Source organism: Siphateles boraxobius, unplaced genomic scaffold, assembly GCF_051911475.1.
Source record: "Siphateles boraxobius isolate OS27281-9 unplaced genomic scaffold, OSU_SipBor_1 6, whole genome shotgun sequence".
Classification (NCBI taxonomy): Eukaryota; Metazoa; Chordata; class Actinopteri; order Cypriniformes; family Leuciscidae; genus Siphateles; species Siphateles boraxobius.
In genome coordinates, this window is record NW_027509186.1 from 22,412,683 (window position 1) to 22,551,084 (window position 138,402).

The 138,402-nt window shown below is 39.4% G+C and overlaps 4 protein-coding genes across 8 annotated transcripts; 3 read left to right on the forward strand and 1 right to left on the reverse strand.

The window, feature by feature from the left end:
* The first annotated feature begins 464 nt into the window (after positions 1–464).
* Positions 465–53,976, forward strand: LOC143716069 (cytochrome P450 2M1-like). Its single transcript, XM_077208209.1, is given in 10 exon segments — positions 465–753; positions 12,419–12,581; positions 12,818–12,967; positions 51,660–51,820; positions 52,506–52,682; positions 52,824–52,848; positions 52,851–52,964; positions 53,034–53,221; positions 53,313–53,454; positions 53,707–53,976. Coding segments are annotated over 10 exon segments (1,497 nt in total). The 5' UTR covers positions 465–561; the 3' UTR covers positions 53,892–53,976.
* LOC143716058 (uncharacterized) lies at positions 24,092–32,851 on the forward strand. 2 transcript variants are annotated; one of them, XM_077208176.1, is made up of 19 exons: positions 24,092–24,195; positions 24,606–24,771; positions 25,495–26,718; positions 26,812–26,951; positions 27,039–27,243; positions 27,322–27,426; positions 27,544–27,737; positions 28,192–28,333; positions 28,446–29,204; positions 29,299–29,372; positions 29,455–29,574; positions 29,653–29,700; positions 29,829–29,912; positions 30,019–30,084; positions 31,058–31,118; positions 31,372–31,422; positions 31,505–31,549; positions 31,675–31,739; positions 31,821–32,851. In XM_077208176.1, the coding sequence occupies exons 1-15, from the start codon at positions 24,190–24,192 to the stop codon at positions 31,058–31,060; spliced, it is 3,336 nt and encodes a 1,111-aa protein (XP_077064291.1). In that variant the 5' UTR covers positions 24,092–24,189; the 3' UTR covers positions 31,061–31,118; positions 31,372–31,422; positions 31,505–31,549; positions 31,675–31,739; positions 31,821–32,851. The 2 variants fall into 2 exon arrangements, with proteins under 2 accessions (XP_077064291.1, XP_077064292.1); XM_077208177.1 differs by having other exon boundaries at positions 24,114–24,195; positions 29,653–29,704.
* Positions 53,977–55,948: 1,972 nt separating the features above from the next.
* On the reverse strand, positions 55,949–79,689 carry gipr (gastric inhibitory polypeptide receptor). Of its 2 annotated transcripts, XM_077208224.1 has the most exons (14): positions 79,452–79,689; positions 70,595–70,762; positions 69,689–69,785; positions 69,231–69,338; positions 68,758–68,879; positions 65,569–65,675; positions 65,031–65,184; positions 62,446–62,605; positions 62,128–62,188; positions 61,955–62,024; positions 61,054–61,142; positions 60,265–60,403; positions 60,074–60,115; positions 55,949–57,916 (listed from the first exon to the last, which is right to left on the reverse strand). In XM_077208224.1, exons 2-14 carry the CDS (start codon positions 70,649–70,651, stop codon positions 57,563–57,565), a joined length of 1,560 nt encoding a protein of 519 aa, XP_077064339.1. In that variant the 5' UTR covers positions 70,652–70,762; positions 79,452–79,689; the 3' UTR covers positions 55,949–57,562. The 2 variants fall into 2 exon arrangements, with proteins under 2 accessions (XP_077064339.1, XP_077064340.1); XM_077208225.1 differs by lacking the exon at positions 79,452–79,689 and having other exon boundaries at positions 69,739–69,785; positions 70,595–70,665.
* Positions 79,690–114,760: 35,071 nt separating this feature from the next.
* eml2 (EMAP like 2) lies at positions 114,761–136,942 on the forward strand. Of its 3 annotated transcripts, none has more exons than XM_077208226.1 (22): positions 114,761–115,069; positions 119,878–120,063; positions 120,374–120,500; positions 121,003–121,107; positions 124,996–125,024; positions 125,802–125,931; positions 126,375–126,524; positions 127,332–127,401; positions 127,895–128,005; positions 128,175–128,270; positions 128,849–128,983; positions 129,556–129,655; positions 129,861–130,015; positions 130,322–130,447; positions 131,862–131,993; positions 132,602–132,669; positions 132,899–132,987; positions 134,870–134,967; positions 135,079–135,166; positions 135,258–135,353; positions 135,532–135,662; positions 136,309–136,942. In XM_077208226.1, the coding sequence occupies exons 1-22, from the start codon at positions 115,000–115,002 to the stop codon at positions 136,432–136,434; spliced, it is 2,418 nt and encodes an 805-aa protein (XP_077064341.1). In that variant the 5' UTR covers positions 114,761–114,999; the 3' UTR covers positions 136,435–136,942. The 3 variants fall into 3 exon arrangements, with proteins under 3 accessions (XP_077064341.1, XP_077064342.1, XP_077064343.1); XM_077208227.1 differs by lacking the exon at positions 114,761–115,069 and adding an exon at positions 117,821–118,151; XM_077208228.1 differs by lacking the exons at positions 114,761–115,069; positions 119,878–120,063; positions 120,374–120,500; positions 121,003–121,107 and adding an exon at positions 122,742–122,920.
* The last annotated feature ends 1,460 nt before the right edge of the window (positions 136,943–138,402 follow it).

The window sequence follows — 138,402 nt, forward strand, 5'->3', positions numbered from 1 at the left end:
TGCATTATTTTGTAGTTCATTATTCAACACGCCGTTTTAGTTTAGGCTATAGAGATATTAAAAACTAGAAACTTTTAGTTCCCTAACCGCTTTTGAATTGGAACCGGTAGGCCTATCGTTCAATTCTATGACTGCTGTGTTGCGTTCCGTCCAAGATGGCAGAACTGCAGCTCTGCGCATGGGTGCGTTTGTTGCAATGGAACGTTCTATTGAGTTTCGCCTCTTGGTAGGCCTACTTCTATACTCTTTAGTGAAAGGGTTAAAAGAATGGGTGCGATCACGAGAAAACAAAACAAAAAATAATAATATTTGCATCTTAGGCTTCCGTACTTTTTTGACTGGATAGTTAAAAACATACATATAATATATATTATATGTCTATCATCAAAAACACCTATCCCAGTTTGAAAACGGCCCAAAATTGGAGAACGCCCCCTTTTGTTGCACAGAGATAGCCTACCTACACTGTGCTCAGTATTGCGTTACCAAATTCAACCTAGCGTCAGTTTTGGTTACTTTCTGCGATTCGGCTCAAAATAACAGTCTAGTGAAATTTGAAGGATGGATATATTGTTGGCATTGAAGACAAATGCAGTGTCTGTTGTCATGACTGTCTTGGTTATGTTATTGCTGTGGAAGATTCGAGGAAAGCAGAGCAGTTTTGGGCGGCTGCCTCCAGGACCCCCTCCGAATCCACTGCTGGGAAATTTATTTCAATTTAATTTCAAGGAAGCCTACAAATATTACCTAGAGGTTAGTTGGCCTATTCATTAACATAATTCAATATAATTGTCTGCTTGTATGATTGTGTTCAAGGCTTACAAAGATGCTAAGGTAGCCTGTAGTGTTACTAACACCTGTGATGGTAAACTAGTTAACCATTGAGTGCACACTTCACAGAATACAAAAACGTAATGAATAAAATAAAGGATAACATAAATAAATACATACATATATATATCTTTATTTGTATTTATTTATATTATACTTTATTTTATATATAGGCTATATATGAAGGCCTATATATATATATATATATATATATATAGGCCTTTATATATATATATATAAACTACATTGTCTTTTGAGAAAAAGAAGAAGAAGATAGTTCGTTCGATTATAACTCTATTTATGCCGTATTCTCAGTCTCCTTTTTCACGCATTGACACTGTCCTATGGGAAGAGTTATGAACATGGAGCCATTCTATGTCCACAAAACCTCTCTTCAGCTTTACTTTCGTATGTTAGCATTAATAGGCTACCTGTTTCAGGGGTGGTGTAGCAACCGTCCAATAATGAGAATATAGGCCTACATCATAATCTGAGACAAAGAGAAAAACAAGTTAATCTATTGCAACTTTCTCATTTGCCTGGTGGTACCCATATCTGGGCTGCTTTCCAAGAAACACACAAACATGGAGAGCACATTCAAACAGAGGGAACAAGAACAGCTTCTTCCCTCTCCCCCTTGCAGCCTAGCCCTATATGGTTCAGAAAAGTCAGGGAGAGTAAGAGGTTTATTTTATTTAGCTATACATCTAAATAAGCAAATTACAGTGTAGCTAGTTTTTTACAGGCTTTGTGAGGTGCATCTGCTCCACCGTTACTAAGGTGAGCGTCACTATCCTGGGATTTCTGAACCCCTAGAGAAGTTTAAGAGGGCTGAAAGTAGCTCCCTGTATTTCTGTTGCTCAAAGATTATTTTCACCTTTTCACACACTGAATTGCTGTGTGTAGCACTTCAGTGCTATCCAGAGCATATGAGCAGAGTGGAGCGGTGAGAATCTTAGCTCGTCGCTCACCGGAATGTTCATCCCTCCGCTCCCCCGCTCAAAGCCACATCAGGCCGCTCCGCTCATTATCGCTCAACGAGTTTCGCGCTCCACTCAAATCGACTTTGACTTATTTTGACTTGTATCCATTGTACACGCAAACTGCTGTAAAATTAAACGAATAAATGGACTTAATAATATAAATAAAAATTATATAAACAAATATATATAAAAAAATATAAAGTTTTAAAAGTAGCCCACATTAACTATTAGGCCACACATTTGATAACCGTTTTTTTGCGCAGCACGCACGATTAACTTGGCTAATATCAATTGTAGGGTAGACTGTGTAGCCTGCAGTTGAGACATGAGAACAGTTGAGGCACCTTAAATAACTTGCCTGCGCAGCAAGCACAAGTTGTGATTTTTGCTGTGCAAGTGCATGTGTATTAGTGTCCTCTTTGATCGTGGGAAATTTGAATAACGGACGCATCTCCGATCCGTAGATATCAGCAAAAGTTTTTTTTTCTAAGATAAGACTTTCACTTCACCATGCACAATCCACAATGAATATCCATATGTGACTGTTAGACGTAACTGGTATCATCACAAACGTTATTCTGTGCCCTTAAAACTGGCATATTTCATGGTATTGTGTCATCCAAGGTCATAGCAAAATCTAGAGAAATGTGCGAGGTGGCCAGACACACTTGTCTCAGCTGTACCCCGCGACAGAGTTCTATTAGGACACACAGTTTAGTTGTTCAGTGTTATGATAAAAGGTTAAACGTCCTAATTAGACAGCATAAGACGCAAATGAAAATAAAATTTGATATTTGTGATATTTAAACTGTGTGTGAATATATTAAATATATTGTTCCTGTTTTATATATTTTAACCAGTGCTAATTTAAATAAAATGAATGAATTTAAATGGATGAATAAATAAACATGTTGCCCAATTGTTATTTTCTTTATTTGTCTTTATTTATTTAGGCCTATATATGCGATGAACGTTTAGTTACCTTTACATCGTTAAAAATGGGTGTCTCAACTGTACCACATATGAAATTTCATGTGGAATTTCATGTGGAAATTCACTTCTTTTCAGTGTCTATTTTTGTGTGAAAAGTCAAAACGCAAAAAGTGTCTTAACTGTACTCAGTCTACAAAAAACTGCTGTAAAATTAAACGAATCAATTGGCCTAATCATATAAATAAAAATATAAAAAATGCTACATCCAGCTCTCTTTTTCTCTCTCTTGTTATGTGGTTGGGCCTTTGCTGCAGTGAAGAAACTTTTGAATTCCTCAACCTTTTTCTCTTGTTGCTCCTCTTGCTCTATCAAATAGGTCTACTAATTCACGGACGACACAAATTAAATAAAACGAGCCATTTGACCTACTTGAATGACCCTCAAAATCTGGGCATACAGCAAAACACAGTGCAGCCGTGTACGATGATTGATCAGAAAATTACTTTTGTCGCTTTGTTTGAAGAAACATTTTAATCAGCTGGTGCTTGATGACTATTAAACAACCCTCAATTCGGTAATGATGCGATATTGATATCACGTTTTAATTTCAACTCAATGCGCTAAAGGTCTATAACTGAACTTTAACGTCTTCATATTTGGTAAAAGTTAACTTAAAGCCTTACTTTCTAAACGCTTTTTACGGAACTTGTTGCGAACATTCACTCATCCATATGTTTAAAAAATATATATATATTGGTGTAATTAATAGAATTCTCTCTGGCGGTATATGCATAACTTCTCCATGACTTTACTTATGATTCAATGACGCTTTAATCCTACGTAGCGGTTTACGACGTTATGACGATGACACCCCTATTATAGCCCCTATGTATAATACAACTCCTCCTACGGGCGGGTGAGCACTATCAGTTGTCCTGATAAACTTTACACAGAGCCCAGCCTCAGTTATCGCACGCAAGCCGGTTTCTCCTAACTGTTTGTGTGTGTGTGGTGGTAACGCTGCTAAACCTGGTTTCGACGCTACAGACGGTTGCTTCAAATGGATTCAAAATCGTAAAAACGCTGACTGTTGGGTCTACTGCTACATCTCATTGATCAGAAGTTGAAGGAACATTTGGTTGTTACATGGCCTGCTAAAGCTTGCTTTGACATTCCTGTTTGTTTGAACCTACCACAAACTAGTCTTCTACGACTCATCATAGTATTTGTCCCAAACAGGTGCGGGTTAAAATCACAGCCTCAGACTATTCAAGGAACACTCGGGGCTATTCTGCGCCAATTAAAAGACGAGCCATTCATCGGTACTAAACTACAAGAAATCAGAGACAAGCTTTTGGACAAAATTTTGTGCTGGATATTGAAGTGTTAGATAAAAATAAAGGTAATAATTAATAACAAATACTTTAAATCAACATGAAACCATAATATTAATAAAATATAAATGTAATATGATTACGGTTTGAAAATAACTTCCATAATATTTTCCTTTAGTAAAGCCTGCATCACCCAACACAAAGTTTTGCGTTTGTGGGTGAGACCTCGCAAAGATTAAACTTTCTCGAACATTGCATGTTTGCACTATGCCTGAAACTTAGTAATCGACATGCATTTCTGTAGGTTTGTCATATTGCTGATATTTGTAGAAATAAGTAAAGTAAATTTATAAAACAAAAAGAATCAGCTAATGGCCTTGTGTCAGAACACAACACGTATGTAGATATGCATGATTTTAACTTTTTTATTCTAACTTTAAGGCTAGATTATACTTTGAAAAGTGTAAAACAGTATTTGATTTTGGGGGGTAGCTGGAACATAGTGTCATTTAGCTTAATCTTGGGTTTTTAATCTTTTGGTTTGAAGTTATGACTTCTGAAGATCTCTCATGCGTAGATTCACTCGGTTGAAAAATTGAGTTTTGTAATTTACACATCTGAAATTAAACTTATGGTAGTTTTTTATAAAGTATTTTATTAGCTAAAATCAATGTCTTTTTTCATAAATATTTTCTCATTGGTGTAAAATTACCTTTGCAAACGAACTGACTTATTCTCGTAAGCAAAGAATTTCTTATCTTTATTTACATGGTACGGGTAAGTCCATGGAGGGCTCCATGTCGTTCTGCCATCTTGAAAAACTATAATAGCATAAAGGGACAAAAAGCACTAGCCTAGCTCAACTAGCCAACCTTTTCGTTCAGAGCCGGCTGACTGAAACCATCTGAAGCGGTCAGTGAGAGGCGCTTGAAAGGTTGCACTACACAGTACTTCATAATGCAATCCTCGTAGCCGTGATAAAGCATACAAATTAATTTAAAGGGGGGACGTGTCCGGCAAATTCAAAACGAGGGTAAATATGGGGATAGCTTTTCCCAGGTGGATAGAGCTAAGGAAGGAGAAGTTGTCTGCTTTCTTCTCGACCGGTAAGTCGATGTTACGGTCTAAATTACAAGCTTTTTCATTCTGTGGTTGTGTAATTCATTATATAGGCAGCATAACAGTAGAACATGTATAGTTAAACTCGATGAAGTGCTTTTGGATGACGTGTTGTCATAGCTTCTTGGCAGATAACGGCTACCGTAGTTGCAACACGCATTTGAAAAAGCGAGACGCTAGAGAGCACTATGCGTTTGAATGCAAAATATAATATCACCGCTAGATGGGAGAAATTCCTAGGCAGCGTACCATTAAGGACTAAGTTGTAGGGTATTTGACAAAAAGCCTAGAAAATCGAGGAGGTCAAAGGGCATGCTTCCCGCTATAGTATCATCAGCTCTCTCCAAAGTCTGTTCATGTGGCCTGTCGCATCAACAAAGGCTAACATTTTAAAATTCTACATATATTTTGAGTAGATAACCGATAGTATACTCTCAGTAAAGGGGTTCACCCTGTGTGTTTCCACAATGAATAAGGATAGTTCGGGAGATACAAGGAAAGTAAAAATGATCTTATACGTACAATAGATCATAGCTACCGTAGAAAAAGTAAGATCATGCTTTGAATTAAGACGAGTAAAATTAAATATTCGCTCAAGACAAACTTTACTTATTACTCATGGACCACAGAGGCACATCGTGTCTCTGAACATGTGTGGTGATTTTCTAAATGATACAACTTAATCTAAATAAGAGCAATGTAGAGTCCTGGGATTTCTTTTAAAACATGTTTCATGTCGCATGGACAAAAATACTGTTTGAAATAAGATCTAAGACGTCAAAGCACAGTTCTTGATTTATACAATTTTTTATTTTATTTTTTTAACAAAGGATGTTTAGTAAAAATAATACCTTAGGTTAAATTTATGAAAATCAATTATATCATACAGAAGTAGAAGATAAATAGAAGATACGATTTTAATAAAACTTTACCGGTTTGATTGAAACGGTCTTTTAATTTGAAAAGATCTCATTTAAAAATTTTAAGATTATGCTTTTAAATGAGTTTAATATGAATAAAACAGTGGAAAGCAGACTAACTTTGCATATGCTGTGGGGATTGTGACCCCAGAGGCTCATCTGGCCTGTCACTCCTCTCGACTCTGTGAGGGTGTGAAGCTTCATCTCACCCTGTAGTTTATCCCTGAAGGATCTGGGAGGGTTTTTGTTTATGACATCTTAAACTATTTGTTTTTTTATTGTTAGTTTCTACTACTTCTTCAGTTCTATGAAAATGTAAGGAGTTTTTATATTTTATATTTATATATATAATTTTTATATGTATTAATTTAGCTAAAACTAAGGTTAAATTGTTTGAATACATTTTGTCATTATACATTGAGTTATATACTTTATTTGATTTTATGGAACCAACTTAGTGTGTGAGAGTGCAAAACAGTATGTAAAAACAATGTAAAAATACAGTTTTCTGTGATGGTCGTGTTTAGGTGTACGGGGTAGAATATGCTGTTACAGTACAAAAATCATTATGACTATATAAATAACAATTCATTATCAACAAATCATTACAGTAATCTTCTAAAAGATATGAATGTATTAAAACTGTAAAGATTTAATGTAAACAATCTTTTCATTTTTAAAAGATCATATTTAAACTTTTACGATTATGCTTTGAAATAAATTTAGTATGAACAAAACTTTGGCTCTGGAAAGGCATTAGCAGACTAACATTACATGATGCACAGAGGCTCATCTGCTCTGTCACCCTATATCCTGAAGCTAACATTATTGTAAAGTAACGTATTTCTCTGAAGATGTGCCGGTTGATCGGAAGGAGCTTATAAGCAGGCTATCAATGGGGCTCGGCCTGAGGCATCACAGATTCAAAAAGTCTTCATTGTTGCTCTCTCACTACAGATAGGCCTATGTGGGCATTTTCTCACAGATACTACTTGAGGAATTATTAAACATTTCACACAATGTGTGAGATAACTTGTGAGAGCCGCAAATTTCAAAGTTCTTTACATGCACCCTGATAAATAAAAAAAATATAGTCAAGTTTTCCCCAGAGACCATCGATATAGCATATTTGTTTTTTTATGAATTCATTGAATAAGTTTGAAACTATTTCAAACTTTTAATGCTTATACACTATGAAATAAATTTAGCAAAACATTCACAGTCTCATTCTGATCACTGAACACACCACTCTGACTGTCAAACGCTGGTGTGAGAGAGAAATACTCTGGGGTTCCTTTCAACTTTAAATGGTCAATATGGACATCTATGTGATAGGAGCTACTTCAACCCTGGTGAAAATGTAAGAGGATTTCATTTTTTATCTAAATCTAACATAATTGGTACAGTAAATTTGTAAAATATTTATTTTAAATGAACAGAATGCTTTTCAACTTCAGTAATTTAGTAAGATTTTAAATGAACAACATGCTTTTCAACTTTAGTTAAATTAGTAAAACTATTTATTTTATATATGATATATTTTAATTTAAACACTTTTAAAGGAACACAATGCTTTTCAATGGGCTCAGGAACGTGTCACAAAAACAGATACCAGGCCAGCCACACGCTGGTGTGACCGAGAGAAAAGACTTCAGGGGAAACACACACTTGTGGGGTTTTTTCAACCATGGTGAAACAGTAAGATGATTTTATTTTTGTTTAATTTATATACTTTTAATCGAACAGCATGGTTTTTCAACTTGAGTCTGTGCCATATTTGTGAATGACTAAATGTAAATTTTATGACCATTTCATTTAAATGAACATAATGCTTTTTCAACTTCTGTAAACTTCCAACGTCCTCAGCAATGCGGAGGGAGGGGAATTACTGCTTTGACACACACACACACACACACACACACACACACACACACACACACACACACACACACACACACATTCACACATAGATGTGCGCGCTCCCTATGTTTTTGACACAGTGCAAGGTCATTCATACATTGGATTGTTTGCATTGGATTGGATTGTTGCATGGATTTTTGTGGCTCCATTTTATTCAAACTTTTTGTGTGAGATTTTATTTTATATTCTTTTAAAGAACAGATAAACTTTCACCATTTTATTTAAACTGAAATGCTTGGTTCAGTGAATAGTTCTACATTTATTTTAAACTTTTTGTGTGAGGTTTTATTTTATATTCTTTTACAGAACAGATAAACTTCCACCATTTTTTCTTATCACTTTCACAGCTGCCCTTGATAAAGCTCAGGGATATTTAGGGGATGTGCTGGTGACCAAAACACCAACTTCAAACAATCAAACTAACTGTCACCATCAAAGCCAATACATCTCAAACTAACTATCACACTTTATCTTGATCAAACTAACTGTCACATCACTTTGTAACTAACATCAAAGCTTATGTTAACATCAAAGCTTATGTTAACATCAAAGGCCAATACCTCCCTTTTCTTGATCAAATGAACTTCAAACGATCAAACTAACTGTCACCATCCATCATTTTGACAGAAGCCTTAACCGCAAGGGGCGGAACTAGATCAAAGGTCATCATCCATCATTTTGACAGAAGCTGTAACCGGATGGGGCGGAACTAGGTCAAATGTAACAGGAAGGGGCGGAACTAGGTCAAAGGTTACAGGAAGGGGCGGAACTAGGTCAAAGGTTACAGGAAGGGGCGGAACTATGTCAAAGGTAACAGGAAGGGGCGGGACATGAAGGGGAGGAACCGGAAGGGGTGGGGGAAGATCAAAGGATAGACACGCCCACCTGTCAATCAATCATTTTGACAGATGCTTCAGACTCGTGGTTTGAGCGGAGCGAAATTGGAGCGGGAAATAGGGCGACGATCCGTTCTTTTAAAAATGCTGCTCTGCGCTCAAGATCCGCCCGCTCGCGCCCGCTCCAATCCGCTCACATGCTCTGGTGCTATCTGTATCAAAACTTATACTAATCATCATCAAAGAACAATGCAATTTACATTGTTTACCCCATTAAAGCAGAACTATGTTAAATTCAAATTAGCCCCTCTAACCACCTCAAATGTATGTCATTTGAATTAAATACACATCCCAGCAAGCAATAGCCGTCATTTTATGGGGTTAGAATTCGGTCACAATTCTGAGCGCGCAAGATCACATTTTGAGCGAGCAAAGGGGCATTTCGCACGCGCGTGACCTGAGTTTTGAGGAGAAATGTTCGTCTCGCAGATAAGAAAATATTTTGAGCGAACGAAAATTAATTTTGCATTTAAAAAAAGTATTTGGATGTGCGCAGACTTTCTCTTTTGCATGTGCAAAGTTTCACTTTCTTGTTCCTTTTGTACCAGCCATACGCGCTCTCTAAGCACAGACGGCTCGCTTGCTCAACACAACCCAGCATTACAACATGTCATAATTCCAGCCAATCAGAGATGAGGCTGCTAAATTCTGATTGGCTGGCTTGAAAACCAATCACAAGACTCCCTGCATCACCGACTATGGAAGAGGAAAAAACATGGTGGAAGATGTTTATGTTTAATTTGTTTAATGGATTGAAAACTTCAGTTTAAGTTCAAGTAAACAAAAACATTCACAGCAGAGAAGTTCTGTAAAAACAACTATCATACTAAAAAAAAAAAATACTGTATTTTCTCTGCTGTGAATGTTTTTGTTTAAATAATTCCAAGGATATCAAGTAGATTGATTATTATTTTAACGTTATTACATTGCATTTCTAAGTTTATTTGATGGCTTTTTTATTCTAATGTGAGTGATGTACCGTTTTTACACACTTATTTCATTAAAAGGGGAAAAGTCTGTCCATCTTCATTTCTGAAAATGTGTTAAATTTGAGACCCCAGCTCGGTCACATTCATATTTCACTAATGTTAATTACATAACTTGCAGTTCAGAAAGAAGTTAGAACTACCACTTGAGGGGTAGCAAACACTGGGACATGCCATTATATACAGTAATAGTACGATTTTGATTTTGATTAAAAATAAGCTGAAAAAAATTTCGCTAAAAAATAAACTCTGTTCGTCGAGTGGTAGACATTTGAACTTAAATCAAGCCATTAAACAAATTAATTAAACATAAATATCTTCCACCATGTATTTTTCCTCTTCCACAGTCGGTGATGCAGGGAGTCTTGTGATTTGTTGACAAGCTAGCCAATCAGAATTTAGCAGCTGGGTTGTGTTAAAGGTGCGATGTGTAAAAATTTGGAGTATCTATTAACAGAAATGCAATATGACATCCATAACTATGTGTTCAGTGGTGTATAAAGAACTTACTTAATAAACCATAATGTTTTTATTACCTTAGAATGAGGCATTTATATCTACATAACCGCGGGAATCCCCTTCTATGAAGGTCGACATATTGTGACGTCATGTTTCTACCGTAGCCGACAGCGAACAAACAGCGCTACAGAGCGCGTTTCGTCACTACCTTGAAAGAGAAGCCGCAGAAAGCTAGAAGCTAGCCATAAACACCGTGAGTAGTGACTTTTCCCTTGTCAGTGGTGTAAAATATGTAGTTGGATTGTTAGCTGTAACTTAATTCTTCTCCCTCGCTGTGTTATGGCTTTGCTATGTGGGGATAAATGTGCTGGTTACGTTCGTGAGACAGCTGATTAGTACTCTTGTCATTGACCGTAAAACAGTTACAGGAATCACCAACCCGTCGATCTTGGAAGCATTTTAAGTCGATCGAGTTTCCAAAATCAGAGAAAAAAGCCTATTGTGTGTAGTAAGTGGTGTCTAGGGAATGCGGAGGCGCGCGCGCTGTTACAATCACGTCATTTTTGCCGCACGCACCTTTGGGCTCATGCGGACGCGTCCAGTATAAACAAGGCTTAACGCTTTAACCAGCTCAGCCACACTAACAGCTCATATTAGCCAGCTAAACTTTTACTACCCTGTTAGAAAAAATATATAGTTGCGGTCAGTCAGACCGTCTATTGTAGCCCAAATATGGTCAAAACTGATTAATTGTAGTTTTGTGGCCAGGCAGCGCATGAGATGGTTGATATCCCATCATGTTCGCATTGGTAATATCTACAAGGTGCAAGGGTTATTTCATTAAATGGTGGAATTTATTGACGATTTAGCTCTGAATTGGACGGGCTATGTGCAGTCTGCTTTTAGCCCACCCGGCGAAATCGAGGCAATCAGTGCTCAACGGCTTGGCTATAGCCCTGATTTAGACCAGCGATTAGTATAGCCAAAAATAGTCTTACAATTGTTTTTCGCACACGCAGCTTCATGTTTGCTGTCACACATAAAATACACAATCCACCATATTATTTGACTGTCTTTAATTTTAAATGAAATAAAAATGCAATTACATTTCTCAACCGCTAGATGGCAACAGCCGTACTGAGACATAACTACTGGCACCACGAGACTTGATAGTTAGTAGAGATCACTGTTCTCCGGATCGCTCCATAAACATTTCCAATGTTCACATTTTGAAACATTTTAAACTGTCGGTCGAAGAGAAGAGGTAAAATAAAGTCCTACTTTTGTCTTAAAAGTATCTGTGTTTTCGTTTTGACGTGCTCATTTTGTAACTAAATTATGAGTTATCATGTGTTGTCTGAATCGTTATGGAAATAAAGTGAACAATTAGGCTAATCGTTGTTTAAAAAAAAAGGTTTTGTATTTTACTTTTTATTTTGTCATTCTTACTATTTTTATTATCTTAAGTTGTTGATGTTCTATTTTATTTGGTCATTTTTAGGTTTTGATATTTTTGTAAGTTGTCTAAGTTGTTAATGTACTTTTTCTAAATAAAACTTTTATATTTAATTTGTTTGGATGGATTTTCATTTATGAGAACCTGTTATATTTGAGTGAAAAATTATTTTAATCCTTTAGCCATCATTTTGTTGTCTATAAGACGTAAATACGTAGTCGTTCAATAGCCGTCTAATTGATGACTAGTAATCTATTCTTGAGGTCTGGTTAGACGTCTATTAGATTTTCACTGACAGCCCAAATTCAGCCTTATTTTAGTCTAGACACATATTCACTGTTTATTAGATGTATATATGTAGTCGTTCAATAGCCATCTAATTGATGACTAGTCTATTCTTGGGCTAGGGTTAGACGTCTATTAGATTTTCACTGACAGCCCAAATTCAGCCTTGTTTTAGCCTAGACGTCTGGGCTGTGTTTTGACGGCTATTAGACGTCTTTTAGACGTAAAATTGCTTGCTGGGATATAACATTGAATGTTCCATATCAAACCATAGGCTATATCTTTTCTTCCCGTAGCTCAGTAAGAAGTATGGCTCTGTTGTCACCATCTGGTTGGCAAACACTCCTGTAGTGATCATTTCTGGATATGAAGCCCTAAAGGAAACTATGATTGGTCTTGGTGAAGAATTCAGTGGCAGGGCCAACTATCCCCTGATCATGAAGTCTACTCTTGGATATGGTGAGTTCGCTTGATGCCCAATGTTTTACATGGTTTATTTATATATATATATATATATATATATATATATATATATATATATATATATATATATATATATATACATATATATATATATATATATATATATGTGTGTATATATATATATGTGTATATGTATATATATATATATGTGTATATGTGTATATGTGTGTGTGTGTAGTAGGCTAGACCAGAAACATGTTCTCTATGCGCAGGTGTTCTGTCCACCAGTGGACACAGATGGAAGGAGATGCGCAAATTCTCTTTAATGACACTGAAGAACTTTGGAATGGGCCGCAGGAGCATCGAGGAACGAGTCAGGGAGGAGGCTGAATATCTTGTGGAAATGATAAAAAAATTTGAAGGTTTTATACATTCTTATATTCAGATTATCAGATGAAACAAACTGCAGACATAAAGTACAAAAACATCTGACAACAAAAAAGAACTATCTCATGTTCTATCTCATCTCATGTTACAGAGCATGGTGTGAGTTTTTTCAAAACTCTAAATTGAAGAAACCTGATATTTTTGCTCTTCTTTTCTCCTTAAAGGCTCTACAATCAGCCCTGCAGACATGGTGTCTAATGCCGTGGCCAATGTGATCTGCAGCATTGTCTTTGGTTATAGGTTTGAATTTGAGGATCCACAGTTTAAGTTTCTCCTTCAGACAGTAAATGCTTACTTCAGTATCCTCAGTAGCCCTCTTGGACAGGTTTGCACTCTAAAGATATATATACCGTATATATATATACATACATATATATTAGATATTATCATTCACAAGTATTTTATGCTTACAAAGGCTGCATTTATTTGATCAAAAATACAGTGAAAACAGTAATATTGTGAATTGTCATTAAAAATTCTAAATAGCTCTTTTAATATATTTTTTGTTCCATTTTAATGTATTTTCAAATATAATTTATTCCTGTGATGCAAAACTGAATTTTCCGCAACATTACTCCAGTCTTTAGTGTCACATGATCTTTCAGAAATCATCAAACATTTATTATTATTTACACAGTTACTTAATGCTTAATGTTTTTGTGGACACCGTGATACATTTGTTTTTCAGGATTCTTTAATGAATATAAAGTTTAAAAAAACAGCATTTATTTCGAATGGAAATCTTTTGATCAATTTAATGCATTTGTGCTGAATACAAGTATACATTTATTTCAAAAAAGAGAAATCTTACTGACCCAAAACAGGTGAAGGGGCGTGAACATTTAAAAAAAAAAAAGTAAGAAATTTGAAACTGTAAAATAGTACACAACCCCTCCCCCTCCCCCTCATTTATTGTATTTTGAGACTCAACTTGATGTTTCTTTATTTTCTTCTCAGCTCTACAATGTATTCCCTAAGTTAGTCAGTCTCTTCCCCGGTAAACACCATCAGCTGTTTAAAGACCTAGAAGAGGCCAGAGAGTACTTCAAGCGTGAGGCACAAGCTCGGATGAATAATGTGGATCCCTCTTGCCCACAGGACTTCATTGAGGCCTTTGTGTTAAAAATGAAAGAGGTAAATCATCATTTAAACATGTTTAGCCATGGTACTGAATACTTTTACCTGCACTATTTGGTGGTGAAACCATGACATGATGTAAATTAAACACAATGTTAACATTTCATACCTGTTCTCTTTTGCAGGAGAAAGACAAGCCTGACACAGAATATAATTTTGACAACTTGGTTTCTTTAGTGTGGAACATGTTCAGCGCTGGCACAGAAACCACTTCATCCACCATCAGACACTCTTTACTTCTAATGATGAAGCACCCAGATGTTCAAGGTGAGGTCAAACTAATGCTTCTCTCTCCAAGCATTAAGTGTGATTTTTACTTTCACTTGTTCTGTACAGAGCGTGTTCAGAGAGAAATCGATGAGGTTGTAGGACAGGACCGTTGGCCCTCCATTGAAGACAGACAGAGGCTGCCATATACAGATGCTGTAATTCACGAGGTCCAGCGCAGCATGGATCTCAGCCCCATTGCTGTCCCACACAAGACCATGTGTGACACTGAATACAATGGCTATGTCATTCCTAAGGTATTCTTCTTTCGTATACATCATCTTGATTCATTAAGTGTTTATTATTATTTACATCTTTCTATTAATTTGTAAAATACTTTCTTGAAGGGAACAATGGTTTTTCCACTACTATCCTCCGTGCTTATTGACCCCAAACTGTGGAAGAACCCAAATTGTTTTGATCCAGAAAACTTCCTGGATGGAGATGGCCGATTCAAGAAGAATGATGCATTTGTTGTATTCGGCATGGGTGAGCTCAGATCTTCATTGTGCATATTAGACCATACAAATGTTCCTCTTAGATGAAAACTGAAGTCAACACATGCTAAATAATTATGTTTATCAGTGTTTTAGGCATTCTGGGACAAAAAATAACCATGTTAAATAATTGATTCCTCAGTAGTTGCCTTTAAAGAATAAATCACAAACAAAAATGGATGATACGTCGTGAAAAGATTCTTAAAAAGATTTTTAAACCAAGTTCTATGTGCTCTTTTGACAGGCAAGCGTGTGTGTCTCGGTGAGGCTCTGGCTCGCACAGAACTCTTCCTCTTTTTCACTTCCCTCCTTCAGCACTTCACCTTCAAAGCCATGGTGCCACCAGAGGAGCTCGACACAACGCCTACAAATTGCAGTTTTGGCCGCATGCCCCGCACATACGAGTGCTATGCCATTCCTAGGATCTAGAGGAACAGTCCACAAAATAACAAAGAAAGCATTCAACATACTCTCATTTTATTTTGATGCTTTAATGGAAATAAATATGTCCAAAATTATATTATTGCACAAGTTTTTTTTTTTTGGCAAATACAAAATTGATATTTAGAATACATGTTATTGTATAAAGACCTTGCATAATGAACCGTTATGTTTTTATTACCTTAGAATGAGACATTTATATCTCAATAACCACGGGCACCCCTTCTATGGAGGTCAACATATTGTGTTGTCATGTTTCTACCGTAGCCGACAGCGAACAAACAGTGCTATAGAGCGCGTTTCGTCACTACCTTGAAAAAGAAGTTTTCAGTGGTGTATAAAGACCTTACTTAATGAACCGTTAAATGTGTATTACCTTACAAACACCACGGGTCCCCTTACATTGAAATTGACGTGTTTCTACAGTAGCCCTAAACGGACAAACGCGTTTCGTTACAATGTTCCTCTTCGTGCAATAAAGCAAGTTTAGTTCAGCGAATAAAACACTGACACAATGATGAACAAGTAACAATAATATTTGCAATAACATATAGTTTTACTGAATAATTAAGTAAACAATTTCTTAATTTATCCTTGTAAAGAAATCTCATTGCTGAACTGGCTACTCTCTGAGGTCTCAGACGATGACATTTTCCTGTCGTCCACCGTAACTTTTGTTGGTTGCAATTCGTAACCTCACCACTAGATGCCGCTAAAAACCACACACTGCACCTTTAAGTTCGCCCCGATCAAGAACAAGGACTTCAGGGTCTCGTCGCTGTAGAGGCAGGTGATGGTAAGACGAAAGAAACGATCAGTGAACTCAAAAAAGTTTATGCTCGTTTGAGCTACCGCAACAAACTTTGCTGTTAATTAGCAGCTGTTTGTGCTTGGATGGTTGTTTTCAAGGATGTACAGAAACTGTATTTGTGACAAGACTTGTGCAGGTAAACGAGTTGTGTGCAGAATACAAAACTAACTAAATAAAATTTAAAAATTATTAATTTGTACACTAAATCATTGAGGGTATTTTTCTTTACTGTATTACTTCTTTACACTTTTGGCTGGGTTAAAACAACCCAGTTGGCAACCCATCGGGTAAATATTGTATAGAACACATGCTTGATTAACCCAGCAAGTTGAGTTACACATTTTAACAGAGGCAAATTTAGAGTATAGTATGAAGATGATATTCCTTTTTTCCCCAGTATATTTAGAGGGCTGAAAATGATGAACAGAAAGGTTCCCTTTACTGCTGTTGCTCTTTTACTCTTGTGAGAATTATTATTCTCCCTCAGCATACAATATAAAAGTCTATGTACATTTCTTTATTCTAGCCTGCACAACTGCCATGTCTGCACATTTTTCCTTTTGTGTTTAAGCTAAACATCTGGTATTCATTAATAGAGGAGTGCTCACCCCTCCTTTCTCTCTCTCTCTCTCTCTCTCTCTCTCTCTCTCTCTCGCTCTCTCTCTCTCTTTCTCTCTCTCTCTCTCTCCCTCTCTCTCTCTCTCTCTCTCTCTCTCTCTCTCTCTCTCTCTCTCTCTCTATGTTCGTTCCATTTCCATACATTGTGTGTTTGATAGAGCTCCAAGGATCCCCAGGATATGTTGGGAATCTAACAGGATACTGCCCATATTAAGAAGCTGTTATATAACGTCTATATGATATCTATGATGTAATGTTTGATTTTATTGTTCATACTTGTATTCTTTTGTTTAAGACTTTCACTATATAAACCCTAGACAAAGGATATTGGGTTGAGCTTCTACTCCAACCAGAGCTGGTGTATTGTATTATCTGTTCATAATAAAGGACCAAGGTTTGGGGCACTTTTCGTTTGGACCATTTCATTTCCATTTCTAACAACTCTGAATGCTGACTAAATCACAGTATATCTCGTATACACTTGTATGCATACACATTTCTATATTTTCTGAAACTAGCATCTTTCATCTGTGCTGTTCGTCCCTTAGCTCAGTAAGAAGTATGGCTCTGTTGTCACCATCTGGTTGGGCGAACACTCCTGTAGTGATCATTTCTGGATATGAAGTCCTAAAGGAAACTATGATTGGTCTTGGTGAAGAATTAAGTGGCAGGGCCAACTATCCCCTGATCATGAAGGTCACACTTGGATATGCTGGTTTCAACCGATGTTGAAACACTTCTGGGAGTTGAAGAGAGCAGAAATGTCAGATAAGAGCACAGAAGGAAGCAAACTGGTAAAGTTTGAAAAACAGGATTTATTGACACAAATGGGAAATAAACAGATGAGCTGGTGAATGGTTGTCGAAGTAAGTTGTAGACGGGAAGGACTGAGTCTATTTATCTGATTGCAGATGAAGTTGCCGGTGAACTGGATGGAAGTCAGGTTGCAGGAGAAGGAGAACTGGAGAAGGGCTTCCATTGAAGATGAAGGAACATCAAATGGAGAGTTTTTCAGAGAGAAAAGTCAGGTAAGTCTTTTAGGATAGAATGACGAGACCAGACAATGAAGTGCTGAGGATGAGGTGACTATAAAGTGCTGGTGATTGCGGTGATGAGTGCTGGCAGGTGATGTGACAGGTGATGATGATTAGTATTCGGGAGACAGGGAACGAGTGGGCGGAGTGTAGAGGTCTGGTGCTGTTGATGCAGACTCCATGACAGTACCCCCCCCCCCAATGGCCAGATCCTGATGGCGGAACGGACCTGCGACGGGGACGACCACGAGCTCTCGGGACTGGACGATTGGGATGTGCCGAATGGAAGTCTTGGAGAAGAGAAGGATCCAAGATGTCATCGCGATTGACCCAACATCTCTCCTCTCGTCCAAACCCCTCCCAGTCCAACAGGTATTCGAGATGGCCGCCCCGTCGCCGGGAGTCGAGGATGGTGTTTACTCTGTAGATTGAGTCGTCCGATGGATCCACAGGCGGAGGAGGAGGTACGTCATCTGCACCAGACCCTGGAGAGGAAGGAACCAAAGGATTAGTGAAGGGTTTGAGCAGGGAAACATGAAATGAAGGTGATATTCTGTAGTGAGATGGAAGGGTTAGCCTGTATGTGACTTCATTGATCTGCCTCTGTATCGCGAAAGGACCGATGTAACGGGGACTCAGCTTGCGGCAGGGCTGATGGAGACGGATGTCCCTGGTCGAGAGCCCGATTTTTTGTCCTGAATGATACCGGGGGGTTGCGGATCTTCTAGCGTCGGCCTGGCTCTTATGTCTCCGAACAGCCCTCTGCAGGTTGATGTGTGCTGAGTCCCAGACCCTCTCGCTCTACTGGAACCAGTGGTGGACAGCTGGAACGACTGATGGCTCTCCTGACCAGGGAAACAGGGGCGGTTGGTAGCCGACTATGCACTGGAATGGAGTGAGACCTGTGGTGGATTGTTGTAAGGAGTTTTGTGCATACTCGGCCCATGGAAGAAAACGGCTCCAGCTGTCCTGATGGTCATGACAATATGACCGCAGGTACCTCCCGATTTCTTGGATCTTCCGCTCAGTCTGGCCATTGGACTGCGGGTGGTATCCAGATGTAAGGCTGACTGTGACTCCAGAAGGTTGAAGAAAGACTTCCAAACCCGTGAGATGAATTGAGGACCTCGGTCGGAAACTATATCTTCCGGGATGCCGAAGTGACGGAAGACTTGCTGGAAAAGGGTTTCTGCTGTTTGAAAAGCAGTGGGCAGTCCAGGAAGAGGGATTCATTTACAGGCCTTGGAGAACCGGTCCACAATTACCAGGATGCAGGTGTTAGAGTCAGAAGATGGAAGGTCAGAGATGAAGTCCACTCCTATGTGAGACCAAGGACGAGTGGGAACCGGCAGTGGGACCAGTTTACCTTCTGTGAGTCGGCGAGATACTTTAGTCATGGTGCAGACTGAGCATCCCCGCACGTATCTGGAGACATCCTGGGTCATACTGGGCCACCAATAGCGATTGCGAATGAGCAAGAGGGTTTGTTGGCTGCCTGGGTGTCCAGAGCCCATGGATGTGTGAACTGAGTCCATGAGGGACAGACGAAGACAGGATGAAATGAAGGTTCGTCCCTCACGACCTCCTGTGTTTGATTGACACGACATGTTTGATTGACAAGTGTCTACACCAACGACATCTTTCTGACAAAGAAGTCATGTTCGCCACTCGCCAGCAAGCTTTTTACCAGCAAGTGGAGGGAGCAGCCGTGAAGTTAATTTTCCTGAAGCTACAGATCTATCTCTGTGAGCCTTGCAGCGGCCAAGTACAGGGGGTAGTGAACTGATGATCAAATGAGTGTTCCAATTATTTATTATTTTGGTTTATAGTCAATCTTGCACCTAGCACCCTAAAACCAAGTGATGTACGCAGTTGTGGTCATGATTATTTTCAGGAATTGAATAATCTGTTCCATATTTTGTATTTAGCTGTCTATTGCTGAAAATGACAATAAATACACAATCATACATCAAGTTAAACAATCTGTTATTTATTTCTTTATCTATGTGTGTGCATTAATTCTATCTATCAATCTATCTATCCATCCATCCATAAATACGTATCCATAAACTGATATCAGTTTGTCTAATGAGTGCACACTGCACACACTAGCTCAAAAAGAGTAGATCGACTTGTTTGAGCTTCCACGGTTGCCGTAGATCCCCTGTAGTGAGAGCGCAGCTGTTGCGAGTTAGCAACATGCACGCGCAATATTTGCTAGTGATGGGCAAGGGGGTAATCCATCAGGCGGAAGTTGAAGCTGCCTCCGGGGGCCGCCATTGTAGCTGGCTATCACCTGCTGTTAGCATCCCATTGACTCCCATTCATTTTGGCGTCACTTTGACAGCGAATAACTTTACATCTGAGGCGTCCAAAGACTTCATTTGTCCATTATTTATTTCTAAAGAAACACGACAATGTATAAAAGGCCCCATTACTTTGTATCTTACGTTATAGCCCCGTAGAAGCCATTCTTGTAAAAATAGGCTAAAAATTGCGTCATAACCACGCGACTTCATGTCGCACAATAGAGACATTACCGTATAGACAGGAGGAGAAGCTCGCACAGTCTCGCAGGCGTACTGACGTTAAATTTTAAATAAATAAATATTAAGCAAAATGACAAAATAATTAATCAGAATACTTACCAAAAGTTGCTGCAGGTCGCGCTTCACCGTCTCTGTGCACGATTAACGTTGGGTGACTGTCTATGGGTGATTCAGATTTGTCTTGGCACAGCTACTAGAAGATTTACAACTGTCAGTCAGGTTGCTCACGTGACATCTATGTCATCAAGCTCAGTTTTAGCCTGCGCAGAACGCTTGGCTATCAGGAAGTGAGTGCCCATGTTCGGCTTCAACTCTCTCCGTTGAAATCAACGGGGTCGCTGTGTCCATTTCTTTTACTGTCTATGGTGATGGGCAGATCGAGGCTTCGTGAAGCAATGAAACAGTTGAACCAAATGGTCCATATTGTTTCGAGGCTTCGAATCAATCCGACACCCGTCTCAACGGTGACACCTAGTGGTCACTTGCAGGTGTTGATCTGAAACAACCTTGACGAGCCATGAAAATTTGTTGTTTTTTTATTATTGTACTTTTCTAATATGTGAATCTTGTAACCTATAGGCTCCTCCCTGTGCATAATGTTATTTTGGTCATGCAAAATGAATATTAATAAAATAAATCAAGCCACAATGTCTCACTTTTTTACATATTTTTATCATATTTAATCCTCTCACAAGGGACACTTGTTGCTGGCATGCAAAGATATTTTTTAGCTAGGACATACAAATGAGGAAAGATTACTGCTCTCTCTTTCAAGTAAATTAGTGGATCATGGGTTCTGGGCAAATACGCATCGTTGATGTATTTTTTCACTTCCACTGTGGCATCAGCTGTAGCATTGTGTATCATCTGGGTTTGATGGATACGAGTATCAAAAAGTTCCCATAAAATGCCCTGTGTTTCTACTGGTGTTGATGGTGATGGTGATGATGTTGATGGTGATGGATACATCTATGCATACCTTTTGCTTAGATGGCCCAGCAGTGTCAGTAGCAGGCCTATAGGTACAGGGGGAATGCCATCCTCTGCACCCTGCAAAATGGCAGGATGAGTGCTCCTCAAATGGCGCATCATGAATGATGTATTGTTGCAGTAGGCGAGCTGCCGATCACAATACACACTTCTCACTTTATTTAGGGTTCTAAATGGAAATGCTCCCACACCACAGATGTACGGCATCTCTTCTGGGGAGCCTCCATTTTATCCAAATCTATCTAGATATGCATCTCTAATCTATCTATGTAATTAGATATATGTATCTACAATCTATCATTTAGATATGTATATATATATATATAATATGTATCTATAATATATGTATTTAGACATGTATCTATAAATGTATCTATAATCTATGTATATATGTAGGCTATCTTTAATCTATCTATCTATCTATCTATCTATCTATCTATCTATCTATCTATCTATCTATTAATCTAGCTGTCTATATATATTTATATCTATGTATCTATTAATGTGTCACTATATGTATACTCTGTGTCTCTAGCCTATCAGTCAATGTGTTGTGTAAATTTATATGTAAGCCTAAATATAACTAAACAAATCGCACTATAAATGTCACTATATCACCAAAAATCCGCTATCTCAAAATCAAACTCCTCTCACAAAAACCCACGATGTCAATATTCGTTGATTTCACTTTTATACAGATGTGCGATTGTGTGGTCTGTTTCCGACCGTGTCAATCAAACGCTGTTCGGCGGATCACACCTGATGAAACATTTAGTGAAACATTTCGAGGCTTCGTTTGGCCATAGTCACGTGACATGGGTGTTTTGAATCACGCTTCGAATCAGTGTTTCGAAACATCTGCGCTTCGGGATCTCGCAAAGCTTCGGAACTATGGAGCTAGAAATGTGTCTTTATTACATGCGAGAAAATAAATGATCTGAGAGAAGAAAAAAAAAGTTTGAGAGAAAAAGTTATCACACTGATAGCAAAAAAGCATTTCATGAGAGAAAAAAGAATATTTGATAAAAAAAGTTTTCATACCAATAGCAAAAAATAATATTTGAGACTAAAAAAGTTTTGAGAGAAAGTATTTTCTCATAGAACATAAAAAAATATAAATTTGAAATTTTTAAAATTATTTCTGAGAAAAAAAATCTCTCTCAAAATACTTTGAAAAAAATCTCGAATATATATTTTTTGCTATCAGTGTGAAAACATTTTCTCTAAAAATAAAAAGTGTTTCTCTCAAAACGCTTTTCTTTGCTCTCGATGCAATTTTTTGCTCTCGTGTCAGGATTTTGCTTTAGCTGTGAAAATTGTGTCATGGGCGGGGCCACGTTCTTTTTTTTCCTATTGGAACGTTCCTATTGGCCAGTCGGGTGAGCATCGTCTTGTCTTAGGAGTCGAACTGAATCATTACACCATTGTTCGCGTTCGGTTCACCTAGATAGATGCCGTCTCTGCAGATGATGACACACACACAACTCGATGGGTAGCTGGCTGAGCAAGTTCAGCATCACTGAAGATTACACATTAAACAATAGCACTCATGCAAGTTTACCTAGCATGATGGCTAATTAATAATTAGCTTTACTAGCGATTAGCAAGCTAATAATATAATACACATTCATTCATGAATATGAGTGCTATTTTTAATGTTTAATCTTCAGTGATGCTGAACTTGCTCAGCCAGCTAACATCCAGTTGTGTGTGTCATCATCTTACCCAAACATTGGAGTGTCCGTGCTCGACTTAGAGCTTAGATCAGGCCCAAAAAATCAAGCCCGATCCTACCCGAGCCCGTGCACGTTGTGTCCGAGCCCAGCCCGACGCATTAACAATAATTATGAGCCCGAGCCCGATTTAAACCCGAGTCCCGACCATTTTAATACGTGGGTCGTTATAACTGACGTTCTCAACTACTTTCTATGTTACTTTCTCCTCCTCCTCTGTTCTGCACCTCCAAATACTTTCAAGTTAGCCTACGTGTCGCCATCATACACATCAGCATAAATGCTCCTGATAAATTATGTGTTATTAAAGCATTAACACACAAACCACTGTTATAACATAAAATCAAGCAGCTACTGAGTGCATGGTTTGGCATGACTGAATGCGCGCAAAGTGCGCTCCCTGAAAAATCCCTAAAGCTGACATCAGTTCATCGCGATCTCACACATCTCTGTTATTATCAATGACGCTGACTGCACAATGAATCTTTCATAATATATACACTTTGTTTGTTATAATTAGAGGATTTGCCAGCATACAGAATTCAGCTCTGAACAAAAAGTCCGTTTTGAGCAGTGAGGGGAGACTATCTTAAATGCTTCTGATTGGCCATTGCGTTCAAGAAATCAACACATATGTCTGTGATTGGCTACATCGCTCAACGCTGCAAACATGTTATAAAACAAAACTCTGGCCTGTAAATCATTTGTATTTTGTTTTAGTTGTTCTTGTTGTTTTTCTGCAACAGATGAATAAAAATGTATTAGTTTTTATGTTTTATTCATAGATATTTCTAGTTTGCGGGAGTCCCACAAATCGTTTTATTCTCCCGGAACCCACACACACAGAGTGAGTGCATTACAGCCCGCGCCCGCGCTCGCACTCGGCGAGGAGGGTCCGACTGCGGCATGGGCGTTCCAGACGAGCCACAGAAACTCCCCAATGGGCATTCCTGTAGCGTTTAATAAACCAATCAGAAAGAGTTTTGCACTGCCTTCTGGGAAAGGCGTAATTTCCGCTTTTTGGCTTCCGCTTTTTTAGTCCTAGATAAAAGTCTTTACGAGTCTATGGTAGTAGCTATGGCAAATAGTTAGCGTAGGTCTATTTGTTTCTTGAGAAGTTATGTCTGTAAGTATAATTTATTTGTACAGTTTGAGCAATTCCAGCGTCATGTTAGAATGTGGTCGAAACGAAAGCAAGCAAGTTAGTTAACGATGTCATGGCAGCTAGCCAGAACGGAGTTAGATTGTTTGGTTTTATATACAATCTATGATTGCTTAGCCTTACGTAAGTTAAATACTGACAAATCTAACTTAGTCATCGTGTTTTTGTGGCAACGTTAAAAACATGTCAGCAATGCACATTGTTTCTTTCCATCTAAATGTCATTCAAAGTAAAGAAGTAAAAAACATTATGCATCCGTGTTGCTTGTTTGTTGAACACGTTAGACAACGCATCAAGTTCAAGCAGCAGCAAGATGGTATAAGAATACATTTGAGTTTGGTTAATGTTCTCCATATGTCTTCCTTCCACTGTAGTTACACTCTTCAGTCCTGTCCAGCGGTCAGAAGCCGCAATACCAAAGATGCCCAGACCCAGGCTGCACACTGCTCCACTGCCCTTTCTGTCCTCAGTACAAAGGGGACTATGCGAGGGTGGAAACCCACATGCAGAGCCATCTAAAGACGGTGGTGCATCATGGAGGTATGTTTTAGATAGATAGTTAAGCCTTTGTTGTCTCCAGAGTGGAGAAATTCATCTTTGGGAAGTGAGAGGCTGGCACAGGTACACTTAAAATCATGTTTAAAAAAAAAAAAACACACACCCACACATAGACATGCATACATGGAGAGATTCCCCTCCCCATTACAAGTACATATCATATAAAATAGCCCCATGATAAGTATTCAATTAACGCACAGTTCACAATCTGCATCACAATCACAATCTTCTATTGCACACTGCCTCATTACCTCATGTATTGCACACAGCCTACATGTATTGCATCCTACCCTATATCATGGCCTTCCTTAAAGTATTGTCCCATCAGTATATTAAATAAATAAATGAATGCAGACACTCATAAACACACACACAGACCACATACCCCTCCACCAATTACGCATCATAAGATTCTCCCCATCTGTGTTATGCACAATACACAAATCTGCATCACTTAATCAGAAGATCATAAAGTTATAAAAAGTGTTTGACCTATGTTGCACACTGATATTGTACACAGCCTGTCGCATATATTGCACTATGCCCTGTATCATGGCCTTCTATGAAATCTTCTATTGATTTGTTATAAAATTACAAAAATAATGTTATTAGTGAAGTTACTGATGGTCAGCTGTCTTTGCCATATTTGCCAAGCCATTGTTTCATGTTACGTGGGCCAACTATTTGATTTTTTTTTTTGTCCAGAATTTATAATGTACAGATGCAATTTGGGCTGCAGAAAGGACAGTCACTACCACTGCTGTGGTTGTGGCCTCACATTTCCGAGGAGGAATAATTTATTGAGACACCTCAGCACCTGCCAATCACAGAATTCACAGGGGGCAAACCAGAGGCCAGAGCACCAGCCCCAGGCTCACCCTGTGCTGGATGAAGTGACACCAACATCAACAACGACAACAGTTGGCAGATCTTCTCAAGTGAGACGGGTGCAGTGCACAAAATGTGCAGTTGTGTTGAACAAAAAAAATCTTAAACAACACATGAGGAGACGACACCCGATTTTCAAAGAAGATATAAGAGTCGATCGCCATTTAGCGTGCGAATGTCTGGACACTGATATGGGAATATATGCTGTTTTAAAGTCATTTAACAGTAACAGTGGGCCCATTCACGTCCAGAAAAAAACCTCTGGCACGAACCACCAAATTAGGTGCGCATTGGACGACTGTATCAGAAACACAGAGGTAATGCACAGGAGTGGTTTCGTTACATATGACTGTGCCCACATTCAGTCATTGAAGTACTGTCCACCACCCCTCACTTCTAAGATCCAGCTTGAGGAAGATGTCCTCAGAGAAATTGTGAGCAGCAAGTGGTTCAGTGAAGAGAAAAAAAAAATATGTCTCCAGAAACAAGCAGCAGCACGTGAGGAAGGCATCCCTTTCAGTATTGAGGTTCAAGTTGGAAGCTCTTCCACAAGGAAATTTGTGTCTGTTTATGAGCCACACCTCTCCTACTGCAACCAGTTTGGCAGAATGATGGTAATGTTTGACTTAGTCAAAAACACATGGCACTGTCATTGTGCTACAGGAAAACAGGCTTGTATTCACAAGTGCATTGCCAAGTGGGACCTATTCCAAACAATGAAGGAGCATTTTGAAAATACAAATGATGAGGCTGAAGAAGAAGAAAAAGAAGAAGAGCCTGAAACTGAACCCTGTTTTCTTGAATACAGGTACCCTCCTCAAAAAGAAAACTTAAAAAGAGTAGTTAAATACATACACAGGAAAAAAAAGCTTCCTGCGGACTTGCCCTCGGAGTTTTGTGGTTTGGCGAGTGAGGCTGAACTTCCAATGCATCTGATCCCAAAGGAACAACTTTGTCCAGAATGTACCAATGTTCCTCTCAGTAAACCCTTCATCATAACCAAATCAGCTAAAATAATCTCACTGAAGGGAGTCGTTGAGGGTAAGTGTCATGTAAAATTAACATTGAGTTGTATTTATTTATTGTTCCAAGTTTTAGGTGACACTACTGTAATGATTTCTTCATGTAATACAGGTGTGACAACTTATTCCAAAAAATGCAATTCATGTGGCATGATAATTCGCTATCAAGAATGGAAGGATGGTGTACACAATTTCGATGACAGAGTCATTCTTACTCTCCATTTTTGTATTTACCTTCGAAACTGCCTTCAGGTAATTGTACAGTTTTCAAGATGTGAAATTGGATATTGCATACATGTGCATTTCATATAATTTGTTATTGAAAATCTCTTATTCCAGACACACACAGCTCTAGGTCGAGCTATTGAAACATGTGAGCTGACCTCAGGACAAAAATATCCCAACAAAAACACTCTGATACATGGGTACCTTCATTTTGAAGCGTTAACAGATCATAATTATGATTTTGCCTGTGTTCGCTGTGGACATCACCCACCTATTGTTGTCATGGATCTTCACAAGAACTGTGTTTTTAGCATGGCAGGTACTGTCCAGGTTTTATTCTAGAAAATGCCGACCCCCATTTATTGTCAACTATATTAATATTTCTTATAACTTGTAGTCAGTGAACTAGAGAATCCACCTGATGGTTTTGATGGAAAGGTGGACATTGGTGACTTCTGGGACTCTGTATGTCTGGAGAGAATCGCAAGGGCTTTTGTTCCAAGTAAGTGGCTTTAATCTTAAATAATTGCCATGTTACCCACTGAAATACAATTCTCCACTTCACTTCCTGTCTATCTATTGCCCTTACAAACCCTAAGTACAGACTGTTTTCTTTCAGGTGACAGGCAAAATCCTTTCCAAGTTCAACCCACATACAACCACTGGGCCCCTTGGATTGGCTCTCATACTCGCAAGTCGAATATGGTGCTCAATACAGAGCATGAGAAGGTCCACATGTCCATGCAGCCAAATGAATGCAGGGAGATGGACATAACAGAGGACCGGTTACTGGACGAAATATCCAATTTAAAGGTGAGCTTATCTGCATTTCCTGAACATGATCTGAACCTTAAACTCATACTATACTGACTTTGCACACATTCACTCTTTAGCACTTATGAACACATCCAAACACATTGCACCACACACACACACACCTGAAAAAAATATATATATATATATATTTTACATCTCCCTCCCTATTTCATGGACCTGTCTTACATATCTCCATGCATAATATTCCTCTACCCTCACTATCCTATATCCCCTGGCATTATAAGTAAGACCTCTCACACCCTCCCCCCTCACACACACCAGCACACTGCTTCACCTCTCCAGTCACCAATTCACCAGTAACCTCAACCCCCTCCAGCATACACAGAGCAAACTATGCATGTGACATAAACGTTTTGTGTCTCTTTTTTTTATTCTGTTCAAACAATACAGCAGTTGGCAATTACACCTTATTTTTTTTAATACATTACAGGTCCATGCCATCCGCAAACTCTGTAAGGAGTGCGGCATTGATTCCAGGGGCTCAAAAATGGAATTAATCTTGCGTCTAAGAGAAGAGATGGCAACTAGAAGCAAGTACGATAAAGTCTTTCAGAAGGTTTGGGGTGCATCTGGTAAGTTAAAATAACTGGCTCAACACAAGTGTTTATCACAACAGTGTTAATCTTTTGGACTGTCTACTGGTAATGTAGTTGGACATCATTGAGGTCTTTCTTTCTACCACAGGTGGTTGGGCTGTTGTTATGTGCCCCTGTGGACAAGTTGTTTCTTTAAAATGCAACATTAGGGCAGAAAGTCCGCGAGACTTCACAGACTTGTTGCTCTCGTGGAAACATATGCCAAATATAAGCATCTACGATTTTGCCCGAGGGCTTGCAGTACATGCTAACCTGAGAGAACCTGAGGTGGTCCCTTTCAGCCCTCATGAGGGTCGACTGCTGGACCCCAGCCCTGAAAACCTGCAGTGGGCATCCAAAGGTGGCACAGTCAGTTTACCCTGGCTCAAAACCAAGAAAACTTTCCCGGACCCGAATGGCCATCCTTTGACTGGGTCGGAAGAACACTATTGTCTTTATGACACCTTCCACGAGAGAAACACGAAAGACCCAAGAGATATCCTTCGGAGGTTAGGGCTGGTACCAGAGCTTGCCGGAAGAATAAACAGCCAAGTAGCTGAACAGCTCTTCTCCATCATGAAGAAAAATAATTACTTCATGAATATGCTCTCTCCTTCTGCACATGTCTTCACGATGCGAAATATCATTCATCACTACAATCAACGGAAAAACAAGACAGTCATGGAGGAATTAAGGAAGCTTGTGAGCCCTGACATTCCACTGACTCTCAATGAGTATGGACAGGCAGAATTCTGTCTCTTGCCCTCTTCTCAGACAAGAGAATGTGATCTTCTCCCAGACACGCATGTTGTCATGGACACTTTACAGACAACAGAATTAGACCCAAATTTCCCACCACAATGTCAGCGTAAGAGACATTTTCAAGCTGTTTTCACTAGTGATTGTATACAATACAGTATATATGTTTCCAATAATACATTCTATTTTTTCTCTCTCTTCAGCTGTTCACCCCACTAATCTTGACTCCACAGTTGCAAATTGGAAACAAACACTACATGCAAGACTCTCTCAAGCAGTAAGTTGTAATAGTAGTATTTCTCAATCAGCGTCTTCAATCATGCATGCATGTATATCATTTTATGCACATTTCCCCATAGCTAGACTATGTGTTGGACATTAATGCCGACCCACATGAGCCAATTGTCCTAGCCAACTCCCCGATCCTCAAAAGGTCAGACTTTTGGACACTTGGCCTAGAAAGAGATATAGAAGCAACGGTAAGTAAAAACTTAGTGTCTATTCTTTGATCTGTATGTGGACTTGCAGTATGAATAATCTTATTTCTTTCTTTTTAGATAGCAAATTGTTGTTTCAACATTATCACAAACATTGCAAATGCACATGTAAGTAAGTGGTTTATTCATTTTACGAAATGACCTTGCCCTCTGATTTTGTGTTTTTAACCGTTGAATTTTATGTAGTGTAGGCAAAGTCTGTTTCTATGATTAAAAAAAAAAATTTTTTATTAAAGGGCATAGCAACCATTGCTGTGGATGCCTATGTGGTAGTGACGTGGCTTCCTCCATTATCAGCTTGCCCTGCTGATTCCATGATTGTGAGTAGTGATGTAAAATAATTTGTATCTACCTTGTCCTATCTACCTATTTGTATTTACCTCATATCCTTCAAATTCCTCTCTGAAAAGTTTTTGTTTCCTCCAGTGTGACTTTGCATCCAAGGATGTTGTGCTTCTCCCGGCCTGGCAGCCAGGACACTGGACTTTGTGTGTGAGTAATCTCACCTTGGCATATTGTTCTTTGAAATCATACTATTTTTATACAACCATCATCCTTACTTTGTTGCCATGTACTGCATCAATTTGTTTCAGGAATGTTTAATTCTAATATGAAATGGGCACAAAATCCAGAAAATGCTAATTTAATATATTTAAAAGCCTATTTCTTTCATCAGTTGCCTTGCCTAGGGTAACTCAAGTGCTCAGTCATAAAACATCTATGATATGGGGGTGATAAGCTCAGGAGGTAGATTATGGCTGAGTGAGAAACATCAGCTGTAAAGAGCTTTATGGTTGTAATTGGGTCCTTAACCAACCCATGTCTTGCTATTCCATGAAATTAAACTTTTAACAGGTTCTCAAACCAAGACAGAGGACTATGCACTTTTTTGACTCCAGGGATCCTAGTGGCTTTGGAGATGGCTGCTACCTAGATGTCTTCAGGTTTTTCCTAGAAATCTGATTGCTGGTTCTTTATGTTCATGGAAAACTCGGAGGGTCTTGAAGCATTGTTCTTTCCTATGTCTAAACCTTTAAGAGAATAGTTATGTAGTTTTTTTTTTGATTAAAATGAAGACAGTTGATCATTTTTTCCCTGGAAACATCAGAGTCTTTACTTTTTAGAAATATTATGTGGGCTTTCAAAACACTGCTTCAAGAACAGAGTGTTTTTTTAATGGAAGTATAGTAGTTCTGTTTTAGACTAACTTCCTTTTTTTTCAGATAAATTGTTTTCACTGTTCACACGTTCCATATGTTCCTAAGTCTCTATTAGGAAATGCTGTTACTCCTAGGCCAGTTACTAGTATGGGTATAGTGTAGACCTTATTCATTACACTTATAAGCTGTGCTCTCAAGGTGGGTATGTGTAGTCAAGGCAGAGTTTTGGCAATTCCTTATTAGGGCTCAGTGTTCCATTTGAAAGAGGTGAATTGCAACTAATATTTCTTCAAAATTATTTTCAGTAACCTCGCACATATGGTGTCCAGTGAAGAGTGGAACATCCTTTTCTTGTCAGACTATGAGGTAAAACATTGGCATGTGTGGATGGAGCTCTAATCCATTACAATTAGTATAGCAGCATAGACAATCATGTGTTGCTACTTGCTGACCGTAGTTGCTGTTAAAAAAATACCTATTAAAAAACCTATTAAAGCATATTGTGGTAGAAAGAAAGAAAGAAACAAACAAACGGGCTTAAATGCAATTTGATTTGGAGAGTGAATGCAAATATGTACGGATCATCATCATTTACCATGCTCTGTTATGATTTTTCTAGGGTGCATCTCATCAGCATCTCAGCAATAATTGTGGGGTGTTCATGCTGATGGTGAGTTGTAGCCTAATGTTTTCTGTAACGTCTTTTATTGACTTCTTCTGAATTAGTAACTTTTTTTTTATCTTAATTTCAGTATGCTATGTATGCTACCCTCCAAAAACCATTTGACTTCAGTGAGGTGGGTTTTTTATCTTAAAATCTTAATCCGATGTATAATATTAAATATTATATGTTCAGTCATTTACTCGTCCTATTTGGAAGTTGCTGACCACAATATGTATTGCTGACCACAATTCTTTTCAGGTGGACATGACAACTATCAGAAGGTGGTGGTGTGCGCAAGTGTTGCAGACATTTACTGTTGAAAGGTATCACATTGTATCCTTAGTTTGTGATTGACCTACATTTGAGGATGTAGGCCAATATGCTAAACTCTCTCCATCTCTCAGCAACACTGAAGGACCAGTGGTCACACCTGCTGCAACGGAAAGGGACCAGAAACAGGACCAGCCATACCTCCCTCCAGAGATTTTGCAGAAGATCATTGGGATTACCCTTAGAATGGACATGACCATGCTGGAATCATTTAATAGGGTGTCTAAATTGTTTCGAGATCTTTCGAGGCCTTTTCATCCAATGATCAGCATTAATGATAGCGTGGCTGAGGATCTTGAAATTGAAAGTAATCTGGTGCATATTAGCATTGGCAAAATCTACAAGGTGGCAGGCCGTGGCAGTGGCCTTGTGCTACGACTAGCACATTTGTTTTCTTCCAAAAAAAATTGGATGAAGGCATGCTTGGTGCTTAGACACACAGGCTATGGAAGGTACTTGGTACAGGATGTACAGTTTGCAAAGTAGGTCCCATTGCCTTTCAGACATCTTAAGCATGCATGACACACACACACGCATGCATGACACACACACACGCATGCATCACACACACACACGCATGCATGACACACACGCGCGTGCACATGCATGAAACACACACGCGCGTGCACATGCATGAAACACACACGTGCAGGCATGATACACTCTTGCGCACACACGCAACACACACACACACACACACACACGCATGCATGCAACACATGCAACACGCATGCAACACACGCATGCAACACACACACACACACACACACATGCAACACACACACACACGCATGTCACACACACACACACACTGTTCGAACTATACCGTGTCCTTTGGGGGAGCCCACTTGATTAGTTTGTATCACACACACACGCAACACACACCCATGCAACACACACACACATGCATGCAACACGCACACACACACACTTTACCGTTCAAACTATACCGTGTCCTTTGGGGAGCCCACTTGATTAGTTTGTATAGTTAGTTGATATAACTTGAGTTTGTATTTATAAGTTGTTATTTTATTTTTTTACTGTATTTTATTTTGTATTTTATACTGCATGACAATAAAGTTTTAAGTTTGCTACGTAAAATAAATTGTCTGTGTCTTTACTGAAAATATCCATATTCAGCCAAGTATTAGTGTGTGTAAATAAGGGAACCCTTGTGAACTATGCTGTCTGATTGTAAATAAATGCTGCTTGTATCTTAAGTATACAGTGGTAACACTGTTGTAATATTTGTTATGAATGCAGTTTTTTTCGTATCCAAATTATTGCACTTACAGCAGTACTACAACTGTGTTGAGGTGCAGTAGGCTATTCTGCAGTAATTACTGTACTGTATGAAATACTGTGTTGATACTGCAGTACAATTTATTTTATTTTTTATCATAAGGGGCATGTAAGCTATTTGACAAGTAGAACAATGCACTGCACAACCCAACATTTTCAACTGCTACTGCGACGTTCGGTAGCTGGCTTTACGTTCAAACTTAAGTTCCTGCTTTCCTATGTTTGGTTCAATGCTAACGTCAATGCTAACCCAACCCTTATTTTGACATAATATAGACCGGATGTTGACAGTTCCTTGTAGGAGAAGAAGAAAAGGGGGGTTTTCCCGTTTACGGATAAAACGCCCATTTATGTTCCGAAAAGTGGGGGTGTTCCCGTTTACGGATAAAACGCCCATTTTTGTTCCGCAGACCGATGATATTCCCACTCGGCCATCAAACCTAGTCCCGCGCGACACTCTCTTGCGTTGAGAGTCCACGTCTCTAGATCAAAAGCCCGGCCTGGCCCGAGGATGGTGACGGGAAATATCGGCCCGAGGTCGGGCCTGGGCTCGGGCAGAGAATCTAAACTCTAAGGCAGAGACTGCAGGCTTGTTCGACTTGAACCAGCGTTGCACAGACCGATCGGTTGATGACATCAAAGTACCGCGAGAGCGATTAGAGAGCAGACGGCTCCTTATGCTTTTGAATCGCTCTCGCGGTTCTTTGATGTCATCAACCGATCGGTCTGTGCAGCGCCAGTTCAAGTCGAACAAGCCTTGCATCTATCTAGGTGAACCGAACGCGAACAATGGTGTAATGATTCAGTTCGACTCCTAAGACAAGAGGCTTGTTCGACTTGAACCGGCGCTGCGCAGACCGATCGGTTGATGACATCAAAGTACCGCGAGAGCGATTCAAAAGCATAAGGAGCCGTCTGCTCTCTAATCGCTCTCGCGGTACTTTGATGTCATCAACCGATCGGTCTGTGCAGCGCCGGTTCAAGTCGAACAAGCCTAAGACGATGCTCACCCGACTGGCCAATAGGAACGTTCCAATAGGTAAAAAAGAACGTGGCCCCGCCCATGACACAATTTTCACAGCTAAAGCAAAATCCTGAAACGAGAGCAAAAAATTGCATCGAGAGCAAAGAAAAGCGTTTTGAGAGAAACACTTTTTATTTTTAGAGAAAATGTTTTCACACTGATAGCAAAAAATATATATTTGAGATTTTTTTTCCAAGTATTTTAAGAGAGATTTTTTTTCTCAGAAATAATTTAAAAAATTTCAAATTTATATTTTTTTATGTTCTATGAGAAAATACTTTCTCTCAAAACTTTTTTTAGTCTCAAATATTATTTTTTGCTATTGGTATGAAAACTTTTTCTCTCAAATATTCTTTTTTCTCTCATGAAATGCTTTTTTGCTATCAGTGTGATAACTTTTTCTCTCAAACTTTTTTTTTCTTCTCTCAGATCATTTATTTTCTCGCATGTAATAAAGACACATTTCTAGCTCCATACGGGTCCACCAGCATGACAACGGTCCTTATCCAGTAGTTCAGGAGAAGAGGAGTGCCATTTCTGTCTGGTCTGCAGCTTAGGGAGATATTCTCTGATGAATCTGGACCAGAATTGATCAGCGAGAACTTGTGAATGCCGCCAACGTCTGCGGCTCAGGAGCTCTGTCTCAGAATAGACCACTTGGGGGAGGGATCCATCAGGCCGCCCCATAAGCAGACTATTGGGTGTCACAGCGTCGATATCCGCAATGTCGGCAGATACATAACCCAATGGTTTAGAGTTGAGAATTGCCTCAACTTCCAGGAGAACTGTGAGAAGGACGTCTTCATGAACAGGTTGGGCCCCACACAGGTGTAAAGTGCAGACTTGACAGAGCGGACCTCTCTCTCCCACACTCCACCAAAGTGTGGAGCTGCTGGGGGGTTAAAATGGAACTTATTCCTCTGACGCGCGAGTCGTTTCCGCAAGGTTGGCTCCATACATGCAAAAGCCTCTCTAAGTTCTCGTTCTCCTCCTTTAAAGTTGGTCCCCTGGTCTGAAAACAACTCTGCAGGTGTCCCTCTTCTGGCGATGAACCGTCTTAGGGCCATCAAGTAAGCATCCGCATCCATATTTCTGAGGAGATCCAAGTGTACCGCCCTGTTTGTTAAGCACTTAAATATTATCCCCCAGCCTTTCTCCTGGCGTCTGCCCATCTTCACAAACATGGGCCCAAAACAATCCACACCAGTGGAGTGGAAGGCTGGTTTGTGTAATCGGAGACAAGCTGCGGGAAGGTCCGCCATTCGGGGAATGGAAGGCTGAGCTCTCCAGCGCTGACATTCAAGTCGTCTTGACCTTCCAAACGTCGGAGCTGACCTCCTACTCTTATGAGGTCTGTGGATTTATCTAACTCCGGAGCCAAGGTAAGTAATCGACTCCCAGGTGAGACGGGTTTCCTTGCTGCAAGGAGTTTGTAGTCCTCTGGAAATGACTGTTGTTGGGCTCGCTGGAGAACGATCATCTCTGCCTAGGGCTGTAGTCAAGACCACCTTTGTCGAGACCAAAACAAGTCCAAGGCCAGGACTAGTCGAGTCCAAGACCAAGACCAAAGAGGTTCGAGTCCAAGACAAGACCGAGTCCAAAAAGGTTCGAGTCCGAGTCAAGACCGAGTCAAGGACAGGGAAAAAAAGTCTTGTGCAAGACATTATCAAGACAATCATTTTGGGTTATTATTTGTTGATCTAAAAGCAAAAACAGTGTCACAACAGCCAGGATTTTTAAGTATAGACATTCCCCTTGATATCATATAATCTTCTAATCTAAAGAAAACAGAATGATAACATATGGTGATACCTCATAATAGTAGTGTTTCACTGTGTATCTGAAAGACGCATACTTTCACATTCAGATAGCCCCCCATCACAGGCCATTCTTGAGATACGCCTTCGAGGGGCAGGCTTATCAATACACAGTTCTGCCGTTCGGTCTGTCCCTAGCACCCCGTACATTTACGAAGTGCATGGACGTGGCGCTTTCTCCCCTGAGACTCCGGGGAGTGCGCGTGCTGAATTATATCTCGATGACTAGCTGGTTCTGGCGCAATCGTGGCTCACACCAGAGCAAATAAACGGCGCGCATGTAAATGACTTTTATGTGTGCTTACTGGGAACATAATAAAGACACCTGGACTCAGTCGAGACCAAAAGCCATATCTGGGAAGACCAGTGGCCGAGACCGTGACAAGTCCGAGTCCGAATACCAGTCCGAGTCCGAGACAAGTCCGAGATCATAGAAAAACGGTCTTGAGTCCGGACTCGAGTACTACAGCCCTATCTCTGCCTCTTGGCATTTGGCGGTGAACTGGAAGGGGTTTGTCCTAGTATTTCTTGAGCAGTGGCATCTATGAGCTCCTGCCAGGTATGGTACACCTTGTCATCCCTGCTGATCGACATTGGTGAGGTAACCATTACCCTACAGAAGGTGGCCTTCCGGAGTTCCGCTCTGTCCTCAAATGGCTCGGTGCTTGGTCTTTCTGGCCAGGTGGCTGAGTTCTGGAGAAGGAAGGGAGATCCTTAAAACGATCGGTTAGGATCTATTAGGGCCTCCAGGGTCTTTCCTCTTGTCAGATCATCAGCTGGATTGTTCGCGGAGTCCACGTAGTGCCAAGTGCACTTCTCCGTTAACTCCTGTATCTCAGCTATTCTGGCGCCCACGAAGACTGAAGACCTTGTAGCGGCAAGACTGGGAGGGTAGCCAGGCTAGTACTGTAGTGGAGTCTGACCACAACACAGTTCGAGTCACTGTCAAGGTAAGCTCTGTAAGGGTAATGACAGGTTATCCGGCCAGATGTTCTGAATTAGCGAATCATAGGAGGAGGGAGGAGACAAGAGCTTCTGTTTGACCGCCTTAGGGTTAACTCCCTAGTGCCACGTTGGGTGAAGTCTCCCGAAGCGCCGCGTGACTTTATAACAAGGCAACATTGTGTAACCTGTCCACCACTCGTAAAGCGCTGATGAACTTTTCACCGCTGACACTCACACACACATACACATTGAACACACAAAGACCAGCCATGGCACTTTTCAGAGAAAAAGTGGCTGTAAATATTTTTAAATGTATTCCTTTTGTGCGTCGATGTCTTAACATGCCACACGGGAACTACTGACAATTTTATTGTGTGTTAATCAAACTTTAAAATGCTTGTAATTCTGCATATGAATGTCACTTTGGTTTTCTTCTACTTTCATATTTCATGTTTGGTAGCCTCATGATCGTCGTGCTTTGACTGAACTAGTCTTACATGAAAATTACAGTAAAATGTATTATTCTATGTGTACAGCCTGTCTAGTTAGAAATGACAAAATTTTATACCATCATAAACTATGCAAATAAGTTCTCCTGACGAAACAAAGAAGAACTTCTCCCGTTCAAAATGCTCCAAGATGATTTGCCCTCCCCGCAAAAAGGGGCGGGGATGGGATTCCCTCAAAAGAGGAACTCGCCCGTTTCTCATCCCTCTTCTCTTCGGTCAAAATTCGGGAAACACCAGCTTCAGACAGGCTTCGGCCACCGTCTCGGACGCGCACCTCCGCGTCACTCCCGATCTTTCTTTTCTTTTCTTTACTAAGTGTTATTTTCATATTCGCCTCTCCCTCTACGAGGGAGATGAACTCTGAATCATTTCTTTGGTAACTTCACGCCGTTGAACCTTTAAAGCTTAAACTTCCTGCGAGTCTGCTTGCCCGGAAAAGACACAAAAGAACACGTCTGCTCCGAAAAAGGACCCACGCACACGACTGCGTTCCTCAGCAACACAACGAGAACCATATGCAAGTATGGTTATGACCTGACGTGATTTCTTGTTGTCTCTCTTAAGGTTACATTGTCTGTTAGTTCGCCATGCTGAGATCATCTCGGTGATCTCTCTCTCTCTCTTCCTGACCTTTAGCTCATTTCTCTCTCTCTCTCTATTTCTCTCGCTCTCGTTTTCTCTCCCTCTCTCATTGTAAATTCGTGTTTGTAATGTTTTCTGTTTTGTCTGTTCCGATTGTATATACATATTTACTCTATGTGAATCTTAGTTCAATGTATTATTAGTTTTGCATTTATTAAAGCCATTATATTCATGATTGCTTCTGTTTAAATGCTCGTATTACAAAGTCAATGAAATGTTCGATCCTTTAGCTACAAAAAGCTTTATTATTTACTATGTTGAGTAGTTTAATTTTATAAACACAGGAAAATTAATGTTCACGGCCAGAAAATTAATATTTCTTGGAGTTTATAAGAAGTGATAACTTTTATTGGGAAGTTGATGAGTTAATCTTACGGCTGTTTGCTGGACAAACAGATTGTTCGATGACTAAATTAATTCCATTTAAGGTTATCTCATATAATTGATCTGTAATAAGACTATTGATATATTAATGACGAACCATAACCCATTATGGTGATCATTCATATATACAATCAATCAATTTTCAGCTTCGATAATTTAACTGTAATATGCAATATATTAATCATTCATGATTAATTATTAAATTCCCTATATATAATTTGAGCTAATTTAATGTAAGACTCATTGTCGGTACAGCTCCCTCTCAATGACACGAGCCAGCTGCGCTGCAACCAGAGCTCCACAAAGCTCCAGGCGTGGTATGGAATGCAGACGTCTTGGAGCTACTCGTAAACGAGCAAAGATGAAAGACAGGTGGATCTGGCCTCAGTTCTCATGTAGGCTACGGCTCCATAAGTTTGCTCAGAGGCATCTGCGAAGATGTGCACCTCACGGGTGGCACCCTCAAGGTTGGCGTCCGCAGGAACATATGCACGTGGAAAGGTAAGGAGAGGTAAGGACCAAGGTTCAGCCTCCCAGCTGGACCAGGCTTGCAGGAGTTCTGCGGGTAAGTTAGAGTCATCCCAACCTCGCTTCTTATCCCACAGCTGCCTAATGATGAGCTTTGCTTGGGTGGAGAAAGGTAACATGTAACCCAAGGGATCATATTGAGTAGTTAGATCTCTGTAAATGTTTCTCAGGGTTGGGTACCTCGTAGGTCACTCGCAGGCCTATATTTGTAGCTCAAGGAGTCTGTTGCCCAATTCCAGCTCCAGATGGTTGGATTTATCCTGTGCCAGCCACAGGTCCAGGCTTTCAGATCTGGCCTCTTGAGGCAAGTGGCTCAGGACACCATTGACGCAACTCAAAGCCTGCAGAAGCCAGAAGATCCCTGAGCCGATCCACCAGCAGTTTGGCTTCACCTGGCGTACACATGCTCTGCAGGCAGTTATCGCCATAAAAGCAGTTCTAAACCGAGAATCTCAGGTCATCGTCCGGCTGTCAGTGGTCAACAACGGTAGGCCAAAAGGCAAAACTTGCCACTCAAATGTTCTTGGGGGCTCTTCCACGTTCAGGTCCTGCCACAGGAACCTTAGAAGAGGGCGATCTTCAGGGATGAGGCGGACTTGATGAAACATCCCCTTAATATCTCCACTAACCTCTATGGGATGTTCACGAAATCTCACTAAGACTCCCAGCAAGGGGGCACCAAGGGTAGGGCCAGGTAGCAGGTACAGGTTCAGGGTCTGCCCAAGTTACTGGTGAGAGCAGTTAAAGACAAGGCGGTTCTTTCCGTTGTGGCTGACGAGATGATGTGAGATGTACCATCCCTCTTTGGTAGAGGTCTCCTTAGTGACTTCCCTCAGAGCACCTGCTTCAATGAGCTTCTGCATTTCCATCTTGTATGCTTCCGCTAGCTTGGGGTCCTTTAAGAGTCGCCTCTCAGTACTACGTAACATGGGCATAACGAACTCCTTTCGAGATTGCAAAGGTGGAATGCTTGCATGGCGCAGTAATGGTGTGGCGTATCTGAGAATTCCATCTACATTAGTACGGACAGCCTTGGCTTAAAACAATGCTACAGTCTACTGATCCTGCTTTGACCGAGTCACCTCTCTTTCGTGTCGGTAAGGTACAGTGTCTACTTGCCAGAGCCTCTCAACATGCTTGTAAAGCTCATCCATTGGTGGCATAGATGAATTAAACAGACACTGTGCAGGTTGGATTTGCCGCCCCATGTATGGGGCAGGGCCTTGAAGAGTCCAACCAAGCCTGGTGCGGACTGCGTCTGGGCCACCTGGTGGACCAAGTCTGACTGGCTCGACAGGTATTATCAGCTGAGGGTTGTCGGAGCCTACAAGGAGTGTTGGCTGAGCATCTCTTAAGGCAGGTAGGGGAATGCCACTTAAGTGTTTGTATTTTCCTCTGCAGGCGGTCAATAGGGTAAGTATGCTGTGCTAGGCTTAGGCGGCCAGCTGTGAAGGCACTATTGATCTTATAGCTAGTGTGAGGGTTTGGAGCTGGTGAGACACGGAAAGATACTGTGTGCCCATGGAGGATCTGGATGTCCTGACGGACTGTACGCAGAGGAAGAGCTTCAGGACTGCCCTTTATGCCAAGAAACTTAGCTGCTGCTGGCAACAACATGGTCCTCACTGACCCATCATCAAGGATCGCAGAGGTGTCAAGTGTCCGGTCCTCATAATGTACAAGCACAGGGACAACCTTTAACATGACTCGATTCCCGGCTCCAGGTCTGTCCAGGTAGAGCGAGTCAGCCCCAGAGCTGATTAAGCAGCTCTCTTCTTTAACAGCTACATCTTTATTGCCCCCTCTGCTCTTGTATTTATCTCGTGAAGAGCCAGTAGGTGTTTTCCCTGACAGATGTTGCAGGGTTTCTTCAATGTGCACTGAGCTGCTTGATGAGTTCTTGCACAGCGCCAGCACCGCTTGTTAACCTGTATCCACTCTCTAAGCTGGTCTTTGGAGAGTTTGGTGACAGCACCGCATTGACTGAGATAATGCTCAGTACTCTCACAGTAGGCACAGTAGGCTTTACTCTTGGCCCCTCGGTAGGCTGAACTCTGTTTTTGGTACAAAGAGGCTGTCTCTGCAGACTCACCAGCTCCATGTAGGACAGTCACCGTTTGTCTTCCAGGATGACCAACAATCTTCACGTTCTGCCTTTCCTTTATAATGCGTCCAGTAGCCTGTCTGCCGAAGCCCTGACACCATGATTCATAGCGGAGCCATTCTGCCAAATCACGTAGAGTATGGGTCGCTCCTAACTGCTTGAACTGATGTCGACGGAAATCAGCTCGCTGTTCTGAGGGAGCTTACTCAGCAGACGAGCAACATGTGAGCCACAGTTGAGTTCGATTTCCCCTTCAGGACCCAGAGTCCGCAACAAGCCCACTAAAGATTGTATCTGGAGAGAGAACTTCTGGAATGCCATAGTATCACCACGCTTTACTTCTGGGGTTTCTAGAACACTGTGGTCCCGGGAGGAGAACTGCAGGCTTCGGATACCTCGGGATACCAGAGCATAGAGGATGGCTGGAAACAGGCGCTGGTCTCTGCAATAGTTTGAGCTTGGTAGAGTTCAGAGTGCGAGCAACAGCATACACAGAGAAATACCTGCAGCTGGTTATCATCGAGCAGTAACACCTGACAACCGGACAGGACAGGACAAGACAAGATGGGACCGAGAGGTAAGCACGCGGTGATTCTTCAAGTGGGTACATGAATAATCTGGCGACAAGACAGGGGAAAAGGAGGACTAGAAGAAGCAAACACAATTAGAGGGAAAGGGGGAGCAGGTGTGGGAATGATTAGTGCGATGCCAGGATAGAGTAGGGACAGCTGAGAGTGATGAGAGAGTGTGTAATGAGTGTATGCTTAATGAGCGGTGAGTGAGAGATTAGGAGAGGGAGACTTAAGGCAGGCATACACTGTGCGAATTTCGTCCGATTTTGAGCCGAATTCTGACTCGTGCGACTCTTTTTCGGGTCGGGCCGATTTTCAGCTTTGTCGTGCGTCGTTTGTCGTGCAGTGTTCGTGCAGTATACAAGGGGAAACGAGAGGCGATTAACCTCTACCGATCGGCAATCGGATGGTCGGATGAATTTCTGGCATGTCAGAAATTTTGGTCGCTCCTCGTGACTATATCGCACAGTTGAAGCAGAGCTACGAACCGATTGCCCTAAACTCAGTGTTTTATCCCTCACTGCGCCTGCGCGAAAACAGATTTTAACCATTTCAATCTGCAGAAAAAAAAAACGAAAAGAGGGAACTCTTTAAGTTCTGTAGTTCAAATTAGCTACAAATGACTGCTGCTTACCTCCAGTTTGTCCAGTTATTACCCACGTCTTCCAAGCTGCGATGTCGCACCGTGCCTCTTTTATTAATTTGTTAATGCGATCTACTCGTTCAGTGTGAGTAGATACCTTGCTGAAATCGCACAGACATCGCACAGTGTATGCCCGCCTTTAGAAAAGAGAAAGATACCAGGATCATGTCACATATTGGTAAAATACAGTATTTGTTGTTGGAGACAATAAATGTGCCATATGTGGAATTTTAAACCTACAAGTATGTTTTTATGAAAGTGACTATTATAATGGGGTAATCAAATGAAGGCTAATATAATTAGTTTGTGCTTTTGTTTTTATTTTCATTTTTAGTTTAGCCTTTAGTCATTTTTAAAAAAAAAAAGCATTATTTTTGTTTTTAGATTGTATTGTTACAATGTAAGAATGTAATGTGATTTTAACCACCTTTTTGCACATAATATATTGCATAGCCTACATTACATTTCCTATATTTGTTTCCATATCCTTCAATATCAACGTGTAATGTGATTTTAACCACCTTTTTGCACATAATATATTGCATAGCCTACATTACATTCCCTATATTTGTTTCCATATCCTTCAATATCAACATTGTTTGGATATCATTGAGCAGGATGTGAAATAATTTTTTTTTTAATAAATACAGATTTTCTTTATCCAAATAGAAAACCGTAGAAAGTACTGAGATATATTTAGTATATCGCCATTTAACCAAAAAATAACGAGATATGATTTTTTGGCCATATCGCCCAGCCCTAATTCCTAGTGTCAAGGAAAAATGGGTGGAGAAAGGCCATGAGAGCATGTACTGTTTCATTTGCCGGAAATTTCCAACAAAAGCTGACCGAGCCATTATGCAAAATGCATAACCGGCCTGTCCGACGGGCTATCTCAAAATAGTGTAATCAAATTCCCCCTTAAACTTCTGCCTAGCCCCCCTAAAAATGTGCGATTAAGTGTAGGCTGAGCTACACAAATTTGTGTTCGCTTCAGTCTTGTCATAATCAGATTCAGCGCATTCTTCATTTTTTCTTCATTGACAGTTTTTTTAGGTCATAAATTAGACCTACAAATTAGATAGAGAGCAGTATTCTGCCAGATACAGAAAACAGGATTTGTCGGACTCTCTTGCTGGAAAACTGTTTCACACCAAATATCATGTGCCATATTAAGGCAAATTTTGACAGGATGTAAGGTGGCTCTTAGCCAGGGTTGGTTTACTTGGCGCCATAACCAAGTACTCCGATGTTTGGCTTTAGCATTGGAAGACAAGTGTAACATGACCAATAAGTTGCCAACTGTTCTAGCAAAACATTACACACAGAAGACAATATTCCTCCGCCCAGGCGAGCAACCACCAAGAAAAGGTGTTAAAACCAATTCTCGCCCAGGACAACTGGAAGCTGCTAGGGACTGGAAAATGCTGAATGATCTTGATTTTTCCACCTGAGATTGCCACCTCTAACCTCCGAGCAGATATTGTTTTGTGGTCTGGATCAGCACGCATTGTTCAACTGATAGAGCTAACAGTGCCATGGGAGGATGCTGTAGATGAGGCATATGAGAGGAAGAAACTGCGGTATGCTCAGCTGGCCACTGAAGCAGAACAGCGAGGATGGAGAGTCCGGGTTTATCCAGTGGAAGTGGGTTGTCGAGGATTTGTGGCACACTCAACAACCCAGTTCCTCAGAGATGTCGGATTCAGTGGCTAAGAGTTGCGTCGCACAGTAAAGAACTTATCTGGAACAGCAGAGAGGAGCAGCAACTGGCTGTGGTTAAGACGGAAATATTCTAGCTGGCTGTGTACAGGCCGCCACGCTACGGTTTAGAAGAATTCTTGAAAAACTTGAGTCAGTTGGTTTATTTGTATAGCTTGCATAGTAATTACAGTTATTACGTTCCTGTGTATTTTGCGTGAATGAGGATTGGTGTTTGGACAAATATTGTGTTTTTCGGTAGTATGCCATACGGAACCGTTGCCACTGACCTGCTTTAACGACGGCAGTGGGGCTCGACAGCCTTAGTCAATTGGCACGTATGGTTGGGTTGCGGAGAGAGGGACTGTGGTTTGGTCACATGTGAACTATGATGAAGGAGCAACATCTGCAGAAGGAAGGATGTAAAGGGTAGTAAGCTGGGCTGAGTTGAGTGGGGGACGGAGGGGGGTGACTCTGGGACGCCAGAGTCACTGTCGAGCCCTCTTGAGGTGTCGTGGGCTAGTCGACGAAACACTGAGGACGGAAGGTGCCCACTTCAAGACCCTAGAGATGTCCCCTACTCCAGACGGATGTCATGGGGAGACCACACTGTGGTTGCAGCCGTTGTGTGTGCTGACGCGCAAACACACTGCAGCTATTCACACCAGACAGAAGGAGATTCACATCACCATATGGAATAAAGAATAAATGTCACGATACAAAAGGGGAGAGAGAACTCAAATGCAGCATAAGGATTTATTTAACAAAAGAAAACAAAACACAAAGCAAAAACCCACAAGGGGGAAAAAACATAATCGAAGAAACATGAACAAAAACTGAATACGCAAAACAAACACTGACTAAAAACACGCAGACCAAACCAGGAAACATCTGACAATGAACCGACAAAGACTGCAAACAAGAGGAGACTTAAAAAGGGAACAAATCAAGAGGGGACAGGTGGAACAACTCAAACACTAATCAGATAACGAGGGGGAGGGATCAACAATCAAAACAGCACATGGCACAACATAACAAACACCCATGTGCAACACAAGACAGGACAGGCATGTGACATAACCCCCTCCCTACGGAGCGGCTACCAGACGCTCCATCAGGCTAGGGCGGGGCAGGAAGGAAACATCAGGGTGGAACGGAAGGGACTGATAGGAGGGACTGAAGGGCTAGACCAGGGCGGGACGGGAACATCGGGCGGCCAGGGCGAAACAGAGAGTCCATAGGGCGGTGAGGGAGAAACACAGAGTCCATAGGGCGGTGAGGGAGAAACACAGAGTCCATAGGGCGGTGAGGGAGAAACACAGAGTCCATAGGGCGGTGAGGGAGAAACACAGAGTCCATAGGGCGGTGAGGGAGAAACACAGAGTCCATAGGGCGGTGAGGGAGAAACACAGAGTCCATAGGGCGGTGAGGGAGAAACACAGAGTCCATAGGGCGGTGAGGGAGAAACACAGAGTCCATAGGGCGGTGAGGGAGAAACACAGAGTCCATAGGGCGGTGAGGGAGAAACACAGAGTCCATAGGGCGGTGAGGGAGAAACACAGAGTCCATAGGGCGGTGAGGGAGAAACACAGAGTCCATAGGGCGGTGAGGGAGAAACACAGAGTCCATAGGGCGGTGAGGGAGAAACACAGAGTCCATAGGGCGGTGAGGGAGAAACACAGAGTCCATAGGGCGGTGAGGGAGAAACACAGAGTCCATAGGGCGGTGAGGGAGAAACACAGAGTCCATAGGGCGGTGAGGGAGAAACACAGAGTCCATAGGGCGGTGAGGGAGAAACACAGAGTCCATAGGGCGGTGAGGGAGAAACACAGAGTCCATAGGGCGGTGAGGGAGAAACACAGAGTCCATAGGGCGGTGAGGGAGAAACACAGAGTCCATAGGGCGGTGAGGGAGAAACACAGAGTCCATAGGGCGGTGAGGGAGAAACACAGAGTCCATAGGGCGGTGAGGGAGAAACACAGAGTCCATAGGGCGGTGAGGGAGAAACACAGAGTCCATAGGGCGGTGAGGGAGAAACACAGAGTCCATAGGGCGGTGAGGGAGAAACACAGAGTCCATAGGGCGGTGAGGGAGAAACACAGAGTCCATAGGGCGGTGAGGGAGAAACACAGAGTCCATAGGGCGGTGAGGGAGAAACACAGAGTCCATAGGGCGGTGAGGGAGAAACACAGAGTCCATAGGGCGGTGAGGGAGAAACACAGAGTCCATAGGGCGGTGAGGGAGAAACACAGAGTCCATAGGGCGGTGAGGGAGAAACACAGAGTCCATAGGGCGGTGAGGGAGAAACACAGAGTCCATAGGGCGGTGAGGGAGAAACACAGAGTCCATAGGGCGGTGAAGAGCCCTCGGGCGGCCAGGGCGGCGAAGAGCCCTCGGGCGGCCAGGGCGGCGAAGAGCCCTCGGGCGGCCAGGGCGGCGAAGAGCCCTCGGGCGGCCAGGGCGGCCAGGGCGGCGAAGAGCCCTCGGGCGGCCAGGGCGGAGCAGAGCCCTCGGGCGGCCAGGGCGGAGCAGAGCCCTCGGGCGGCCAGGGCGGAGCAGAGCCCTCGGGCGGCCAGGGCGGAGCAGAGCCCTCGGGCGGCCAGGGCGGAGCAGAGCCCTCGGGCGGCCAGGGCGGAGCAGAGCCCTCGGGCGGCCAGGGCGGAGCAGAGCCCTCGGGCGGCCAGGGCGGCGAAGAGCCCTCGGGCGGCCAGGGCGGCGAAGAGCCCTCGGGCGGCCAGGGCGGAGCAGACCCCTCGGGCGGCCAGGGCGGAGCAGATCTTTCAGGAACAGACACCGGCTCGGGAACAGACACCGGCTCGGGAACAGACACTAGAACAAAAACAGTCACAAAGACAGACACAAACACAGACACAAAAACTGGGTCCGGAACCGACATGAGCTCCGGCCCAGGAACAGGCACCGGCTCTGCCTCCGGCCCAGGAACAGGCACCGGCTCTGCCTCCGGCCCAGGAACAGGCACCGGCTCTGCCTCCGGCCCAGGAACAGGCACCGGCTCTGCCTCCGGCCCAGGAACAGGCACCGGCTCTGCCTCCGGCCCAGGAACAGGCACCGGCTCTGCCTCCGGCCCAGGAACAGGCACCGGCTCTGCCTCCGGCCCAGGAACAGGCACCGGCTCTGCCTCCGGCCCAGGAACAGGCACCGGCTCTGCCTCCGGCCCAGGAACAGGCACCGGCTCTGCCTCCGGCCCAGGAACAGGCACCGGCTCTGCCTCCGGCCCAGGAACAGGCACCGGCTCTGCCTCCGGCCCAGGAACAGGCACCGGCTCTGCCTCCGGCCCAGGAACAGGCACCGGCTCTGCCTCCGGCCCAGGAACAGGCACCGGCTCTGCCTCCGGCCCAGGAACAGGCACCGGCTCTGCCTCCGGCCCAGGAACAGGCACCGGCTCTGCCTCCGGCCCAGGAACAGGCACCGGCTCTGCCTCCGGCCCAGGAACAGGCACCGGCTCTGCCTCCGGCCCAGGAACAGGCACCGGCTCTGCCTCCGGCTCAGGAACAGGCACCGGCTCTGCCTCCGGCTCAGGAACAGGCACCGGCTCTGCCTCCGGCTCAGGAACAGGCACCGGCTCTGCCTCCGGCTCAGGAACAGGCACTAGGTTCAGCTCCGAAACACCGGACACCGGCATCTCCAATATCCGAGCCAGCCGCTCCAGATAGTCCTGGCTCAGGAAGGCAGACGGGACGTGGACGGTCTCTCGCTGGGCAGACGGGACGTGGACGGTCTCTCGCTGGGCAGACGGGACGTGGACGGTCTCTCGCTGGGCAGACGGGACGTGGACGGTCTCTCGCTGGGCAGACGGGACGTGGACGGTCTCTCGCTGGGCAGACGGGACGTGGACGGTCTCTGGATTGGCCTCCAGGAGAATGGCAGGCTGCTGAGGACCGGCTTCCGGGCACTCAGGGAGGTTGGAGATCTTTCCCCTACTCCGCCGTCTCTGATGGCGACGTGCCGATTTGGTGCTGGATGAGATCGTCGGTGGATGATCGAGGAGTGGCCGAAGCGGAGAGTGGTTCTGGAGCTCACCTATGGCACCTTCCCCCCTGCGACCTCCACGGTTCCCCGAAACCTTGGCCAAACGCTCCGACTCCTCCCTTTGACTGGCCATAAAAGCGAGAGCCTGAAAAGTGTTCATTCTACCGGGTCCGTTGGAGGCCGGAGTCATTCCGTCATGCCAGATCCTGGAAAATTGAGTAGATCCAAAAGTTGCGATGGTATAGTCCGGGCAGTCCAAAAGATCGTCATCCATGCAATCGTCTACCTCCATCTCTGTCCCAGTGTGATACCCATACTGCTGAGTCCTCCAAAGTGGTCGGTTCATTCTGTCACGATACAAAAGGGGAGAGAGAACTCAAATGCAGCATAAGGATTTATTTAACAAAAGAAAACAAAACACAAAGCAAAAACCCACAAGGGGGAAAAAACATAATCGAAGAAACATGAACAAAAACTGAATACGCAGAACAAAAACTGAATACGCAAAACAAACACTGACTAAAAACACGCAGACCAAACCAGGAAACATCTGACAATGAACCGACAAAGACTGCAAACAAGAGGAGACTTAAAAAGGGAACAAATCAAGAGGGGACAGGTGGAACAACTCAAACACTAATCAGATAACGAGGGGGAGGGATCAACAATCAAAACAGCACATGGCACAACATAACAAACACCCATGTGCAACACAAGACAGGACAGGCATGTGACAATAAATGGATGGAGAAGTATAGATTACTGTAAAGCTACGTTTTAGTTGGTGCTTATCTTGGCGAAAGCCGAGTAAAAATCAGCATGAAGTTTTAACATCTACTCTCGTGTAATTGAAATCATCATCATAACCTTAAATGCTAAATTCAGTATACGAAACTGTCTCAGTTTATATACTATTGTATTGGAACCTCAATTAAACATTTAATACATTTGTAACACTACACTGTCATTGTCACAGGGGACAAGAAAAATGAATCCTAATAGTAGTACAGTTTAATGGAAAAGTGCTTTTCCTTATATTTCTTTCAGGGCCAGTAAAAATATAGAAGGGGCCAGCAAAACTCTGATCTACTGGCACTGGGGGCCAGTAGGTTGTTTTTTTTTATGTTGAGCCCTGAATTCGTTTTTACTAGTAACAATTGAATTACAGAGCTCTGTAATTGCATTCTTACTAGTAAGAATTTAATTAGAGAGCTCTCTAATTGTAACTCTTACTGTCACGATTCACATCTGTGTTCCCCTGTCTTGTCCCATGTTAGCAGTTCCCTGTTATGTTGATTGTTCTCCCCAGGTATCTCGGTTTAACCACGCCCCCTTGTTATCTTGTTTGCCTGTGTATTTAAATCTTTGTGCTTCAGTTGTTGTTTGCTGTCGCCATGTTCCTGTCGCCATGTTTCTGTCTTCAGTTCCGTGTTCCTTTATTTTGCCCTGGCATTCAAATTAGTGGTTGCATTTGGATTCTCTCTCCGCTTCATTCCTGCCTCAACATAACAGAACGACCGACCCCCTCAATGGACTTTAGAATTTTATATTGATTTGGCCCTGTTACTGTGCAGCTCAATCTTTACAGTGGGTTTGGCGGACAAGGAGCCCTCCAACCCCATAGTACCCGCCAAGCCTGAACTTCACGTCACGTCTGTCGATCCAGAGACTGTTCACGTCACGTCTGCGGATCCAGAGACTGTTCACGTCACGCCCGCCGAGTCAATGTCTCCGTACAAGATGGCTGCCGCCGAGCCAGTGTTTCCGGACAAGATGGCCGCCGCCGAGCCAGTGTCTCTGGACAAGATGGCTGTTTCCGAGCCGGTGTCTGTTCCTGTTCCCGAGCCAGCGTCTGTTCCGGTTCCTGAGCCGGTGTCTGTTCCTGAGCCGGGGTCTGTCCCATCCCTAACCCCATAGTGACCCCTCCCTCATGTATTTACAGTAAACAATTATTTTTCAGCAAATGTCTGTAAAAGTTTTTTCAAAGTTTCAAAGGTTGTAGTTCCTAATAACCAGGCTGACTTACAACAGATGAAATTGTGTCAATAGCTCAATTTCACCCTTGTAAGCAAGGTACATATTCTTTTTATAAAAACATTACGCCTACTGTGATTCACCTAAAGTTTTTTTTTTTTTTTACATGTCCTAAAGCTTGTGGTAGGTTGACCAGACTGACTTATTACAGGCGAAATTTTGCCAATACCTTCCTGTAATTATGCAATTCACCAAATGTTATTTTTATTTATCAAATTAAATTATAATAAATTATACGTTTTAACCACTTGATGGATTTGCCAGACGTTCCATTAGGGATCATGCGCATCAAAGCATTCTCAAGTATACGAAGCTATAATTCATGTAGGTGATTTTGAAGTAATATTTTATGTCGATATACAATCGTTACATACTGTTAAAACTAATCGTAGTATTGATATATTGAGACTGCTGAATCTATAGAACAGTGGCATGGAAAACTAACTTTACCGCGCACCGAGAGCCCTCTAGTGGTTGGGAGCATTTCTGCTGTGTTGCGGCTTTATTTCGTTTTGTTGTATATTTTCCGTTCGTTTGTGGCTTATTTCCGTGGCGTTGTACATTTTCCGCTGTGTTGTGGCTCATATCCGTTATGTTGTACATTTTCCATTGTGGCTCATTTCTGTTGTGCTGTGGATTCATTTCGTTGTGTTGTGGCTTTATTTCGTTGTGTTGTGCACTACTGGGCCACCATATCCTGGGATTTCTGAACACCTAGAGAAGTTTAAGAGGGCTGAAAGTAGCTCCCTGTATTTCTGTTGCACAAAGATTATTTTCACTTTTTCACACACTGAATTGCTGTTTGTAGCACTTCAGTGCTATCTGTACCCAAACTTATACTAATCATCATCAAAGAACAATGCAATTTACATTGTTTCTGACCCCATTAAAGCAGAATTATGTTTTGAGGTTGTTAGAGCTAATTTGATGTGTCATTTGAATACACATATAAAATTGCATGTCCCATATCAAACCATATATATTTTCTTCCCGTAGCTCAGTAAGAAGTATGGCTCTGTTGTCACCATCTGGTTGGCAAACACTCCTGTAGTGATCATTTCTGGATATGAAGCCCTAAAGGAAACTATGATTGGTTGGATATGGTGAGTTCGCTTGATGCCCAATGTTTTACAAGGTTTATTTGGTCTGTCTGTCTGAACAGACCAGAAACATTTTCTCTATCTAATCTTAGACCAGAAACATTTTCTCTATCTAATCTTAGACCAGAAACATTTTCTCTATCTAATCTTAGACCAGAAACATTTTCTCTATCTAATCTTAGACCAGAAACATTTTCTCTATCTAATCTTAGACCAGAAACATTTTCTCTATCTAATCTTAGACCAGAAACATTTTCTCTATCTAATCTTAGACCAGAAACATGTTCTCTATGCGCAGGTGTTCTGTCCACCAGTGGACACAGATGGAAGGAGATGCGCAAATTCTCTTTAATGACACTGAAGAACTTTGGAATGGGCCGCAGGAGCATCGAGGAACGAGTCAGGGAGGAGCCTGAATATCTTGTGGAAATGATAAAAAAAATTGAAGGTTAAATCATTTTTATACAATCTTATATTCAGATTATCACATGAAACAAACTGCAGACAAAAACTACAAAAACATCTGACAGAGGGTGCGTCAATAAAACAAAAAGAACTATAATGTGTCACATCTCATGGTGTGAGTTTTTACAACTCTAAATTCTTTTCTCCTTAAAGGCTCTACAATCAGCCCTGCAGACATGCTGTCTAATGCCGTGGCCAATGTGATCTGCAGCATTGTCTTTGGTTATAGGTTTGAATTTGAGGATCCACAGTTTAAGTTTCTCCTTCAGACAGTAAATGCTTACTTCAGTATCCTCAGTAGCCCTCTTGGACAGGTTTGCACTCTAAAGATATATATATATATATATATATATATATATATATATATATATATATATATATATATATACATACATATATATATTAGATATTATCATTCAGAAGTATTTAATGCTCACAAAGGCTGCATTTATTTGATCAAAAATCAGTGAAAACAGTAATATTGTGAATTGTCATTAAAATTCTAAATAGCTCTTTTAATATATTTTTTGTTCCATTTTAATGTATTACTCCAGTCTTTAGTGTCACTTGATCTTTCAGAAATCATTCTGATATGCTGATTTGCTCATCAAGAAACATTTATTATTATTTTCACAGTTGCTTAATGCTTAATGTTTTTGTGGACACCGTGATACATTTGTTTTTCAGAATTCTTTAATGAATATAAAGTTTAAAAGAACAGCATTTATTTGAAATGGATTTTTTTTATAACTTTATAAACGTCTTTACTGTCACTTTTAATCAATTTAATGCATTCTCGCTGAATACAAGTATAAATTTATTTAAAAAAGGAGAAATCTTACTGACCCAAAACAGTTGAAGGGTCGTGCACATTTAAAAAAAAAAAAAAAAAAAAATTTGAAACTGTAAAATAGTACACAATCCCCCCTCCCCATATTTTTCATGAATTATTTATTGTATTTTGAGATTCAACTTGATGTTTCTTTATTTTCTTCTCAGCTCTACAATGTATTCCCTAAGTTATTCAGTCTCTTCCCCGGTAAACACCATCAGCTGTTTAAAAACATAGAAGAGGCCAGAGAGTACTTCAAGCGTGAGGCACAAGCTCGGATGAATAATGTGGATCCCTCTTGCCCACAGGACTTCATTGAGGCCTTTGTGTTAAAAATGAAAGAGGTAGATCATTGAAAGAAATGGTCATTTAAACATGTTTAGCCATGGTACTGAATACATTTACTTGCACCATCTGGTGGTGAAACCATGACATGATGTAAATTAAACACAATGTTAACATTTCATACCTGTTCTCTTTTGCAGGAGAAAGACAAGCCTGACACAGAATATATTTTGACAACTTGGTTTCTTTAGTGTGGAACATGTTCAGCGCTGGCACAGAAACCACTTCATCCACCATCAGACACTCTTTACTTCTAATGATGAAGCACCCAGATGTTCAAGGTGAGGTCAAACTAATGCTTCTCTCTCCAAGCATTAAGTGTGATTTTTACTTTCACTTGTTCTGTACAGAGCGTGTTCAGAGAGAAATCGATGAGGTTGTAGGACAGGACCGTTGGCCCTCCATTGAAGACAGACAGAGGCTGCCATATACAGATGCTGTAATTCACGAGGTCCAGCGCAGCATGGATCTCAGCCCCATTGCTGTCCCACACAAGACCATGTGTGACACTGAATACAATGGCTATGTCATTCCTAAGGTATTCTTCTTTCGTATACATCATCTTGATTCATTAAGTGTTTATTATTCATTTACATCTTTCTATTAATTTGTAAAATACTTTCTTGAAGGGAACAATGGTTTTTCCAGTACTATCCTCCGTGCTTATTGACCCCAAACTGTGGAAGAACCCAAATTGTTTTGATCCAGAAAACTTCCTGGATGGAGATGGCCGATTCAAGAAGAATGATGCATTTGTTGTATTCGGCATGGGTGAGCTCAGATCTTCATTGTGCATATTAGACCATACAAATGTTCCTCTTAGATGAAAACTGAAGTCAACACATGCTAAATAATTATGTTTATCAGTGTTTTAGTCGTTCTGGGACAAATAATAACCATGTTATATAATTGATTCTTAAGTAGTTGCCTTTAAAGAACAAATCACAGACAAAAATGGATGATACATAGAGAAAAGATTCTTAAAAAGATTTTTAAACCAAGTTCTATGTGCTCTCTTGACAGGCAAGCGTGTGTGTCTCGGTGAGGCTCTGGCTCGCACAGAACTCTTCCTCTTCTTTACTTCCCTCCTTCAGCACTTCACCTTCAAAGCCATGTTGCCACCAGAGGAGCTCGACACAACGCCTACAAATTGCAGTTTTGGCCGCATGCCCCGCACATACGAGTGCTATGCCATTCCTAGGATCTAGAGGAACAGTCCACAAAATAACGAAGAAAGCATTCAACATACTAATTTTATTTTGATGCTTTAATGGAAATAAATATGTCCAAAATTATATTATTGCACAAGTGTTTTTTTTTTTTTGGCAAATACAAAATTGATATTTAGAATACATGTTCATGTCCCCAAGGAGTCTAGACGTTACCCACTTTCTGCAGTGTACATTCTGATGAATTCACGAGTTCACACTTACATCAATTAAACAGAGTAAAGATTATGCGTATTTGGCGTGCTGTCCTGGTGGAGGGCTCCGAGCTCGAAATTTTTGCCCGAACCCAGAGTTCTCCCCCCGTTGTTGTAAGAGTATTAGGACTAGAAGTGAGGAGACGAGGTGGTGGAGGGATGCTGTTAAACTGTCAACGAACGGAGGCAAGTTTGCTGTGTATATATACACCGCTTAACTCATTGATTGGGTTGATTAACAGAGTGTGCTCCACTCGTGTCTAAGGCCACGTCCACACGAAGCCAGAGCTTTCCCTATCCGATCTTTTTTTCCTCGTTCTAAAAAAAAAATCCGTAAACACGGCGCCGTCTCAAGAAATATCTGCGTACACACGAAACCACTGAAACCGATGTAGTATACATGCCAGACCAGTATGCGGCGCTGTATTTCTGACACAGATACACTAAAAACAGAGAAGAAGACTTGCGCATAAACCTTTCGCGCTGTATAGTATGTTATTTTACGTAGGTTATTTTTTTCTTTCTTTTTAACCAAGAACTTTATTAAACAATATGAAAAACCATAAATGGCCTGGTACAAAATAGGGATGAGGACACGATATGCCGTTTTTTTTTGTGGCAAGCTTATGCGTGCGTTGAGATGCAGAATAACAGTAGGCAATTACGAAAACGCTCATTATGGTTTAGCATTCTCTCCCGCATAGTATACATAACTTCCAACCATAGACTGTAAAAAGATACTTCCAACCCAACTTCAGTCGTGCACGCAGGGGCAGCCCTACTTATTTCACATATTTTCTAACCAGCACATCACTGCGGCAATCTTCATAAAGCTTCGAACCGGAAAAGGACAAAATAAGGTTTGGGTAGATATAAAATCAATTTATAGGGGGAAATATCACCACGACCATAGGCACGACAGGTGCTGTTTGAATGGGCATGATGATGCTTCTGTCCTCCACTGTATGGGCTGAGATGCGTGGCTCACTAGCTGCGTTTACATGAGCCCCTTTTGTTTGATTTAAGAATAATTCCAAATTGATGACTTGTGATTAATCACATTCATTATTCATCTATGAAATATGGGTTGTGTTTTAAGCATTTGAAATTATGAAACGCGAATGTAAACCGTGTATTGAGTCGCGCTTCAAACTCATTGATCAATATGCTTATGTAGGAGTCAGTGAAATGTGCGCTGGTTTCTCTCCACGTTCTGCGCTGGTGTGCGAGTCTCATCGACAAAAACGCAAGCTCTTATATATCAGCCCTATCCACCACGTTTACATTGTTGTTAATAATAGTGGATACTTTCATGCGCTTCCATGTCCACGTGTCTGCTATCAGACCCGTTGAAGTGCAGTTTCTGTTCATGTGTGCTATGTGTGTTAACCCTAAATAGCCTACCCTACATACAGTTAGGGTGATATTAATATACCTGACTTAAAATGTGATATTGTCCGCACGCACATCTCTTGCGTTTCGTTTGGTCACACACCACAAGGTGTCACTGTGGCCTCAAAGCTTCAGCACTGCCACTCTAAGCTCGATTGCTGATGTCTGAGGTAAATTCTCATTAGCATACGGACAAAGAAATGTATAAATAAATAAATTTATAAATAAATGTGGAAATATATAAATGTAGAAATAAATAAATGTGAAAATAAATACATGTAGACATAAAAACATATACATAAATGAATGTCGAAATATTAAAAGAACAAATGTATAAATAAAAAAATTAAAAAATGTGTGAAAAAATACAATTATACATAAATAAGGAAATAAAAGTATAAAAACTTTTATTTGTACTTTTTTACATTTCTTTGTATATTTATTTAAGTATTTTTGTTTTTTTTACATTTATTCGTATATTTATTTATGCATTTATTTATTTTTAATTAAGTCAGCTTTGGCATTCCATAAACAACGGCCTCCGCTTGATGCATGAAATTTAGAAATTACATAATAAATTGCCTAAACCACAGTGAAAGCTCAGGTACAACATACGTAGATATCACTATTATTATTGAACTCTTCCATTCATAGTAACAGAAAAAGAATGTGTCCAGTGAAGTGAAAGAGCTAGATAATATAAGAATAGATCTTAATAATTGTGAGTGGTTAAAAAAAAAGTGGGGATACACTGATTTAAGCCTTCATATGGTTTTGGAAACAATCTGTTTCCATGTTTGATAATGTTGTTACTGTTACCTAATAACTAAATGACCCTCTAATCATTTTAGACATAGGCCTACAGTTCACAGTTGGTTTCTGTCATGGCACTGAATGAAAAGGGATTAAGCCATCAAGTGGAATGCAGAGACATAAAAAAGGAATTAGATTTCCTGCTGTTTAAGAGAGTGCCAAGACCGCACCGTTCTGTTTGAGCGGGTTACACAAGAGCCATACAAAACCTCCATGTTAGACATTTAATACCTCCAGAGGCACTAATCATATCAGGGTGAGGATGTGCTTTAGACATAATGCTAGTGCTAATTTGCTCTTTATGGACATTTTACAAGTTTTATTAACTTTATTATTGGTCCTTATTCTGTATGTATATACAGTCTCCCGCAAAAGTATTTAACCTGCACATAAAACTGACTTCATTAGATAACAAACATCAAACCAGGACTGATATTTACGTGATCAAAAATACAGTAAAAACAGTAATATTGGGAAATATTGATAAAACAAAAAATATATTTTAGTATATTTTAAGATGCAATTTATTCCTGATGGCAAAGCAGAATTTTCAGCATTATTACTAGTCTTCAGTGTCACATGATCCTTCAAAAATCATTCAAATACTCTCATTTGTTGTTGCTATACTCAAAATGTCTTATTATGTTAAAAACAGTTGTGCCACTTAATATTTTTGTTGAAACTGTGATACGTTTTTTTTTAAGAATTCTTTGATAAGAGCGTTTAATTGAAATAGAAATCTTTTGTAACAATGTAAAATTATTTGCTAAAACGTTTGATCAATAAAGGCATCCTTGCTAAATAAAAGTGAATGAATTTCTTTCTTTAAATATATTTTTGTTTGAATGGTAGTGGATGTGTGGCTTAAGGGTCCAAATACTTTTTGGGGTGACTATATTGATGGTTATTTTGGTGATTTCGCAGGCTAGGCGATGTTTGTGTGCCTTACCATTTAACTCTAAACACAATTAATCCTCGTTAAATCAAAAATATGGCTTTGTAGGAATGAAGACAGTTTTTGAGTTGATCCACAATGTTGGGACAAAACTGAATTCATCTTGTGTCCAAATTGAGGTATAGTGGTAAATATCAAATGAAAAAAACAAAAACAGGTTTGTCTGGTGTAATGTGAGAAATGTGATGTAGGAATATCCTTTTAAAAGTTAAAAAACAATTAGATCTCTTTTTCCAAGACACTCTGTGATATCCAGCTTTGTTTGTCCAATCAATGGCCAGCAAAGTCCACATCATTCAACAGTAGCTCTCGGAAAACATGGTTGCGCCCTCTGTGGCACACTGGGGTAACGCTGGCACGTCCAACCCGTTCAGAACCTGTTTTCGGGCAGAGATGTAGCAGTATGCCTTGCCTTTCTTTGCTCCAGGATGGTAGTGTTGTTGAACGGTCGGGTGGGCGTCTGTGGGTGTTGGGTCCGAGCACAGTTGGCAGCCACTGTCCAGAGGGCACTCTGGAGAGCAGGCTGGGTCATGGTGGCACAGAGGACTGGCACCTCCCGGCAGTGTGTTGCTACCTGTATTACGCTGGTCATCCAAAATGCTTATTCCCAATCTCCATCGCTGCCATTTCTTTTTGATTTCTGACTGTACCTGAAATCAAAGACATGATAAGTAAAATAGCAGTTATGTGAATATATATGTATATATATATATATATATATATATATATATATATATATATATATATATATATATATATATACAGGTCCTTCTCAAAAAATTAGCATATTGTGATAAAGTTCATTATTTTCCATAATGTAATGATAAAAAGTAAACTTTCATATATTTTAGATTCATTGCACACCAACTGAAATATTTCAGGTGTTTTATTGTTTTAATACTGATGATTTTGGCATACAGCTCATGAAAACCCAAAATTCCTGTCTCAAAAAATTAGCATATTTCATCCGACCAATAAAAGAAGTGTTTTTAATACAAAAAAAAAAAGTCAACCTTCAAATAATTATGTTCAGTTATGCACACAATACTTGGTCGGGAATCCTTTTGCAGAAATGACTGCTTCAATGCGGCGTGGCATGGAGGCAATCAGCCTGTGGCACTGCTGAGGTGTTATGGAGGCCTAGGATGCTTCGATAGCGGCCTTAAGCTCATCCAGAGTGTTGGGTCTTGCGTCTCTCAACTTTCTCTTCACAATATCCCACAGATTCTCTATGGGGTTCAGGCCAGGAGAGTTGGCAGGCCAATTGAGCACAGTAATACCATGGTCAGTAAACCATTTACCAGTGGTTTGTGAGCAGGTGCCAGGTCGTGCTGAAAAATGAAATCTTCATCTCCTTAAAGCTTTTCAGCAGATGGAAGCATGAAGTGCTCCAAAATCTCCTGATACCTAGCTGCATTGACCCTGCCCTTGATAAAACACAGTGCACTAACACCAGCGGCTGACATGGCACCCCAGACCATCACTGACTGTGGGTACTTGACACTGGACTTCAGGCATTTTGGCATTTCCTTCTCCCCAGTCTTCCTCCAGACTCTGGCACCTTGATTTCCGAATGACATGCAAAACTGAGCAACAGTCCAGTGCTGCTTCTCTGTAGCCCAGGTCAGGCGCTTCTGCCGCTGTTTCTGGTTCAAAAGTGGCTTGACCCGGGGAATGCGGCACCTGTAGCCATTTCCTGCACACGCCTGTGCACGGTGGCTCTGGATGTTTCTACTCCAGACTCAGTCCACTGCTTCCGCAGGTCCCCAAGGTCTGGAATCGGTCCTTCTCCACAATCTTCCTCAGGGTCCAGTCACCTCTTCTCGTTGTGCAGCGTTTTTTGCCACACTTTTTCCTTCCCACAGACTTCCCACTGAGGTGCCTTGATACAGCACTCTGGGAACAGCCTATTTGTTCAGAAATTTCTTTCTGTGTCTTACCCTCTTGCTTGAGGGTGTCAATGATGGCCTTCTGGACAGCAGTCAGGTCGGCAGTCTTACCCATGATTGCAGTTTTGAGTAATGAAACAGGCTGGGAGTTTTTAAAAGCCTCAGGAATCTTTTGCAGGTGTTTATAATTAATTAGTTGATTCAGATGATTAGGTTAATAGCTTGTTTAGAGACCCTTTTCATGATATGCTAATTTTTTGAGACAGGAATTTTGGGTTTTCATGAGCTGTATGCCAAAATCATCAGTATTAAAACAATAAAAGACCTGAAATATTTCAGTTGGTGTGCAATGAATCTAAAATATATGAAAGTTTAATTTTTATCATTACATTATGGAAAATAATTAACTTTATCACAATATGCTAATTTTTTGAGAAGGACCTGTATATAGCCTAGGATAGCAGGGTTATTATTGTTAACAAATTTTTTTTTTAATTTAAAACATTAACTTAAATAAAAATGATATAAAAACCTAATTTATTTTATTTCAGCTATTTAAGCATTCATAATTTTCATTTTCCTAAGTACTAAAATACATTTTCTAAAATTAAAACGTTATAGACAGAACAATAAAAAACAATTAATAAAAATGACAAAAAAACGACAAAATCACTAAAATGTAAAAATTTAATTGAAAGCAGAATATATAAAAATAAATATTAATTACTATTAACAAAATATAATAGCATATCAATGATAATAAAATACCAATAAATATATATATATATATATATATATATATATATATATATATATATATATATATATATATATATAGTATTTATTTAATTTTATTTAAATACATTATAGAGTATAAATTAAAAATATTACAATATACAGTATAGAAAAAATATATACCTCTTTATTGACAAAGCAGTATAGTATGGCCACCAGAAAACCCTGTGAGGCAACATCAACAAATGTGTCAAAATGCATTAACTGTAAGGAAATGCACTAAAATAGTGCATGGAAAACAAAAAAGTAAGTACACTTGATGATCTAGGCCATGTTGTGACATGGTCTGTCTCACTTGATCCCCTTAGTTGTACCTGAAAGGAATTGAAGAAGAGTTCAAAGAACAGATTGACATTGCGAAGTACGCCCTCTGTCTGTTCCTCTGTCATCACAGCAAACACCACCTCATGAATCCCTAACAGGGGAATGAGGGTCAGCGTTGACTTGGCTAACCTGATGGACCAAGAATATTAGACGCAGATTATTCAAAACACAATACGGCCCATCCCACTTCAAAATGCCATCAACTTTTCTTTCTTTTTTGTGATCTCATTGTTTTAGATTTAAAAAAAATCAAAACCTTTTAGGTTTTATAAATATTTGAAGAGAGATTTCATAAGCAGATAAATTGTCAATAGTGAGGCACTGTGGATAAATCAAAAATCCAATTAGCCTCCATAATTATTACCAATACATATGTGCTTGTTATATTTCTATACACGTTTTATTCCACTATGGATAAGCAGGATTTTAGTTTAAAGGCTAGTTATATAGTATTCTCTGGTGGGAAAAGAACAGCTCCCTAAAATATACGTTGCCCTCAAGGCTGACATTTGAATAAGAGGATGAAACATCAAAAGCTTACTAAGGCACTTTATGTGACACAGTTCCAGTTTACATAACATGGATGAAATCAGAAATACAGGCTACAAGGAAAAACCAACAGATCAGGTTGTTTTAAATAGCAAATTTTATATTACAACAAGCAACAAAACAAAACAAAAGAAACAGACTAACAGACACTGATGAACAAATTAATTTGTTGAAAAACAAATAAACACTTCATTATTAAATTTATTTAAAATAACAAGACAAATTCTTACCTAAATTTATAATCTGTATATCTCATCTGATGTGCTTTTAATTTGGAGATGAGGATCTGAATAATCCTTATAAATATGAAAAAGTTCACCTGCAAAATATGATTATTTATATATAAATAATTACATGTGGAATGCTCGATGTAAAGGCACACAAAACTTCTCATTCTGGAGAATGCAGAAAACTGCATAAATTATCCCAACAGAGTGTGACGGATCCATTCAAACCAAGCCACAATCATTTCACAGTGCATAAAAACATTTCCTCAACACAATCTCAAGAGTGCTCTAGACTAGTGAGTCATCCATGTATAATGCAAGAGTGACTGGTTATTTAACTGGTTATTCATATGGTGCGTTCCAGGGTAGTGTTGTGCAAGCCATTCGTAAATTCGTTCTTAAGAGACTTCTGTAAATATTTAGTTAATACGTAGAGTAATGCTTTAACTAAGTTTAATGGTGCAACACAAAAATATTTGGGTAATAAGTGCACAAGTTGTACCAGTGACCATTTACGTCAAGTTGTATGCTACAAACTAACTGGTGCAACCGGCCCCAGATGACTCAGAACTTGGAATTCTCTCACCTCCAACTCAAAAATAACCACTGGAACATAGGTCAGAAATCCTACTAGTAAAGACGCAGCAGATCTTTCAGCCCTGACTATGATGAGAAACACCATTTGTTGTCATTTCCAAGATGGTAGAAACTAAAGCAATGTTCCATTGGTTGAAATTTTCAAGTTTTAAATAATCTGGAACACAGGTCGGAATTGGGAAATTTCCAGTAGAAATAAAAGATCTGTAAGCACATATACTGTAAGCCTATGTGAATGACTATTAATACAATCAGAGAACAAATTCAAATTTTAGACAAAATGAAATAAATACAGAGGAAAACTCACTAAAATTGCCAAAAGAATTGGCGTTCGGATGATCCACCAATAAGCCATATTTTCGTTGATCTCCCAGCACCTTGAGAAATGTGTAGGGACATTTGTAATGCTTAACCAACGTTACTCTTAATCTTTAACCAAATGAAAGAAAGCTGTTGCATCACGATTCTGGCACATCTTACCTAGTGTTCTCATACAAGTAACGAACAACTATCCAAGGCACCACAAAGAGCACAGGCGTTCCTGTCAGAAAAAAAGCAAGACACTGGCTCACATTTGTGCATCTACATTAGTATTTAATTTTTACTTTCTTTAAAAAAATAATAATAATTGTGGTGATTGTTCAAACTCATTCTATGTATGGAAATGTATGCATTTAAATCAAATGTAAAAAAAAATTATACTATATTTAATGGTTTTTAAAAATGTATTAAATGAAGTATTCCACTAATTTCATTACAATTGTTCTGCAAAAAGAGTAGAATGAGTTTGTTACACACCCCAGCCGATGAAGAGGTACACACAGAAGTAACTGTTCTCTGAGAAGACCATCAGCACCAGCAGGTTGTGAAGATATAGACCTTCTACCAGTAGCCAATAGTAGTTAGCCCCAACACAATACTGCATCAGGACCTGAGCCACACGGCAGCCTGACATCACCTGTGGGAGGTTAATGTGGGTTTACTGTATCAAACAATGTACTTGAATAGTTTTTTAGCAGGAGCGTTTCCTCAGAGGCAAATATTGGATGAAAATAAATCCACAGTACAAAGATAACACAATGCAAATACTGTATAACAAAATATGAAATTAAAATGTGTATAAATCACAAATTATTCTAAAATGACACTGCCCAACAGTCAAGTCAAGTCAAGTCACCTCAATTTATATAGCGCTTTTTACAATACAGATTGTTTCAAAGCAGCTTTACAGAGATAACAGGAAAATAATGTTGTAATAATTATGGAAAATATAAAATTAAATGTCCCCAACTAAGCAAGCCAAAAGCCAAAGGCGGAGAAAGGCGACAGTGGCAAGGAACCAAAACTCCATCAGGTGACAGAATGGAGAAAAAAACCTTGGGAGAAACCAGGTTTAGTCGGGGGCCAGTTCTCCTCTGACCAACGAACGAACCGTGTATGATTATGATTCAGGCAGTATCGGAAAATCGGAGTCTTCACGCGTGTATGGAGACGAGTTTGTTGAGGATCAGTGCCAATGGCTTTCGTGTCAATGAGGCCTTCACAGGGGAGAGTCTAGTTGACACAAGCTCTGCTGACACTTCAGGGACACAAGCGGTTAAAGTTACAGCGGGATGCAACGTCTTTATTGGTTCCCCTCAGCTCAATGACTTTTAACAGACCCCCCTAAAGTGTGTCATGGGTTTGGTGAGTTTAACTGAGAACGAATGTGTAAAAAGTCATGTGAGAGGAGACAATGCTTCCATTGTGCTTTGATTGGCCTATTACCTTTGTAAGCCTGTCTAAATCGGCCCAATGGAGGTTTTCCGATAGAACGGGTAAAGGTCTCTGCATTTTGCTGTCGTTCCGCGTGGCAAAGTAATTTGATTAAATGAAATACATTTTTTCATATGTATTATCTCGTTATTTCATCTGACTCCATAAATGAAAAGGTTTTAATGACATCTTGGCATCATTAAATGTGAGCGAATGTTTGACTATTCTTTTTAACTCTTTATTGAATATAATGTCAGAGTCAGTTAGAATAAAATCAAATGTTTACAATTTATTATGTCAGGTAAATGTATCATGCCAATTTCATTATCAGTTCAAAGATAATAGATATAAAACATCAAATGCTCTTGAATAGAGAGAAGATGCAAACTTTGACATTCATAAAATACATGATGCGAAGTGTTTGCAAGCACTCCGCATCATGGGCTAATTTGAGTTACAAATCGCCCGAGCCTCTTGTTGCAACTCATTATATACCCAGACCAAGACAGAAACTTATTTCACATGGAAACACTTGCTAATAATGGGAATATGCATTCAGAGGTTAAACCTTTTGGGATCAGGATGCCATTTGCCTGGAAGACACACCCTCCTGTTTACAAGATATTTCTAAACTCTTAAGAACTTTGTTAACTTTTGGTTTACTTCTTTAGACATTTGTGCCAGTCGGAAACATGTATAAAACTGTATGATAATAATTCACATTTAAACCATATAGATTTTTGGGCGAATTTCAGGTGATCTCATCATGAGAGAGAGGGAGTGAGGGGAAAGGGAAAGAGATGTATTCTGAGGTGAGACTGGTGTCTCGAATGGTGATGCTAACTTCACAAGAGAGAGTTCAAATGTTAATTTCCAGAAAGGTCCTTTGTCTTCTCGGGGAGTGGTCGTTCCTCAACCACATTGCCTTGCATTTTCTAATTTTTTAAGTCTTACACCAATCCTAGAAATCTAGACGAACCCTAGTGGCAGCAAAAATTATTTTGCAGCAAGTGTAGTCTAGCAACTCTCCGTTGACTTTCGAGCTGGAAAAACCAAAAACCGGTCAGGCCAATCAGATCGTGTATAGAGTCGCGGGCGGGCTTAACATGATGACGACAGAGTTACGACGGTTCACTGCTACTTGAAAACAAAGAATGGCCGCGACTCCGGAGGATTTAAAGTTAAACTTTTCTTTGAAACAAGAACAAAGAACGGCTTTGCTCTGACTCTGACTACGTCACCTTATTCGTTGCTCTGGTTGGTTGTAGCGCTGAAAGACAACCGTTTATCCCACCCCTCGGAATGAGGCATGCCAATGGAGAGTTCCCAGACCTAACATCTTGATGTAGGTCTGGTATGCCAGGCTATCTTACACCATGTTCATACTATAAAATCTGGATTCATAAATAGGTCTTAGAGTTAATGGGAAGACTAAATAAAAAGTAAGTATACAACCTTGAAGTAGAAAATGACTTGAAAACAATGCAAAACATTAAGTGTAACTGTCACATGAATTTACATTTGATTAAAAAATACTGAGGACTTTGCCTCCTCATTCCAGAACAGCAACTGTTTTGCAGCGTGTAATTACTGTAATGTAATTGAGTCAGTACTGTTTTTCTGCTTACCTCGTCACTCAGAACGATTGAAACATCTTTGTTGTCCCTGAACTCTGGAGCGTCTTTCATGAGAAGCGCGTCTCTCGTGAGGATGGACACAGCTCGCAGGATAAATGAGGCAAACAGGTTGGTGTGGATGTAATTACGTGTGCAACGCAGCTTCCTGCAATATTACACACAAACACATTATGGCTTTTCACACTTGAAATACTTAACCCTGGGTCAATCTAAACCCTAGGTGAACAAACCTTGCTTCACTTTTCAGACTGCTCAAAACTTAACTATTAATCCTAGGTACTCATAAACTGACGTTTCACACTGTAAATTCCTGTACCCTGGATTATCGTTCTTATTTGGAGTGTAAGTGTCATTGATTGGGCGAACAGCACGCGACATGGTTACATTATGGCTCTTGTTTTTTTGTCTTTTTATTCATCACATTGCAGGATGATGAATTAAGCCAACAGCTTTATATTGGGTTTTTTCTTTTTCTGCATGAAGTTTTTGATTTTTCTGCTCACTTTTCTGGAGGAAAGCGGTCATTCACCTGAATATGAGAAGTATGACGAGGGCTAAAGACAGGCTGGCCAGGGACAGAGAGTAACCAACTGTGTACATCACCCTGAAATAGGCCAAGATCATCATCTGATTCTCCTGCGAAGAGAGCGAGTGAAAGAATAGCACTATACAGACATGAGACAATTTAATTCATGTGACTACTCTGAAAGAAAAACCTCTCAAATCTCTTCTCAAAAGGCAAAGCTTCAGGTCAATTCAGACATTTTTCTAACTCTGCCATACTGAAAAATACTGAAAGCTTACTTAGGCAGAGTGTAATGACATCTTTATATACACGAATCACACTAGCGAGTAATAGCTAATAACTCTGGAAAATAACTCTGCGAGCAGGAGATAAAGTCTCCATCGTCAATAAGAAATGAGAGCAGAGCTCTGCAAATTACACTAGTGGGACTGCTTTCCAAGTGCTTTGGTTCATGAAATTACAGAACCACATAAAAATGCACACAGCGAGTTTCATATTTTACATAAATTCTCCATACACCACAAATCAAACTGGTTTCTTTCACTGAGACTTTTTCCAGTCGTTTTGAACAACAACATGTACTCGCTAGTGTGATGAAAATAAAGATGTCATTACTCTCTGCCGGAGGCGGCTTTCAATGGCTGTCAGCATGGCGGAATTTAAAAATTTACTCCCTTTCAATTTATGAATTGGAATTTTAATGAACTAGTACCCCAGGAGTTAAATTGGAATTTGAACTTGGATGACAAATTTTGGAATTTGCTGAATTGCAATTCGCATTCAACAAAGCCACAACATTAATTGAATTGGTCCAGGATAATTTAAATATAATTACATGTTTCATTTGATTATGCCTATTTTTTTTTGTGATCTGCCAATATTTTTCTTAAACCAAGTTCAACAAGATTTTAACTTGATCAAAATTATATATATAAAAAATAAAATAATAATAATAATACTATATATATATATATATATATATATATATATATATATATATATTTATATATATATATATATATATATATATATATATATATATATACATACATACACTGAATAAAATAAAGCATGTATTAAGGAAGCCATATACTTGTAATATATTTGAACATTTTAATTATCTCACCCATAGGGCATATCCATTCAAAAGTTTGGGGTCAGAATTGTTTTTGAAGGAAATTTGTTTTTAACAAAAACATGTATTCAGCAAGGATTTTTCTATTCATAAAAGAATCCTGAAAAAACACAACTGCTTTCAACATTGATAATGATAAGAAATGTTTCTTGAGCGACAAATCTGCATAATGATGATTTCTGAAGGGCCATGTGACACTGAAGACAGTAAAGACTGGAAAATTCAGCTTTGCCATCACAGGAATAAATGACATTTTAAAATATATTAGAATAGAAAACAGTTATTTTAAATTGTTTAAATTATATTTAACAATATTACTGTTTTTTATCAAATAAATGCAGCCTTGGTGAGCAGAAGAAAAAACATTTTCTTACGGAAACATTACATAGAGGGAAAATGCAATCTGCTAAAAGCTTCAAGCCCACTGACAAACCATACAGTTGTTGTCAGATAAATGACACCCCTGGTAAATATGATCAAAAATGGCTGTAAAAATAAACCTGCATTGTTTATCCTTTTGATCTTTCATTCAAAAAAAATTGCAAAAAAAATTCATTGAAGTAAAATAATTGAAAGTGGGGGGGGATATCACTTTATGAAATAAATGTTTTTCTCCAAAACACGTTGGCCACAATTATTGGCACCCCTAGAATTTTTTATGAGTAAAATATCTCTGAAGTATATTCCCATTAATACCTTAATACCTTAACCTTTTTTAAAGCACACCAGGGTGTCTAGGAACATGAAACTGTCTAGCTATGACTTCTTGTTTCACAGGAGTTTAAATATGAGGAAACACAAAGGCCAAATTTCCTTAATCATCCATCACAATGAGTAAAACCAAAGAATCTGGTTCTGATGTGCATCAAAAGATTGTTGAGCATCACAAAATAGAAATTGGCTATAAAAAATAGCTAAAGAATTGAAAATCCCCATTTTGACCATCAGGGCAATAATTAAGAAGTTCCAATCAACTAAAGATGTTACGAATCTGCCAGGGAAGAGGACGTGCGTCTATATTGTCTTAATGCACGGAAAGTTGGAGTGGCCACTCCAAGGATCACAGATGGAGAATTGCAGAGATTACTTGAGTCTCGGGGGTCAGAAAGCCTAAAAATAAATATCAAACAACCCCTACATCACCGCATGTTGTTCGGGAGGGTTTCAAGAAAAATCCTCCTCGCCTCTGCAAAAATAAACTCCAGCATATTCAGTTGTCAGAGTCAAACATGACTGGAACTTCAAAAGAGACTGGATTCTATGGTCAGATGAAACAAAAAAGGGCTTTTTAGCAGCAAACCCACCAGATGTGTTTGGTGCAAACAGGGATAAAAAGTACCCCATGCCTACGGTTAAATATACTGCTGGATCTTATATGACGTGGGCCTATTTTTTTGCTGGAGGTCCTGGACATCTTGTTCAAATACATGGTATTATGGATTCTAGCAAATACCAACAGATAAAAAATCTAAACCTGACAGCCTCTGCTAGAAATCTTATATGGGCCGTGGTTGGATCTTCCATCAGGACAACGGTCCAAAACAAACATCAAAATCAACACAAAAATAGGTAACTGGGCACAAAATGAAGCTTCTACACATCTGGTAGGTTTCCTCTTCCCAGTCCTCTAAACTGAACCCTATAGAAAATGAGTGGGCTGAACTGAAGAGAAGAAGCGCCAACATGAACTTGTGAATCTGAAGGATCTGGAGAGATTCTGTATGGAGGAATGGTCTCTGATCTCTTGTCAGTTGTTCTCCAAACTCACCGGCATTATAGGAGAAAACTCAGAGCTGTTATCTTGGCAAAAAGAGGTTGCAAAAAGTATTTAATAACAGGGAGCACATAATTATGGTCAGCGTGTTTTGGAGAAAAGCATTTACTTCAATGAAAGGTTAGATTTTTGCAAATTTTTGGAATGAAAGATCAAAAGAATAAACAACGCAGATTTATGTTTTTACTGCAATATTTGATCGTATTTACCAGGCGTGCCATTAATTATGACCATAACTGTATACATGTACATTCATTTTTAGGTAGTATATATGTGTCTTTACCTGTGCTATCTGCTGGGTGCCATCTGGTTTGCATTGTGAGTGGTCTCTCCATGTGCGGCTGTGGTTGACAGTGAGCCACTGGCCATCTGGACCACATTCCCGTGACACAAACCCATTACGCACTAAAGAGGACAGTAATGCATAACAGGTCTTCTTTTACTCCAAACATGTCTAGCATTGGAGAGTCTTCTATGAACCTTTTTATTAATTGAGTGCATGGAAATGACAACCAACAGCATAATTTATGGTAGTCACTCATTCTTATGTTAGTATGTTCTAAATCTGTCTTAAGGGTTTTACCTGGCAAAAGATAAAATGAGTTTAAGATAAATAATAAAAAGAACATTTTCATGTAAACAAATGGTAAGCTTTAAGATCCTCTTTTAAAAATGAATATGGTGAATTGCATGACATTTATGAAGAATATTTATTTATTTTTCTATGCCAACAGGCACTATTATTGGCAGTGGTACCTTGATCATACCAAGGCAGATACCATGGGCACGCCACTTTCACCGTTGTGTTGGGAACTCCATCTGTCCAACAAGCGTACATATCAAACATGCTTTTGCAAAACAAACCTAATGGAGAAAATAGAGTTAATGTGAATATAAAGGTGATCCAGAGAGGATTAATAACTTTATATAATCCTGCCAGAGCTTATTTCATAATTAAAATTGTATATCTAATTGTTGCATTCCATGTTAGAAGTATAACTAAAATTATCCTTATTGACACTTCGTATGCAAGCAAGATTTGTACGTCAAGAAAGATTCATGAGAAACATTTAGAGTGGTTTGTGTATGTCTGTGTGTTTACTTCTCTTTATATACATAGTAAATCTCAACAACTGTTTTCCAATGTTGATATAGAAACGCACACACACACACACACACACACACACACACACACGGGAAGAGCTAATGCCTACCCGGAGGTGTGGGCTGTGAGCTTATCTTCAAGATGCACTCGTTCTGATACCTGTTCCATTCCTGCACTGTGTCCTTCACCGTCTTCCCACTCACACTCTGAAATAACACATGACACCATGAGGTTACAACTTTCTTAAAACTAAATCAAAATTGGCCTTATTTACTGTCTTAATACATGTTTCTGGTCTTATTGTACAAAACGCTGCATGCAAGAAATTCTGACAGTTTTCCATGTTTTGTGCCTTGCAATTACAATGAACAGAAAAATGAAAAAAAAAAATGGTATCAAATGTACACAAAAGCACTATAAGGTCATTTGTCTACCAGATAGTATTCAATGAGAGAGCCCCAATGTCTGAAAATGACAGCAGCGCTGCGGGACGAGGAGCTGAGCGTCTATTTCATGCTGAGCTGGCTTTTTTTTTTGGTCTGGTTGCCGAGAGTTTAGAAATGTTCAACACTGGGTAAAACGCAGCGCTCATCACTGTCACTTTTTACCCAGCCATTCAATCACAAAGGAAGGGCAGGACAAACACCACACTGATCAACCGACCTCTCTTTCTACGTGGTTCAGTCATATCTTCATCCAAATCAAGGGACAGAGCAAGTACTTTACATTGTGTCAACATTTTTATATTCAGAAACAAACTATCTGCGAAATTAGTAACACTTCCGCGGATTTTCCATAGGGCTATCGAGCAGCTGGCTAAAAATACTTTGGTGGAACAAAGTCTAAAAGTAATATAAGTAGGCCTATAGACAGTATTGCAGGCCATATGAAAGCTTTATGGAAAACACACTCAAACCAAATTAATGTATTTTTAGGAACTATTCCTTCAAAATGAACATACAGAAATGCAACAAGCTATTAGTTTTTGCTGCAAAATGTAAATGTTGATCAATACCTCAGCTCTGCTCAAGACAGACAGAGTGAGGAGGAAGATGGTGGAGGTGCTCTTCATCACTGAGACAGGTACCAGGGGCCACACATCTCAGAGCTGGGCCCTCGTCCAACCAGAACCAGAGCAGGCCATTCTCTCAGACCTGTACGCCACCAGCTGCGCCCTTCAGGACTGTAACATAGCAGAGAATACTAAGGGCAATCTGACAGCTTGAAAATAATTCATAACCAGATGGCTTCAAGCTCTTAAACTTCTAGTCTCTGTCTGTATATACTTTATGTGATCTTATTAAATCATTTGAAAAAAAACTGCATAACACATGAAAGTACTCCATGTGGCCAAAACCTGCTTTATCTTCAACCTGAATACTGCTTGATTCTTTTCTTCCCCTCACATCTACATATACTGTATGTACTTGTCTTACCTGTAAGTACAGTCTTTATATAGTCATACAAATGTACAGTCATTATACAGAAACAGAAATCTGCCTATTAAAATTAATTAAATACATGAATACTTTAATAACACTGTTAAATGTAATTTTGTACAAATCTCAATGTAAATACGAACATAAATGTATTTTTTATATATTGTAGTTATTTAAATTTAGTATAGAACTTGAAAATAGTATAGAATTTAATATGAATAATTATCCATTTATTAGATCATCCCAACTAAAATATGTCTGCGGAAACAGAAGATTTAAATACAGAAAGAACATTTAATTGAAATTTGCCAAAGTACAGTGCATTTGAACAGGAATTATGGACGTCCAAACTATAAAAAATGCATAAAAGATTAAAATAACCATTTACGTTTAGTCAGAATTGGTTGACTGAATAAGCTGCCCTTCAGCAGTCAATATAATCCAGACGCTCTTGCTAAATCTCAATTTAAATCGAAAATGGTTCAACAAGGAGGAAGGTCATTTGATCTCCAAAAGAACACTTGACTGAAGTCTCTTCAAGCGTGCCCGAAAGGAAGGAAACAGTATGCTTAACCGAGATGATGTGTAAATAAATGAGTGTCCTGCTAAATCATGTATGATCAGGTAGGTGTTGAATAATTGAGTTGGTTTTGTGCTAAACACGCTGGAAACTGCTGAGGATATAAACACAACACACGGAGGACTTAGAGAAGGAAATTCCGGAAGAGGACATTCATGTAATCACTCTAATCACATTGCTAGGGGAATAGAAACAGTTTACTCCATCTCTTTCCCTTGAACCTCACCTGTAATTTTAATAATTCAACAAAAAGGGGACAACTTTGACCTTGAGTGCGGTCTGTAAAGTCTTAATGCTTGAGTTGATAATTATGATTATATAATGAGTTTAGTGCATTATATAAACATGGAAAATGGTAATTTTCCTTTAAAAAGTTTTCCTAAATAGTGGTACACTGAAGCAGTAGTTTTCAATAAGTTTTGTTATTAAAAAATCAAATCAAATATTGAATTTTATGAAATAAACTGAATAGAACAAATGTTACAGAATAGAACAGAGAATCATTTATTGCAAATATTTTGACACAATCCATCCATATTTAACCATGTTTGTAACCATTACTCTAACCATTTGTGTCAAAATACAGCAATATCAACAACAAAACATGCAGGAAGTCTTTTTTCCGCCCTTTTAAATGTTGTTGCCTATTTCAGTAAATAGTTGGATTTTATTTTAACTGCATTTAGCATTGTTTTCCCCTGTTGTCTATGAACTAGGACTAGATGTTTGAGTCAACACCTCATTACAGTATCTTCAGCAGATTTCATCGGCCTTTATTTGTGTAATGATTGTGTTGTCATGTTACTATGATAGTTCTGGGCATATTTTTAAACATTTTTAAAGTAAATTCTAAGTCGGATGTGCTCCATGACTCTTAGAAAGTAAGCAATAATTTACTCCTGACGGCCAGAAACCAATTCTGCAATGTTTAAATTGCCTCACCCTAAAGGTTCTTTTGATTAATTCATAAAGTATACTTAACCCAGGATATTCACTTGTGCCCAAGCCAAAAATATAATCACACAAAACACTGGACACAGTCGAACAACTGTAAATCACATCAGTTTGCCGCCCCTTATGGCACATCAACCGACATTTCACAAGCAACCATTTAAGGATAAGAAAAAATATCTTTAGATATTACATCTCTAAAAGGCAAGTGGAGAAAACACTCGCCTGCCAGTTAAGCTTGGCAAGTGTGTTTTATACCAGACATGTCAGTTTCCATAAGACAATCAACAGTTTTTACAGAGCAAAACAGTTGAGAGGCAGATCATCACTGGGCTGCAGGAAATCAGTTAGGATCTTGTACATCCTGCTGATTATGATGTACACTAGGATTACTATTCATCTTACATCACAATATGAAATAACAGCATGAAAACAGTCATTTAGCAGGTAAAAAGTCATTTAGTTAATTTAATTAATTTACTTTTAATACACTTGAGCCCTATTTGGACGGGACTAGTCCAAATCTGTTTCACAGACGTACTTTGTGATTTAAATCCCAAATTAGCGCAAATTACCTACTGTTTTTCGGCAAACTCAACAGATAAATCTAATCCCGTCCGAATCCCGGAAACTGCTCATTTTAATATCTGTCAGGTAAGAGATACTTGTCTAGATTTCGCTGCACATTTATGAAAGTTTATTATAAACAGCCACTGCTATATATTTGTGAAGTTTACCATAGGGTTTTTATAATAAATTGAAATTATATCAACAATTAATAACCTATATATGTGATGCAAGCAAGCACACCTTCTGTAATGCCCACATCTAGAAAACACATACTTCCTCTTCTGTAATAAATACGCAGACGTTAGTCGAGTCTGAATCGGTACATGAAATCACAGACGTCCATAAGAATTGTAATGTATTGGAGAGTTATTTTGAATTCAAGTTGAAAGATTGTGAGGAATGTGCTTAAATATATTATTTATTGCTAAAATATAGAAATTTAAAAGGTATATAAAATAAAAAATAATAAAAAATCTCCCAAACAAAATATAAAAATGAAATGATATAAGCTTTCTGGACACACAAAAAAATTATACTTCGGGTCATTTTGACCAGCGAGGGAAGGATTTGTTACAGAACGGGAGGAGAGGATGAGGGTTAAAGTCTGCTCACCAAGGTTGCATTTATTTGATAAAAAAATATGGTAAAAACAGTATTATTGTGAAGTAATTTATAAATTATTTTATGTTATTTATTCCTATGATGGGAAAGTTGAATTTTCTAACAATTACATTTATTTTGTAACAATTTAAAATCGTTACTGTCACTTTTGATCAATTCAACCGTGCTGAATTAAATGATTAAATTTTTTTTTTTTTATCTTACTGACCCTAAACTTTTGAAAAGTTGTGCAGAAACATTAGTTTTGAACATTTCTGTTACTTGTATGTTATTGTCAAAAATTCCACCATAGAGTCCATACTGTAAAAAATGATTGTAATTTTAACTGTAAAAGACTGTAAAAACCTGTTAATTGGTTAACGGTAAGTTCCAGTACAGAGGAAACGGTAATAGATCTAACCTTACATTTTGAGCAATTGTACAGTAAAATATAACTGTGCTATAACTGTGCACCTTCTATATTTCAGTATTTACCTCCGCTTGTGGAAAATCTGCTTAACTTTGATTCATCATGTGTTTTTTTTCTCTTTACCACCTGTGTTATGTCAATATAGCCTATGTAAAAAGTACAAAACAGATTTTAGTAGCAGTGTGACCAATTGCTAATAGGAAAGGGCTGTTGGATTTACCGGTTTAAAATAGATTTTTCTTTTTTTCTTTTTTTTTTACAGTGTGCACCGTAAAGTAACGTGTGACATCAACTACTTCATATCTAGGAGTAAGATGAGCTTCAATGAGGACCAGACTTTGTCTGTCTAAGCAAAACTATGATTCATGTAACCATTATTTTGTAGAGAAACTTTAATGATTGTTTGATGAGATACATGAGACATTTCAATGCAATTTCAGGAAAGCAACAGTACATCTTGTTTTTACACATCACTTAAAATTCAACCCAAATAGAATCTGGGATCAGTCCTGCACTTTGCTTAATGCTTGAGAGAAACAGAAATTGAAAAGATTTTTTCAGAGTAATATGATGTTTTAGGCAGTCCTGCACTTAGAGACCTTCACACACTAAAGTCACTAATAACAAGTGCACCACCAACTAAACTTTAAAAGCAGCAGCAACATTAATGAGCCAGATTCGCTACGGCTATTTACTTGTTTACACAACTCAACGTCCGCCTGCAATCTGACCTTGAATGCACCAGACATATTACCCAGGTAAGTGGACTACCTACAGTCTACTGTGGCATCTAACCAAGGCCGTAACCATGTTGATAGAAGTTCTACGTCTGATTGTAATTGTGAAGTAATCAATTGATACTATTTACAAATAATCCTATATTTTAAAATATACACACATTCACTCTTATATGTATGTCTAATTGCCACATTCAGTTATGAATTAGCCTACATCTTGCATATTTTGATATACAAAACAGCGAAATTTTATATCAAAAAGTAGTTTGCATCACTATATCTTACTGTAGGTGGTTTAACATTTCTGTGAACAGTAAGGCCCGCCTTCTTTGATTTGATTTGCCATCTCAGTTATTTTGGCGAGCGCTGTTAGACCACTGAGGCAGTGTAGCTTAAAAATGTAACTTTTAAAAAAATTTTAGTCATATGTTAGGTATGCTGTCTACAAGTTAAATAGCTATAGCACATTTTTTAGTCCACATTAATTTTTTTTTCTAATAGCCAGCCATCACCAGCATTTTTGATAATTTTCACAAAACTTGCATGGCCCCCAAAATATATGTTGTATGAATATCTGAACATGATATATCAAAAGAAACAACAGAGTCTCTGCTTTTAAACAACAACAATAACGACAAAAAACATTTTATTCTAGCATTTTTTATCAACATCGTTTGATAAAATCGTTTTCGTCAAAGAAAAAAACAGATCAGATTCAGAACGATGATGAAAACCTATAGATAGACAGATTTCACATTCCAAACATAGTAGATCACTTCCATCAACACCCCCAAAGCTTCCACATATGCCTCTTCCATGGTCGACATTTCTTTCAGTGTGACATTAAGCATTTTTGAGAATTATGCATTTTTGATCGCTTGTTTCCGCATCTTCATCTGTGTTTTGTAATGGAGATTCCAGAAGATGCATATCGCCTACTACGGTATAACAGTGAAAAAATGTATTGGCGGAAAATTCTGTCAATGGCGGGGAAAAAATTTCATGCACATAGATTTGAAGTAAATTCCTATTTACACTACCAGTTGACATCACAAAAATTCAGATACTCAGAATTTAGAACATATCTGTTTTCTTTCTAAATCGATATTTTCAAACAATATTTTAAAAGACAGTATGTAAAACGTAAAAAATAGTAAAAAACATATTTAATAGGCTACCGAATCAAAAGAATAAACTACAAGGCAATCCAAATATACTTAATTATACATTTAAGTATATCTGGATAAAAAGATTGAGAAGTATATTCCAAATATACTTAGACATTCTTGTCAGTATAAATCAAGTATACTTAAGTGTAATTGTAAGTATGTTTCTGAGAAGTACATAAAAAGTAGATTGAAAAAAGTATACTTGCTATTTTTTTATTTAAAAGAAGTATACTAACAGCAAACTTGAATAAACCTTATTTTTTGTAAGGGTTGCCCTATCAACGGTGTGCAGCACAAATACATAATACTGTGAACTTTACAGTTGTTTGCAAAGGGTGGTACCATGGCTCACCCAACACAAAAATGATCGCCATTGCTTTAGACCCCTGGCTAGTTTGATTTAGATGATGCTTTCTTAGTTCAACAAGCCAGACATATAATTCATATAAATCATCAAAGGTCTGTACTGAGTTTGATCGGTGACTGTTGTTCTCCACTCTGAGGAAAGCAGAATGGGCATATTTGGAGATCTATGAAAGCACTGAAACACAGGACCTCCCTGAACTGAAGTTAATAGCATACACTCTCTGCTCAAAGCTTGTATAACATTCCTATACTACATCTTTCAATGAAGATCAAAAATGGTTTTCCCAAAACCAGTCCCAAAGTTAGAAGGGTCAAAAAGGATAAAAGCAGGGATTCCATTAGCTGTATCAATTTATTTATTTCTACAGGACTGTAATGTATCCTCAGTGCCGTCCTTTCTTTAGATTGATTCAGAATGACTCAAATCAAAGTTTTTTTTTGTTTTAAAAACTGGAATTGGCAATAAGACCACAAAGAGTTTAGAATATCAAACTTAAAAAGGCCAACATGCAGAACTTTAGAATTCTTTAAGATAAGACTGTGTATGAGGTTATTTTATGCAGGTTTTATTTTAACTGAAGATTCCTCAACTTATAATACAAAAAAAGTTATGTGAAATTATAAGGCAATACACATAATAATAGTATAGTGACTTGACCTATATTTGCTATAAAACAATACATAGTACGTACCAATCGAATCTCATAAGAAAACTTAAATAATTTACGTTTCATTTGAATTTGAACAAATTGATTCGATTGATCATTTATTTATTTTTTAAAGCATGAAGGCCCACCTATAAACCGAACGCTCAGTGGGACGTAAGCAGATCCTACAAAAACATATAAATGTTCATACAATTTCGCCAATCAAACTATTTTACAAAAATGTAAGATAATGTTAACGAACTACACCTGTGAGACACACCGGCCTCGCATCTCTCACGGAGGAGCGGAAACATAAAGGAGGAGAGACGACTGTGAAGAGTGAGAGAGGACAGGCCTGTGTTTGTTTTTTGTTTTGTGCGGCCAGCAGTCGTCCGCGAGGGGCTGGTTTTTGTATTTGTTTTATTTTATTATTAAAAATTATTTTTATTATTATTAAGAACAATGCAATATTATCCCATGATGAACTGCATTGCATTGCACATCCACTCACAACATACTGTATGTTGCTCAAGGGCAAACAAAACATCATCTGAGAATGTACAGTCTCATAACAACTTTTATTAGTTTCTATTTTAGGTAAATGCAAATGCAAGATCTTCCTGAGACCCACAGCTGTATACGAACATTATTGTATGTTCAGGATCAGCCTGGCATGTCCAAATACAAAGCAAGACTATCAGAATAGCACCACTGTACGATCCAGGAATAAACACTGATGCTGGTATCCAGTGAGAGAAACGTGAACATAAACATTTAAAGACATTTATAAGCATAAATCCCTTTGCTAGAAGCAAGGGGATTTGAAAACAGGGTGAATAATCGAAAAGAACAAGAGACAGGTCTTTCCACGAACTGTCACGACAAACAGACAATTCTGTAAACCAAATCATGGTTACAAATTGATCAATCTGAAATCAAGCAAGTAAAGCTGGCAGACAAAAGTTCTGTGTGATCTAAAAAAACAATCATGATAATCTGAGGAACTGAACTCTTGACTGAGTGAGCTGTGAGCATATTAACTGCTTTCACTTTAGAGTGGAAAACTTTCACATGAACACACTCATAGTCCTATTAATTATAACGATTATGACGAAGTGTTGACAAACATTAGCACTGTGTATTTTTCTGCTCGGTGCCAAGCTATCCCCCTTTTAACTCATATAAATGGGTACATATTTGCACACAAGAATTGGTAACCGTAACCATAAAGTACGTCACAATTCATTTTCATTCATTCACTTTTTCAATTTCATATCCCTTGTAATAATTCACACATTTTTTTAATTAACCCATTAGACATTTTAGATAAAACTACATTGTTCTTCTAAGTCAACATTTGCCACATACAACCATAAGTTTTACTAAATGATTTCAGATGTTATACATTTTTAAGTTGCTCTGGTTATTTGTAGTGTTTTTTTGTTTGTATTTTTTTTAATAGCACATTTTATTGCAATAAAGTCTGTCTTCTTCATCGTTTTATGTTCATCCAAAACCATTGTGCTGTGGGTAAATATTACCACTGTGAAAATTTGAGGAAGTGTTTATATTTAGGCTAGCCTACCACAGACATTCATTTGAGGTGCCATCGTTTCCATGCAGCTGAAATATTTGGCTTATATTAAAATAGCATACATTTTATATATAAAGCCTTATGGACAATAAATAGAGCCGGTCAGAGAGAGAGAACGAGAAGAGTCGAGTTGCCCGCTGTTGAGACATGTTCGTTCGACATTTCTCAAGACAATCCCACGTTATTTAGTTTCACTTGCACGCCATTAATTGATTTTAAGCTCAAAAAGACTTTAATGGGCAGAACGCCAAACAAAACAGATGCTGAAATTGATTAATATGATAGACTATCTCAAATTAAATATCATATTATAATCACACCTATTACATATGACCATTTGGTTAAAACTCCCTCAACCGCGTCTAATGGCACCTTGTTGCTATGAACATATTTAGGCATATATAGGCTATAAAATGTCAATTAGGCTACATAAGAGAACGGTTACACTCATTCAATAGGCTACGACAAGCAATGCTAGTTTCTTCTCTGATTAATAATAATTCATTATATGCTAAATACCACAACACAGAAAGAATTAGCCCGATAGTAACTAGTCAAGTCAAGCATATTGACAACCTAAATTAATTTCCAAATGAAAAGCGCACCATGGTCAGGAACCATGCACAACATCATATCAATTTATGCATTTTCCATATCCAGAGAAAATATTTGATCACTCAGGTTAAAAAAAAGAGAATCGTTTTAATTAGCTATAGATCGTTTCCATTCAAGTAGGCTATAAGACACACATAACACAATTTCACTAGTATTAAATATTCAACGTCCTACCGTTCAGAAAAACATGTTTTTGGATAGGCTAATAATGTTGTTTGAATTCCTTTGGACGTGTTGAAATGGTGCTGTTAGCCAATCCAATTTCCTTAGTAAATGAGAAACGTTGTGTCGCTCGGCTTCTGGGCGAAATTAATCATTCCAGTCAAAAGTCAGAAGAAATGAAACTGCGCTTCCACAAGTTGATGACAGCGCGCACACAACACAACGCGTGGACGCGCGTCACCTACAAAACATAGTGAGACTGAAGGATGTTCTTTTACTTTAAAGGGGCAGGAGCTAAATAAAGTCATAATTCTTGAGAATTAACCAAATCGATCGCTTTTGCGAAATTAAACCTACTTAAATCGTGTGAAGCTTACTGAAATGACATGCCCAAAGAACACATACAGGCTAAAATTGCACTGTGGCGTTGAAATGTTTGTATTGTAAGAAAACTTTCCTCACAATGCCTCTGCCTTCTGCTTGTTAATCATGTCAAAATAGATCATCATCTATCATCAGCTATCAATAGCAGCATTCTTGTTCTGCCTTTTGCAAAACAAGAAGCAATATTATTCAGACTATTCAACAGCATTCCAGGTATTAATAGGCCTAGCAATTATTTTGTGTGAACAAATTCACACCATGGACATGAGACAAACTCTTATTTTCTGACATATATAAACCAAAAATTAACATGTTTATTTTTTATTTAACATGTTATATATATATATGACATACAACTGTTATCCTACTGCATTGAAATAAAATGGTACATTAACAATACAGTGAGTATAAAAGTAAATTTACTTGATTTAGTCTTTCATGAATTGATCACAAGTCTTGTGATAGAGTAGCCTAATCAACTTTCTCTGTGGAGGCATACAAATTGAGCAAGACTTAAATGGAGTTCAGGCCTAAAATGCATAAAATAAACAAAAGTTAGCCCAGTGTTAATAATTTGCCTTTGTATTCATGTAAATCACAAATGACTTTTCCACCAGGCTAAATGTTTTTGTTATGTTTACATTAGCAACTGAAAATCTGCACTTTCAGTTTAATCCACAGCACAATTACTGGTGAATTTGGGATGGATGTGTCATCTTAATTATACTTTCTAATTTTAAACAGTATCAGTTGAGTCAAGGTTTGGCATTCTAACCTGTGACCCTGCCTTAAACACAAGGGATTTTGTCTGTTTTTCACACCCAAAGTAATGGCACCAGTAAAGACGATAGATTAAAACACATTACTAAGCAGAGTGATATGAACCAAACCCAATATGACTCAAATGAATATTGCCAAAATGGAATGTACATCTGTATCAATAGTTCACTATAAAATTCATGATAGCTATACCTTTTAATATAAACTAAATCTACTCTCTCTGATGACACTTGATGCCGTCACAGAGTGTTTAATCACAGTTTCATGCAAAAAGGTGAAGCTCCGGAACTTAATTCAGTGATATTTTTCATTCATCATGAGTATTTTACGACCATTCAAATCTACAGGTGTGAAATAATTTGCATGTCCCTATGGGAAATTCAACATCATAAACACAAAAAATGTTTCTTCCTGACAGAGAGTGAGTGCACACTTCCAAAATTGTAATCTAAAAAGTGTTGTGTTACATAATATTATAGCTAAATAAAAATGGGCAAAATTAACCTATGCACTAGAATCTATTCAATAGGGTGAATGTAGCCTTCCATTACAGTATTTCCTAATGTCTATTGCAACTAAAGACACAACAGCAACATAAAAGACATTATAGTCATAAGTACAGTTTAGAAGATAATTTACAAACTTATAAGCAGAAACTAAAGTCATTTCAAAATCAGGCCCCTCTCCTGTTTTTGAAAACTTAATTTTAAATCCTAAAACTATTCAAATATAATTAATATGCTCGGATATCTTTGTTTCACCCATTCCACAGAATAATGTTTGATGGAGACACTGTCCACCACATAACATTACAGTTAATCAACTTATCTGAGGTAAAGGTACCTCAGTTTTTAGAACCACATTTTGACTTTGATCAACTAGGATGATAGACAAATCATTTCAAGACACTTTTCAAGACCATTATCAGTAGGTTTCATCCAGGCCAATATTCCTTGTTCTGCTTCAGTGAACACTCAATATGAAGAGAAATAGATTTCATTTAATTTTCTGGTTTGACAGCTGAATCATCCAATTGAATTAGCCAATGTTCTCAATACATTTCAGTTGACGGGGATAGGTTTTTAAAACAATGTGTGATAGGGAGCTGATCTGCAGAAAACTATACAGCATGCTGTAAAAAGCTGTACATGCAACATTCAGTTTAAGGGTGCAGTGCAGATTCATTTTGCATAATGTACCAAGACTCGAGGTGGACAAATGGTTAACTTTCAACAGTAAGTTGGGTTAGAACAAAGATGACAAAATCAATTTTAAGGTCACAGGTAGGGACAAAGTGGTTAATGAGTAACTCAGGATCTATAAATAATTTACTTTAAGGTTAATGTACATGTTAAATGTAGATTAAGAGGCCAACCAGTTGACAATTCTGAACAATACAGTACATTTCTTAAAACATCTGCTCTAACATCCTTAAAAGAATAGTTATAATAGAAAAATACACCAAAAGAAGGTCAGACAAGTTTAAAATGGCATAAGGCAGGGTGAATGACTGAATGTTCATTATTGTGTGAACAACTGACATAGTGTCATAGGTATGTCAGAAGTAGAAAATCTAAACTTGCAGGGTAAAAAGACTGAATAGTCTGGGATGGAATTAGACTAACTGGCTATCCATAAAACGGTGTATCATCCTGATCGCATCATGATCTATGGTAGTGAAGCTCTGTTAAAGCTTGAAGGCATTGTTTTTCAGAAACTTTTTGTTATACTGGTTGAAACTCTCTTCACATCCTGATAGCAATCAATACTAGAAGTGGAAATATTTTTAAAACATTACATAGATTTTCTGTGGAAGTCTCAGGACCAAAAAAATTCCTTCCAATCATTGCATTATAAGAATTACCTGCTTGTCAACCTATGTATTTCCATACCTTCGCACAGACACCATACATACAGTCCCCTCCAAAAGTATTGGAACGGTAAGGCAAATTCCTTTGTTTTTGATGTTCACTGAAGACATTTAAATTTAAGATCAAAAGATGAGTATGAGACAAGAGTTCAGAATTTCAGCTTTTATTTCCTGGTATTCACATCTAGATGTGTTAAACAACTCACGACATACCACCCTTTGTTTGAACCCACCCATTTTTCAAGTGAGCAAAAGTATTGGAACAAACAATCTTAAAGTAAACAACATTTAATATTTGGTGGCATAAACATCACTAAACTGTTGCATTCTTCATTTTTGATGCTATTCCAGGCTTTTACCACAGCTTCTTTCAGTTCTTGTTTGTTTCTGGGTGTTTCTCTCTTCAGTCTCCTCCTAAGGAGGTGAGATGCATGCTCTATTGGGTTAAGGTCAGGTGATTGACTTGGCCAGTCTAAAACCTTCCACTTTTTTCCCCCTGATGAAGTCCTTTGTTTTGTTGCCAGTGTCCTTTGGGTCATTGTCCTGCTGCATGATAAACTTCCTCCCGATTAGTTTCAATGCATTTCTCCGTAAATTGGCAGACAAAATGTTTCTGTACACTTCTGAATCCATTCTGCTGCTACCATCATCAGTTACATCATCAATAAATATTAATGAGCCTGTCCCATAAGCAGCCATGCACGCCCAAGCCAAGACATTACCTTCACCATGCTTCACAGATGAGCTTGTATGCTTTGGATCATAAGCAGTTCCTTTCTTTATCCACACTTTGGCAGAGATTAATCTTGGTCTCATCAGTCCATAAGATTGTGTTCCAGAACTTTTGCGTCTCATCTCTGTACTTCTTTGCAAATTTCAATCTGGCCTTCCGATTCTTCTGCTGATGAGTGGTTTGCATCTTGTGGTGTGGCCTCTATATTTCTGCTCTCTGAGTCTTCTTCGAACAGTGGATTGTGAAACCTTCACTCCTGCACTGTGGAGGTCATTGGTGATGTCACTTACTGATGTTTTGGGGGATTTCTTCACAGCTCTCACAATATTTCTGTCATAAACTACTGTTGTTTTCTTTGGCCGACCTGTTCGACGTCTGTTACTCAGTACACCAGTGGTTTCTTTCTTTTTCAGGGCATTCCAAATTGTTGTGCTTGCTATGCCCAATGTTTGTCCAATGGCTCTGGTCAATTTTCCTTCTTTTCTCAGCTTGACAATGGCTTGCTTTTCTCCCATAGACAGCTCTCTGGTCTTCATGTTGGTGTATCCTTTTTAACAGGAAATGCAGTCTTTATAGGTTTGAACCAATGATGAAAACTTAGACTAGTCATGCAGAGCTATTTAATGTTTGTATAATCAACCTGAAAGGCAACACCTGGGCAACAAGAAACATCTGTCAGTCACATGTTCCAATACTTTTGCTCACTTGAAAAATGGGTGGGTTCAAACAAAGGGTGGTATGTTGTGAGTTCTTTAACACATCTAGATGTGAATACCAGGAAATAAAAGCTGAAATTCTATACTCTTGTCTCGTACTCATCTTTTGATCTTAAACCCAAATGTCTTCAGTGAATAACAAAAACAAAGGAATTTGCCTTACCATTCCAATACTTTTGGAGGGGACTGTACATCATCAGCGCGTTCCATAATTCCAATGCATTGAGACACAGTCACCGAGCATTGCAAACAAACAGCAGCCAACTTTTATAGTTCCTCCTGAACCAAAACAACGAGCTCATGCTGCGTTCACGCTATGATGTAATTATTGTAATTAAGAGATGTCAACCTGAGACGATCGTTTTTGGAGCAGTTCACCAGGGACAGTCTTATTATTGGGAAATATGAGGGTCCGTGGCTCAACCATTGGAAAAAGAATAATGGCTAACTTGGAACACGTGTCCATTGATAACCAATCACATTACAACCTTAATGTCATTGAATTTGTGTGACAGTCATTGTTCACGGATACCATAGCAGTGAATGAAAAGTGCCGTAAACGGAATTACCTGTTGCACAATTGTCTGTGACTTTTCTTATAAACATTTTTCATTTAGCATTTTTTTCAGCTATAGGTTGCAAGCTTACCTTCAAGTGGCTTTGGGTTGCATTTCAATGGCAACACTATCAGCGGCGAAATTAATCTGCAGCTTTCAGGTGGTAAATATCAGAGCTCCAAGTTGTTTAAATACTGATAAAGGATAAAGTCCTTGGAGCTTCAATGCATAAGTGTGCTCCACAAATGTCTCTCATTTAAATAATGGATATGAGTGAAGAAAAACACTTTGCCTAAAAGGTTATTGTCATAAAGCCAGCCTTTACAAACAATATGCTCACACCCTCATAAAATGTGACAACTGAAAATTTACAGGTATGAGCCACCATCTCATTTTAAACCAGCCAGGAACAATTACTTGTTTGTGTGCATTTAAAGGTAGGCTAGACAATGTTGAAGAGGCTAGTAATAGCAAACTAGCTTTGAAAGCATGCTCTTATATTGTGTTTTATTTATTGTCCTTGAATAAAAAAATATAAAATAAAAAACTTTGTTTAACCTTCAGTATATTGCATAATCAACATGTCTGGTATTATTTCAGCAGTTGAAAGCTTTAAGCCTGCTTAATATTGGTAAATCTTTCCAAATACTCAACATTCCTCGCTTTAATCTTTGCAACTTTGAATTGCTATAAAACCTTCCACTTATCCTCAGCATTTCAATCCGAAGTTCCGACTGACAAGAACAATGAATAACAGATGTGTCGATGTCCTACTGATAAAGCCAAAATAGTATTTGCAGGAGTAAATTTAACATTTTCATTTCTGTTATTCTCTGAACTTTTATAATATATGTTAGTAAGATGAACATGATTGGAAGCTTAATAAGGCCATCTGAGAGCCTGGTCTTTCAGAAACCCCAGAGAAATATTTTCAGTCTGTACGGCAGGTGCTCGAGTGAGAATTTTCACGACAGTTTAATTCCCCCCAGTCTGAGGTCGGCAGGTCAACCTGTAATAGTGTTTGTTTACCACACTTTAGCTCTTTATTGTATTACTGATGGATTAAAATGAAATTAGCATTTAGAACTGCTCACATGACTCTACATAATGATGGGTTTAGGGACACAATTAGAGATTTTGAACACAGTGAACACTATTCAAGCATGTCGTAGTCTCCACTGGAGCACGCCTAAGGAGAACAATGAAAAAAGTTTTTTTTTTAAAGTTTTTAAAATTTACTTTGAGAGCAGAGAACTGTATATACAAATATATATTTACAGACAAGCTCAAACCTCATTTAAAAACACTCTGATTACGAGTCAGTTGTGCACACTGCTCTTACTGAATGTGACTGACACCAAGTTTGTGTAAAGAATTACTTATGAATGTGCTAGATGGGTGATTTCTAGATGCAGAGTTTATGTAACTCACATAACACCAGGAGGCTTGGTTATGTTTTACTGAAGGTGTGGGCTGAGAGATTGTTGTCAGTTCTTCTAGCACTTCACAACATGGCCTTGTATAATTATTAAACTGCAAAAGTCTGCAATTAAATGAAATAAAACAAGAGTAAAATATGCTTTGAGTGTTTTAAATGCTTGAAGTTTAACTGGTGCTGCTTCAATTTGATTGTGTGCGTTTTTTGTTTTTAAATAGGCTATCATGTTTTTAATATTTGATGTTTATCATATCAAAGTTTGCAATCACAATATTTGTCAAAAAAATGTATGCTTGACTAAAGACTAAGGAAACAAGCCTTTACTAGTGACTACATCACCAGCAAGACAAGGTAATTACACTGGGTGGTATCTGCTGTTTTGATTATGAGTATAAAATGTAATTTTATAGAACAATTATAATAGGAGGAAACTTCCTCAAGCATACACTGACACTCAATTAACCAAATCAAATTAAACCCTATAGCGCTCTCAGTGGACTGTACTTTCCATTTTGTGATTCCATTTCACAACATTCACAAAGCCATAAAAGTATCTTTCAGGGGCATAATTTTTCTAAATTATCCATTTGTTCTGTGTCCGAGACCGAGTATAAGTGTTAAGCATGTTGTCTCAGCTGGGCTTGATTCTTAAAGATAGTATGCAATGAAATAGCAACAATCAAGCTTTATCTAAGATAAACAAACAAATAAATAAAAACACAAAGATCTCTGTATGAAGATGGCTAATGAAATTGACAAATGAACTTTCCATGGGTCTTTTTCACTGATCAATAAGAAGATTATACTCTCCATCTGGGATTGCTCCAGGCAAGCATGCTGACCAAAGAGGCGCCCCACACAAGCACCCAAAAAGAGAAAGAGGAACTGTTTGTGTGTGTTTGAGGGAGAGAATTAACATCCTGTGTTAGATAGCCTTTTGAAATGCTGATAAATCATAATAATTGCTTGACATTTAACATGGGATGGAAGATAACATGATGTGACGTATACTGTTGCATGCCATAAATGCTAAATAATATCATGATGCCTTTTAATAAAAAGAAATGCTCAGAAATGTAGTTACTGTTGGCCCTTGTGGTAGAATTTTCCTACGTACCTGACTCCTTACCTCATCCAAGCTGCATTCATATATTGAGGATCGAAAACTCTGATGCTCAATGGGTTTGCCAATATAGGCAAGAATTTCATTGAAACTCCAGATTGAGTTAAAGAAGAATCAAAGTAACTATCACAAGGGCACACAACAGCCAGTCATCTTCTGCAAACTGCCACAGCATGTGTAGAGCTGCTCCAGGCAGAAACAGCTGTGTGGTTATGTCATGCAGCACGTTGCTAGTTATAAGAAAAGACATTGGCAAACAAAGATAAAAAATATTTTAGCATTTCTATACGAGAGTGCTGTTCCTTCAGGCCCTACTGAAGGCGAGATCTCTATGTGAGAGATCTCCAAGCCATCTCAGCCTTGATTTCCGGGCTACATAAGTCACGTGTCCTACTTAATGGAATGTGACCCTGCTTAAATGTAGAGTTAGGATTGGGAAGTAAGACGCAAATGTGTTCAGGTATATCTATTGTTTGGCAGGTCTGTTTTTTAACCATTTCCATGGCAACAGTGCCATGTGCTCAAAGAACTTGTCCTGAAAGGTGTATACAAGAAGAAATTAAAAACAATTAAGGATGCCATCCTTTTTCAACTGTACTTCCTCATCAGCAGTTAAGAGTAGGATTAATTTAAGACTTAGTGTGGGCAGTGTTCTTGACATGACAAAACACAGTAAAAATGGTTAGCAATCAGCATGTATTGAACAAACTGGTCTTTGTTGCATCTCAAATTACATTTACAGTTTAATTATGAGTCAACAATTGATCATTGAAATTCTCTCTACTTTAGTATAAGGCATTTGGCAATAACTATGAATCTTGGCACATATTAGACTAAATGTACCGAAATCTCCCATATGCACTATAACAAGACATACTAGCAATTTCTACAAAACCTCTATATCAGCCAGTCAGATTTTTACCTTGCTTGCATTTTTAAAAAGGTTTACAAACATAAAAATGATTGCAAGGTCTAAAAAATGCATATGATCAAAGAAAATGTGATCTAACAGGTCACATGAAAGTCAACTGTCCCGAAACTCACAAGCTGACCACGGACTATAACACATGGACAGTGATGCCAGCCTGAACCGCTTATTTTTAGGGGCTGTGTGAGCTTTGCTATGTGTACATATATAGTCAAACCAAAAATTATTTAGACACCAGATATAATTTTAAATTTTTTTACTAGTGGGTGCAGGACACTATAGTTCATTTATGTAAGTGAGGATAACAAAATAAAGTGAACTGTGACATATTATACCCAAAAATTCTTCTTACACTACCAGTAAAATATATAAAAAATTGGGACAAAAAATATTCAGATACTTTGACCTGACCATGTTTTGCTTAAGTGTTTTTTCTTTATACAACCTTTTTGCAGACTGTACAAAATTAAGCAGTGCTTGGTAATTGACCTATGGCTAAGCCACGCCCCCTCCACTCACTCGGACAAACAGTCAACATTCGGTGACAGGGGCTATGGCAGCTGTCACAGTAGGAGAAATTTGGCAAGTGATGATTTTTGGAGACAGAAAGATTATATAGATATATATTTAGGTAGAAAGTTTTCTAAAATATTGTGCTTTAATATGTAATTAATGGTTCATGATCAAATTAAATGTACAGGTCTAAGTTGCATATGTTTCCAGGACAAGCCTTATACCATCTTTACCAAGTAGTTTGGTGCTACAGTATTTACATGAATCATTCAGCACAATATTGCTAACATTTGCTATCTCGGTTATTTACAGATACGTTAATGAAGCTAAGTGACATGATGTACAATGCAGCTAGAAGCTAACGTTAACGTTTTCTAATGTTAGGCTAATGTTACGTTAGAGATGTTAAAGATAACGTTCAAATACGTTGTTGACTTATCTTAGAACAGATGTAGACATCCTTGTTTAATTTATCCACGTTTAGTTGGTGTTGTGGTCTACCGCATAACTTAATCCAGAGCAGATACTTAACTCGGTTGAGATGTGGCTTAGGAAAGGGTAAAAAAATACACACCGTCGCCCAGCCTCTCGGGATACCTAGTGTCGGAGCTGCATGTACTCCATGCACACCGTTTGACCATTTTAAACTTAAAATGACAAGAAAAAACATACACAAACTGAGTAACTGCAATGCATTTCAATGGCAAGTAAGAAGAGAATGTCCAAGTGTATGGGATAGCTATGCGCAATGTGATTGGCTCATCACGTTTGGGGGCGTGGCTTAACCATAGGTCAATTGCTTGACTTAAATTATTATCAAGTATTATCTAATTGTGTACATAAATTTAACAGCAGACAGCTTTTCAACCTAATTTATTTGTGATACAGTCTAACAGAAGGATGGCCAAAACCAGTGAAATATCAACTGATTTCATAACTTTGAGTTCTTGTCATATTTTATTACCATTTTCTAAACTATAGCGAATAAACTGTGATGTGAGAATTGTGGAAATTTTGAAGGTGTCTGAATAAATTTTGGTTTGGCTGTAGTGTGGTAGAATTGATTTATACAAACACCTTTTCATGTACAGGAGATCCTGGATGATACACTGCAAAATACAATGCATCCTTTAGTGTGACAATGCCAAACAAACCTAACCACTTCCATTGAAATTGTGATCAATTCATTAGGAAGTCATACAAATGAATTGGAGTTTCAGACACGCATGCATGTAAAACTATAGCACTTGAACATCCACTACTCATAATGTAATAGGCTGTTCCACACAGCTCCTCAAACCACTTGAGAAGATACAACTGTCATCAAGATGAATGGGAATGCTTACATTAAGTTTCTAATATATATCTGATAATAAGCATTAAAAGAAATAATCAAATGGCTGCTCACAGAGATTGGATTTTGTTGGCATGAAAACAAACATATTAATACGAGAAAGGTAGTTTGAATCATAGCTGAATCATATCCACACATCAAAATCAAAGCACTCTAGATTTGTAATTTAAGGAAATTAGACCTTTTCAAATTTAGTTCATGAATTTGTGTGCCCATATAATCTCAGCATAAGTAGTAAACAGATTTGGTTTTCTGTCTGCTATAGAGCGGCTCAGAGAGGATTTACTTGAGCTCCGATTGCCCCCCTACTGAATAGGTAAAATAAATGAGGAGAAGAGGAAGAGGATGGATGCTGAAATAACTGACAGTAGGAAGTGCTAAGAGTTTGTTTTTATTGGTATTAATTAGAAGATTTGATGAGAGCCTTTTAGAATGATGGAAAATCCATATAAAAATCACAATGCATATCTTTACCATTCTCATTTTGTCCACAACCCAATTAAAACGTTCTGCTCCATTCAGCCATCCATTAAAACTCTGGACCTTACACATTGGCAGATATTGGGCATTTGCCATCTGACATCCATATGAAAGCTCTGTTCTCTCTCACTGCTGGCAAGTTACCACTGAGGGATGAGATGAGAACTGAATTGACCAATGGTGCATATGCAAATAAACTCCAAACATCAAGTCAATACACCAGTTATCAAATTGCCGGAACTACCAACCATAATGATCTTGCATTAGCATGACCAATGAAGCCATTAAGCCAATGTTAACAAAAAACACTTTAGATTCATGAATGACTGGTGTGACAGAGCTGCTCAAAAATGGTTTGAGAATCAGTTGGCTTAATTCACTTCCTGATTAAATGGTAAAATGAACGTAAGCATTTCTCTCTGAAGAGACACCTTTGTTTTGGCCTAATGAAAGGGAAAATTATAAACAAACACAAAGATGTCTGTTGTGGCCTTAATGTCAACAGAATTCACCTCTCACCGATGCAGTAATAAATAGATGTTCAGTGATCAGGCAAAATATGGCAGCGGAAACTAAATGAATGGTACATGAAGGTTACAAAGTGGTAGACTGCAAATTCAATTGCCCATACAATATCTATCAACCCTAATCATTAAATATCAACAATAGCAACAATGTTTTTAAGATTGTTTACGCTCTGCAAATAAAATTAACTATAAAATCATATAAAAAGAATTGCTTAGCATAGTCTCCTATGTTTGCAAGCCTTCTTCCACCTTCTGAAGTCGTGATTACTTACGAGGTCATCGCATTAAAATTTTGACTTGAGTTCATGTCCAATTTTTTAACTAGAAACTAATATTACGATATTTCCGATAGCATGTGAACGCAGCATTACAACTCGTGTAAACAGAGAAGTTGCTTTTGTTATCAATCGAAAAAAATTCACACTGGACTCACCACAGAAATCAATATAAAGCATAGGCTATAGTACGGGAGCCGAGAAGAGCAAAACAAACCACAATTGCGAAAACAAAACAACAAATTTATAAACACAATGGAAAGACTAAAAACAAATTAACAAGGTAGAAAACACAATAACATTTCCGAAAACAAAATAACAAATCAGAAAACACAACGACAAATCTGAAAACAAAATAACAAATCGACTTTCATCTGCCGCAGTCTGCTGTACTTTCATGTCTTGATTGACAGATGTCTTGTGTGTTTAATCAGCGGTCAGTGTTCCATTTGCCACAAAAAAAGTTTTATGCAAAAGTTTGGGCATCCCTGATAATTATTATAATTTCAGTTTATAATCTGCTAGGCTTTTGAAGCAGCAACTTCATTTGGATATAATTTATACCTTATGGTGCTCCGTGGTTTTTGTCGGTGTTGGCAGGCAGCGAAGACGGAAGAAGGAGAGGAAGCTAGTGAGTCTGAGGAAAGATCCCCATAAGCCTCCTCTTCCGAGTATGCTCCTCACCAACGCAAGATCCCTGGCCAACAAAATGGACGAGTTGAATCTACTCACCGAGGGATAATCGTTACGTCCGTGACTGCTGCGTTTCAATAATATCAGAGACCTGGCTTCACCCACAGATTCTTTACGCAGCTGTGCAGCAAACTGGGCGCACTATGTACCACCATGACCAAAACAAAGTCTCTGGTAAGAACAGAGGTGGTGGTCTGTGTATTTATGTGCATGACAAATGGTCTAGAGACAACTTAGCCATACATAAACACTGTTAACCAGACCTCTAGTCTTTTTCTGTTAAATGCCGTTCATTTTTTTTTGCCCATAGAGCTCACAGTAGTGCTAATCACGGCTGTGTATATACCACACAGCTCTCTCGCTGTTGTCAAACAGAATTAACAAACTACAGAAGTCTTACCCCGACGGCGTACACATTATTGCGGGTGATTTTAATCAGGCAAACTTAAAGTCTATCCTGCCCAAATTTTATCAGCATGTAAAGTGTCCGACCAGAGGGAAAAACACTTTAGACCATGTTTACACAAACATTAAACATGCATACAAAGCCACACAGCTTCCACACTTAGGCCACTCAGACCACCTCTCTTTGTTCCTAACCCCCGCATACAAACCTCTAATACGAAGCATAACCCCACTGACAAAGACGATCACCACCTGTCCAGAGGATGATCTTCCTCAGCTAAAATATTGTTTCACACACACTGATTGTAGTGTCTTTGAACATCAGGACCTGGCGGTTTACACAGAGGCTGTACTATCGTACATCAGGTACTGTACAGGGAATGTTACGTTGGATAAACGCATCCGAGTATTCCCAAATCAGAAGCCCTGGATGACCAGCCAAGTAAAGGCACTACTCAAAAATCGCAATACCACCTTCAGGTCAGGAAACAAAGTACTATACAGCGCTGCCAGAGCTGACCTGAAGAGAGGTATTAGGAAAGCCAAGGCCGACTACAGGAGAAAAATAGAAAGCCATCTCTCCAATAACAATCCTCGGCAAGTATGGCAGGGTATCCAGCAGATCATCAGCTTAAGGGGACAGACAAGTGCAGCTGTGGACTCAAGCATCACTCTGGCGGAAGAGCTGAATACCTTTTTCGCACGCTTTGAGACACCACCTCAACAGTCTGCAGTCATACCACCTCAGCCCCAACCAGCTCCCAGATCCCAATCACTGACTGGGCAGGTACAGGATGTGAAAGAGATACTCAGCAGGGTGAACCCGAAAGCAGCAGGTGCCAATGGCGTTTCTTGGGAAAGTACTTAGGGCCTGTGCTGACCAGCTTTCACAGGTCTTCACTAACATCTTTAACCTCTCCCTGACACAGGCTACTATCCCAGCCTATATGAAGTCGGCCACCCTCATTCCTGTACCTAAAAAAATCAAAAACGACCAGCCTCAATGACTACTGCCCAGTGGCACTAACACACATCATCACCAAGTGCCTGGAACGGCTAGTCTTGGGTCACATCAAAGACTGCCTTCCTCCCTCCTTCGACCCCCACCAATTCGCTTACAGAGCAAATAGATCGACTGAGTATGCCATAGCCATCACCCTACACACCACGCTGAGCCATCTGGAGCACAGAGAAAGCTATGTCAGGATGCTCTTCATTGATAGCTCAGCCTTCAACAATCATTCCCGACATCCTGGTCAGTAAACTGTCAGATCTGGGACTCCACCCACTCACTTGCTCCTGGATCAAAGACTTTCTCACTAATTGATGTTTTATTAACAAGGTTCGGGAGGAACACGTTCTAATGATCATACAATCAAGTCATTCCAACCAGCTGTCAGCAATCAGTAATCAACAGGTCCACTCAATCAGCATGAGTAAAGCCTATAAATATACGCAGTCGACTCTCTCATATTCCTCGAACAGTTTTCAGCATCCCTCCACCACCCCATCTCCTCACACTTGCCTGATTATCTTCCTAAACAGAGATACAGGGGGAGTACTCTGGGTTCGGGCCCAATTTCCGAGCTCGGAGCCCTCCCCCCGGACAGCACGCCAAATACGCATAACCATTTACTCTCTGATCATTCGTAAGTGTGAACTCGTGAACTGACCCCAGTCAGTAAAACTTGGACCCAATCCATTCGAACATTGAGCACGGGCTCCCCACAAGGGTTTGTGCTGAGCACACTAAACCGCCAACTGCAGACCCATTCTTTTCCGATATCAGTTCTGAAACATTTATTGAATCAACAGAAACAACACAATGTGAGTCATAACAAAAACAGACAGGTCCAAAAATTTGGGCACCCCAATGGAATTACCCCATCAATATTTAGTAGAGCCTCCTTTTGCTGAAATAACAGCCTGTAGTCACTTCTTATAGCCACTGATAAGGCCCTGAATTCTGGCTACAGGAACTTTGGACCATTCTTCCTTGCAAAATGTCTCCAGTTCAGTCAGGTGTGGGGTTTCCGAGTGTGGACAGCCCGCTTCAAATCATTCCATAGATTTTTGATGATGTTCAAGTCTGGGGACTGTGATGGCCATTCCAGGAACATTGTATCTGTGTCTGTGCATGAATTCCTTGGTAGTGAACCATACTTTGGATCATTGTCCTGCTGAAACAACCAACCCCGGCGTAACTTCAACCTCTTGAACATTGTCCTTAAGAATCATCTGATACTGGGTGGAATCTATGCGACCCTAAACTTGACAAGGTTTCCAGTACCTGTGCTTGCCACAGAGCCCATAGCATGATGGACCCTTCACCAAATATTACAGTAGGAAGCAGGTTCTTCTCCTGAAACACTGTGTTCTTTTTCCGCCAAACAAAGCGCTTCTGGTTGTGACCAAATAACTCTATCTTAGTTTCATCTGTCCACAGCACATTATTCCGAAATATTTCTGGCTTGTCCAGATGAGCCCTTGCATACTTCAAATGACTCTGCTTGGTGGCAGTACGCAGAAAAGGCTTTTTTCCGCATCACCCTTCCATTGAGCTGTTCCTTGTGCAAAGTGCACTGGACAGTGGAACAATGTACAATGACACCGTCAGCAGAGAGATATTCTTGGAGCTCCTTGGAGGTGGTTTGTGGTTTGTCTGTGACCATTCTAAACATTCTTCGCCTTTGCCTTTCAGATATTTTTCTTGGCCAACCACATGTTTCCTTCAAAAGGACTGTTCCTGTGGCCCTCCATTTTCTAACTATAATGCTTGACTGTGGAGACAGAGACCTTAAACCTTTGTGATAACTTTTTGTACCCGTCTCCTAATTCATATTGATGAATTATCCTAGTTTTTAATGCCCCGTTTACATGAAGGGAAGACGTAGATATTTCCCTGTGGTTTGGCCTCTCATTTACACGAAAACTCAGTTTTTATCACAGAAAACGATTATTTCTACAAACTCTGGCCAAAGTGGAGATTTCTGATAACGCCGGTAATGTGTTGCCATGTCAACTTGGAGAAACGGGGTTTTAGGTTCTCAAACGTCACATTATGCACCAGAAAATGCTTAACATCATGTGAGAGCCCAGTATGGCATAGATATGATGCTCGACGGTGTATTTATGCGGGTTGATGTAAATGACAACTTTTTTGAAAACAATGTGGTGTGCACGAACTTATTATTGAATAGTGATAATTGATATTTGTTTCTCTAAATACCTGGCTATGTGTAAATGTGGCCTAAGTCTTTAGAGAGTTCTTTTGAAGTTCCCATGTTGCTACTTTCCAGTAGAGAATCAAAGGCTGCGTTCGGAATCGCATACTTCCCTACTAGCCTATAAAGTAGGGGGAAAAGAGTAGGCGAGCGAAAAGTATGTACGAATCATAAAAGAGTAGGCGAGAATTACCTGGGTGACATGCTAATTATCGCCTCGGACGATAGTGCGTTCGAATATGCCTACTTTCCTACTATATAGTAGGCGAAAACAGTATGTGAAAGAAGCAGTACGTTCGAAACATCAGTATTCATAAAGGAGTAGGCGAGAAGTTCCCGGATAGCTTACTGCTTTCGCCCAGATTTTTGAGTGCTCAACCGATGGATACTCTTCTATCCCAGGAGACCACGCGAGAGGATACGTCATCAAACATCACGGAGATCAGTGACGCGGGGGTTTTCAAATGTGAGTAAACACGGTTCCTTGTGTTTAAATCGTATGTGTTAAACTACTATAGAGTAAACGTTTTAACACAAAGGCGTAAAGGAGTTAGACAGTATAGTATAGTTGTGATTTTGCTGTAAAAACATGTTTTATTATGTATAGCTAGCTAACAGGGGAGCTCCAGTAAGCACAATAACATTACGTCTCTAAAGTGGATTTACATATAAATCTTAAACACGCTTATTTAAAATATTTACATCGGAAAGGAAAATATTGTATAACTTTTGCAGATGAGCACATCACAACATGAAAAAGACATCTGAGTGATGTATGTGCGCTATTATGTAGGATAATTCACTGTTGTCAACACCGTTTACATTAGACAAATGTGCTGTGAATAAGGTAAATAAACAAATCTATAAAGGAACTAAACATGTTACAGTTATATATTTTATTTGTTCCTTATTACTGTTGATGACTGCTTTTGTATAATGTTTGTGCATTTTTGTAGGATCTGAAATGTCTGCAGACTGGTGTGAGCACGGAGGATGAGGAGCCCGGAGCTGAATCCTGGAAACAATGCCATGGATGAGACGCTCCATCACTCCACCGACCCATATTGCCTCAGATTGCGAAGCGCAGCACAGCAACAAGCTCTGGCACGAAGGCACAGTCACCTCTGGTGAATTCATCAAAATAAAGCCGCAGAATGGGAGCCGCTGTGTTGAGATGGCAGTATGTGGGGTTCAGCGCCTGTAAATTCATGCCTGTAGTTTGAATAAAGCTTTGTTTCATGTGTTGTTGACTTGTATGCATTTGTTTATTGTGATGGTTACTTTTATTTGTTCTTTTACTCATTTATTCATGTTTCTTATTATTGTCAGTGTATAAAATATAATTATTTAATTAATGTATGCATTAATTAATTCATTGCTTGACTGACAATTGAGATGTTTCACTGCATTTATCTAGTGTGTATTCATGATATGTCATATGACAAAACAAATTACATTTTGTATGTTTTATTAAATTATATGATTTTTTGTATATAAAAAATTTATATAATTAAGTATTGGTCAGCATTTAATATTATTATTTTGTTTAAGTTTTGGGGTGGGCTAATGATGCAATTCATTCTGAGGTAATATTAATTTTTAAGGAGCGATGCTAATTTTTCGAATATAAAATCAACAGTGTTCTCCAAAGGAGAGATCTTCGAGCAGCTGCCCGTCTCCTTTGTGCAGACATTACAAAACGCAGAGGAAAACGTCTCCGGTTACTTTCGTAACCTCGGTTCCCTGAAAGGCAAGGAACGAGACATTACGGATGTCGTATATGGGAACTCCTCTCATCTTTCACTTCTGCTGAAATCTTATAGGCTAACGCCAGCAGAGCTGGCCAATTGACGCAAAATATGCAAATACTGACACCTCGTAGCAGTAATAAGCAAGTGCAGCGTCAATTCCTCTTCAGAATCGAACAAAAACGCTAAAACAATAGCGAACACGGCGGCGAGCGTAATGTCTCGTTCCTTGCCTTTCAGGGAACCGAGGTTACGAAAGTAACCGGAGACGTTCCCTATCAAGGCTACGGAACTTCGACATTACGGATGTCGTATATGGGAACTGTATAGAATCCCGCCGTGGCAGCCAAACAACCACTGACAACAGACCCAATACGAAGACCGCCCCCCCAGTATGCAAGCATCTGATAGGTCGAGATTGACCAATAGCGAACCTCTAACCTCTGATAGGCCCAAAGGGACCAATCACAGGCTCACAAAACACTGCCAGAATTTGCATATCCCGAGCAGTATAACCGGGGGAAATTTGCACTGTCGAAAAACAGGGCAATAACCACAGTAAGAGAAGGCCAACGCATAGCGGTGACAACAGTACAAACACACAATATAGCACACAGAACAACTCATAAGCAAAGCGCAGAGCAGCTCTATACAATGCTGTGTGTGTAATCAACTCACCGAAAGCACTCGAGACGCTACAGATGGCAAATCCAGCTTGTAAAACCTGGCAAACGTGTTCTGAGAAGACCAGCCAGCCGCCAGACATAAATCCTGAATAGACATACCCTTAGTCCAAGCCCACGAGGAGGCAATCGCTCTAGTCGAATGGGCCTTGACGTTAAGGGGGCATTCTTGCCCCAGACAATCATAAGCCAAAACAATAGCGTCCACAATCCAGTGAGCAAGCCTCTGTTTAGAGACCCCCCGTCCCTTGTTGCACCCACCAAAGCACACAAACAGCTGGTCCGATTGTCGAAAAACGGCCGAGCGAGAAATGTATTCTCTGAGCGCTCTGACTGGGCAAACAGCACTCTGAGCAACCGAATCCTGCGAGGTTGATGGCTCAGTGGACAAGGCAGGGAGAGAAACAATCTGCGCTCTGAACGGGGTGTTGAGCGACTTAGGAACGTAACCCGGCCTCGGTCTGAGAATTACATTACAGTTTCCCGGTCCAAAGCGAATACAATCTTCACTTACAGAGAAAGCCTGTAAATCCCCAACCCGCTTCGCTGAAGCGAGAGCGAGAAGCAGTGCTGTTTTAATTGATAGCTCTTTAATGGCAATTGAAGCTAAGGGCTCGAAAGGCGGTCGCGACAAAGCTTCTAAGACCAACGTTAAATCCCACGGCGGCACCGAAGGCGGCCGTGTAGGGCATAATCTCCTAGCTCCCTTGAGGAACCGTGTCACCGACGCATGTCTACCGATAGACTGTCCGTCAATAGGGGGGTGAAACGCGGCAACAGCGGCCACATATACCTTCAGAGTGGATGGTAGGCTCCCTTCATCCATCCTGTACTGAAGGAAGCGTAGAATATCCGACACAGAGCTGTTCGCTGGGTCTATACCGTCATCCTGACACCATTTTGAGAATACACCCCACTTCAGAGCATACAGGCGCCTGGTGGACGGGGCTCGCGCCTCCGCGATGGTATTCAAAACTCGCGAGTGCAGCGCATCCCCCCCGCTCAGCGACCCTGCAGCGGCCATACATGGAGGCTCCACAGCCCGGGGTTGGGATGCCAGATTGTTCCGCTCGCCTGAGACAGAAGGTCCGTCCTGAGCGGAATCTCCCATGGCTGTCCTGCCAGTAACTCTACCAAATCCGCGAACCAGGGCTGATTCGGCCAGTTCGGGGCTACCAGAGTCACCGCCGCCTTCTCCTCCCTGATTTTGCACAACACCATGGGCAAAATTTTTATCGGGGGAAAAGCATAGAGACGAACTCTCGGCCATCGCGCAGTCAGCGCGTCCACCTCCCGGGGGGAACGAGACAGTGAGAAGAACATCTGACAATGCGCGTTCTCGCTCGTCGCAAAGAGGTCGACCTCCGCTCTGCCGAAACGATTCCATATCAGCTGAACCGTCCCGGGGTGAAGCCTCCACTCCGCTTGGGGAATCCCACTTCTCGAGAGCATATCCGCCCCGCGATTCAGAACGCCGGGGATGTGAGCCGCTCTCAGCGAGAGGAAAAACCGGTCCGCCCATAGCAGAAGGGATTCCGCCTGCCTGAATAGGGCTCTGGAATGTACACCGCCTTGGCGATTTATGTACGAGACCACGGAAGTGTTGTCGGTCCGAATCAACACATGCTGTTGCTCCAGCCGAGACCGGAAGGCTTTTAGAGCTAGAGAGACCGCTTCTAGTTCCAGACGATTTATGTGCCACTCCATCTGCTTCCCTGACCACCGACCCGAGGCGGGCTTTCCCAAGCAGACGGCTCCCCATCCGGTGGACGAAGCGTCCGTCAGGACCTCAACGCGCCGCGTCACTTTGCCCATAGGGACGCCTGAGCTGAAGAGATCTGGGTTCTTCCACGGGGCCAGGGCGCGGGCGCATCCGCGGGTGACCATAATGCGCTTGTGGCCAGAATACCACTCGCTCGGGAGGACGCGCGTTTTCAGCCAGTGTTGCAGCGGTCTCATATGCAGCAGCCCCAGATGACACACCGAAGAAGCCGCTGCCATCCGTCCCAGTAGCCTCTGAAACTCTTTCAGTGGGACAAGCCTGCCAGGTCTGAAGAGACCGAGAACTCAGAGCCTCCGCTCGCTCGGGGGAGAGGCGCGCTCTCATTCTCCCCGAATCCAAGCACACTCCCAGGAATGTTGTAGTCTGGCTCGGTGTGAGGACACTTTTCTGGACGTTCACCCTCAAACCGAGCATCTCCAAGTGTCGAAGGAGGGCTTCCACATGGCTGACCAGCATTTCTCTCGACTGCGCGAGAACCAGCCAGTCGTCCAGATAGTTCAAGACGCGCATCCCGCTCGACCTGAGGGGTGAAAGTGCCGCGTCCACGCATTTCGAAAATGTTCGGGGAGCTAGGGCTAGTCCAAACGGGAGCACCGTATATTGGTACACCGAATTCTCGAATGCAAACCTCAGGAATCGCCTGTGACGTTTTACTATCTGGATATGAAAGTAAGCGTTCTTTAAATCCACTGAAGCGAACCAATCCCCGGGGCGAATTTGCGCCAGGATTTGCTTCAGAGTAGTCATCCTGAAAGCGCGCTTGTGAAGCGTTCTGTTGACGGGTCTCAGATCCAGAATGGGGCGGAGACCCCCTCCCTTCTTCGGCACAACGAAGTAGCGGCTGTAGAATCCGCTCTCCCGCTCCCTCGGGGGAACCGGTTCTATAGCCTTCTTTTCGAGCAAGTTGCACACTTCTTGCCTCAGCACATGAGCGTTTTGGGGCAAAGTTAATAACTGAATTACGCCGCGGAAGCGGGGTGGTCTGCGTTTGAACTGAAGTGTGTACCCGCGCCGAATTATATTCAACACCCACGGCGAAATGCCCGGAATAGCTTCCCACGCTGCCTGAAAGCGACTGAGCGTGGGCTGATCTAAACCTGCGGTCATCGCCGCCGCGGCCATCGCCGCTATGCGAGGGCTGGGAATATTTATTGACCGTGACTCTGCGCTGCTCGAAGGCCGGGCGGGTAACACAGTGTGTGGTGCAAGAGGAGAAAAAAGCTCTGTTTGTGAAGTAGTGATCTGCTTTATTTTTGAAACAACATTTACAACATTCACACAACAACTGCACGCGTCGCTCGCGGAACGCTGAGGGACCAAGTGCATTAGAGCGCGCCGCTTGGACGCGGGGCCGACCTGGCGCTCTCTTCTCCTCTTGCCCGAGCGGTCAGGACGACTGCTTGGGCCTCGCAGGGGACGCGGTGGGCTTTCTGCGCGGGCTCCTCTGCGCCCTCTTGCTACCCGCTCCCTGCCACTGGCCGCTATGGCCTCTACGAGCATCCGGTCCCGGGCGGGGCGCTGTTTGTCTTCTAGCCGCGGCCTGAGGTTGGCGGCCCGAGGCGGAAGACGAGCGGGAGCGAGGCTGCGGCTGCGGCTGCGGAGGCGGTGGCGCCCTCCGAGGAATCACGTGGCTCATAGCCTTCGCCTTCTTCTGCGTCTCGGAGTAACGCTCGGTGACTTTCTCCACGGCGTCTCCGAACAGGCCTGCAGGGGAGATCGGTGCGTTCAGCAGCGTCTTCCTATCGGCCTCCTGGACATCCGACAGGGTGAGCCACAGATGTCTGTGGAGGACCACCAGGAACCCCATCGAACGTCCGATCGCCTGGGCAGAACGCTTCGTGGCCAGGAGCGCGAGGTCCGTGGCCGAACGGAGATCTCGGATGGCGTCAGCGTCAATAGAGGCGGCGTCATCCAAAGACTTGAGCTGCTTAGCCTGCAGCACTTGGAGAACGGCCATGGCATGCAACGCGGAAACCGCCTCCCCCGCGGCACCGTAGGCCTTGTTAGCTTGGTGGGCCGTAAATCTGCAGGCTCGGGACGGCAGGCTGCGGTCCGAGCCCAGGGCGGGAGCCGACGGGCAGAGGTGCGCGGCGACGGTCTCCTCGACGGGGGGGATGCGGAGGTAGCCATGGTCCCCCGCCTCGTCCACGGGGGCAAACATGGCCAGAGTGGAAGTGAGAGTGCGCGCCGATTGCGGGGCCACCCACGACTTCACCACGTGCTCATGCACGTCCGGAAAAAACGGTGTTCCTCTTTTCGAAGCGGCCTGACGGCGGCTCGATTGGAGGAACCACGTATCCAGCTTGCTCTTAGAAGGTTCATCGGGAGCCTTCCACGAGAGGTCCAGTTCCTCGACGGCCTTCGAGAGGATACGGAAGAGCTCGTCCTGCAGGTCCGCCGGGGTCTCTTGCTCCGCGGCCGCCCGCGGTGCGGCCTGCTCTGCACCCCAGTCGTTCTCGGAGGCAGACAGAGACATGGAGTCGTCTTCCTCACTCGCCCCGAAGGAAACGAAGTCAGCGACCTCGCGAGGGGGCTGGAAGGTGGGGTCGGGAAAGCTCACCGGGGGACGAACCTCGACTCCGCGGTTGGGGGGGGCTACCAGCGGCTCAATGGCGGCGGTAGACCCGATCCCCGCTGCTGCGCGAGCCTCTTCCCTCCTGGCTTTGAGAGTTCGAAGAGGCATGTCCGCGCAGAGGTCGCAGGACCCTTCGTCCCTGAGGGCTGACTCAGCATGGGCCAGCCCCATACACGCGATGCAGAACAGGTGCGTGTCGGGGGGCACGATGGGGCCCGAACACAGGTTGCAGATAGTTGCCATCGGATGCAGGAGACAGTGCAAGTATCTCGGCGCAACTTCAACGACAGCTAAATTATAGGTTGTTAGTGGAGTATAGCTTTCTAGCACACGATTTGAGCGTGAAGAGAGAGATTCTGAAGAGGAATTGACGCTGCACTTGCTTATTACTGCTACGAGGTGTCAGTATTTGCATATTTTTCGTCAATTGGCCAGCTCTGCTGGCGTTAGCCTATAAGATTTCAGCAGAAGTGAAAGATGAGAGGAGTTCCCATATACGACATCCGTAATGTCGAAGTTCCGTAGCCTTGATAGGGAACTGTTCTAGGTTGCGCTGTCGAGTTACTGATGTTATGAAGTGTTAGTGCACCTGTAGCTCATATCATTTAAACTTATTACATACAAGATCATGGAAAGATACCATAGTTGTATCAATGAACAATCATAATGACAAAACAGAAAACAAAGAGCATTGGTTTGTGTACATCATAATATGATATTTATAGGCTACACAGGAAAAAAGAACAATAACAAGGCTAAATATCTTTAAATAGTTTTTCATAATACATAAAAAATTCAACAAGAGGTAGTAAATTCATCAAGAAAAAGAGGAAAACTTAAAGGAGAAACTTTTTGGGTATAAAATTAAAAGAAATCAACAACATATTCAAGAGATGACGATGTTGGCGTTTCCTAATAAAAAGTTATATCGCCCTATACGCTTATTTCACGCAGCCGTTATTTTAAAATCGAAAGCGAGGCTCCGGTGGGAAGAAAACCGGAAGTGTCGCCTTTAATCATAGGAGAGTCGCAAATGCGATGGCATATTGTTGTGTTTAATGTAGAAAATAGTACATCTAAAAATGTACATACATTTCTTTCATACTTTAGACTATACAGTGAAAATCATTTATAATTTTTTTTTTCAGAAAGTAAAAAAATAAGCAGGAACGAACTATAGATACATATCCTATATTGGATATTAACATCCAATAATGTAAATCGCGGCAGCAGCTTCAGGTTGGTAGTCCAAGGCATTCCCAGCTAACAAAAATACGTGACTGTTACGTAACTGCAACGTAATCTGGTGACCAAACTTTCGTCGTGGCAACGTAACTAGTTACGTCGTGGCAACCGGAAAAGTGAAATTCCTGGATTCGTTGTCACGACGTAACTTTGTAACGTTGTCAGTAAGTAACTGCGACGTTTTGGCAACGTCGTGGATCAACAGTTGTGTGTTGGTAACCAGTTGGTCATTTTAGTTTTTAATTAATATAATATGGGCGGACATACAGTGGTCTAATTTAACTTGTCCTCATTTGCCCAGAACTATTTTGGAGACTTTTCAACGACATACGAAAGATACAGACTCAGTATTTGGTTAATTCAGTTCATTTACTATAGAACAAAGCACAAACAACAGCAGAGCCGGCGCCAGCCGAGTGCTGATGAGGGGGCGTCTGAAATACCGAGAGGGGGCGTTCACATTAACGCACGTCACCACTTTTTGCCAGGGTCGATCTTCTCCCCACCACTTTTTAAAACATCTTCGCGGCACGGATGTACCAATATCTATCCATTTCTACATCTCCAGTTAACTAGCAGAGGATTCATTTTGTTCGTTTGTCAAATTAGAGTTGTTCTAGCGCTGAAATGTGTTGCTTTTTAAATCAAGTGATCAAAGTGCTCGTTGCCGCTGCGATCAGTGAAGCGGATACAGTGTTGTCTGGTGGCTCGCGCAGTTTTCACACTGACGCGCGTTTCAATCTATCGCTGTTGCGGAGAGACTCTATTCGTTACGGTGAAATCACAAAATAAAATGCACACAAACGTGTCCCTGCTTGATATAGACTGTTATAGACGATTGATAAGACGTTTTGATGAGAGAGAAAAAAAACTTTTTGCTAAAAGGCTTAGCCTTCCCCTGGCCACGGACTTGAGACAATATACAATTCGAGTGAAATTTTCTCCCTCAAAAGCAGCCTGACTGCTTCTACTAGTTGCTTTTATAAAGAAATGCTGCACATAATTGCTGGTCTAGGATCAGTTTCCTCCACTCCATAACCAAATGATAAGCGCGACTGGGCTGGCTCAGCTGTGGTGTGTGGAAAACGACGTAAACTGCATGCGTGCGCACGCGCAGAGATAATTCATGCGCGTGATGATTCATTTTATGCAGGATTTATGCTTTTTTTTCGATAAACAATTTTTAAATAAATTAAAGCAATATAATTTATAAATTGCAGGATTTATGCATTTTTTTCGATAAACAATTTTTAAATAAATGAAAGCAATATAATTTATAAATTGCGATGTTTTTATTAAATTGTGATAACTTTAAATACAAATTCATTCATTTGCACGTTGTGTCCGAGCCCGGCCCGACAAATTAACTGTAATTATGAGCCCGAGCCCGATTTAAACCCGACGATTTTTTAAAACGTGGGTCGTTATAACTGACGTTCTCAACTACTTTCTATGTTACTTTCCCCCGCCCGCAACATTAATGTTTTGTCCCGCTCCTGCCCACAAATAGACTTTTTTTCTGTACCTCCAAAATACAAATACTACGTGTCGCCATCATACACATCAGACATCAGCATAAATGCTCCTGATAAATTTGTTACTAAAGCATTAACTTTAACGCTTGTTATTGCTTATTAAAGCACACATAGTTGTTCTTGTTGCTTTTCTGCAACAGATGAATAAAAATGTATTAGTTTTTAAATGTTTTATTCATAAATATTTCTAGTTTGAGGGAGTCCCGCGATTCGCGAATCGTTTTATTCTCCCGCAACCCGCACACGCAGAGTGATGTGCATTACCGCCCGCGCCCGCGCTCGGTCATCAAATCTAGTCCCGCGCCGCACTCTATTGCGTTGGGAGTGCACGTCTCTAGATCAAAGGCCCGGCCCGGCCCGGCCCGAGGATAGTGACGGGAAATATCGTCGGTTCGGGTCAAGTTCGGGCTCGGGCAGAGAATCTAGCAGCTAAGCTCTAATTGAGAGTGACATAACCACAAAACTAAACAACGAGGGCATCATCGACGCATGATGCCATGTCTAAACGCAGGATTTTGCTGCATTAGGTAAGGCAATGTTTATTTGTATTGGCTGCCAGGCATACAGTATTGCTTGTTTTTTTGCTCAAATTAACAGTTTGTAAACGTATAGTTGCGCTAATAACAAATGAGTTAACGGGAGCGTTTATACTGGGACGTTTAAGTTGTTGCTAGTTGTTGTTGGTTAAAACTACATGGTTAGGAAATCTATTTAAATGCAGGGGAAGCGCACATCTTAGCCTTACCCTGGAGTTGGTTCACCCTCCGCCTATGCCGACTCTCCCGATTGCCCCCGATATGCATTATTCAACCTTGAAATTATGGAATATCCGTTCTACAGTTCGTAGCCGTCGTGTGATATTTCCCTTATGAGAAATTTAACGTAATGCTAGGGTGAGAGAGCACGCAAAATCAAACGACCAATCAAAATTCGACTTTGTCTAACAGACTGTCCTTAATTAAAATATTATTAATTTAGCTTAATATTCACAAAAACAAGAAAATGTGAAAATGTAATTGGAAAATGTGATTTTTAAATAGCATATTTTATCAGTAAAATCTCGTTTACATTCATGGTGATCTGGGGGCGGGAGAGTCCCGTTGAGGGGGCGTCGCCCCGTGGCGCCGGCCCTGAACAACAGCTAAAACAGTGTGCAAACAGGTTTATAAATTTTATATTAATATAATCAAAATGTAAAATAATGGTTTTCTATTTTAATATACTTTAAAATATAATTTAATCCTGTGATGCAAAGCTGAATCATTAGCTCCAGTCTTCAGTGTTATATGATATAATATTATACACAGGAATAAATTACACTACTATATATTCACATAGAAAAGAGAAACATAGAAAACAGCGGTTTTACATTATGATAATATTTCACAATATTACTGTTTTTTGTCAAATAAATGCAAGCTTGATGAGCAGAATAGACTTCTTCCAAAAAAAATATAAAAATAGTAATGTTTCCAAACTTTTGACCGGTACTGTAAAATATTTTATACAAAATAAATAGTAGTTAATAAGATTGACACTGTATTATATCTAGTATTATTGAAGCAAAACAGATTCCCTATAACAGTGCAATTTGTAGATTTTAAGTCTTCGAGAAAATGTTTTATGAGTTGCAAACCTCTTTTTCTTTCCTTTCTCTCTCACAAACACAACACATGAGTTGCACCTTTTTAAATTCTTCATTGCAGGTGCAAAAATCCTATTCTACAAATTACCAAACTCATGGGGTCATATTTTTGTTGATAAACAGTAACATTTTGGCCAATTATGCACATTTCTTGGTGTATAATTTTGTGAATCATCTATACTGTTTGGCTATTCTCATGTGGTCACACTTTACTTTTTATTCAGTCACATATGCTCAAACCCCCTGTGTGGCCGCGCTTTAAATGTCAGCATACATTTCTTACTTTGTGATTTGAAAAAAAGAAAAGTATTTGTGCATCTCCAATGAAGAATTTGAAAAGCTGTAACTGCAGTGTTTTTTGTGTAAGAGAAAAAAGTTTGAAACTTCTATAAAAAAAAAAAAACTTTCTCTCTGTGACTTTAAATGTACTGATGTCTGACTACTTTACACCTACAGATTCCACTGTCACAGGTGCTCAGTTTTGCTATAATAAAACCTATACAATTGTTGTTTGTCTTTACTTCCGGGGTTCTTCCCACCGGAGCCTCGCGTTCAATTTCAAAATAACGTCTGCGTGAAATAAGCGTAGGCTATACCCAGCAAACACAAAAACGTTTTAAAAACGTTTTTTTCACGTCGTGAAAAGGTTGTGATGACGTTTTTATCCGACGTATTTAATACGAGAGATGTCAGGGTTTTTTTACGTTATAAATAAGTTTTTTTACAACGTTTTTAATAAAGTCGCAAAAACGTTTTTTTAACGTTTTTAATGCGACGTTCTTAAAACGTAAATATCATGTCTTGCTTTCTTGACATCGTCTTGGTTATAACACATTTACCCGAAATCACCAAAACGAAGTTTCCAGGTTGTGCTTTGGATGTAAATTACCTGTGCCAGGGGCGTGTCTAGAAGGGGGGCACGGGGTGGCACTGGCCCCCCCTGAAATATGATTGGCCCCCCCCTGGTGCCCCCCCAACATCATTGGGCTACTGTCAACTTGACAATGCCCAACGCCATTGGATCAGAGCGCGGTCGATCACTGCTTGATTTGAGATTCGCAAAGCGGAATCACAGGTCCGCGTTTTTCAAACAGTAGGAGAGAGAGAGAAACACCTCGACACGTCACTGTTTATGGTATATACACACTGAATTACAGTATATATTTTGAAATATCGCACCATATGTTGGTCTGATTACTTTCATGTGTGACTGATCAAGCCAGTAACGTTAGATTAGCTAACGTAATTTCAGCAGATGACTTGTCAGTGTTATTCCGCGGCAGCGCGTCTACATAAATATAAAATAGATAGGCCTACATGGGTCATTCCTGGTATGCGGTGACTGTCCCAATGATTTATTTACTCATATTTTCTCTAAAATGAGTCACATATTTATAATAAATGGCTTAAATTGTAGATTTAAGTATTCTTTACCATTTAATCAGAGATAATAGACATTAAAAATACTATTTTGTATTTTACACAATTATAATTGATGTATGCATTCAATTATATCATGTCCTCAGTGCACAGTAATCAACTTCTGCAAGAAATATAAACCATGAAATGACAAAAACCTCAAAATATTTTTAAATTATGTTATAGACTAGGCTAAATTGCCTCTAATCATACATATAAATCATGTGGAAATATAGGTCTTTTTCTTAAAATTTTCTTCAATTACTGCGTACCTGACGTCATCTTCCACCCTGTTAGTATGTACTTTTTTGCCTTCCAAATCCAACTGCAATTTCCTTGAGACCATTTTCAAGAAGTGAAATGTCTTTTCTTTTACCTGCTGGAATTCAACTGGACAAACTGAGGTATGCTTCAGCTCTCACTCCTAACTTTTTTTTTAGTTTTTTAAATGTTATCCTGCTTGTCCCAACCTTAAAGTTCCACCCTGTTAGGCTATGTTATGGAGAATGTTTGTCCTATCAAAAAAATGTAAAAACAAATCTGACATAGTTATAAAAGTTCTGTTCATCTGTAGAAGGTTAGCTAGCTAAAAATGTTGATCACTCAAAGAGCTATGGCCATAGACCACATATAGATAGACGCCCTATCGACCGCTAATGCCTATTGGTGCGGACGAGCCGTGGGGCCGCCATCTTAAACCGGTCACCCGCTCCGCTCAGTGTAATCTGTTTGGCTGGTGCAATGAGCTGTCAGCGCATTTAATTAATCATATCTCACTGAATACCGAACTGATTTTCACGCGTTTTTTTTTGCTGCAACGGTCATACACGTAGCTACGATACAGGACACATTGAATATTTTGTTCACAAAATACAACTAATAGTACGGTAATGTTAAATGTTAAATCTTACTTGTGAAAAGTAATCCCCGAGTGATGGTCCGCCGATTTGAGCAGGAATATGCTGCACAGTGCTCTGGCATCTACTGCTGCTATGCAACGCAAATAGGAGTATGACCGGTTTAAGATGGCGGTCGCATTTCTTGCGCCACAGCGGCCAATAGGGCATCTCTATATGGTGTCTATGGCTATGGCTAACTTAGCTCAGAATTTTCCACCCTGTTAGATCTATAAACCTAACAGGGTGGAATGTTAAACATATTCGATTCATCAAAAAATTTTTTGCTTGTTTCAAGAAGAAGAAAAAATCTAAGATGGCATAAGGGACATATACTATGCAAGAAAAGCTCATTATTGTTAAACATTTACATTATTAACATGTTGTGATATACGTATATGTCCCTAACAGGGTGGAATATTTTTATGGACAGTGTCTGAACAATCTACCAATAATTATTATAATAGAGTCCCTGAGCTTGACCTATATGTCAAACATCAAACCTATGTTAAACATGTCACTATTTTGATAGAATGCTAAAAACATGAAAATCATGCCCTTTTTTCCCCAACATTTATGAAGCCAAAATGTCACCACATACCAGGAATGACCCAATATTACTTTATCTTTTGTTTTAAAGACTAAAGGCACTATAATTACAACTCTGTGTAATTTATACTGAATGGGTTTTTGTTTATTTTTACACCGCAACAGGACATCAGGACATTCTTCTTTCTTTAAGAAGAAACCATGTCAGAGACAGATGTCATGCAGTTCACCAACACACACACACACACACATTCAGTGTTTGTGTTGAGAATAAAGCATGTTAAATGACTAAATAATGCCTAGGTGATGTTTTTTATTTATTAGAACAAAACTGTGTGGTCCAATCCATGTATAATACAAAATGATTTTCAGGCTCTTTTTCAGTGCCACATTTAATACCATCTATATTAGGTCACTGAGCATTGCAAAGATTTTTTTAAATTGTGCTTAATATTTTCTAAACACGTATTTATTTCCATTTGAATTTTCTGATTTCCCATGGGCCCCCCCTGTGTGGATCCCCCCCCCCATTTATAAAATCCTGGAAATCGCCCCTGAACTGTGGGTCACATTAGTAGCCTGGGTTTAAAATATAACAACTTAAATCAACCCTAAATGTATTCACAAATTAATGGACAGCTGTTTCTTCAACAATAGGCTACCACAAAATGAGCAAGTTTCATCAATATCAAGATATTTACAGATAGATTAATTAAACGTGTTGTTCATATCTTTTAAGTGTGATAACGCGTCGTAGGTCACATGATAACGTCAACATGGCGTATGTTTTCCGGCTCGCAATTATACTCAACGAGATTTGGCTATAAAGTACCTACTCTTTTAGCACTCGTACTCATTGGCCCTCATTTATCATTCTTGCGTGGAAACGGGTGTTTACAGGTCCTTCTCAAAAAGTTAGCATATTGTGATAAAGTTCATTATTTTCCATAATGTAATGATAAAAATTAAACTTTCATATATTTTAGATTCATTGCACACCAACTGAAATATTTCAGGTCTTTTATTGTTTTAATACTGATGATTTTGGCATACAGCTCATGAAAACCCAAAATTCCTATCTCAAAAAATTAGCATATTTCATCCGACCAATAAAAGAAGTGTTAATTAAAACAAAAAAAGTCAACCTTCAAATAATTATGTTCAGTTATGCACTCAATACTTGGTCGGGAATCCTTTTGCAGAAATGACTGCTTCAATGCGGCGTGGCATGGAGGCAATCAGCCTGTGGCACTGCTGAGGTGTTATGGAGGCCCAGGATGCTTCGATAGCGGCCTTAAGCTCATCCAGAGTGTTGGGTCTTGCGTCTCTCAACTTTCTCTTCTCAATATCCCACAGATTCTCTATGGGGTTCAGGTCAGGAGAGTTGGCAGGCCAATTGAGCACAGTAATACCATGGTCAGTAAACCATTTACCAGTGGTTTTGGCACTGTGAGCAGGTGCCAGGTCATGCTGAAAAATGAAATCTTCATCTCCATAAAGCTTTTCAGCAGATGGAAGCATGAAGTGCTCCAAAATCTCCTGATAGCTAGCTGCATTGACCCTGCCCTTGATAAAACACAGTGGACCAACACCAGCAGCTGACATGGCACCCCAGACCATCACTGACTGTGGGTACTTGACACTGGTCTACAGGCATTTTGGCATTTCCTTCTCCCCAGTCTTCCTCCAGACTCTGGCACCTTGATTTCCGAATGACATGCAAAATTTGCTTTCATCCGAAAAAAGTACTTTGGACCACTGAGCAACAGTCCAGTGCTGCTTCTCTGTAGCCCAGGTCAGGCGCTTCTGCCACTGTTTCTGGTTCAAAAGTGGCTTGACCTGGGGAATGCGGCACCTGTAGCCCATTTCCTGCACACGCCTGTGCACGGTGGCTCTGGATGTTTCTACTCCAGACTCAGTCCGCTGCTTCCGCAGGTCCCCCAAGGTCTGGAATCGGTCCTTCTCCACAATCTTCCTCAGGGTCCGGTCACCTCTTCTCGTTGTGCAGCGTTTTTTGCCACACTTTTTCCTTCCCACAGACTTCCCGCTGAGGTGCCTTGATACAGCACTCTGGGAACAGCCTATTTGTTCAGAAATTTCTTTCTGTGTCTTACCCTCTTGCTTGAGGGTGTCAATGAAGGCCTTCTGGACAGCAGTCAGGTCGGCAGTCTTACCCATGATTGCGGTTTTGAGTAATGAAACAGGCTGGGAGTTTTTAAAAGCCTCAGGAATCTTTTGCAGGTGTTTAGAGTTAATTAGTTGATTCAGATGATTAGGTTAATAGCTCGTTTAGAGACCCTTTTCATGATATGCTAATATTTTGAGATAGGAATTTTGGGTCTTCATGAGCTGTATACCAAAATCATCAGTATTAAAACAATAAAAGACCTGAAATATTTCAGTTGGTGTGCAATGAATCTAAAATATATGAAGGTTTAATTTTTATCATTACCTTATGTAAAATAATTAACTTTATCACAATATGCTACTTTTTTGAGAAGGACCTGTATGTTGGCGTTAGATTATGCTTACACTCCTCTCACCGCCTGATTTATGAAGCTGTGCGTACCTTTGAAATCCAGGTGTACGCAATACCTGCCCTTGATAAATCCTGCGGCAGAAAACGATCGTCAGTAGAATAACACGCCCCTGTATATTCAAGTCTCCGCTTCCCCCACGCCCTCATTTTACGCCATGTACACACGGAAGACGGCACAGAAGAGAAACTTCTCCGACGTGGAGCCGAAATGACCTATCACAATGCATTATTTTACAGCACGTCTTTTGAAACAATTAGCATTCAATTTCGAATCACGTCACATGTAGCCTATTGGGGTGTACAATAGTGATGATGATGATGTGATGTGGAGTACCATTCATTCACATTAATAATTGCATGACAATTTGTAATATTCTTATTATTATGATTTTTATTATTAATGATGCTTATTGTTATTTAGAAGAAGAACGTCGTTATTATTATCTGTATTATTATTTTAAAGAAGAAGAATGTATTTATTATTTTTTAAGTCTGAATTATTTTTTGGTCATTGAAAGCCTTTCATTACCGAACCCAGTCTGTGCGCACCTGCCGGGCCTAACCCTGAAACGTCAGGGTAAAGCACACAGGCTCGCAACTGAAGGAATACATATGGCTACAAATCAAATTCTTTGGTAAAGTCACACAAATTAAACATTGAAGTCCATGTTGCACAAATATAAACACTGAAGTTTATAATTACTATGTTGTTGTTGTTGTTTTTTACACTGGGTCATAATATATCATATCTTTTAGTTTGTCAGTGCGTTTTGTGGTGTTAGGAATTGTTTTTCTGCGCATTTCCGCACTAACTCTAAACTTGCGTACACCACCTCCTGAGCTGGCGTAGGATTTGAGCGTGCCGTACGCCAACGTCCATATTGATAAATCTCAAAGTCACCGTGGTTTTGGGTGTACGCTGGAAATTTGGTGTACGCACTTTTGATAAATGAGGGCCATTGAACTTACTCGAGTATGCGATTCCGAACGCAGCCAAAGAGGAACACAAATAGCAATTAGTTACCTTGAATGTCCTTTTTCATTATTGGTTGCACCTGTGTCAATCTACTGTTCATTGCGCCAATTAAATTAATCATGTGTTGAGATCAATCAGCATTTAGTGACTACGGGAATTCAAATCAGCACAATTTAAAGTATGGCCAAACTTTTGCACAGCCTATTTTTCACATTTGATTTTATTTCATACAACTCAATACTGCTACACAGTTTTGTCTGAAAAACCTCACATTATCCAGCTTTCACTAGAAACTGAATGGCATATCTACAGTCTTGAGAAATAAAACAAACAAAAAACACGTGTTTTCTGACTTGCTAATTTGTTTTCAGATTTGTTGTTGCGTTTTCTGATTTGTTATTGTTGTTTTCTGATTTGTCGTTGTGTTTTCTGATTTGTTATTTTGTTTTCGGAATTGTTAGTGTTTTCTGTTATTGTGTTTTCTAACTTGTTAAATTGTTTATAGTCTTTCCAATGCGTTTATAAATTTGTTGTTTTATTTTCGGAATTCTGGTTTGTTTTGCACTTCTCAGCCACTGTATAGCAACACCCAAAAAAGAAAAAAAGAGTAGCCTATATATTTAACTATATGTGTATAAATTATACATAGCCTACCTGTGGGTTTTAGTCCACTGGTGCACCGACCCCTCCATCAAATAAAATAAAAAAGTGTAGGCCAACCCTTATTTTGTAATAAGTGTTTCGTAGCCAGGTGTTGAATCTAATAAAGATTTTCTTCATCGCTGGCAAACGATTTGCAGGTTTTGTTTAAATGGATTGTAGGTAGCCTACAGTAAATACCCGACAGCATTAAGCGCTCGTTTTGTTCTTCTCTTGTGTTCTGAAGTTTGCAGTTTTTGTGGAGCGAGAAAAAGTTTCAAACGATGCAGTAGAGCACGAGTTGAGCTATCCAAACGATTCAGCTTGGATCGCGAACCGATTCAAGCCATTATGAAGCAGCCTCGTGTAGCCTAGGCTACTAGACCATTTCATTGAAACTGATTCAAAAGAGTTGTTATTCATTCGTGGATTGGGCATCGATTATCGATATTGTTAGTTCTAAACAGCTGAAAGAAAACACTGGACAACACGACATGTTTGCTTAAAAATGTGAGCATTTTCTCATGTCGTTATACGATAAAATCACTCCTCCGACAAGGATATGTCAGAAAGACATGTTATCATGTTATTAAATGTTGTTATCTGTCCCTTTTGTGCTCTGTAAAAATCAACATATAGCCTAATGTTTATTTTTGCTAGTAGATATAGCCTAGTAGTCAATCAAATAGCCTATTGGTCTCGCAATGTGTTTTGCTCAGGTGCTTGAAAAACGTTATAGGACGCCAAAGTGTAGCATATTCTCTGAATGTGAATATAACGTTTTGTAGCTTGGCATCGGATAGCCCATGTTTTAGTCAGACCTGCACTGCCATCTATTGTTAAAGAGTAAAAATAACAGCAGCTTCACTGTCAAGGATATTTTATGAAACCAGCATCATTAGCAAGTAAATTCCCGATTAGACCTGTTACAGGCAATAAGGAAATAGCCTAGGCCTATTCATCTCTTGTATAGCCTATCTGTGCAAAACAGTTAAATATCTCGATGTGTTTTTTGTCCTCAGGGCTTGTTAATTTGACTAACCTGCCTCTCGTCTCATATATATATATAAATCATGATATATGAATAGTGGAAGTAGTGACAGCATATGATGGGACTCCAAGAGTAAACATGCACTCTTGTTCCCTCTGGGTAGCAGCAGACCAGCGGTGAGGCTGTTGCTATAGAAACGCAGGCAGCACAGGTTGTCGTCGGCTGTTCGGTGGAAAGGTGTTGAAGGCGCTGACTCGTATGTGAGGAAAGTAATCTGGCGGATCTGAAGACCGGCGATTAAGAGAGAAATAATAAAGGAATTGATCAGGAGAAGGACATGTCGGAGCGAGTAGCCTCATGTGGGAACCTGTATGACACGAACACCCTTCTGCTTCGGTATTGCAACGGTAAGTTTGGCAGCGACTTGACTGAGCATTCATAATGAATGCGAGAGAGAGCCACACGAGATGGTTTGTTTTCGTTTCCATTTCAGACGTCTTGTTTTTGATATCAATCAGTTTTATATCAACATTCCAGCAATCTAATGTTATTGTCGTGTCAGTGCGTCATTGCTTGTGAGGGCAGAACAAAAGAAACTGTCTTAGTGTTATGTGATGAATATTATTTGTTTAAATTACTGACCAGTTTTATATCCTGTATACATGCAAATTTCATTCTCCCCTCAAATATTTTCTTATCGCATATGTGCTGTTGGGATCAGTGTCATGGTACAAGGATGAACATCTACCCAGATTCAGGCTCTTGAAAGATATTTGAGAATTACAATCCGAGCTATCATATGTGTTGTTTACATTTTTTATTCATTTTCTCATCAGCTTTTGATATACTTGAAGCCTCTCATCCTCAGCAAACCTGATTCAGCTCGTTTCACTTGGGCTTTGTTGTTTGGTTTCAGCTAAGGTTTTAGTGGAAAGAATGTACTAAGTTGCTTATTTATTTTGAGCCATTTTATGAATAACATTACCCACCTATTAAGATGGATTTACCAGGGTATACCTTGAAGCTTAGTTGTAAACATCATCTCTGTTTTCAGCATTATCATGACTATTAATACAATGATCTAATCATTAACAAACATTAGCCAAATATATATTTTATCTGCAAAGCGGTGGTTCTCAACTAGTTTTTCTGTAGGGCCCATATTTTGAATTATACAAAGTGGTGACCCAGAAGAACACCAGATTTGATCATCAAACAGAATTTTACCATGACAATGCATAGGGAAAATTGACACAGATGTCTGACAATTTTGCATACTGTGAACAACAGCAGAAATGTGATTTACTCGTATAAAACACTAGGCTAAATATTGCATTAGTATTATCCACTTTACCAACTGATGAGTGTGCGTCAAAATACCAAAGTTTGTTGACCTCAACGACAAAAGCTATGGATAAGATAAGATATTTCTCCTGCCTATTAAGGATGATAAGCCTATTCATTCTGCTATCTTAGCTGAATGATTATGTTTAGTTGAAATGTATTATTTCCATTTATAATCGTTTTTCCCAGAATAGACCTGCAACTCATTTTGGAGTCGTGGCCTACCAGTTGAGAACCACTGATATAAAATACATTTAGTTGAGAACCACTGATATAAAATAAATTTCAAAACCACAGAAAGTTCTATATAGCCGATGCAAATATATAAGCAAATATTTCAAATTAATTTACAGGTGCAGTAAGCGATTTTTGAGAAACGCTGTTGAAAGTGGATCAGACCGAGCGCTAAAACCATAGACTGTAAGAAAAAAATATGGACGTAGTGTCCGTGACGTCACCCATAGGTTTCTAAAGAGCATTTTTGAAGCCCAAAGTGGGCGTAGCATGCCGTTGCCATCTTGGCGGCGCGTCACTCCTGGATAACTGAAAATGGGCAAAGAGGGATTAGCTGAGGTGAAGTGACGGCTAACAGACAGCACCGGCTAGCAGTGACAATAGCGACAATCCACCTGTCACTCAAGTGGCCACGCCCTTAATTATGCTGAACTTTAAGGCTTAATATAATTTAAACATATGAATTATAAAAAAAATATAATTAACCACCCTCACAGTTGTGATGAAGGGCAAAATTAGCTATATAGACCAAAACCACTTTTTGTACCAGGCTGTAAAAAAAATGTTCTGTTGTAATGTTGGGCATTTTAACATGGAGGGTATGGTGTATGGAATTGGCTCTCTTTTGGACCCTGCCTCTAGAGGTCAGTCGATTAATTGCAGTTTAAGTCACTTCCGTGTTGGATTCAAGAGAGAGACCGGATGGTTGCCGCTTGGCCAAAACACACTTATAGCCAATCAGCAGCAAGGGGCGTATGCACTCATTAAGGGGGAGGTGCCTGTGCCAGTGTGTTTGTGAATTTGGGGGCGGGGCTATCAAATATGGGCTGTGATCCGTTTCGGTTGGGGTGTGTTTGTTTTTGGTGATTTCAAATATCAACAGCTTTATTTAGAAATCGCTTACTGCACCTTTAAGAACAAACACATACAATTGTATTTATTTTATATACATACAGGTATTTATCTTCATATATACATTATTTATTCATATTTTTATTTAATAAAAGATGAAGAAATAAAAAGAATATAGCACAATATTTAATATTAATTTCAGTCAATCACTGAAGGTCTTGTTGCAGCATTCGATATTTATCACTATGGCTACTTCATTCTAACAACCATTGTGCACAGCTTGTTGCTGTTGTCACTTAGAAACGTCTGTTTCATCAGTTCTTGTGAATTACAGGTTCTCTCAAGGATAGGTATCAGTGCACATTGTGGTCATTGTTTGGGTTTTCAGTAGGTCAATTTCCATGACAGATGGTTTGGCTGAACGACAGATGGATGGGTAGACAGTATATGTCATGATGAGACTGGGTCAGAGAGGTGTCTATCCATGTTGTACATTTGGATGGTTTAGACTGGTAGACGATTTTAAATGTTGCACATGAAGATATTAAAGTCAGACTATGATATTAACAAGTTGAATGCCTTTAAAAAATCCCGATGTGAGTCGTATTGATACAAATGATAAGAAAATGAGCATGCGTCCCAGGGGTATAAAACAACAAGTCATAAAGTGTCAAACTGACATACACTTCAGTTTGCTTTTAACAGAGAGGCTGGTCAGTGCACTTCCTGATAGTGCCTGACTAACAGGTCTGGAGTCGAGCCAAACCTCTCTCTCTGCCAACAGCACATCCAGCAGTTTTCTACCGCATAGGAGACGGGGAACAGCGTCCTGTTACAAACATCACCCTTCTCTACACACAGCACTGAGGGTGGGGGAGGGTGAGCAAGGAAGGTCCAGACACGGGATCAGCCATCCAGCAAGCCAAGGGGAAGGTGGGAGAAAGAATCTTTGGCCAGGCAGGCGTTTGGCACCTTTAGGAAACCCCTAGAGAGCTGCAGCGGATCAGGCTGTCTGAGCGGGTGACTGACAGACGGACATAGTACTGACTGGAATGGCAGGTAGGAGGGGAATACAGGCAGAACGGGATGATGAATATTTCAGTGCGCTTGGTTACTGAGCATCCGGTTTCCTCCAGACTGCTTTTGTCTTCCAGCATCACTATAGCTCCATCCTGCTTTCTTCTCACCTTCCACTTTTGCCTCCTATTTTCTTTCACTTTTATTATTTCAGTCGACATGCTCACCACCTGCTGATGCCACTTTATGGATTGGATCTCCATGTGTTAACAGGCGTAGGCATTAACAGAGGTTTATTATATGCACACTTAGCATGCAGCCCGTTGCATTGCCGTTGAGATTGAAACAAACACTGTTTTATGTGAAATATGAAATTGAGGAGCTACTTTTGGAAAAATGTAAATGTGACGGGACTTTTCCTTCTGGTTTTGATTATTGTATGATTTTTGTTATTTTGTGTATAAGTTGTATATTTAAATGCAATACACCCAATCGCCGACACTTTGAATCAGCATTTGAAACTTGCTCAATTGTCCACTCATGCTTTCAACTTTTTTAACATTTTATGGATTTTTTGTCGAGTAAATTTGGGTAAAAATTCATCAAAGTGCCCATGTAATCTCTCTTTTTAGTCACAGATGTTCTCATGTTGAATGTTTTTCAACACTTAAAAATTGTATTATAACTACCTTCCATCACTTTTTTTTTCAATAACCAACAGGACATTTTAGTTAATGTATGAAGTGACAGGTGTGCTAGAAAGGTAACCACACAAATATTTGTGTCTTTATTTAATATTATTTTTGCAGTTTTATCATTTCAAATGTTTAGCTGAAAAAATGTTGTGCTATAATTCATTAAAGTAAATGCTATTTGTTTTTATATTCTGTTATGCAAAGACATTTGTACAGTTTTTAAGTGTCCAATGAGTGTGTAAATTAAAATTAACTTTCCACTTCAAATTTGCCGTCAATCCCTCAGCTGTTGCATTAGAAACACCCTCAGCAGCGTCAATTCATTTATTTGACATTTACTGAAATGGTAATGTAACAATATATATATTATAAATGTATATTAATTTTTTTTAAATTTAAATATGACCAACTTTACTAAAGATATGCGATGTTGATAACTGTCACCACAGTCTGTGAAAGGGTCCATTGTTTAAAAATGGCTTAAAGCATCAGTTCTCGGAGCCGGCCTCAGCTAATTTCCAAGTGGAAACCAGGATGACTTAAAATTATTTCCTATATTATTATTATGAATCAAATTTATATTATTAATATGTAAACTGAAGTCATATTTAATTTTTTAACCCCAACGACAATGTTTTTCTTTCTTTCTTTTTTTTACATAGTTCTTGAAATTGCTAGAATCACAAAATTAATTTTGAGCAATTCATATATCAACAATCCCAGTTTATGTTAATACAAATTTGTAAAACAAGCAGCATTGTCATAATTTCATCAGAAATACCAGAGGAAATATCTTACCTTATATTGGTTTCGGGGGGGCTTTGATTGTATATTGGATTCATGGGAGACTTGGAATGAGAACCACTGATTTAAATGGATATTTCACTAAAAAATGAAAATTCTCTCATCATTTACTCATTCCCATGCTGTCCTAAACCTATATGACTTTCTTCTTTTGGAGCACAAAAATATCTTCTTTTTTGTCCCACAAAAGAATCTTTGGACCAATTGTACTGTACAAATTCCAATCAGTACAAATCCTAATGCTATAACTATCTGCCTGTCTCTTTCAGATGACAATGTATCAGCTGGTAGTGGGATGGAGATGGATGACCGTCTCTCTCACCTGGAGCAGAGGGTGCAGCTGCAGGAGGATGAGATCCAGCTGCTGAAGGCGGCGCTGGCGGATGCTTTGAGAAGGCTGGGCTGCTGTGAGGAGATCACACAGACCAGCAGCAAGAAACCTGGACCTACTAAAGGTCAGAGCTTCATCGCTGCCCTCTGCTTATTATCATTACGTGTTTGGAGCCTAGAAAACTAATGATTGGAAGATATTTTTCCATCTAAAACAACTTAAACTGATAATCTGAGGGTAACCTTTCCTATGGGTGCATTCTAAGATGTAACCTTTGTGTTAGCATTCAAGGTACTTAACTGTTTTAGGATATTTAAAACAGGGATGTATTGTAATTCATTATATAGTGGTTACATAAATAGTTTCATGTGGGAGGTGAAGATAATTTGCATATCATCTCATTGTGTTCCTCTGTTTCTTCCTTCCTGATTTAGTCCGTCAGATACTGCAAGCTCTGCCATCCAAGCCTTTGACAAATGGCTATGTGCAAACAAAACGCCTGAGTGGCTACCCTTCCTCTCCCTCCTCTCCGAAAAAGGAGGTACTGATGTCTATCAAAAGGTGAGAGTTATAAGCAACATATATATCATTTTTACTGCATATTATCTCTACACATTTTCAAATGCCATTTTATTGAAAGACATGCTGGTATCACACATTAAAGTAGTACATAGTGGAAATATTTGCATTTATTCTACACCAAGACATTTGTTGCTCAACATCATCAGTGTAGTATTACTTCTCGACCTCAAGATGGCGGTATTGAGTAATAAAACCATTTGGAACATTTAGCCTAAAAGATCCCTATATAATTAAGTACCTGAAAACTTTTACAGAAGAGAGGTGTAATGGTTCCTTGTGATTTATTAATAATTAATATACAAATTCATCATTAATATTAGTCATTTGTATTCATGTGGACTTGAGAAAATGCTTGTTGTCCTACCATAACACCACAAAGAGCCTGCTGTGTTGTTTAATACTCCCATCCAGACTGGCATTTCTTTGATGTGCTTCTTTCCTGTCCTCTGCCTCATTCATTACTCTTGTCTCTGTGTGTCAGGAAGAGCATGTCCACAGAACGCCTTTCCACGGTGAAGAAGGAGATGGCCGATTCCCGCAGCAGAACCACCTCATCTGGCAGCTCAACAAGTGGAAAGAGAGACAGGTACCATTTCATCTAAATAAAGTGCATTAAACTCAATGATTTTTCTGTCACAGAGATGAAAACTCTTTTCTTCCAAGCCTTGAGACTAGTACAAGATGTCAACACAGCTAAAATAGAGGTTACTTCAGTGTCTAATTAGATGACAAAGCCAGACTTTTGGTCAGCAAGACGCCAGATACAGTAGGGGAAGTGAAGGACCATCTATAGACAGCATTTTATACAATAAAATATTAGACCATGATTTGAGCTGAATCAGATCATGATATTATTGTTGTATTTGTATTGCTGATTTGAAATATGTTATGAAATGTACAGCTTTGCCTATTTAGGCCTTTCTTTTGTTTTTTAAATAGAATTGTACTGCAATTGTTAAAGGTTACCACTGTGTGTTCTGGTTCATAGAAACAGAGTTCTAGCCAAGTTTTCTTACCTTAATGTTGGTACATGGACAATATACAATTCTGTTCAAAAGTTTGGGGTCAGTAAAGATGCATTAAAATGATCCAAAGTGGAAAGATTACAACAGTAAAAGATTTCTATTTCAAAGATTTGTTTTTCAAATAAATTCTGTTCTTTTAAACTTTCTATTCATCATTTCATCCTGAAAAAAAACATGTATCATGGTTTCCACAAAACATTAAGCAGCACGACTGTTTTCAACATTGACAATAATAAAGATGGTTTCCAAATCAGCATATTAAGAATGATTTCTGAAAGATCATGTGACACTGAAGATGCTGAAAATTAAAATTTAATATATTACATTTTAAAATATATTAAAATAGAAAACAGAAAATATATTTCACAATATTACAACAAAAAAAATCTGAATTTTTGATCTAATAAAAAAGCATAAAATACTTCTTTCAAAAACATTTAAAAGATCTTACAACCCCAAACTTTTGAATGGTGGTGTTAGTGTATACAGTTTTGTTTCTTGTTAAGTGAGATATTTCAACTACTAAGTGTGTTTGTTGTGCACACACCAAGAAGGCTTAGGAACAATGTGATCAAATAGTCATAAATAATTTATGGTGAGTATAGATAAAGTTCCAGGAAGGAAGGTAAACAGTGATGTTCAAGCTAGACATCTGTCAATATAAGTGTTATTGACTAAGATCCTGACTGTCGGAGCTGAATAGCAACCACTGGAAAACTCTCATTAAAGTTTCATAAAAGAAAATCCATTAACCAGGCTACCACTTAATATAGTGTTCAATTCAATTCAATTAATTTTTATTCTTCTATTTTTATAGTGAAAAGGAGGGTAAAAATTACATTTGAATAGAAAAAACTTCAAACTTGTCATCATCTGAGTCCATTAAACCTTTGTTGCTATCGCAAACTACTACATAATAAGAGCTTCATCCTACTAAAGGGTTAAGTATTGTTTCCAACAGGTTTCCCACCAAGCTCCTGCATGATGTTTGTACAGCAGATAATCCTACACCTTAGAGGTTTTATATTGATCGCATGATGATTGTTTGTATGGCACATGGCAGCTCTTCGCAGTCACTTGGTTGACACACACACACACACACACACACACACAGACATACACACCACTGAAACAGTCTCCTGACCACAGAGTGCTTCATGTTAGTGCATTAAAGCACTGGGAGGTGTGGTCACCCAGAAAAGGGCTGTCATGCCCACTGAGGAAGTGTCCTCCCATTGGTTAGCGAGATCCATGTTCCTGCAGAGCTCAAGTTAACTCAAACAAGGAACTCAGTCTTTTGCCTGACGCTTTTGTAAACTTCAGCTTGCACTTAAACTGATTAACTGGGAAAAACAACATGAAGAGGTCGACAAGGTAATTAAGCTCATGTTCTTGTTAAGCTCTTTTAGGTCTTCAAAAGAAATACTTTTGGTAGTTATCGGGTGAGGTTGATAATGGAATTGCGTTCAGCTTCCTGCAACAAAGCAAACATTGGTAGGCAAACAAGAATATTAACAGCATCATGGGTTCTATAAAGCAGATGCACCTGGGCTAAGTTGGGGACTTAACTTCCCAATTGGGAACAAAAGACTATGAGCAAACTTTAAAAACATTGTTGGAATCTGACAACCTTTTGCTTATGCATTTTAGTTTGCTGTTGCAAGCCTTCAGGGTTTTTTTAGGGCAATTTTGCATCATTTTGTGAGTCATTTTGCAAAAATGTAAATGTTTCCATCTGGTTTTGATTGCTTGTTTCCATCTGGTATTGTCAGACTAAATCCCTGTTATCCATTCAACTCCCATTTAAGTAATGTAATACATATAATGCATACATTTTGCTAATTGCTTTAGTGCATTGCTTATCTAGCAATTTGAGTTAGATATTGATCGTCTATATTCCCCCCCTACACACACACACACACACACACACACAAAGACAGTGCTTTGAAGGCAAATTAGAGTGAGTTCTCTACATCAGGAAATAAAATGGTTTGAAGGACATCATGTCCAGAGAACTTCAACAGAAGCTTTTAGTGAATCCCTTGCTTTAGAGATTTGATTTATTCTGTAAAGATACTGTGTGGTGATTTTCATGTATAAAATCCATAAATCGTCACCCGCACTGTTTGTGGAATGGATGGGTGTGTGCATACAGTCCATTAGTATGAGGTCACGCACAATAGTGGTGCATACTCACTGCATTATATTGAGTTTGGTTGCTACACAGCCTAGGGTCATTACTAGTAAAATAGATTTTTCCGGGATGTGCTTTTGAGAAAATGTTGCCAGAGTAGCTGCCATTTTGTGTGCCATCACCTAAAATTAGGTGTGTGGAGCACTGAAATGTTCCATAAATGTGCATAAACAAACAAATTGCTTACATTTAACAGCATGCTTGCTGAGAAAAAAAAATAACCGATCGGGATTTATGTGGATACAAATGATATGAACTATTCCTTACATTCCTCACATATTTTCCCAAAAAAAAAAAATTTAAATAGCTGCAAATGCACAATAATTTTAGATATATATATATATTTGTATGTGTGTGTGTGTGTATATACACCACACTGGCTAATGGAAATATTGTTTGATTTTAGCCTACACCACTCTAAACCGGTGTTATTAGAGATTGGCTTGCTTTGATGTGGCCTGCTTTGCTTCAATCTTTGCTTTAATGAATTGTTTGGATGGTTTCTGCATGCCTGGACACAAACAGATAATTGTGGGAGCGTTTCTTTTCAATGGCACCAACGATCCTTCTGTCTTCCTTTCACATAACATTTCATTTTGCCTTCTTACTATAGAAAGGTCCAGTTGTCCTGTTTGCTGTCCATTCTGAGGATCCCTGAGTTCCGCAAATGAATTCCAGCAAATAATGCTGGATTGATGGGTCTAATTTATTACTTTCAGCTGTCTAAGACAAGATGTCACTCATGACAGTCTTGCATCAGCATAGAGGAAGTGGATAACTGTGTGGTTAGAAAAACAGCTACAAAACGCACGCACAGACACAAATTGAACATTTAATCTATATATATATCAAGGCCTCTACATTTAGCGCAATTTTGTCCATGTTCGTTTTCAAAGCAAAATCACCACCAGTGCTGGCACCCCACCAAATGTGTTTAGTCATGTAAACAAGCTCTGAAACTTTGTGTATTTAGTTGAAAGCAGTTTTGGGTGCCCCTCTCCTCCTGTCGCTTTTGCTCAATGTTTTGTCCATTGCACATATCTATGAGAGGCCAGATGAAAGCTGGGTCAGTATATTGGATTAGCTCAGTGAATAAGTCATCCTCATAGAAAACAAAAGTCAAAGACAGCAAACAAAACTTTTCAGAAATGTTTTTTAGAAAGTTTTTGTTTAACTTACGGCGCTGTTTTTGTCTGGCTTGTTGTCTGTGAAGGAATGAATGAATGACTGACATCTTTCTCTTTTGGTCTTTCAGCAAAACCAAAGAGTGCACCTTCAACGCTGGTAAGTTTTAATCTATTTTGAAGTAATTTGATGTATCACACAATAAAAACAAAAGTCCTTTTTATATTGAGCAAGAAATCAATAGCTGGTTGGTATTGCCTTTAGTGCTTTATGTGTCAAGTGTTAACTAAAATAAAACTGAAATAAAATATAAATATAAGATGTAAAAACGTATATTAGAAGCTATATAAGAAGCTACTTATATTAGAAGAAATATTATAATTAAAAGTTTAAGCTTAGGTACTCATAATTACTAAAACTGATATAAAATAAATTGAAAAGAATAAAAGGACAAAAGCGTATAAAATAATTATAAAAATAAAATTAAAATCAAAAGTATAATAAATAAAACCTAATTCAAAATATTAAATAGTATATAAATAATACTAAAATGACACTGCTACATATAAACTGTTTCATTACAGTGTTTCCTTTTCCAGTGGAGGAAAATTATTGTTTGTTTTTTTCATATATAAATGCATGTAATATTTGTTTAGCTGTGTTTTACTAGCAGTGCAGAGAGAGACTGGGCCCTGTGTTATGGGAAATTATATATTAGCCTGACTTGATCCCATTATCGTGTGCATTACAGATAAAAACTATTATGGATCGACGTAATGCTTTTTCAGACAGTCTCGTACTGTAAAGGGCAAGTTGGTTTCTAAGTGAACATAGTTCTGTCAGTCGGGCCAGGATAATTTGACAAATCATCCTTAACAAGCCATGTTTACTGCTTGTTTCTGTTTGGCCGCTAACATTTCTGTCCTTCTTGAACAGATGATGGTTACGTTAGGATGTTCATCCGTGGCCGTCCGATCACCATGCATATTCCAGACCAGCAGAAGGGAGCCTACAACCTTGACCACAAGGTGGCGCTGCCAGAGCGCAAGCTAAAACTTCAGTGGGTGTATCCTTGTGATTTAGCTGAATTTTTTTTTATAAAGTAACTAAAGTGAATTGTGCAGATATTCTAATGAATAATGATGTATTTTGATAGATAATTTTGAAGTTGTTTAGTACATTTTATTCTTATTATTTTACAATAATTTAGCCAATAATTGAATTACTTAAACTTTTCAAGTACAATTAATAATTCAAGTGCATCAGTGATTTTCGATTAAATTTCAGCTTATTTCTTAAATAGTTTGAAATGAAATGCAAATTAACCCATTTGAAATGTGACACAAAAGTGCTAATTTAAAGCTACAGTCCGTAACTTTTTTGGCATAGACAGAAACAAGATGCATGCACTTCTGTTTATTAACTGCTAGAGCGCCAAAAGTTACGGACTGCAGCTTTAAAAGCACGCATCAATGAAAAAGCTTTTTATTTCTTAACACACTTTATTAGTTACGGCTATAGGGGAAGAGACTGCCGTTCCAACCTCTACCTGTTGCCGACAGGTGAGATTGTGTACTTCAATGCTTCGGTAGTGGTGCTATACAACGTAGAAGAGCAGCAACAAAGACACTATCTGGGCCATAATGATGATGTCAAGTGGTAAGTTAAATATATATTGATTTTATGGTTTCCACATACACATACTTTTGCTCATTTTAATGAAGTTAATGAAGATTAAAAGCACTGGAGGAACTACTATGGGAGAGAAATCAGTCTAGTGTTGATGTCAGACAGAGAAAAATGCATTTCTGATTTCCTGCAGATTATTCTCAAACTAGGTCATTGTTCAAAGGTCCAAAAGATGTTATCATTGTGCTTATCAGCTTCATGAACAAATATATTGTACCACTGTATCGCCATCATTCAACAAAAAGAGCCAATGTACTCAGGAAGTGTTGCTAGTTTCTGAGCAAATTTGCATTCTTAGTACCAGATCTTGTTTGGCTTAACAGACTCTTAACTTCAAGATAAGCGAATCCCACAGTATATTCAAATATACCGGCAATCAATTTAGATCTCTTCTGCCCTGTGTTGTTTTTATGCTGTTTGGCTGCCAGGCAATGCTTATACTATTAACTGTTCAGAGATTATTTTATGTAGATCTCTTCTGTTGTAACCATAGACTGTAAAAAAAAAAATAACAGTTGTAATTGAGCCACAACATGCTATTTCTTGTCAAAAATTTTGTTAATTAACATTTGCTGCTAATTAAAATAACACTGGAATGCTATCTCTGTGACTGTCAAAATCCCTGCTGGTTTGCAAAACTGTTGCAACCTGTTTACTGTTTTTTTCTGGGATCAGACTGCATTCATTTACTGTTCCAGAGAGAGAGTGAGAGAGAGAGAGAGAGAGATGTGAAATCTTTTCTGACAAGCACTGATCCTGACAATGTTCTCTTTGCAGTTTGGCCATCCATCCAGACATGGTTACTATAGCAACAGGACAAGTTGCCGGAACATCCAAAGATGGCAAAGTTAGTTCACATTTAAAATTGTATAGCAGCATAAAGATTTGTTGATCTTTCGGCTCAATCCTGCCTTCTGTGTGCTCAGGAACGAAACTACTGTGCTCATAACAGTTTACATCAGTGTTTTAGCAATTAACAAAGTATATTAGCATTGTATATTAGCCTTAAAGTAATATACTTTTATTCAGCATGGATGCATTAAATTGATCAAAAGTAACAGAAAAGACATTTATTATGTTACAAAAGATTTCGGTTTCAAATAAATGCTATCCATCACAGGAAAAAATAACATTTAAAATTATATTTTAATAGAAAACGGTTATTTCACATTGCAAGATTATTTCACAATATTACTGTCGCTACTGTATTTTTTATCAAATTAATGCGGCCTTGGTGAGCAGAGGAGAACATTTTTAAAACTATGAACTATTCCTTTAATCTGATTTAAAGATGCTCCATTCATATGCATATAATAAATGAATCTTTTTTTCCCTATCAGCTTTTGCAGCCTCATGTCCGTGTCTGGGACTCGGTCAGTCTGAACACTCTTCATGTGATCGGAGCAGGTGTGTTCGACCGAGCCGCCACCTGTGTTGCCTTCTCAAAGTCGGTAAGCCAACTTCCTTTTTTAAGTTCTTGATAAATAATCTGTGTGCTTTGATGCCATATGATATATGAGAAAAGTGCACAATGGGTATAAGCAATGAATATTTGAACAGTGATGAATGGCTGAATGAACAATGGTATTTACATGGATATAATACCTCTCCTCTTCACAGAATGGTGGTGCTCATTTGTGTGTGGTTGATGATGCAAATGATCACATTTTGTCTGTTTGGGACTGGCAGAAAGAAAAGCAGCTGGCAGAGGTTAAGGTGAGGTGGCATGCTGTATTAAAGCAGCAATACTAGACCTGCTTTACAATTTCCTTGCATAGTGTGTCTTGTGTGATTATGTCTTTTAATAACAGAAACCTGAGTGTTCACAGACCAGGGTGGTTTAAAGCCCTGACCGCACATGTACGCCACCATGACGTCTTTTTGACGTGTGCATTTTCAACTGGAAGATGTCATGTTTGTCCTTTTAATCTTGTAATTGTGCGGCCTATGAAATTGCTTTCCTGACATCAACAATCCGTCTTTATATTTTTAACCCCTTCCCACCCACTTTCCACAATTGAATAACTTTGATGTATCAAATCAAGTTTTTTTTTTTTCTTGGAATATTCAGTTTCAAGCTGTTTCAGGTAGATTTGAAAGTATGTAAATGTTTAAAATGCTAAAATGATCACGTTTGCTCACAAATTTAACATATTTTAATAGTGCGCAATGGTCACTGATGTCCTGTGACTTTTATGTGCTTACTGAGAAGTAGTAAGAAATGTGCCACTTCGTTTTAGACTAAGGAAGAATGCATCTGGTTTTGTGTCAAATATCCACTCACAATTTTGCAGTGTTCCAATGACTCGGTGCTGGGCGCTGTCTTCCACCCCATGGAGGCCAACCTTATTGTCACCTGCGGGAAGTCTCACATCAACTTTTGGACAATGGAAGGGAGTACTCTTACAAAACGCCAGGGACTGTTTGAGGTTTTGTAGAATTTACTTTTCAGTATTACTAATAGGCAAATATCTGCATTAAAGGGTAACTCAACCCCTGGTCAGAGCCTGACTCCACTCACTGGCAATATTTGAAAAATGCTGGAAAAGTGGGCAGAGCCCAGCGGAGGGGGTGGGGTGCACCTGAGACCCGCGTCTCTCTGTAGGCAGGGGTGTGGTGAGCTGGAGCCTGCTTACGTCACGCAGTACCACAACATCCAATAGGAAAATTCAACTGCAATAGCCAACTTTAAACCTGAAGAGGGCAGCACTCAGACATTTTTACACCATATATTGTAGAATTAAAACACTTTATACCCAAATGTCAAAATATTTACTCGAAACAATGAACAGCATTAATAAAGCCTCAGTCTTACAGATCATTAACAAAAAAAAATTGTTTTAGGGTTTAGTTACCCTTTAAATTATATCTTTGAGTTAATTGCCTGCATTGTGAAATTTTATTTTATTTTATTTTGCATTCAACATCCCCATAGCACAGAAATATAGAAACATTTATGACGATTTTATTTAATGTATTCATATTTTTGGTATACTTTCAGAAACATGAAAAACCCAAGTATGTACTCTGCATCGCTTTTGCTGAGAATGGAGATGCAATTACTGGAGATTCTAGTGGAAACATCTACATCTGGGCTAAAGGTCAGCAAATAATTATGCCATTATTTGCTCTGGCAAAATAATTATCCAAATACCACATTTTGAAGTAATACATTGTATTTAATCCATCTATTTATGTAACGGCAGTTAGAAAAACAGCACCTTCATCTGTGTGACTGTTATTAGTGGAGATATTCCCTCAGTACACTTACAGCCTATGATTTGATGATGAACTCTTGATTTAAAGGGGGAAACCGGATCAGCCAGGTGGTTTCGGGAGCCCATGAGGGTGGGATCTTCTCTTTGTGTGTGCTGAAGGATGGAACGCTGGTGTCAGGAGGAGGGAAAGACCGCAGGGTGCTGCAGTGGGACCATGACTACCGCAAAAAGAGTGAGATTGAGGTGAAGTTGTTGTCTTGTTCTTTCATTTCTGTGAAATTAAAACTTTACTGACTTTCATAATGAAATGCAGATAGAAACAATGAAATAGATATGTATTTTGAATGTTCGCCATATTACCCTCCAAAACTACTTTTATTGGTATGATGTTATCGTATTCCTAGTACTGAAATGTAATCCAGACATCTTATTTATTAGATTCAGCTACATCAGCACTGAATTTACTCAATTTAGAACAATTCGTACAAATCATGTTTTAGCTGAGATGTACAGATTACACGTTCCTTAACATAGTTTCTCTGTAATCAGGTTCCTGAGGCTTTTGGCCCCGTCCGCACTCTAGCTGAAGGAAAACAGGACGAGCTGTTTGTGGGAACAACCCGAAACGCTGTTCTACGGGGCTCTTTTTCTGGTTCCCTCACTCCTATTGTTCAGGTATAGGTTGTCAGATTATATTACCTCGTGTTTAGATGCTTTTTGGCCTTATATCTTTGCCAAAAGTGAACAAGATCAAAACATTTTTCCTCAGTCTCATGTAGCCAGACCTCAGATTATAAACAGCACATGCCATGGGCAGGGCCGTCCCAAGCATTCTGCTAAGTCGCACTGGCCCCCACTCAGTCCGTTCAGTAGGTGGGGGGTTGTAGATGTGTTTAGCTGGGCATTTACTGAATGAGTACTGTGCCACTGTGCGTCCTACTGATTAAACTGTATTTTATTTCTCCATTCTCCTTTTGATTCTAAACTCAAATGGCACTGAAAATTGCGCGGGCCCTGTACAGTCGCATCGATTGCATCCCCCTAAGAACGGTCCTGGCCCTGGACCATATTGTAGTTTATCCACCTTATTCTGCTCTAAACAATGGGCGCCGCCATGACGACGACTCTGGTTGCCTACTTCCGGTTCGTACTGTATTAGCAGTGAGAGAATGAGTTCAGGCTCTACATGTGCTTTTGTTGGTTGTTTTAACAATTCAAAGAAGATAAAAAACTTTTTAGAAACTGGGTGCTTTAAGCATAAGATAAAAAGTAGAGAATGCCTATGTCCGGTTCGTATCAGCTACATTCAATACCAGAGAGTAGACGTTTTTGGTTAAAACTGAAGCATCCAACGAAAAAGCTGTAATACGTTACCAGTAGGGATGGGCATTTCAAGCAAAAATAATATTCGGAGATTGCTGGGTATTATGCAATTAATATTCGAGAATCGCACCCCTCCATCACATCACGCACACATGCATGTAAAGGCTATAGGCTACACAACAGAGCACATGAGCAAAGCGGAGCAATGTGACGCTTAAATATTCGTTAAACAAATTGTTGATTATATGAAAAGGGAACCGCATACGATGAGTCAGATATGACCATAAGATGCCCAATATCGGAGTTTTGTTTTGTTTTGTAGAAAGCCTTTCTTTAAAGTGAATTTCGTTTAGTATAAATTGTATCTTCATTTTTATCAATGTTTTATCAACAAATTGCCTGGAATAATAAATAAGAAGCACAAATAGATATACAGGACAGGGAGGCGCGGGCGCGTGAACTGGAGCGCGTCTTATTAATCAACGAAACTCAGCGTATAAGTTACTTGCCTCACATACATAAGTATATCTATAGAAAGCTTGAAATGTGTACTTTTAAACAAAATAATTAAAAACGAGAAATGGGCTGCTCCTGCTTATGTATAGGTTAAGTCGTATGAAGTGTGCATTTCTCTCTATAGGCGCGTTCACTACTCATTTATCGGAAATGGATGGTACCAATAATCATTTCTACCTGTCCAAAAGTAATAAGCACAGGGCATTGTTGCCATTCTTACCCTGGTTTCTGTGTTTTCCATCTGTGAAAGGGTCACACTGATGAGTTGTGGGGCTTGGATGTGCATCCCAGTACCGAGCAGTTTGTGACATGTGGTCAAGACAAGCAGGTCTATCTCTGGGACACATCTTCCCATCTACCTCTATGGAGCAAGGCCATCGAGGTTTGTATGAACTCTGTTTTACACTTACATTCCAGTGATATGTAATCATAATAAAAAATAATCTCATCTGCTTTGCATGTTTTAGTTTGTATACTGTATGTACACTTTGAGGACAAATGTCTGTTTTAGACATTGTTCTGTTATGCATATTGATTTTAGATTTTTATTGTTTAATATTAATATATTCAAATATTGCAAAATATATTACAATACTGCATATAATATAAAGTGTAATTTTACATTGTATAAAATATATTTTTTGATATTTATTTTTGTTTAATATATATATATATTATAATATTAATAAACAATATAATAAATCAAAATATAACATGTTATTTTATTGGTTTATATTATATAAAATATTTGTTTTTAATACATATTACAATATATAAAAAACAATATAATAAATCACAAATGTAATTTTATTTGTTTACATTATGTAAAATATATTTTTAATATGTATTTATTTTTATTGTTTAACACTATTAAAATATAAAATTATTAAAATATTTTTTAAAATATATATGTGTATCGTGTTTTTTTACATAGTATAATTTTTTTTTAATAGTTATGTATTTCTATTGATTGATTTATTTTTATTTTAGGACCCTGGGCGTACCATTGGATTTCATCCCAATGGCCCTGTGCTTGCTGTGGGCACCATGACAGGAAGGTATGGTTGCACATGGGAACTTTAAAATGATTTTTGACTTACATTACATGTCAATCAGCTGATTTTCAACAACAACAAACAAATAAAGCAGAAATATTTAACAGCTCTGTTTTAAAATTAGGATGTTTTTTTCCCCTCAACTGTACGTTTAATAAAAAATAGTTGTAATTCGGACTTATTTGATGCATCAGTATTCAAACTTGTTTTTGTTTTTTTTGCCCTTTTACAGGTGGTTAGTGCTGGACACTGACACCCGTGATCTCGTCTCTATGCATACAGACGGCAATGAAATCATCTCCGTTGTTAAATATTCTCCAGGTGTGATATTTTGTTTATTTATTTCTTGGCTCTTAAACCTATTTTCACTCTAGCGAAATGCATGCATGTATATGAAACATACAGTCGTGCTAAAAGTTTACATACAACTTGCACAATCTGCGAAATGTTAATTTTAACAAAATAAGAGTGATCATACATATATTATTTTTTATTTAGTACTGTCCTGAATAATATAATTTATATAAAAGATGTTTACATGTAGTCCACAAGAGCAAAAAAGCTGAATTTATAAAAATGATCTTGTTCAAAAGTTTACACCTTAATTCTTAAAGGACAATTCCGGCAAGAAATGAACCTAGGGTTAAATAACACATGGGTACCGAGTCGACCGTTCTCTGGGATGCGTTTTCATGATAATCGAATGTACCCAGTTTTAACGTTATTTTTAGTTTAACCACAGATTAGCTAACAACACTAGTGTATGGGGCATTGATTTAGTAAAAATAAAAATCGTTAGTTAATACCACTAACAAAGCTCAAAATAGCCCCACACTAACACGGAAGCATAAATGAGGGTCCCTACCTGCAAACCGAAGCATTGAGAACTTTGTAAGTGTACAGACAGTTTAATTAGAAGATACTTTATAAAGACAGTACACTTCGCGTATACAAGCAGGAGCCATCTTTGGAAAACAGTTTCGACCAGTCCTATCGTCCAGGACGTTGCACGGCGTTCATGGTTCGACTGGTCGGACTGTCTTTATAAAGTATCTTCTAATTAAACTGTCTGTACACTTACAAAGTTCTCAATGCTTCGGTTTGCAGGTAGGGACTCTCGTTTATGCTTCCGTGTTAGTGTGGGGCTATTTTGTGCCTTGTTAGTGGTATTAACCAGCGATTTTTATTTTTACTTATTAGATGCCCTATATGCTAGCACTATAAGCTAATTTGTGGTTAAACTAAAACTAACGTTAAAACTGGGTACATTCGATTATCATGAAAACGCATCCCAGAGAACGGTCGACTCGGTACCCATGTGTTATTTAGCCCTAGGTTCATTTTTGGCCGGGAATTGTCCTTTAATACTGTGTGTTGATACATGGGTGATTCACGACTGTTTTTTGTTTTGTGATGGTTATTCTGTATAATTTTGAGATCTATCTTTTCACACTGAGGACAGTTGAGGGACTCAAACACAACTATTGAAAAAGGTTCAAACTTCACTGATGCTCCAGGAGACACGATGCATTAAGAGCCAAGGGGTGAAACATTTTTTAATTTGAAGATCAAGGTAAATTGTACTTAATTGGTCTTCTGGGAAACATGTACAAAAAAAAAGAAAGAAAAAGATATTTAAACAAAATTAGAAAAATGTGGACATCTTCATACTGTTCAAAAGTTTTTACCCCCCCAGCTCTTAATGCATTTTGTTTGTTTATGGAGCATCAGTAAATGTTTTAACCTTTTGTAATAGTTGTGATTTGTGTTTGAGTCCCTCAATTGTCCCTAGTGTGAAAAGATGGATCTCAAAATCACAAAGTCACTGCTGGAAAGGTTTCAAATATGTAAAAGATGCTGGAAAACTGAAGAATTTGCAGGACCTGAAGGATTTTTCTGAAGAACATTGGGCAGTTTAACTGCTCAGGACAAACAAAGGGCCTTAAGAACAACCATTACAAAACAAAATTACTATCAATGTTGAAAACAGTTTTGCTGCTTAATATTTTTGTGGAAACGGTCATATTTTTTTCAGGATTCTTTAATAAATAGAAAGTTCAAAAGAACTGCATTTATTTGACATTAAACATGTCTTAACTGTCACCTTTAAAAATAAAAATAATACATTTTTCTTACTGACCACAGTCTTTTTACATGGTAGTGTATGTCACCTCTTAATCCTCTGACATCCTCTATCTCACAGATGGGGCGTACCTGGCCGTGGGTTCCCATGACAACTTTGTTTACATCTACTCCGTTACTGAGAATGGCAGGAAATACAGCCGTGTTGGCAAATGCACTGTGAGTTTAACAGAGAAATTATTTCAGCATCTCTTCAAAAATCTCTCTATTTCAGTGGTAATTACTAAGGGATCGTTAGCACTCATTTAATATCATGTCTTGCATCCGTAGGGACACTCCAGCTTTGTCACTCATCTCGACTGGTCCACCGACAGCCAGTTTATTGTAACCAACTCAGGCGACTATGAGATCTTATACTGTGAGTTGTTTTCTCAGCTAACAGCTTTGTCAGTGAATGAAGCCCAGATGTCATTGTTTTAATGACTGGTGTCATGTTTTCTGTTGAAAAGGGGAAGCATCCAGTGGGAAGCATGTAACTAGTGCAGATGCAGTGCGTAATCTAGAGTGGGCCACCTCCACCTGTGTGCTGGGTTTCAATGTGTTTGGTAAGTTACACCGTACACACAAAAGAAAAGAAAAAAAGATCAGCTTCCATTTAATTATTTTCCTGGAAATGGCTATGTATGAAATAATAGTTTTGGGATATTGTCAAATTAACACTTTTTCCTCTTCTTGTCCTTTCCTTTTTTCTTTTATGATATTTTATTGCTTTTTTATTTTAAGGGATCTGGCCAGAGGGTGCTGATGGCACAGACATTAATGCTGTATGCAGATCACATGACAATAACCTCCTTGCCTCAGCTGATGATTTTGGCAAAGTGCACTTGTTCTCTAACCCCTGTTCCCAGCCAAGGGTGAGTCTTTCTTTTTTTTGCGCAATTTGTCATTCAATCAAATAGGGGTGTAAAGATACCCTCATGTCACGATTCGATACATATCACGAGACTGAACTCACAATACTATATTATTGCGATATTCCAAGACATATGATAAAAGGTTAACCAAAAATGTACTGTTGCTAAATTACAATGCTAAATTTGGTTTTACATTGTGGGTGTAAATGAATAGGGTTGGACTTTGTGCTGATGCACTGGAACATGGAGACACAAAATAAAAATATTCATGATTCTGAAGCTGAAAAAACAGAATTATTTTAGACGAATATTGTTGTCACTCACTAGATCTATTTAAAATAATGTAGGCTACTTTTTACTGGTAACATCAGACATTTGGCATTATCAGGGCGCACAAATATCCCCACATTGCATTATTATACATTATATTCAACATTATATATAGTAGTTTAATGTAATACTGACACTAAAACTCTGAAAACTTGAGTTTTCTTCACTCAGTATTTTTTATTTTGGTTGAACTATCCACGATACATATTGTCACACTATCCATAATACATATTGTTGCGTTTTGTTTTGTGATATATTGTTACACCCCTACAATCAAATCATACTCCTGTAAAAAAAAAAATCCCTTTATCCGCAGGCTCCCGGCCATGTCTATGGTGGGCATAGCAGCCATGTGACCAACGTTGCCTTTCTCCATGATGACAGTCATCTTATTTCTACTGGTGGGAAAGACACCAGCATCCTTCAGTGGGTGCTCGCTTAGTCACATCTGAGCTGTCCTGCTGCAACCTCACTGTAGACTCCTGCCCACTAGAGGGCAGCACTGCTGTGCCTAATTCCCTTTCCTGTGTCCTGTTTGCCTGTACTATTTTATTAGGTTTTCCATTAAGTGCTGGTACAGAGTCAGTTTTGTCTCTTGTCGAGGTGTAATTACCATGATTGTTTGAGGGTTTGAGGCTAAGCTTAAATTGGTGATAATTGGCGAACTCTTGTCTTAAGTCAATTGTACGCTTTGCTGAATCACCACTAGAAGGAGCTCTGGTGCAGAAGAAGCATGTTGTCTACTGTTGACACTATTTAAGCCTATTTATAGAGTTTTGCTTGCTGAAGCCTATAGAAATATATAATGCTGTCACTTAGTGGAGGTTGTATTTTAATATTGGAAATACATAATAATCCTGTGGCACTTGGCTTTTGATGCATATCTAGGGGAGAACTTAAGCTGTGCTTTGCCTTTTATTTGTTAATAAAGTTTGACATATAGCAATGAATTTACTCCTATAATGTGTCTTGAAATCTAGAACATTTTTTTTAAATGTATATCAAGCTATAGTAGTTTCATTTATATATTCCATAATAATTGCTATGAGCTATTAACAAAATGACAAGAGTAAAGCTCTGTTGCTGTTTCTTTAGTCATGGCTTTGCTTTTCTATCTCCAAGTTGAGGCTTATTTATGAATATGTTCTGTATTTACAGCCAACATTTACACAGAGACTGTCAGAAAGGTCATCGGTTAAAACTTTACAACATAAACAGCCACCTGCACCATCTACAATTTCAAGTGTTGACATCCAGGCCAGAACATAACATATGCAATGTGTATATCTGGCCATATTTTGGGCAAATAACAGTTATTTGGTGTTAATTAAAGTGTTTCGTACTTTTTCCTCATGCAAAGTCTTATTCAGTATGTGTGTGGGTACATGCATGGACTGTCCTAGTAATTCCTTGAAGCATGAATTGCTTGCTTCAGTGGCAAATGATGAAATTGCAGAACATCTTCCCTTTCATTCCTTCCTTCTCTCTAATCATACTGTAAGTGTCTTTGGAACTGAATGGGGAAAGTGTTTTAGCAATATTCGTTACACACATGCACCCTTTTCTACGTTGTTAGCTGAGCACATCACTGAGGCAGAGTGAGTTCTGCCATTAGTTTACACGGTGAAAATGCCTCCGTCTTTCAATCAAAGATTTTATCTGACGATTAATAATTAATTGAGCATTGCAGCAATCAAATTCTCTGATGTCCGCTGTGCAACAAGCTGAAATACCTTCATCTCGACATACTTTACAGTCAATGCCCTAGAATAAACAAAATATATTCCTATCATTAATAGCAAACAACATTCAAAGAGGAAGTGCAAATCTTGGATAATTGGTTGCTCAGCAACGACACAGTAGATTTAGGCTTTTAAAACCCTTGTGTGTGGGAGCACTAATCTACAGCTCTCCAGCTCCTGAATGGAGGGGTAAATAATATCTGCTTCTTAGTAGAATGAAAAGCTGTTCTCTCTTCTTTTTATACATACACTTCTTGAGAAGAATTAGCCGGATGGAGCTTGCTCTACCGCTGTGATGAACAGCTACGTCAAGTGTTTTCAGCACAAGATTGAAGCCAAGGGAAGCTCAAAATAGACCTGCTTTTAAGTCATGAAAAATGGAGGCATCTGTCCAATAAATGTGTTGCGCCTAGTTCTATCCCCTTTGCTTTTTATATTGCTAGAAATGAATTTTGTCCCAAGATGTCAAACGTTAATCAGAAAAATCAAAACTGCATTGTTTTTATTAGGATACTAATGCCTCTAGAACAGTGGTTCCCAAACTTTTTAACCTTAAGTACCCCCACAAACTCATCGGTAATGCTCAATTAGCAACTCCTTCATCGAAATTAAACCAAATAATCAATGTTGTGAGCAAAAAAGACTGGGCAAAATACACATTCTAAATT

Bases quoted from the DNA above. Each gene is read 5' to 3' on its own strand.
- gipr (XM_077208224.1), bottom strand. From the start codon at position 70,651: ATGAAGAGCACCTCCACCATCTTCCTCCTCACTCTGTCTGTCTTGAGC. The intron at 62,189-62,445 runs GTGTGTAACAAA...TTTTTCTGACAG, and splicing joins GTACCTCTTCATCGGCTGGG to GAACGCCTGTGCTCTTTGTG. The intron at 62,025-62,127 runs GTAAGATGTGCC...ACATTTCTCAAG, and splicing joins TACTTGTATGAGAACACTAG to GTGCTGGGAGATCAACGAAA.
- LOC143716058 (XM_077208176.1), top strand. The intron at 27,738-28,191 runs GTGAGCTTATCT...AATACATTACAG, and splicing joins ACGAAATATCCAATTTAAAG to GTCCATGCCATCCGCAAACT. The intron at 29,205-29,298 runs GTAAGAGACATT...CTCTCTCTTCAG, and splicing joins TTTCCCACCACAATGTCAGC to CTGTTCACCCCACTAATCTT.
- eml2 (XM_077208226.1), top strand. From the start codon at position 115,000: ATGTCGGAGCGAGTAGCCTCATGTGGGAACCTGTATGACACGAACACC. The intron at 126,525-127,331 runs GTAAGTTAAATA...TTCTCTTTGCAG, and splicing joins CATAATGATGATGTCAAGTG to TTTGGCCATCCATCCAGACA. The intron at 132,670-132,898 runs GTATGGTTGCAC...GCCCTTTTACAG, and splicing joins GTGGGCACCATGACAGGAAG to GTGGTTAGTGCTGGACACTG.